We start from the raw sequence: 144,179 nt of genomic DNA on the forward strand, positions 1-144,179 counted from the left end.
TCCCACCTGGACTCACCTCCTCTATACACCCTTGGACTCACCTCCTCTCTACAGCCCTGGACTCACCTTCCCCCTCCTACCTGGACTCACTTCCTCTCTACACCCCTGGACTCACCTCCCCTCTACACCCCTGGACTCACCTCCCCTCTACACCCCTGGACTCACCTCCCCTCTACACCCCTGGACTCACCTCCCCTCTACACCCCTGGACTCACCTCCCCTCTACACCCCTGGACTCACCTCCCCTCTACACCCCTGGACTCACCTCCCCTCTACACCCCTGGACTCACCTCCCCTCTACACCCTTGGACTCACCTCCCCTCTACACCCTTGGACTCACCTCCCCTCTAAACCCTTGGACTCACCTCCCCTCTACACCCCTGGACTCACCTCCCCTCTACACCCCTGGACTCACCTCCCCTCTACACCCCTGGACTCACTTCCCCTCTACAACCCTAGACTCGCCTTCCCTCTCCCACCTGGACTCACCTCCTCTCTACACCCTTGGACTCACCTCCTCTCTACAGCCCTGGACTCACCTTCCCCCTCCTCCCTGGACTCACTTCCTCTCTACACCCCTGGACTCACCTCCCCTCTACACCCCTGGACTCACCTCCCCTCTACACCCCTGGACTCACCTCCCCTCTACACCCCTGGACTCACCTCCCCTCCACACCCCTGGACTCACCTCCCCTCCACACCCCTGGACTCACCTCCCCTCCACACCCCTGGACTCACCTCCCCTCTCTACACCCCTGAACTCACCTCCCCTCTCTACACCCCTGAACTCACCTCCCGTCTCTACACCCCTGAACTCACCTCCCATCTCTACACCTCTGGGCTCACCTCCCGTCTCTACACCTCTGGGCTCACCTCCCATCTCTACACCCCTGGACTCACCTCCCGTCTCTACACCCTTGGACTCACCTCCCGTCTCTATACCCTTGGACTCACCTCCCGTCTCTATACCCTTGGACTCACCTCCCGTCTCTACACCCTTGGACTCACCTCCCCTCTACACCCCTAGACTCACCTCCCCTCTACACCCCTAGACTCACCTCCCCTCTACACCCCTAGACTCACTTCCCCTCTACAACCCTAGACTCGCCTTCCCTCTCCCACCTGGACTCACCTCCTCTATACACCCTTGGACTCAACTCCTCTCTACAGCCCTGGACTCACCTTCCCCCTCCTCCCTGGACTCACTTCCTCTCTACACCCCTGGACTCACCTCCCCTCTACACCCCTGGACTCACCTCCCCTCTACACCCCTGGACTCACCTCCCCTCTACACCCCTGGACTCACCTCCCCTCTACACCCCTGGACTCACCTCCCCTCTACACCCCTGGACTCACCTCCCCTCTACACCCCTGGACTCACCTCCCCTCTACACCCCTGGACTCACCTCCCCTCTACACCCCTGGACTCACCTCCCCTCTACACCCTTGGACTCACCTCCCCTCTACACCCCTGGACTCACCTCCCCTCTACACCCCTGGACTCACCTCCCCTCTACACCCCTGGACTCACCTCCCCTCTACACCCCTGGACTCACTTCCCCTCTACAACCCTAGACTCGCCTTCCCTCTCCCACCTGGACTCACCTCCTCTCTACACCCTTGGACTCATCTCCTCTCTACAGCCCTGGACTCACCTTCCCCCTCCTCCCTGGACTCACTTCCTCTCTACACCCCTGGACTCACCTCCCCTCTACACCCCTGGACTCACCTCCCCTCTACACCCCTGGACTCACCTCCCCTCCACACCCCTGGACTCACCTCCCCTCCACACCCCTGGACTCACCTCCCCTCTCTACACCCCTGAACTCACCTCCCCTCTCTACACCCCTGAACTCACCTCCCGTCTCTACACCTCTGGGCTCACCTCCCGTCTCTACACCTCTGGGCTCACCTCCCATCTCTACAGCCCTGGACTCACCTTCCCCCTCCTCCCTGGACTCACTTCCTCTCTACACCCCTGGACTCACCTCCCCTCTACACCCCTGGACTCACCTCCCCTCTACACCCCTGGACTCACTTCCCCTCTACAACCCTAGACTCGCCTTCCCTCTCCCACCTGGACTCACCTCCTCTCTACACCCTTGGACTCACCTCCTCTCTACAGCCCTGGACTCACCTTCCCCCTCCTCCCTGGACTCACTTCCTCTCTACACCCCTGGACTCACCTCCCCTCTATACCCCTGGACTCACCTCCCCTCTACACCCCTGGACTCACCTCCCCTCCACACCCCTGGACTCACCTCCCCTCTCTACACCCCTGAACTCACCTCCCCTCTCTACACCGCTGAACTCACCTCCCCTCTCAACACCTCTGGGCTCACCTCCCCTCTCTACACCCCTGGACTCACCTCCCCTCAACACCCCTGGACTCACCTCCCCTCAACACCCCTGGACTCACCTCCCCTCTCTACACCCCTGAACTCACCTCCCCTCTCTACACCGCTGAACTCACCTCCCCTCTCAACACCTCTGGGCTCACCTCCCCTCTCTACACCCCTGGACTCACCTCCCCTCAACACCCCTGGACTCACCTCCCCTCAACACCCCTGGACTCACCTCCCCTCAACACCCCTGGACTCACCTCCCCTCTACACCCCTGGACTCACTCCCATCTACACCCCTGGACTCACCTCCCATCTACACCCCTGGACTCACCTCCCATCTACACCCCTGGACTCACCTCCCCTCTACACCACCTCCCCTCTACACCCCTGGACTCACCTCCCCTCTACACCCCTAGACTCACCTCCCCTCTACACCCCTAGACTCACTTCCCCTCTACAACCCTAGACTCGCCTTCCCTCTCCCACCTGGACTCACCTCCTCTCTACACCCTTGGACTCACCTCCTCTCTACAGCCCTGGACTCACCTTCCCCCTCCTCCCTGGACTCACTTCCTCTCTACACCCCTGGACTCACCTCCCCTCTACACCCCTGGACTCACCTCCCCTCTACACCCCTGGACTCACCTCCCCTCTACACCCCTGGACTCACCTCCCCTCTACACCCCTGGACTCACCTCCCATCTACACCCCTGGACTCACCTCCCCTCTACACCCCTGGACTCACCTCCCCTCTACACCCCTGGACTCGCCTTCCCTCTCCCACCTGGACTCACCTCCTCTCTACACCCTTGGACTCACCTCCTCTCTACAGCCCTGGACTTACCTTCCCCCTCCTCCCTGGACTCACTTCCTCTCTACACCCCTGGACTTACCTCCCCTCTACACCCCTGGACTCACCTCCCCTCTACACCCCTGGACTCACCTCCCCTCTACACCCCTGGACTCACCTCCCCTCTACACCCCTGGACTCACCTCCCCTCTACACCCCTGGACTCACTTCCCCTCTACAACCCTAGACTCGCCTTCCCTCTCCCACCTGGACTCACCTCCTCTCTACACCCTTGGACTCACCTCCTCTCTACAGCCCTGGACTTACCTTCCCCCTCCTCCCTGGACTCACTTCCTCTCTACACCCCTGGACTCACCTCCCCTCTACACCCCTGGACTCACCTCCCCTCTACACCCCTGGACTCACCTCCCCTCTACACCCCTGGACTCACCTCCCATCTACACCCCTGGACTCACCTCCCATCTACACCCCTGGACTCACCTCCCCTCCACACCCCTGGACTCACCTCCCCTCCACACCCCTGGACTCACCTCCCCTCCACACCCCTGGACTCACCTCCCCTCCACACCCCTGGACTCACCTCCCCTCTCTACACCCCTGAACTCACCTCCCCTCTCAACACCTCTGGGCTCACCTCCCCTCTCTACACCCCTGGACTCACCTCCCCTCTCAACACCCCTGGAATCACCTACCCTCTACACCCCTGGACTCACCTCCCCTCTACACCCCTGGACTCACCTCCCCTCTACACCCCTGGACTCACCTCCCCACTACACCCCTGGACTCACCTCCCCTCTCTACACCCCTGGAATCACCTCCTCTCTCTACACCCCTGGACTCACCTCCCCTCTCTACACCTCTGGGCTCACCTCGCCTCTCTACACCCCTGGACTCACCTCCCCTCTCTACACCCTTGGACTCACCTCCCCTCTCTACACCCCTGGAATCACCTCCTCTCTTTACACACCTGGACTCACCTCCCCTCTCTACACCTCTGGGCTCCCCTCGCCTCTCTACTTCCCTGGACTAACCTCCCCTCTCTACACCCTTGGACTCACCTCCCCTCTACACCCTTGGACTCACCTCCCCGCTACACCCCTGGACTCACCTCCCCGCTACACCCCTGGACTCACCTCCCCTCTACACCCCTGGACTCACCTCCCCTCTACACCCCTGGACTCACCTCCCCTCTACACCCCTGGACTCACCTCCCCTCTACACCCCTGGACTCACCTCCCCTCTACACCCCTGGACTCACCTCCCCTCTACACCCCTGGACTCACCTCCCCTCTACACCCCTGGACTCACCTCCTACCCCTGGACTCACCTCCCCTCTACACCCCTGGACTCACCTCCCCTCTACACCCCTGGACTCACCTCCCCTCTACACCCCTGGACTCACCTCCCCTCTACACCCCTGGACTCACCTCCCCTCTACACCCCTGGACCCACCTCCTCTCTACACCCCTGGACTCACCTCCTCTCTACACCCCTGGACTCACCTCCTCTCTACACCCCTGGACTCACCTCCTCTCTACACCCCTGGACTCACCTCCCCTCTACACCCCTGGACTGACCTCCCCTCTACACCCCTGGACTCACCTCCCCTCTACACCCCTGGACCCACCTCCTCTCTACACCCCTGGACTCACCTCCTCTCTACACCCCTGGACTCACCTCCTCTCTACACCCCTGGACTCACCTCCTCTCTACACCCCTGGACTCACCTGCTCTCTACACCCCTGGACTCACCTCCTCTCTACACCCCTGGACTCATCTACACCCCTGGACTCACCTCCTCTCTACACCCCTGGACTCACCTCCTCTCTACACCCCTGGACTCACCTCCTCTCTACACCCCTGGACTCACCTCCTCTCTACACCCCTGGACTCACCTCCCCTCTACACCCCTGGACTCACCTCCCCTCTACACCCCTGGACTCACCTCCCCTCTACACCCCTGGACTCACCTCCTCTCTACACCCCTGGACTCACCTCCTCTCTACACCCCTGGACTCACCTCCTCTCTACACCCCTGGACTCACCTCCTCTCTACACCCCTGTACTCACCTCCCCCCTCCCCCCTGGACTCACCTACCCTCTACAGAGTCAGCACGAGCAGCAGAGGCTGGAGGGAGTATCCCCCCCCCCCTCACACACACAAATATCTGCTTCCGGGTCGGTACCAGATGCAGGAGAGCTCTCGTCAGGCCTACGCGTCCGAATCGTGTCCAGGTCAGTGGGGGCAGCGTCCGCAGCAGCAGCGGGACCTGCCTCTGCTCCTGTCACAGCCGATGACCCACAGCGGGAAAGAGGCCTTTTACTGTAACGGCACTAGTCGGTGTAACACAGGGAACGAGGCCTTTTACTATAACCTGCACAAGTGCGTGTAACACAGGGAAAGAGGCCTTTTACTGTAACTTGCACTAGTGGGTGTAAGACGGGGGAAGAGGCCTCTTACTGTAAATTGCACTAGTGGGTGTAACACAGGGAAAGAGGCCTTTTACTGTATCCTGCACTAGTGGGTGTAAGACGGGGGAAAAGAGGCCTTTTACTGTAACCTGCACTAGTGGGTGTAAGACGGGGAAAGAGGCCTTTCACTATAACCCTAGATGGTGTAAGACGGGGGAAGAGGCCTCTTACTGTAACTTGCACTAGTGGGTGTAACACAGGGAAAGAGGCCTTTTACTGTATCCTGCACTAGTGGTTGTAAGACGGGGAAAGAGGCCTTTCACTATAACCTGCACTAGTGGGTGTAAGATGAGGGAAAGAGGCCTTTTACTGTAACCTGCACTAGTGGGTGTAACACGGGGAAAGAGGCCTTTCACTATAACCTGCACTAGTGGGTGTAAGATGAGGGAAAGAGGCCTTTTACTGTAACTTGCACTAGTGGGTGTAACACAGGGAAAGAGGCCTTTTACTGTATCCTGCACTAGTGGTTGTAAGACGGGGAAAGAGGCCTTTTACTGTAACCTGCACTAGTGGGTGTAAGACGGGGAAAGAGGCCTTTCACTATAACCTGCACTAGTGGGTGTAAGATGAGGGAAAGAGGCCTTTTACTGTAACCTGCACTAGTGGGTGTAACACGGGGAAAGAGGCCTTTCACTATAACCTGCACTAGTGGGTGTAAGATGAGGGAAAGAGGCCTTTTACTGTAACTTGCACTAGTGGGTGTAACACAGGGAAAGAGGCCTTTTACTGTATCCTGCACTAGTGGTTGTAAGACGGGGAAAGAGGCCTTTTACTGTATCCTGCACTAGTGGGTGTAAGACAGGGAAAGAGGCCTTTCACTATAACCTGCACTAGTGGGTGTAAGACGAGGGAAAGAGGCCTTTTACTGTATCCTGCACTGGTGGGTGTAAGACGGGGAAAGAGGCCTTTTACAGTAACCTGCACTAGTGGGTGTAAGACGGGGAAAGAGGCCTTTCACTATAACCTGCACTAGTGGGTGTAAGACGAGGGAAAGAGGCCTTTTACTGTATCCTGCACTGGTGGGTGTAAGACGGGGAAAGAGGCCTTTTACAGTAACCTGCACTAGTGGGTGTAAGACGGGGGAAAGAGGCCTTTTACAGTAACCTGCACTAGTGGGTGTAAGACGGGGGAAAGAGGCCTTTTACAGTAACCTGCACTAGTGGGTGTAAGACGGGGGAAAGAGGCCTTTTACTGTAACCTGCACTAGTGGGTGTAAGACGGGGGAAAGAGGCCTTTTACTGTAACCTGCACTAGTGGGTGTAAGACGGGGTAAAGAGACCTTTTACTGTAACCTGCACTAGTGGGTGTAAGACGGGGTAAAGAGACCTTTTACTGTAACCTGCACTAGTGGGTGTAAGATGGGAGAAAGAGGCCTTTTACAGTAACCTGCACTAGTGGGTGTAAGACGGGGGAAAGAGGCCTTTTACTGTAACCTGCACTAGTGGGTGTAAGACAGGGAAAGAGGCCTTTTACTGTAACCTGCACTAGTGGGTGTAGGACAGAGAAAGAGGCCTTTTACTGTATCCTGCACTAGTGGGTGTAAGACAGAGAAAGAGGCCTTTTACTGTATCCTGCACTAGAAGGTGTAATACAGGGAAAGAGGCGTTTTACTGTACCCTGCACTAGTGGGTGTAAGACGGGGAAGGAGGCCTTTTACTGTAACCTGCACTAGTGGGTCTAAGACAGGGAAAGAGGCCTTTCACTGTAACCTGCACTAGTGGGTGTAAGACGGGGAAGGAGGCCTTTTACTGTAACCTGCACTAGAGGGTGTAAGACAGGGAAAGAGGCCTTTTACTGTAACCTGCACTAGTGTGTGTAAGACGGGGGAAAGAGACCTTTCACTGTAATCTGCACTAGTGGGTGTAAGACAGGGAAAGAGGCCTTTCACTGTAACCTGCACTAGTGGGTGTAAGACGGGGAAGGAGGCCTTTTACTGTAACCTGCACTAGAGGGTGTAAGACAGGGAAAGAGGCCTTTTACTGTAACCTGCACTAGTGTGTGTAAGACGGGGGAAAGAGACCTTTCACTGTAATCTGCACTAGTGGGTGTAAGACAGGGAAAGAGGGCTTTCACTGTAACCTGCACTAGTGGGTGTAAAACAGGGAAAGAGGCCGTTTACTGTAAAACTGACTGACCGCCGAGTTACAAGAGTTGCAGAAAAGGTCTCACAACACTGAGACATAACATGTTTCTTTGATAGCGCATATTCCCCTTGAAGGGTATCTTCTATAACATATATTGCTGAGCGAATCATCAGAGTACTAATAACATTCTAACATATGGTACAAGAATACTTGGATATGATATTTAAAAATATCTACGGAGGGGAAAGTCTTGGAACTTTTATTTCACTCCCACCTTAAAGCCCACCGGGTCCCACTAGGACTCCCCATCCCCCTCTGCCCAGGCCCGCCTCCCTCCTCTGCCCCTCTCCTTTGCCCCCTTCTCCCCCTCTCCCCCTCCACTGCCTCCCTCCTCTGCCCCTCTCCTTCACCCCTCCTCTGCCTCGGATCTTCCTAAGACCCCCCCTCCCTCCTCTACCCCTCCCCATCTCCTCTGCCGCTCACCCCTCCTCTGCTCTTCGCACCCCTCCTCTTCCCCTCGCCCCCCGCACTCTCCTCTGCCCCTCGCCCCCCCTCCTCTGCCTCCCTCCTCTGCCCCTCTCCTTCACCTCCTCCTCTGCCTCGGATCCTCCTAAGACCCCCTTCCTTCCTCTACCACTCCCCCCTCCTCTTCTCCTCTGCCCCTCACCCCTCCTCTGCCCCCTCCTCTCCCACTCCCCCCTACTCCCCTCCTGTCCCCAGCACCCTCCTCTGCCCCTCGCCCCTCCTCTGCCCCTCGCCCCCTCTTCTGCCCCTCCCCCCTCTTCTGCCCCTCGTCCCCCTCTGCCCCTCGTCCCCTCCTCTTCCCCTCGTCCTCTCCTCTGCCCCTCGCCTCTGATTCACCAACTCCTGCTCTCAACCTCCACCTTTCCCCACTTTTGAACACTATATCCCAACTCCCCTCCTGTACCCCCACCTCTCCCTGCCTTCCACAACCAATTCCACCCCCTCCTGTTTCCATCCAGCCACCCAACCTTCTGTGCTCTGCCTTACTTTCTCTGGAAAATAAGCTAGACTCTCTGATCACCTCCATCTCCCAGCTTGTAACTGCCATTTCACTTTTAAGCTCCAAGAGTTCCACCCTTCCATACACCTCTACTCCTTTAGAAAACCCTCACCATCCCGCGAGATGCACCTCGCCCCCTCACCCCACTATAGCCAAGCTCAACCTGTCTGCAAACTTTGTTAACTCACACAAGCCTTTGAATGCCTCCCTTCTTCAACCTGCACCTCCCAGTAACCCTACTATCTACTCTATTCCGACCATCTCCTCTGTCAGAACCAAGCATCCACCTAAACCCTACCGAGCACCCCCGTATAAATACAATATCCCGATCACCCTTCAGAGCCCAAGTGCCCCCGTAAGCAAAACTGTCTTGACAGAGATGCACTGTCTGCTCCACAACTGCAGATCTGAGGTAAAACACAAACTTGAAATCTCCGATACCATCACCTTTCACAATATAGACATGCTCTTCCTCAAAGAGACCTGGTTCAACGATACCTCTCACTCTATCCTTGATCTCCTATTACCCACAGGCTATTCTTTACTTAGGAATGACAGAACTGACAGCATTTGGGGAGGTGTTGCAGTCATCTTTAGGAACTCCCTTCAACTGAAGGCTTTTCCTTTCAGCTCCTTCCACACTTTTGAATGCCTTTCTCTTGAGCTACAATCGCACCACCGCTCACCCCTCAGATTCCATGTCATTTACCGCTCGCCGGGTAGTGGCCCTTCGTTTATGGAGGAGCTCACTGACTTCATCAGAGACCAATACTCGCAAAGTGACAATCAGACCTTTGTGGGTGACTTCAATCTCCACTGGGGCTCACCGCAAGACTTTTCTGCGAACTCGCTGGCCACCTTTTCTCTGCTAACGATCTTATCCAACACTGCACAGAGTCAACACACTCTAAGGGCTCAATCCTGGACCTTGTCATTTCTAAAGCTGACATGCTTTCTATCACTACCCCCATTCATGTAGACTGGTCTGACCACCTCCTCATCCCATTCTCTCTTCACCTATCACACTCTGTAACTCTTGGCCAACCTAAGAGGGCTACCTCCTGGTTCCGTGATGCAAAAAATATTGACGTTGCTTCCCTCTGTGAATCAGCTTTGTTATCACTTCCAAGGCTAGGCCCGAACCTAGATGTTGACGAACTCACCTCCCAATGCCTCATAGTCCTTGCAGTCGAAATCAACAACGTCGCTCCTCTCCAAAGTAAAAAGATAAGGCCCTCTCCCTCAGCTCCCTGGTTCAACAAATCCCTCTATGAAGAAAGGAAGCAACTAAGATTCCTGGAGAAACAATGGAGGCAAGCGCCCTCCACCGATAATTTGGCCTTGCTTCGTTCAGCAAGTACCACAAGAGCATCTTCCTTGGGAAAGCGTCGCACTTCAGAACCCTCCTTGACTCTGCCAAAAATAGACCCAAAAAACTATTCGATCTCATCAAGATTCCTAACCGCTCTCTCCCAACCTCCAAGCTGGAGGATTCTACAAAGAAACCAGCGGATTTTGCTATATTCTTTGACGAAAAAGTGAAATCCCTTGTGGCTCAGGTCGCTCATCCTACCCCTCCAGAGGAGCGCAAATCCTTAGCCATTTGGCCTAACTTTGACCCCATCTCTGAAGAAGCCCTCCTCAAGTGCATCCTCGAAACAAAGCCCTCCAACCATTCTCTTGACCCCGTCCCTAGTGCCATTGACTTCTATTCCCATTCTCTTTCCTATTGGACCACTATGGTCAACCTCTCCCTCTGTCAAGGCTCCCTTCCTGTCTCCTTCAAAACTGGCACAACGAAAATACATTGGCATGGTAGGTTAATTATGACAACAAAGTATGGTACCACTTACCCAATTGATCTAAGCGGACACACTTATCATTTAGTATTTTGTACTCTTTTTCTCATTTTCCATAAATTTCATTCATATATGTCAAAAGAAAGATACAGATTCAGAAGCAAAAAATCACATAAAGTTACACTTTTCAAAACATAAATTAGACAATCACTGTGAATGAAACATATTTACATTTACACGATATATACATAAAACACAGACAAAAATGCCTATTATCAATCAATGTTTACGGCACCAGTCCTGATATACAACCTATAGCAAACCAAGAGGCACTGAATATTTTTGCTAGCCTGCTTGTTTGTTTATACTGGAACAATAGCAAATAATAGGGTCATAAGACAGGTGAAATAATATCCACAATCAAAATCCTGCCATGCCCTTCCTGAGTCTTGTTCCAGTAGTGTGTCAACGCGTTTCGAACCCACGTATTAATGAGGGGCTCTCCTCAGGACCTGGACTGGAGACTGTCCTGTACTGAAATGTCGCTTTGGATGGGCAACAATGTTCTTTTCCGGGACACTCTGGTACTGTGTATCTCAAACAGGGGGTCTTTACAAGTGATTCCTTGCTTGCTTGTAATTACGGTGCCCGGCACTGTTTGCTCAAGAACGGGCAGTGGAGAGGAATTCTTCACGCTTTGATTCCGGCATTCCGCCTCTCACATCGCTTCTGTTTTCCGTGGCTGACGTCAGAAGGCGAAAACAGAAGGGATGTGAGAGACGGAATGCCGGAATCAGAGCGGATCCTCGAAGGAAATCTCTCTATAAAGCGTGAAGAATTCCTCTCCACCGCCCGTTCTTGAGCAAACAGTGCCGGGCACCGTAATCACAAGCAAGCAAGGAATCACTTGTAAAGACCCCCTGTTTGAGATACACAGTACCAGAGTGTCCCGGAAAAGAACATTGTTGCTCATCCAAAGCGGCATTTCAGTACAGGACAGTCTCCAGTCCAGGTCCTGAGGAGAGCCCCTCATTAATACGTGGGTTCGAAACGTGTTGACACACTACTGGAACAAGACTCAGGAAGGGCATGGCAGGATTTTGATTGTGGATATTATTTCACCTGTCTTATGACCCTATTATTTGCTATTGTTCCAGTATAAACAAACAAGCAGGCTAGCAAAAATATTCAGTGCCTCTTGGTTTGCTATAGGATGTATATCAGGACTGGTGCCGTAAACATTGATTGATAATAGGCATTTTTGTCTGTGTTTTATGTATATATCGTGTAAATGTAAATATGTTTCATTCACAGTGATTGTCTAATTTATGTTTTGAAAAGTGTAACTTTATGTGAATTTTTGCTTCTGAATCTGTATCTTTCTTTTGACATATATGAATGAAATTTATGGAAAATGAGAAAAAGAGTAAAAAATACTAAATGATAAGTGTGTCCGCTTAGATCAATTGGGTAAGTGGTACCATACTTTGTTGTCATAATTAACCTACCTTGCCAATGTATTTTCGTTGTGCTAATTTGAGTGGTCTAGGCCAGGTAGTGTACAGACCCAAGCCTTCCTCGTTTCCTTCAAAACTGGGCAGGTCACCCCTCTGCTTAAAAAACACACTGCTGATGCGAATGACCTCAACAACTTCCGCCCTTTCTTGCGAAGATCATAGAAAGATGTGTAGCGATACAACTCTCTCGTCATATCAAGGACAATGATCTTCTTGACAATTGTCAGTCCGGCTTCATCCAAAACTGCAGCACTGAAACAGCCCTATTGCAAGTGGTTGATGACGCGCTGAGGGTACTCGACTCGGGGGGGGGGGGGGGTCCTGTCTTCTAATTCTCTTTGACCTTTCTGCAGCCTTTGACACTGTCGATCACTACACTCTCCTCAACACTGCAACAGAGAATGGGCATGGAGGGCACTGTGCTCAAATGGTTTGCTTCCTTCCTCTCTGATAGATCCCAAATGATCAAAATAGCGAACAGTCTTTCGTCACCTTTGGCAGTAGGTCAAGGTGTTCCTCAAGGCTCTATACTTGCACCCACATTGTTCAATCTCTACCTAGAACCACTGGGAAATCTCCTAAGTAAATCCGGGATCCACTATCATCTCTACGCAGATGACACTCAAATCTACCTCAAGGTTGCTTCCACTCACGATCTCGCCATCCTAAGCTCGACTCCATTCAAAACTGGATGTCAACTCATCAACTGATTCTGAATCCCTCCAAAACTGAATTCCTCCTCCTCTCCTCCTCACTCTCTCCTCCGCCGGTTCAATCATGGATGGATCAGATGAATCTACTTAACAATAAACCCATCATTGTCGATAGCGAAAAATGCCTTGGTGTCATACTCGACAACAAACTCAATCTAATCCCCCACATCAACTCCATTGCAAAGTCTGCACGATATCAACTGTGCCTTCTTTGGGGAATTCTTCGCTTTTTCCCTGAGCAAGACCTTAAAACACTGGTGCAATCGCTGGTCCTCTCCAGACTGGACTACTGCAATTCTCTTCTTACTGGCCTCCCCAAATCCCACCTGTCCCCCCCTTAAATCTGTCCTCCACTCAGCAGCCCGTTTAATTTGTGGGGCCAAAAGAAGCGACCACATCACACCTTTGTTATCCACCCTTCGCTGGCTTCCAATCGAGGCTAGAGCTATCTACAAGACTGCCTGTATCACCCACAAAGCCTTGCACTCCTCCTCTCCTCGCTACCTGTCGAATAAACTGAAACTGTTTGGAGGCTCTAGACCATCTCGTAATGCGCAAAATATACTGCTTGAACCCCCCACTTTCAAGAAGGAAAGATCGATGGTCCAATCCTTTTCAGGCAGCGCAGTGAGAATCTGGAACTCACTTCCGCCTCAGCTCCGGACCACCTCCTTCTCCCAGGCCTTCAAAATGGACCTCAAAGTTCTCCTCCTCCAAAGACACCTCCAAATCTAATTCACGCCATCTCTATCATGTGAAGGAAGACCTCCCATTATTGAAGATTCTATTGTCCATGACTATGGAAGTCCCTTCCCAGTGTGTTCTGGCAGTTTGAGTGTTTACCATTTATTGAAGTATTATCCTTATACCTGTGTCTGGTACCCTTTTGTAACTTGCACACGTCACTTTTCTCTTGTAATAAACTGTATGCTACCTCTCACTTTGTGTTTACTTTAGATACTTGCACAAGTGCCACCATTGCCTATGTAACGTTTGTTCTTGTACTGGAGTGTCTGCCATTTATTGCAGTATTAATAATAATAAATAATAAAGGGGTTTGTAAAGCGCATGGTGACGCCATTTCGGCGTGTCCCCGCGCCTACTTGTACTTTGTACGCTTTTGTAACCTGCACACATATCACTTTTTCCTCCTGTAATGCACGGATTGCTACCTCATGTATTTTGGTTGCTCACTATTGTCACTTTTGATTCATGTAACTTAACGTTTGCTTTTGCAATTTGTTCACTTGTAATTTTCTCCTCATGTATCATTACTGCTCCTATTGTGAAGCCTCTGACACCTTCGGTTAAAGTCCGCGCTATATAAAATCGCATAAATAAATAAATAAAAATAAATACCCCTCCTCTGCCCCTCCCCTTCCTCTGCCACTCACCCCCCTCCTCTGCCCCTCCCCTTCCTCTCTTCCCCCCTCGCCCCCCTCTGCCCTCCTCCTCCTCTCTCCCCCCTCTGCCACCCCCCTGCCCCCTCCTCTCTCCTCCTCCCCCCCCCCCCCCCAAGTCTCACCCTCTCTCCGGGTCTCTTCTCTTTCACTGTTGGAAACTCATGAACAGTTTCACTTCCGGGTCACTGGGGGCAGAGTCGGCAGAAGCAACGGAGCCGAGGGAGCTCTCTTCAGGCCTGTGAGGTGAACAGTATCCCAGTCACGGGGGGCAGCGTCAGCACCAGGAGTGGAGACGGAAGGAAGCCTCCTCTCAGGATACTATAAGCCCCGCCCCCCTCTCAGTATTGTCTGCTTCTGGGTCAGCGTCAGCAGAGTCAGTGTCAGTACCGGATGTTGCCGAGCTCTCCTCAGGCGTGCGTGTGATAGTATCCGGGTCAGCGGGTGCAGAGTCCGCAGCAGCAGCGAGCCCCAGCCTCCTGCAGAGGAGAGGAGCCCTGAGGGTCTGTCTGTCTGTCCAGAGAGGAGGAGGGAGCCCTGAGGGTCTGCCTGTCTGTCCAGGGGAAGGAGGAGCCGAGCCCTGAGGGTCTGTCTGTCTGTCCAGGGAGGAGGAGCCCTAAGGGTCTGTCTGTCTGTCTAGGGGAAGGAGGAGCCCTGAGGGTCTGTCTGTCTGTCTGTCTGTCCAGGGAAAGGAGGAGCCCCTGAGGGTTTGTCTGTCTGTCCAGGGAAAGGAGGAGCTCCTGAGGGTCTGTCTGTCTGTCCAGTGGAAGGAGGAGCCCTGAGGGTCTGTCTGTCTGTCCAGGGAAAGGAGGAGCCCCTGAGGGTCTGTCTGTCTGTCTGTCTGTCTGTCCAGTGGAAGGAGGAGCCCTGAGGGTCTGTCTGTCTGTCCAGTGGAAGGAGGAGCCCTGAGGGTCTGCCTGTCTGTCTGTCTGTCTGTCAAGTAGAAGGAGGAGCCCTGAGGGTCTGTCTGTCCAGTTGAAGGAGGAGCCCTGAGGGTCTGTCTGTCTGTCCAGTTGAAGGAGGAGCCCTGAGGGTCTGTCTGTCTGTCCAGTGGAAGGAGGAGCCCTGAGGGTCTGTCCGCCTGTCCAAAGGAAGGAGGAGCCCTGAGGGTCTGTCCGCCTGTCCAAAGGAAGGAGGAGCCCTGAGGGTCTGTCCGTCTGTCCAGTGGAAGGAGGAGCCCTGAGGGTCTGTATGTCTGTCCAGTGGAGAGGAGGAGCCCTGGCTGCAGTTAAAGTTACCTTCAGTTTCAATCGTAGACACAGCAGGGGTAAGTGAGCCTCTCACAACCATTGTGCAACCTAAGAGGTGTGAATACAGCCTGGGGGTGTACTGACCTCACACCATCATCAGGGGGTGGGGGGAATAGGGGGCAGATGTACTGACCTCACACCATCATCTGGGGGGGGGCAGGGGGCAAGTGTACTGACCTCACACCATCATCAGGGGTGCAGGGGGAAGGTGTACTGACCTTACACCATCATCAGAGGATGTAGGGGCAGGTTTACTGACCTCACACCATCATCGAGGGGGATGCAGGGGGCAGGGGTACTGACCTCACACCATCATCAGGGGATGCAGCCTGAGGTGTACTGACCTCACACCATCATTAGGGGATGCAGCCTGAGGTGTACTCACCTCACACCATCATCAGGGGGTGCAGCCTGAGGTGTACTGACCTCACACCATCATCAGGGGGGGTGCAGGGGGCAGGTGTACTGACCTCACACCATCATCAGGGGATGCAGCCCGCGGTGTACTGACCTCACACCATCATCAGGGGGTGCAGCCTGAGGTGTACTGCCTCACACCATCATCAGGGGGGTGCAGGGGGCAGGTGTACTGGCCTCACACCATCATCAGGGGGTGCAGGGGGCAGGTGTACTGGCCTCACACCATCATCAGGGGGTGCAGGGGGCAGGTGTACTGGCCTCACACCATCATCAGGGGGTGCAGGGGGCAGGTGTACTGACCTCACACCATCATCAGGGGGTCCAGGGAGCAGGTGTACTAACCTCACACCATCATCAGGGGGTCCAGGGAGCAGGTGTACTAACCTCAAACCATCATCAGGAGTGCAGGGGGCAGGTCTACTGACCTCACATCATCATCAGAGGGGGCAGGTGTACTGACCTCACAACATCATCAGGGGGTGCAGGGGGCAGGTGTACTGACCTCACACCATCATCAGCGGGTGCAGGGGTCAGGTGTACTGACCTCACACCATCATCAGGGGGAGAGGGGGCAGTTGTACTGGCCTCACACCATCATCAGGGGGTGCAGGGGCAGGTGTACTGAACTCACACCACCATCAGGGGATGCAGTGGGCAGGTGTACTGACCTCACACCATCATCAGAGGTGCAGGGGGCAGTTGTACTGTCCTCACATCATCATCAGGGGGGTGCAGGGGGTAGGTGGACTGACCTCACACCATCATTGGGGGGGTGCAGGGGGCAGGTGTACTGACCTCACACCATCATCAGTGGGTGCAGGGGGCAGGTGTACTGGCCTCACACCATCATCAGGGTGTGTAGGGGCAGGTGTACTGACCTCACACCATCATCAGGGGATGCAGCCTGAGGTGTACTGACCTCACACCATCATCAGGGGGTGCAGTGGGAAGGTGTACTGACCTCACACCATCATCAGGGAAGAGGGGGCAGGTGTACTGACCTCACACCATCATCAAGGTGTGCAGGGGGCAGGTGTACTAGCCTCACACTATCATCAGGGGGTGCAGCCTGAGGTGCACTGACCTCAAACCATCATCAGGGGATGCAGGGGGCAGGTGTACTGACCTCACACCATCATCAGGGGGTGCAGGGAGCAGGTGTACTGACCTCACACCATCATCAGAGGTGCAGGGGGCAGTTGTACTGTCCTCACATCATCATCAGGGGGTGCAGGGGGCAGGTGTACTGACCTCACATCATCATCAGAGGGGGCAGGTGTACTGACCTCACACCATCATCAGGGGGTGCAGGGGGCAGGTGTACTGACCTCACACCATCATCAGCGGGGGCAGGTGTACTGACCTCACACCATCATCAGGGGGTGCAGGGGCAGGTGTACTGACCTCACACCATCATCAGGGGATGCCGCCTGGGGTGTACTGACCTCACACCATCATCAGGGGGTGCAGGGGCAGGTGTACTGACCTCACACCATCATCAGGGGATGCCGCCTGGGGTGTACTGACCTCACACCATCATCAGGGGGAGAGGGGGCAGTTGTACTGACCTCACACCATCATCAGGGGGTGCAGGGGCAGGTGTACTGACCTCACACCATCATCAGGGGGTGCAGGGGGCAGGTGTACTGACCTCAAACCGTCATCAGGTGTGCAGGGGGCAGGTGTACTGACTTCACACCATCATCAGGGGGCGCAGGGGGCAGGTGTCCTGAGTACACACCATCATCAGGGGATGCAGGGGGGCAGGTGTACTGGCCTCACACTATCATCAGGGGGTGCAGGGGGCAGGTGTACTGTCCTCACAACCTCATCAGGGGGTGCAGGGGGCAGGTGTACTGTCCTCACACCATCATCAGGGGGTGCAGGGGGCAGGTGTACTGACCTCACACCATCATCAGGGGGCACAGGGGGCAGGTGTACTGAGCTCACACCATCATCAGGGGATGCAGCCTGCAGGTGTATATGTAATGTTTAATAATTGTGAGACTACATGGCCCACTGTTATATATGAATTCTTTCTTTTAGCCATGGCTCTTTAAAGAACATTGCATTATGATATTTAAACACCCATATTAACAGTGTTTACATCCAAACTACATGTGCCAGAATGCTATGTATCCTTGCTGAAATTCAGGACTTGAGGTGTACTGTACAAGAGGGTCACTTTGTGACCTTGTTAAAGTACATCAAAGATTTAGTGTGGCCTCAGTGTGTGGTATTAACTCCTTTATATCCAGAATGGGAAACAACCTTTACGACACAACCATTACATCGCACTACACTTACAATGCAGGCATTACATCGCAACATCCTTTACAACGCATGATACTGCAACGCAGGCATTACAACGCATGATACTACAACGCAGGCATTACAACGCATGACACTACATCGCATTTCACTACTACGCAGGCATTACAACGCATACCATTACAGCGCATGCCATTGGAGTTGGAATAATAATTTTTACCACTACACTATCCAACACTTACTCTACTGTTGCACCCCCCTGGAGTTAGAATAGTATTTATTACCCCTACACTATCCAAGACTTACCCTACTGTTGCACCCCCTGGAGTTAGAATAGTAATTTGTATCCCCATACTATCCAATACTTACCTTAAATGCAATGTAATGGTATGCGTTGTAATGGTTTGCGTTGTAAAAGTAGTATGCGATGTAATGGAATGCATTGTAAAGGTAGTTTTTTAAAATGCGATGTAGTTTCATGCGATCTAATGGAATGCGTTGTAGTGGATGTTGTGATGTAAAAACTGCGTTGTAAGTGCATGCTTTGTAAATGTATGCGCTGTAACGTCATACATTCGTCCAGAATGGGTCCGTTTGGAGTTGTTACTCATTTTCACAAATACCTGCTCAGACCTTGTTCTTTGATGTTTGTATTCAGTGGGAGATTGTCTCTGCAATGGATTAAGAGGTATGCTAGGAGGAAACAAAAGCATATTTTTACAGAACAATATTAGTTTCTTCTCTCAGAATACATGTCTTTATTAAGCACCTTTGCCCACAGTTCTGTACATTGAACCCTTTGATATCCGGACTTTGTTCCATAAAGTAAGGTGGTTGTTTTATTCATAACTAGCATATGAAGCTGACTTCTAGTTCATTGATATACTAATAATTTGTGGGGCCCGGGCAAAACAAATTTGGGGCTCCCTATTTAGAATACATTTGAATTTATTACAGCTTTTAGGGTCATTGAAGTCCGTGTGATACCCCAAAAATATTTAATCGTGTTAAACCTTAAGAACCCGGGGCCGGCAAAAGCATCTAATAGCCCAAGCTTGAACAGACATTGATAAAGATATTTCTTTTTGCAAAAAGGTTTTATGTGGTCGTCCAGTCAGCTTGTTACTCCTATTGCAGGAAATCCTGTTATGGGTTATGTGTTCTAAGTTTAGTGGACTAGAGCATAATATTACAATAAAAAGACTTATACACATACCACTTGAAAGTGTAGCTTTAGTTGCTGAATATTTGCAATTACAAATAAATCCCCTTACACCATAGGCATTCCTGCTGCAGCAGCGAAATTCCAAGCACTGATCTCATGATTTTCGCCATCGCATTTGTGAAAATCGAATAACTTTCTCTTTATTTCTCTTCCCCCACCTTGTCCATCTCAACTTCTGTATATGTGTAAACCTACAGCTAAATGTTTGTGCAGAAACCCGCGGTGTCGCGAACCCCAAATGTCAACAACAATCGTTTCGCTGGTTTCCCACAAACGATGCCAGGGCCACAAGTATTCCTTTTCAGCGTGTTTTTATTTTAAGCCAAGTCACTAGACGCGTTTCGGAGGCAACCTCCTTGTTCACGAGTACGAGTGCAATGCAAATGACAGTGTTTATACAATATCATGTGACACACCTCTAGGTAATAGACAGTGACAACAGATTCAAGGTGTTTGACCGTCCTCGGAGCTGGAAAAACAGACTTGTTTAGTCAATGTTGGGAGATACATCATGAGACATTGTATTAAAATCATCATGCAGTATGTAAATTAAACATTAGGTCATTGCTGTTAACCTAAACATTTTTCTTGAGTTTTTTACGTGCTTTTGCGAAAAGAATTAATTCCGCATCGTCATGTGCGGCACCTTGCCATTTCCAACCAAATAAGTGCTGACGACAGTTCACTGTGATTATAAGATAAACCACGTCATCTGTAATTCTACGCGCTTGGTGTAAAACACATTCAATCATTAGTGCTGATGACCAAGCACGTAGAATTACAGATGACGTGGTTTATCTTATAATCACACAGAACTCAACTCTGAGGTGAGGCTGGGTAGACCACGCATACACAGGAGAATGTGAGGGTTGAGGCTGGGAGACCAATCATGCACAAGAGAATGTGAGGGTTGAGGCTGGGCAGACCACTCATGCACAAGAGAATGTGAGGGTTGAGGCTGGGCAGACCAAGCATGCACAGGAGAATGTGAGGGTTGAGGCTGAGCACACCAAGCATGCACAAGAGAATGTGAGGGTTGAGGCTGGGCAGACCAAGCATGCAGAGGAGAATGTACGGGTTAAATCCAGGCACACCACGCGTGCACAAGAGAATGTGAGGGTTGAGGCTGGGCAGACCACGCATGCACACTACGGAGTAGATTTATTATTTTTTAGTGCAGCATAGTTCAGCAGTTAGGTGCAGCGCTGTGATGTGCGAGGGGGAGAGAGCCGCGCGGAGCCAGATTTATGAAACAGCACGCTGCTGCTCACTACCCCAGCACTAGAACACAGTCTACCTAGTGCCACACATAACCTTTACACCATAAGCCAGAGGTGTGTGTGTGCTGTCAAGCATAGGATTCGTACTGGAAACACACAATTCCAGTATAAAACCTATACATAGAGTAATCCTTAAACACTCCAGAGTTTGTATTTGTCAATAGCGGTGGCCACAGTCCTATCTAGATCCCATAATGCTAACCGTGTATATGTAAGAATACCCAATATCACCATTCATAGACTGCAAATAATTCACTGCGACGCAGCTTGTTTAGTGCATCATCTTCAGAGGTGGGCTCGCGCCACACCTATATTGAAAAAACAAATCCACAATCAGATCCTGTACCTCAGCCCTAACACATACAAAACCAGAGATTGCCTCACTTGAATTTAATTTCTATTCCAAAATTACAGAGGATCAGATCAGGTGGTGATAAGGGGAGAAAAGAAGCCTCTTTAAGGTGTGGTCCCAAGTCACAAACCACCCCGCTGTGGTCATGAGCCGTGGTCACAGGTCACCGACGCAACACTTCACTGAGGAACAAGGAACACTGATATGAGATGACAAAGATCACATTTGAAGTGGCATTTTATTTGTTAAGTCTTAAGTACATCAGAAAATGCATTTATTAATTGATCAGCCTGAGCAATGAAATGTTTGAAAGTCTGACTTCAATCTGTCAGGATTAAAAAACGCAAGTTCACATTTATTATGTGCAAGAGCCTAGAAAACAGGCTGGAATTAGGGCCTGTAAAACGGTATAATTGAAATCAGTAAGCGATTCAAAAGGCACAGAATACATTCTATGAAAACATAGCGCCTACAAAGGTGCCTTTCTGAAGAGAATTACCCATGCAAGTTTAACATTCCAAAGAGATCCAAGGTGCAAAAAGGACTGGGATCTTTTAAAAGGCACAATAGAAATTAGTTAGGGAAAGCAGAACACTTTATAAAGTCTAGTGCCTAGAAGCACCTTAACTATGAAGACTATCCCAGCAGGGCCTAATAGCTTAAGGGAATCTAAAAATGCAAGGAATTAGGTGTGAATGGAAAATACAGAGCATGGACAGAGATTTAAAAAGACAAAAGTATTATCTGGCTTAGGAAGTCCACCACCTGAGAGAGAGGATTTGACGTCCCAAGTCAGATAATCGGCTGGCCGGAGAACTTGCATGCAAAGGTGGCATCAGCAGAGCTCTGGCTTCAGATTTGACGGGCTGAATCTAATATACCTGAAAAATGCAGAACGAACACTGTTCTGACGCCTTTTCTGGCGCACTTTCTGATGCAGGTGGTTTGGCCGCATTGTCCTAGGACAGTGGGGGGCGGTCGGGTGTCCTAACGGTCGGTTGGCCATGCTTGACCGCAGAACAGGGCGAGAACATCTTGTTCTGTACATATGGGCGAGAACATCTTGTTCTGTACATATTTCTAAAAATGTATGTGTGACCGGAAACGTACGCTAGGTGCTAGTTTTGCAAGAAGTTTGTGGCTCGTTTCGGCAAGCTAAGTTTCAAAACAAGACTTCAGTGCAAAGTCCCCGAAATGTGTCAATCTACCTCTACACCAGCTGGGTCTTGTGTACGTGTGTGTGGGTGTTGGTCTTGACTCTGTGGAAAATCACTACTTCACATTAGGCCAATTTACCCCATTATTTTTCAGTGCATCAGAGAATGCATTTATAACATTATTGTGGCCTAGTGCATTTTGTTAGCCTAAGACATGTCTCTCTGGCCATTGCCTTGGGTCTATTACCCCAGGATTCAGGGAGTTTGTGGGATTTAATATGCTGATCATGCATAGCAAACAATTGAGGGTTTGAAGCATATTTTCAGATTTTCTCTAGCAGGGCCATGTAGGGCCTTCAGGCTACCAGGGTCGATAAAAAAGGCCCCTCTATCATCTCCCTCCTCTTGTTTATTCTATGAACATTCTTTTAACTGACTATCTCTGTGACCCTTCAGCCAGTGGCGGTATCCAGTGCATATCATTAACATAACACTTAAAGCTACCTTTTTGTTTATCTATTTCGTTGGCTTTGTCTTCATTTGGCCTAATGAGTATTTTCGCATACTCTGCATCTTGCTCATTAAGCAGGCGTACATATTGGGCTGCTGTTGGGCTCTTACTCAGACAGTCTCTACCTGGGAGAAGTGGAGGAGCTGTTTGTATTCCATAGTGGGTGCTAGGTGCTGCTAACTTGCTCATCTCCATTTGTATTCCAGTCCCATCCCAATGAACACGATCTTTGTCCTCATACTCAGTTAACTGTAAATCCCTATGCTAGTGTAGTTTGTCCCTACTATCTTGGTGCTAACTTTCTTTTCCTACAATGACATTCACCGGCGGGATGCAACACAAAAAGAAACAGCAAAAAATAAAAACTTTTTAGAACTGCCACAAAGGTATCCAGTCAAAGTTCAACAAATCAGTGGCTATCTACTATGGCACCTCCTCCAGCGATCCATTTCTTTTCTATCTTCTTCAAGTTGTTGATGGCATTGGTCAGTTGAGCCATGTTCTTCGTTGTTAGTAATGTACAGCTCACTCCTTATCCAAAGGCATACTCTCCTCTTGGTATTTCGAAGCCAGAGTCCTTCTGCCTTGGTGTGGAGCATCACAATGATGCTGTAGGAAAAAGTGCTGGACTCTGTTCAACCGGCAAACCTCCTTTGGTGGGTCTTTGAATGCTGTCCACCCTTAGAACTCAGCACACTGCCATTGTCCGTGGAGCCAGATAACAGAGCCAGAGATGGGCATCGATGTGGGAGATATTTGCTGCTGGAGCAATCATGGAGACTTTGTGCAATGTTCTAGTGAGCTCAGGCTGCTCCTTCGTGAGGGCTGTTGGAGATAGAGCCATTCTCTGCAGGCCCAGAAAAAGTCCACTCGCCGGAGGTGCCATATTCATTGTGCTGTTTGCAATGTGGGTGCCGTCCCACAGGTAACATGCCATTCTAGAAAACAGAGAAGAGGTGTCTTTCAGTTTGAAATCAGTTCATACTTCTGGACATTTTTTATTTTAAACCCTAAGTAGACAACCTGTCTATCTTATTTTATAATCCTAGTCTACCCTATGTTTCCCTAATAGCGCTTCTTTATACCTTAACTGACCTCAGGCACTCAATTTTGCCATGGGCGTAACTTTGTGCGAATAACAACAACGCCGTTCTAATCTGTCATGGGCAATGTAGGGTGTGGGGGACGGAGCAATGTTAGTCTGACAGAGAACCAGCTATCATAAACCCATTGATGCCGCAAAAAAAAAACTACACTATGGGCCATATCATGAACAGTCATCTAAAATAGCCTTGTTGCCTTCACTTCTATTCTGCATGTGTCAGTGATGACCTCATGCATCATTGAGGTGGAGGGGTGGTCCCTTCCTGTTCTATGTATAAACACTTTAGAGACAGTGGCCTCAATAATCTGACATTAGTTTGTGTATCCTGCAGGAGGTGTTCTATAGTCTGTGGTCGTATCTGCCTAGGTGAGAAAATCTATCTGTTCTCCCTGCATGGGGTGTGTATGAGTCATGTAACAGTGCGCCTTAGTCTTCTGTCTACCTATTGTTGCCATCTGACTGTATCACATGCTGTATAGAGAATCGTGAGCAGGATGCTGTCTAGCTCCTTGGGCACTATTTCTTATTATTGCATTATTACTTCCATCAGGGGAGGGCGATGAGGACACATGTTGCAAATACAATTATTCTGGGATGCTAACTGTGCTGGTAGAGGGACTGTTGAACCTTTCTGCATGCTTGCAAGGGCCATTTACTCCATGTGCTAACAGATATATTGGAGGTGACTTTGTTGCTATTGGCAACTTCAAAAATATGAGCAATACAAGTCTTCCTATTAACACAATGAGACAAAACCAATTCCATCTACCTAATGCCACTTCTGCCAGTATTGCAAAATACTATAATACAAAATACTTTAGATAAGACACTTCTGTGCGGCAGGTGTTGTGGCTACGTCTGAATCCATAAACGACCAAGCTGTCACCGCCTTCTTCCTCTTGGACAGTCACATGGAAACAAGTTAATCTTCTCTAGTTTGCAGGGTTGACCCTGAAGTCTGTTCTGTTATTTCTTTCCTCTTGGCAATGGGGACAACTGCTGGTTAGTAGTCTATTATTTCCAAAAGTCTTTGGGCCAAGATCTGTGTTCCATTATTGATATGTCAAAGGTAAGGAACTGATGTGGCCCCACTTCCTGGAAACCTGACTTTAAAAGAAAACCTAGCAGTGCATGTTAGTGTATACAAACTTTTTTTGTTTTTAATATTTTTCATTATTTCAGAAGAGTTTTCACTTGTGTTGATGCATAAATAAAAATTTTGTGAAACCTTGGAACATCCATTAACTTAAAAAAATGCACTAAGCACCAAAAACAAGATACTGTCATAATTCCAAGGGTATTTAAACTTTTAAAGCAGGTAAAACATATACTCAACCATCTGAAGTCTGCAACTGTACTTCAACCGGCCTGGCAATAGCAGTACTATTCACTGCTGTATGCTGTATGTTGGCTAGCTGGAGTATGGAGGGAACTCCAAATGAAGGAAAGAATCTGGGAATTATATTGCCTTTTCTATAAGATATTTTAAGGAAAAATCCATTATCTTAAAGAATGAATTTAAAAAATGTTGGGCTATAGTTTGTCTCAACGTCAAACATACTTGAAAATCTCTGTCACAGTGACACCTGTTCACAACCTGCCCCAGTTTAATAAAACGAAATTTCACTAAACTACTTGAATCAGGTACGTACCATTTCTTTGCAACATAAAAATAAACAAGCCTTGCCAAATCCAGTAGGCCTCAAATATTTTGTTAACCTTTTGGCTTTGTCAATGCACAATCAATATTTTAGTCCCTGGCTTATGTACTGCTTAAGAAGCATTTTAGCACATTCACGATACAGTATAAGTACACGCTATTTCCTGCAGCTTTGAAGAACCTAGAAACAAAACAATTCATATACATACATATTACTTCTTTTATGCACATATATTTTCAAGCGCGAAACGCGTCGCAAGGTTTATGACGTAATAAACCCTTTTGCTCTGGTGCACTATACCTGAGTCCTGGTGTTGTTTTCCTAGTGCTCGTTGGAACGCTGTTCTGTTGGAATATATATACTTATATATATATATATATATATATACTTATATATATATATATATGTGTGTGTGTATATTTCTCATTTTGTGTGATCCTGCGATCGGTGTTCCAACTGCCTAAAACTCTCGTTACAAACCACAGGAAGTGTATTTCCTGCCTGGCTCAACGCCCAGAATGTGTGGTCGGCCAAAGAGTGCTACTTCCAACGGCAGAGAAAGCCTGTTAACTCTTTTGTCACCTTGTAATATCTAAAAACATGTGCTTTTTAATTGGAGGCTATGCTGACCAGAATATTTAATATCACATTAAACACAGGCTCATGTTCTCCGTATGTCGTGCACGCTGAGTAAACGCCGTATATTCTAGCCCTTTGCTCCTAAGGGCCTACAATAATGTATTGGACCTCTACATGCTAGTGTGTATTCCATTCCATCATTTTATCCCCCTATTCTCTCACTATTTCTGTGCATAAGAAATTGGGGGAGATTCTTTTAGTTTATTATTATCTGCTCCGATATCTATGTTGCTCTAAGGCCAGTGGCACCATTCAACTTGAACGCGAGCCATAATTTTGAAAACCTCCTTTTGTAATCGCGAACATCAACTTTCAGTGCTCTGTTGTGACACCCTCCCCAATCTGTTCTTGCATTCAGACCGATGCCTTGCCTGCTTTAACTGGTACTGAATTCGGACGCAGGAATTGGGTAAATTATTTTGTGCTTAGTACCTGGGTGCTGCAGTTATTTTTCTTTTTGGGGCATCATTTTGTATATAGGTGTCTATTGTTGCTGTTGCATGGGAACGTGCATTCACAGGAGCTATTGTTGGACTCGGGCCACATTCATAGGGGCTTAGTCCTTGTCGGGCTGGTGGAGTTCTGGACTTTTTGGTTCCGTCCAGAGGTGTCAGGGGACAACACCCAAAGACCCCGGAGTTCTACCTGTCTCGGTGCACGAATAAACAGAAACACGGGCTTCTCGGTGGTGGCGTCAAAGACCAAAGGTTTATTACTGCAGGGACACAGAAGTCACAGAAACTACACACGGGCAGTATCTAGGAGCCTGTTCAATTTGTACAAAGAGGGTTGCTCCTTATATACTAAAATTTGAGCTTGAGGCAAATTCTTTACATGTAATACATTCCCAAACCTTTGTGTCCTAAACAATAAATATTTGGCGTTGCACAGGAATCGTCGACAATATCTGATGTCAAAACATTACGAACGAGGGGTTCCCACTTTTCCATCATAATCTCATGTCAACTTTTCATTCAAGACCCGGGCCGCCTCATCGTAAATTTCGTTACCTCCCCCTAATAAAGGCCCAGAAGGAAAGGAGCAGAGCCAGGTGCAGAAGATAGAAAAGCAGGATAAGGGATGTTTGTAGGTTGTAAATGGGCAAGGTTACCAGCTTCGGCCGCCTAATCGTGATCAGGCCAACGAACACAAGAACCAGTATAGCAGGACTGGCCTCGGGCAGAGGAGGCAGCCTTTGTCGAGTCATGCAGCTACAGCATGTTCTGTTCTAAGGTGCACGTGTCACTAGAGAGGTGAATCTCCGGCTAAGCCTACGTGTCCTTAATCGAAATGGAGAAATCAGAGGTTATTGGGTATGTGAGGGCAAGAAACACAAAATGGCTGCCATGATCTAAGATGGATGCCATGGATAGATCGGAAATGTGTTTGTAGCAGGAGTACTCTTGCTTGTGAGGAAATATAAATTTTATGGTCAAGAAATGTTCCCTAACGTACCCCACCGTCTCCATGTACGAACTTAAAGTGCATGTAACTTCCCTCCTGTGCCAGCTATGAAGACGCAAACACATTTGCGTCCAACGTTAACATGTCCTCTTTCAGACCCACCCTGAACGGGTTGAATAGTCCGTTTCTAAGTATGCCTTGCCAACGTCTTTTTGTGGTGTACTTTACACGTTTTTCCAGCCCAGGCGAAGTAGGCCCTGAATTCTGCCATCGAGCCTTTTCCTGCCTTCAGACTCTGAAATGCCTCAGCCTGAGCCGGCCCCTGTACCCGTGACCTCTGCCTTACTCCCTGCGCGGCTCACGGCGCTTGGCTCAGCCTGTTGCCTGCCAAGACTGTATTCAACCTTCGAATTATCTGTTCCGCTCCTCAAAACTACATTCCTGCCTACTAGTTTAAGTAAACATCCTTCCAGCTGCAGAGCAAAGGGCCCGGCCTCACTGTCTCTGTCCAAGTAATTCATAGTCTCTGTTACCATGGTAGGCCCATGCCCCCTCGCATCTCATGCAGACACTTAGACGCTTATACACGCACTCACAGTCAGTATAGAATAGCTTCTGTCCGAGAGACCTTTTCCGTCCAGATAATATGGTTCCCAAACATCAGATATCAGATATGATATAGGAACGAGTTGATCTGACATGCCAGACTTCTGTCTCTTTCCTCTAGTGTAAATGTCAAGTCCCCTGCACCCTCCAACTTTACGTCAGTCATACGTCATGCAGCTGCGCGCGCATCCTAGCTACCGATTCCTGCTGACTCTGCACCATTCTGTCATAGAGCCACCCACTTCTGACACTTACATGTGACGTCTCTAGAACACACCTCTGTGCACGCCTTAGTTCACGCCTTCTGATTACGTATTGCCAACACGTGTGCATCTTTATCTTGTCTCTCTCAGCTGTTACGCCTTCTGCATTGACTTCTATTGTGTATATTAAGTATAAAAGTAATGTAATGTCAATAAAGTATGCTCTATCCCTTCCTGCACCCCAGTGGTGGCAGGAACCCGATATCCAGTACCTGACCCATTCCTTTTTAAGGAATAAAACCCCTAAGAACTCTAACACCACGGACTCTGCCTCTTTCTTTCCGATTGAGTTATTTTTGTTTAAGTACTTACCTGCATAGAAATTAAGACGGTAAATCAAATATTTACCACATTATTCTGGCGCCCGAACAGGGACCCCTCCCCCACCCCACGCGCCGGTTGGTGCGTTGCAGCTTTGGTCCCCTGCCACAGTCGTGACGGACACTACGCGTACCCGCAGGATTTCCTGTATCTCCCTCAGGCCTACGGAGGTGACGGAGACTGCGATCAGCACCCAGACGAGGCGATGAGGAGTGCGGAGGATCCCGACCAGAGCCTAGCCGAAAGAAGCAAGGTCCGAGGTGTCAAGAGGCCCATCAGTTCCAAAGTTCCGAAGTATTCACGTATCGAGTCGAGTCGAGTCGAGTCCAGTCCGGTCCAGTCCAGTCGAGTTTTCCGAGGCCTTCTGTTCCGTGCTTCCCGGTGAGTACCGTTGCTGGGGACGCATCTAGACGGGTGCATTATTATGTATCCGGTAAAGACGGGTTTGGGTACGCAAACGCGGTCTGCACTGTTTTAGACAGTGTATCTGTTCTGTTTAGCAGTACATCTAGCATCCAAGTTCTTGCATTGTTTGAGACAGTGTATCTGTGCTGTTTAGCAGTACATCTAGGATAAAGGGTAGTAATATGTGTTACATTACTGTTCAAAATGTTTTATGTGATTAATGTCGTGGTATGAGTGACTGTTTTGTGTACATTACTGTGTTTTTGTGTAACTAGCTGTGTTCAGAAGTAAGTAACAAGTATCGAGTATCCAGTACTAAGTAACAAGATACCGCTTTTCAATAAGTTAAGACAGATAGGAACTAGGAAAGTGATGCTAGAGGAAGAAATTCCTATCCCCCCTAGGGACACTCCTGGAAATTTTATGTACCATAAGCATGGCTTAGATGCCATACTGTATCTAGATTTATGGGCCGAATATACTAAGCACCTAGAAGAAAGACACAGATGGCCCGTTACAGGAACTTGGGATGCCGAGTGCATCCTGAAGGTAGAAGAAGCGCTATGGAAGAAGAAAGCCAGACAATCTCAGAAAGACGCCATAGAATTTTGGCGTAAAGAATCACATAAACGTGCCGAAAAAGCACTCCGAAGAGAAGACAGACATAGAGAAGAGTCGGATAAAGCCAGAGAAAACGAATTAGTTAATGAGGGGATTCGAGTAAAGGCAGAACAAGTAGACCGCATGCGAAATAACCTTGTAAATGGCATGTCTTTAGTGACCGAGGGTTCGCCTGAAGCCACTTCAGAAATACCGAAAGATCTGCCACCGCCATTGGTTCCAACTAAAGTAAATCACAGAACTACAAAGGACATATTCCTTGCCTCCTATCTAGATGACGTAGCTCCCGCTTACACCAATCCACCTGCCCAGGTACCACCTGCTGATGGTGACGGAGGTGGCAACCCACCCCAAGACCATATCCCGCCCTTACCACAACAAAGTTCACCCGTCCGGAATCCTGTTCCACCTGTTCCTCCACCACTTCCTACACCTAAGATAAATACCCTGAATCCGTTTGGGCCTGACCCAGGAAAAACGCCAGTTCAGTTACTTACACAATCCCCACAGACAAGTCATGCTCGAGCCTCCGCCTCTGGAGGTGCGACAGGAGGTAACCAGACCCCGCCACCACAACATAGGTTAAACATAAGGGACATATTAAAGAACCGTACACCCCGAGCCACAAATTTTGACATGCTTAAAGAACCCCTTCCAGTTTGCAGATACGATCCAGTACCCGGTAAAGACGATAGGATGTTATTAGCATCTCTACGCTTACGAAAAGTTACAGATTACTTAATGATGTTCCCAGGAATGACTGATCACCTAGATAGAATATACCATTTTATCCAGACTGGGGAAGATCCTGACTGTATTAAAGAGGCCCTGGCTTACCAGAAAACTGACACTCAAGGTTGTATATTACGATTCTTAATAAACTGTTTAATAAGAGAACGAGACAGGCCTGGGGTAGACCAGGACGAATTGGATGCACTAAACAAGTGGGGCCAGAACATAGCCGAAGGAAAACACGATAAACAGACTTGTATAGCAAGTATGTACAAAAAGATCAGGAAAGAAGTAATAGAGATACACGAAAGAAAGAAACAAGAAAGGGAAATAGATGAGGGTAGGCTTGATTCCTCCGGGGAGGAAGACTTAGAGGAACCCGAACAACAACCTAAAGAAACGATAACGTACGTAGGTAAGGGAAATTATCTTAGGAAAGGTATTCGCCCAGAAAGCAAGAGAGTTTTTCTGTCTAGTATAACAAAACCGAATTCTTCTGAATATCTGTTTCAAGATACCGATAAAATGCTTCAAGAACGAATGGGGTACCATGTACTCAATTCTATGGATGAACAAGAACTAGCCCGGTCAGCAGTACTATGGGCTGACAATCCTAGCATATACAATGATGATACCGTAGCACAGACATTTCTGAACCTTTCCCCAGACGAGCAGAAATTAGCGAGTGTATACATGATTCAGCATCTTCTCACGTTATACAGAAACGAACATTCGGACCCAGGTCCTTTACCTGATACATTAGAAGCACTACTTATGAATAGATGGAGAGGCCTAAGTACCAAGTTGATTCAAATAATTCTAGAGCAACGACACAGATATAACGCTTTCTTAGGCCCACAACATGTTTCAGCTCCGCCCCCAGAAAGAAAAATGTTTCATATGGAACATTTGGACAGACAGAATCCTTTACGGGAAGTACACCCAGTTATGGGTACAGATAATACTCTGAAACGCGTGTATGTGTACACACCTTTGACAAAGTTAGAATTGTTAGAAATGAAGAAACTAGTACCCTGTCACGATAAAGACCCTGCAGGTTTTCACCGAGAACTTAAGGATATGTTACTAATGGGAGACTACACATATACGGATATTATGAAATTGTTAAAGGTACTGTTGCCTACTGGCATCTATGAGAAACTCAAAGAAAAAGAATGGGAGGTGGGAGAGAAAAAGATTATATGGGCTGAAATAGAAGACGAGGAAAAACTCCGTACTCCAGGGCTAGGCCTTGGGGAGAAAGCTAAAGCATTACCAGGTCTGATAGTACAGGTTTTGCCAAGATTATTGACAACCAAGAAGGAAGACTGGGACGCGATCTCAGCCTGTAAACAGAAACACGATGAAGATACTAGTGACTTCTATTCAAGATTCGAGAAATGTTTCATTATTAATAGTGGCCTGAAACCCAGTAGCGAATCATACCCACACCTTTTTGTAAGTAAATTAGTAGAAAATTCCCTAACGCAGGTTAAGAATCGAGTATATAAAGTCGAAAGTACATGGCAAGCAAATACGCCATCCCAGATGTTACAAATGTTACAATATCATCAGAATAGAATTAGAGAAGAACAAGAACATGAACAAAGACGTATGAAAGACACGAAAATGAAAATACTAGTTGCCCAGACAGTACCAGCTGACGGTCAGAAAAAGGGTGGGACGCAGACAAGTAACTCAGCAGCTCCCGTTAAAGGGACATGCAACTATTGCAAGCAGCCAGGCCACTACGTAAATGAATGCCCAGTCCTGAAACACAATATAGCGACAGGTAAAACTAAAGAAAGACCGCGTCAGCCTAGACAAGACCAGGTCCAGCCACAGACTTCACAGAATACGCAGCCTATGCATGCTTCATCACACACCGCCCAGACCGTAGCGGTATCACAGCCACAGCCCATTGCCGCGACTCAGCAAGTTTCACAGCAAATGTACCAGTATGCCCAATCTGATTATCCCGATTATCAGCGATACACATGAAACAGCCTAGAGAGGGAGGTTGGCTTGCCCCTTATCGAGATTCCTGTAGATCAAGAGGGTCCTTACGTACATAGTCAGGTATTGGGAAAAGACAGAACGTTTTTAATTGACACAGGGGCAAGCCGCACAACAATCAGCCATGATGAAGTCCCAGGGGCACCCCTCTCAGGCTCACAGAATGTTTCCCTTGGTTTTTCAGGAAAGCCTATTGTAAATGAAGTATCAGAACCCGTCCCCTTAGCAGTAGGTCCATTATCACGTGTCACAGACCTATTACTGACGAAATCATGTCCAGAAAACTTGTTAGGAATAAAGACGCTGAAGGCTCTAGGAGCCGTGATATGTTGTTCTCCGGAAGGAGTTAGACTTTTCCTGCGTGACTTCAAGGGTCACTATGTATTACGAGATTTTGATGTCAGATTGAAAAATGTACCTGAACACCTGTGGGCACAAGGCCCAACCGATGTAGGTTGCATGCACATTACACCATACCGTGTGACACTCAAACCAGGAGTTGTTTTACCTCGAATCAGACAATACAAGTTACCACCCGATGCTGTAGTGGCTTTACTGGAAATCATTGAAAGCTTATTGCCCAAGGAGTGGTCGTAGAGACCGACTCCAATATCTGTAATTCCCCTATCATTCCGATTCTTAAACGTACTGATACCAATGCACCGCCAGTATATCGGCTGGTGATTGATTTACGAGAACTGAATAAATGTATTGTTCCACAGTACCCTGTGGTTCCCGACATCTCATCTTTATTGACTGCTATTGATTCAGAAGCGATGTTCTTTACTTTAATTGACCTCAAGAACGCCTTCTTCAGTGTGCCCATCGATCCAGAGAGCCAATATCTCTTCGGATTCAGTTTAAATGGACGAAGTTTCAAATTTTCACGCGCACCTCAAGGAGTCACAGAAAGCCCCAGCATCTATAGCCAAGCACTGAAAAGACAACTTGATTGTATCCAAATGCCAGTTAACACTGCCTTACTACAGTACGTCGATGATCTGCTGATCACCGCACGAAGTGAACCCGAATGTGAACACGCATCATTGACAGTTTTACATTTTCTGGCCGACAAGGGACACAAGGTGTCTCCTTCGAAGCTACAATTCTGTGTTCAGCAAGTTGTGTACTTGGGTCACTTGCTGTCCAAAGTGGGGAGACAGCTCACCCCTGACCGCATCCAGTTAATTGTAAATATGCCACAACCCCAGACACAAAAGGAAGTGCGGGCCTTTATAGGCCTCACCTCGTACTGCAGACAATGGATTCCCCAGTATGCATTTCTAGCTAAACCACTCATTCAGTTGACAACACAGGAGGCAGCGACTTCGACTGCCCTTCCTTGGACTCAGGAACATACACAGGCTTTTGAGGAATTAAAGAAAGCTTTATGTCAAGCACCAGTTCTAGCGACACCATGTTACAGCAAACCTTTTACACTTTTTGTTACAGAACGTGATGGTACAGCATTGTCTGTCCTCACTCAAGACCAAGCAGGTTCACATAAGCCTTGCGCTTATTTTTCGAGTACATTGGATTCAGTAGCCCAGGCACTCCCTGCGTGCTTAAAGTCAGTCGCAGCGACAGCCTTAGCAATTAGACAAAGCGACTCAATTGTATTAGGACATCCATTGACAGTACAAGTTCCACATTCTGTAGAGGTCCTTCTAAACCGAACCCAGACTCAACACTTGACTATAGCACGACTAACAGGTTATGAATTGACACTATTCCAGCCTCACATAGAAATCAGACGCTGTAACATTCTAAATCCTGCCACATTGTTACCTTCAATTGTAACAGATTCAGCCCCGCATGATTGTATAGAGATCATTAATGCAGTAACAAAGCCCCGACGAGACTTAACAGATGTTCCACTGACCAACCCAGACCTGACACTTTATGTGGACGGTTCATGCATGAGAACAAGTACAGGAGAGTTAGTGGCCGCATACGTAGTAACCACTGAAACTGAAGTCAAAGAAACACATCGTATTGACACACTGTCCGCTCAAGCAGCAGAGCTCATCGCTCTGACCCGAGCCTGTATACTAGCCAAGAACAGAAATGTTAACATATACACTGATTCTCGTTATGCTTTCGGAGTCGTACACGACTTCGGAATGTTATGGCAAGAACGAGGTTTCTTGACTTCCGACGGAGCCAAGATTCAACACGGTCTCCTCATTCAAGCACTGTTAGAAGCAATACATCTGCCTTCGGGCATATCCATCATGAAGTGTAAAGCACATACTAAAGTTACAGACTCTGTTTCCCAGGGTAATGACCTGGCAGATCAAACAGCAAAGCATACAGCATTGACTCACACCCAGACAACTGATGTGACAAAGATTATAATACCGACACATTGTATGGCTGTTAAGGATCCCACACTAGATGTAATCGATATTCAGACACATGCCACTCCAGATGAAATCAAGAAATGGACTGAACTAGGAGGGATCCAGACAGATCAGGGATGGATGACGAAGGGAAAATCTACATGGTTTCTCCCCGACTCTATGGTTCAAGTCATAATAAATACTGCACATAGTCCCGCCCACCTAGGAGAAAAAGCCATGTTAGACAGTTTACAGAATCTCTGGTACAACAAACATTTACGAGCAGCAGCAAAACAGAAAGTGCGTACTTGCATGATCTGTTGTCAGTTCAATCCAGGTAAAAGCGTCCCTGTAGAGCAAGGTGGATTTCATCCTCCCGATCACCCTTTTGAAGTCCTCCAGATGGATTATATCCAGATGGACCGATGTCGAGGAATTAAGTATGTCCTCGTAGTTGTTTGTGCACTTTCCCGTTGGACCGAAGCATATCCAGTCCCAGACTACACTGCTCCGACCACTGCCAGACAGCTGGTTCGAGAATTCTTCCCACGGTACGGCTTGCCTCGTATCGTGTACTCAGATAACTGACAGCCCTTCTCGTCCGAGCTCATGAAGCAGGTTTCACTCCTACTAGGATACCAGTGGAAATTCCATTGCGTCCGACATCCCGAGGCAGCTGGCCTTGTAGAAAGGCATAATCAGACACTAAAGACCCGTCTTGCTAAAGTTTGTAAAGAGAAAGGGGTCGACTGGATAGTCGCCCTGCCAGTTGCATTATTCTACATGAGGATGGTTCCTCATTCGAGATCAGGGCTATCCCCGTATGAGGTGGTTTTTGGCAGGCCACCAAATATGTGGGGGACGCCCATGCCTAAGAAAATAACTGATGTTGATTGCAATATGCTGACAGATTACCTTGCCTCCTTGATGTCTGCACTCCAATCATGTCGTTCACAGGTTGCTGCAGCTTTTCCCGACAACACTGATGTAAAGCCACACGATGTCCGTCCAGGAGACACGGTGTTGATCCGCAACTTCGATAGGAGGAGTCCGCTGGAGCCCCGCTGGCAGGAGCCGAAGCTCGTCCTTCTGACCACGAGGACCGCTATCAAGGTTGAAGGCCGCAAGGGGTGGATCCACACGAGTCATATAAAAAAATGCAATGAACTTTTACCCGAAATTGACTCTTCCACCCCCTCAAAGGACTGCCTAGAATCTAGTGATTTTAAAGTTGCCAAAAGAGAGAAAACTCCGCAAGAAGAGTACAGAACTAAATTACGATCTAGCAAGTCAGACAGTTTAATTGTTTAAGTCCTCCCCTAGGTGAATCGGTTAAATTAGTTTCTGACATGTATCCCCTAGATCGAGATAGAGAGAGAGAGAGACAATTCAAGAAACGTGCATACTGTAAATCACTCCGTAGTCACTGTATAGTGACATTATTGATTTTGTTTTTTCTGAGCCTTCTGATTATTGCTGCTAGTATATTGTTGCCTGTATATTACCCTATCTTCAAGCATACACAATCTGCTTACAATGTCTCTGCCGAACATTCTTTTAGCGAATTACCATTACATGAGTTATCTTACAGACTTGCGCTGCGCAACAATACATTCATTAGTATGTTACATCACTCCCATCAGACTAACAATGCTACCAACTGTTGGATATGTGGCCGACTCCCTCCCTACCAGAAATACAAGGGAGTTCTGCCTCTTTTTCCGTACCCGTTCACTCACAATGGCTCCTGTGGTGCATGGTTCAGATTAATTAATTCTTTAGATTCTGATATTGCTATTTTCGAAGGAAATTGGGTTTGGGGAAACCTGAACTTAGTTTTGCTTAACGCCTGCTACCCTGACAAAAAGGGACTTCCCACTAGGACAGGAACTGATCTAGAAAATGAAGTATATGGTCTAGGTAATTACACACTTAACCTCATGATTCTTACTGTTGAATCCGAAGCTGCCCCAGTTCTCCCTGCTATGTCAGTATTACCAGTCACTGGTGATTTATGTCTCAGAAAGAAGGGTTCAGTACACTTAGTTCATAGTAAATGTACCACCGTGATTGAATTCAGTGATCAGGGCAGGTCTACATTTAGAGCTACTCGTCATTCCTACTTTGTTTGTGGCCATACCGCATACATACGCTTACCTCTAGATTGGGATGGTACCTGTTACATTGCCTTCCTTCTGCCCCCTGTTTTCCTAGCTCCTCCTGATTATCACAGAAATACAAATCTAGTAAACAGTAGACTCAGACGAGATCTCCCGATTGTCGACTATACTGAAACGGCATGGGAGCAATATACAGACTTTAATAAAGGTTTCTTCCCCTACTTAGGTGCTGTTTTTAATAGTAAACTGATACGCAAATTAACTAGAACCCTCGAAGCAGTAGTGAATGAGACTACCTCCGCTCTAGGCAACTTAACAGAGGAGCAGTCCGCCATGCGGGTTGTTGTTCTTCAGAATCGTCTCGTTATTGACGTCATCTTGGCAGATAGAGGCGGAGCTTGTAAGGTCATCGGGTCAAGTTGCTGTGTTTTCATTCCAGAAAACGCACCAACTGTATATAAAGCTATCACACGTCTTCATAAAATTGCAAGTCTGATACATCAGAATCCAGGCACCTGGACTTGGTCCGGTTGGTTCTGGACAACGTTGACTGCTTGGGGATGGAAGATCCTATCCTTCCTAGGCATTGCCCTCGTCATAGTATTCAGTTGTTGCCTATGTCTACAGTGTGGGCCAGCGATTTGCGGTCTGTGCGCCACATCATGTATTCCGCATTCCAGCTTTCATGCAAAACGCGAAAAGAAGAAAGAAGAACAAATGATGTTACGCGAACAGACTGATCGGTTCATGAGGATCGATATATCATGAAGGGTCCGTAGGGAACAAGGAGGGAATGAGGAAATATAAATTTTATGGTCAAGAAATGTTCCCTAACGTACCCCACCGTCTCCATGTACGAACTTAAAGTGCATGTAACTTCCCTCCTGTGCCAGCTATGAAGACGCAAACACATTTGCGTCCAACGTTAACATGTCCTCTTTCAGACCCACCCTGAACGGGTTGAATAGTCCGTTTCTAAGTATGCCTTGCCAACGTCTTTTTGTGGTGTACTTTACACGTTTTTCCAGCCCAGGCGAAGTAGGCCCTGAATTCTGCCATCGAGCCTTTTCCTGCCTTCAGACTCTGAAATGCCTCAGCCTGAGCCGGCCCCTGTACCTGTGACCTCTGCCTTACTCGCTGCGCGGCTCACGGCGCTTGGCTCAGCCTGTTGCCTGCCAAGACTGTATTCAACCTTCGAATTATCTGTTCCGCTCCTCAAAACTACATTCCTGCCTACTAGTTTAAGTAAACATCCTTCCAGCTGCAGAGCAAAGGGCCCGGCCTCACTGTCTCTGTCCAAGTAATTCATAGTCTCTGTTACCATGGTAGGCCCATGCCCCCTCGCATCTCATGCAGACACTTAGACGCTTATACACGCACTCACAGTCAGTATAGAATAGCTTCTGTCCGAGAGACCTTTTCCATCCAGATAATATGGTTCCCAAACATCAGATATCAGATATGATATAGGAACGAGTTGATCTGACATGCCAGACTTCTGTCTCTTTCCTCTAGTGTAAATGTCAAGTCCCCTGCACCCTCCAACTTTACGTCAGTCATACGTCATGCAGCTGCGTGCGCATCCTAGCTACCGATTCCTGCTGACTCTGCACCATTCTGTCATAGAGCCACCCACTTCTGACACTTACATGTGACGTCTCTAGAACACACCTCTGTGCACGCCTTAGTTCACGCCTTCTGATTACGTATTGCCAACACGTGTGCATCTTTATCTTGTCTCTCTCAGCTGTTACGCCTTCTGCATTGACTTCTATTGTGTATATTAAGTATAAAAGTAATGTAATGTCAATAAAGTATGCTCTATCCCTTCCTGCACCCCAGTGGTGGCAGGAACCCGATATCCAGTACCTGACCCATTCCTTTTTAAGGTATAAAACCCCTAAGAACTCTAACACCACGGACTCTGCCTCTTTCTTTCCGATTGAGTTATTTTTGTTTAAGTACTTACCTGCATAGAAATATGCAGGTAAGTATTCTGGTGTTTTCGCATAGCGAAAACACCAGAATATGCTAAATGGATCATTTGCGGTTCGCTGATACCAATATGATGTATTTCCGACAATATTGAAAACACGGGTTCAAATCGTCACGGAACCTCAGACCCTCCTTTTGCCCTTACATAGGCAATTTCTCAGTCTATGTCAGAATCTAGTTCTATGCTCATCAGGTCAGTGACATGCTGTTGTATCATCATTCTCTCTCGTGCCTTTTCTCCAAACGCAGGTGGTTTTCTAAAACAGGTTGCAGCACAAAGACTACACAGAGCTGGACCACACTGGATAATCAGGCAACACGAGAACAGGAATACTAAGATGACACCAATGACCATCAGAACTTTCCATCCCCACGCTGATATCAGAGTCCATAACCACTCCATGAAGGACCAGTTTCCCTTGTCTACATGAATAGAGTCGGAAATCTTGTGTAGCTTAGAGATCGCCTCATAGACTGTTGGAGCATTATTGGGAATAAAGACACAGCAGCTTGATTGGATCATTCTGCATACCCCACCTCGATCTGCAAGTATTACGTCTAGAACCATACGGTTCTGCAACGTCATGAGTCTATCCGCCTGAAGCTCAGCTGTCAAGTTGCTAAGGGCACCAGCAGTTTCGGTAATAGTAGATTCAACTACCCGTGTTAGCTGACGTATGTTTCTACTATTGGCCATAGGCCCCCAGAACGGAAGGAAACCTTTGAAAAAGTCTCCAGCTTCCTGACCAGCGGTGTCTTCCTTACTGAAAACACCCCTTGCTACTCTGGTCTTGTGATAATCAGATGAAGCAGTGTATGTCGGAGGCAATAATCGAGCAATATAACATGACCCTGAAAAGTCAGCAGGCAACCATGTATACGCTCTGTCTTGACAGATGAAGTAGGTACCCCTAGCAGTAAGAAAAGCAGGGGAAGAGTTAGACGGAAACACGTAAGTCTCTACGCACTCACTCCTCCCTAGCTGAGCTCTTGGATTTCTCCCATTACCTTGCAAACAGACCTGACCTCTGTGAGGTACGACCCAGATTGGAGTTGAGCTTTTACGCTTGCTTTCTCCCAAACTAAGGCGATACTCTGAAGAATTCCAACTCAAATATACTCGTAATTCATCTCTAGGGTAAGATGGAGTATTATTGACGTCCTTGATCATGTCAACAATTCCCTGGACTAAAGCTTTGTTGACGGAGTTATATTTAGTGGAACGTGGTGGACGCGGAGGATAGGTTTCAAGGGCATAAGCAAAGATGGTTTGAAAGGCCTGAAATGATCCATTATAGCTAAAAGGCAAAACCAGATAGGGAATGCCTTTATCCATAGTGTGGGGTATCAAGCCACACACCCAGCAGTCTGTAGTGTTAACTACCAGTTGGTGTTGGTGCAAGAGCTGTACGAAAGTGTTATTGATAAATTCTGAGCGTCGAGCTTGCTCGTGTTCAGGAAACGAGTGAAAAGAGTGTGTAGAAGAAACAGTAGAGGTAGCAGGATCAAGGGGAGGTACTGTAGTTACTGGCACAAAGATTAAATTTGTACCAAAAACTATTCCACCCACCAACGTTATTAAAACAATTAAAAATGTAATAGCACATTGCATCAAAAAACATTTGCTATGAAGAATTCTGTAAAGTCTGTTTCTGCGGACATAAATCACATTTTCTCGTTGCAGCGCAGGAAGCTCCATCTTCTACAATCCGCTCGCGACCACTGATGATGTGTACGTAGATGAAAATGCCTCTATCAGCCCTGGGAGTTCCCAGAACCAACAGAAAGATCGACCTTGTGTCTGATCCCTGCAGATTCAACTAGGCACACAGCCTCGACCCTACGGCTACCCAGGCGGCAAGGCAATTTTAAAAACAATAAAACAATAGCAAACTTCCTGGCTGATGGCAAAAGTTTCAAAATTCAAATATCACAATAGGCAGTTTCCTGCTTTATTTGTCCATATTACGAGATCGTAAGTTGTATCTTAGTTTTGCAGGAACTGTTTGATCAGGAAACAGTGTGTTGTCAGTAGAGGTTGCAATGTTCAAGTTCGCAGATGGCAAAGTTTCTTCTGATGCAGAAGGCAAGTGTTCAGGAATCAAAGAAGTAGTTTCAGGAGGAGAGTCAGAGTTCGAAGTGTCAGTTATCAATTCGGCATCGCTGAAAGGAACGAACTTGGGTGTTTGATCGAATTCAGAGGCACCAATTCCCTTCTTCACCCAGTTGTCATAAGGAAGTGGCAAGGGCACACGTTTGACGTGTGTTGCATGGATCCAATGCTTGCGACCAGCCACACGAACAGCAGTTCTCGTCGCCAATAACACCTGGAAGGGGCCAACAAATCTGGGCTGAAGGTTCTTCGTCCTCGCAAAATTTCGTACCACAACGTGGTCACCTGGTTTCAGCTGATGCCCTGGACTCTCCGGAGGCTTTGGCAATGCGTCGAAAACCTGTTGGTGAATAAGACTCAATTTAGCAGTCAAGTCGTAAAGGTAGTCAATCAACATTGGATATTCCAGAGAACAAAATTCCTTTGGCCTTGGCACTCCCCAAATATTATCGGGACGACCAAAGACAATTTCATATGGACTAAGCCCTACTCTAGAATGCACAGTCGCTCTCGTGGATAACAAAGCCAAGGGTAGTGCGTCTGGCCAGGATAAACCCGTGGATGCCTGTATTTTAGCTAGTTTTAGTTTGAGGGTGCCGTTGTAGCCCTCAACTAAACCAGCAGACTGGGGATGGTTTGCACTGTGGAACTTTTGTTTTATGCCTAAACCGGCACACACACTCTGCATAACTTTCCCTATAAACTCACTTCCGTTATCTGACCATACAATCCGTGGCATTCCGTATCTAGGGAAATATTCTTTGAGAAGGATTTTGGCAGTTGATAGGGCAGTATTGTCCTTCAGTGGATATGCTTCGATCCATCTGGAAAATGCACAGACTACCACCAGGACGTATTTTAGATTGTTACAACGATCCATGTGTATGAAATCTAGCTGAATTACTTCAAAGGGGCAGGAAGGAGGAGCGAAATGACCAGCAGGAGTTGGGATTCCCTTGCCAGGATTATGTATCAGGCATACCATACAATTTTTCACCACTCTCTCTGCACATTTGCTAATCCCATCATTCTTCCAAACTGGAGCTAACATTTTACAGATTCCTTTAGAACTTATATGCGCTACTCCATGTGCCATTGTCACCACTGCAAGCACATACGCATCAGGCAACATCCAACGCTGTTGTTCCGACAAATCAATCCAACACCCACTCGAATCCAACTTGCCCGTACTTTCTTTCCATGCACGCTTTTCCTCCTCAGTTGCCTCTTTCTGAATCTCTTTCACACTTTCTACTGTATCCTCACACATTCCAGACTCGGAAATCCATCTAGCAGACGTAGCAACATACATTCTACTCATCATATCTCTAGCTGTCTGTTTAGCGGTTTCATCAGCAAAAGCATTCCCACGACCAACATCATCCGTGATTGCTTTATGAGCACTGCATTTCACAATCGCAACTTCAGTTGGCAAGGTTAGAGATTCCAACAAGTCGTTAACTAGCTGACCATGTTGAATCTTAGTCCCATGGGACGTAATGAAGCCTCTTTCTTTCCACAAACGGCCAAAACTATGGGCCACGCCAAACGCGTACTGACTATCTGTGAACACATTCACTCTCTTTCCCTTAGCTAAAACACATGCTCTTGTTAAAGCGATTAATTCTGCAGCTTGGGCAGAATTCTGACTCACTCTTGCAGTCTCCACAATCGTCCTCAAAGTCGTTACTGCATAGGCAGCAGTCACATCACCATTCTCCAATTTGAAGCATGACCCATCAACATACAACGTGCCATCTGGTTCTGACAACGGAGTGTCTTTTAGATCAATTCGTCCTTTTGTCTCTTCCTCAGTTCTGAAACAACAATCATGGGGCTCGGAATCACTCGACTCTTGATTAGTCGGCAACAATGTTGCTGGATTCAATATATTGCATCTTTTGATTTGAATATGACTTGCTAGCAGTGTCAACTCGTAGCCAGATAATCTAGCACTGGTAAGGTGTTGTGTCTTGGTTCTGTTCATGAGTGTATCCACAGCATGAGGAACCATGACCACTAGCATGTTATTCATCACCAAACCAGCAGATTGTCGAATGGAAGCCGCAGCTGCCGCTGTAGCTCTCAAACAACTAGGTAATGCTCTGGCTACCGGATCTAATGTTGATGAAAAATACGCACAAGGGCGTTGTTTATCACCGAATTTCTGTGTCAGAACACTCAACGCGCAACCTTCTCTTTCGTGAACATAGAGCGTGAATGGCTTACTGTAATCGGGTGTACCCAATACAGGAGCTGAACACAATGCTTTTCGTAACTCAGAAAAACTCTCCTGACATTCAGCGGACCATGGCACCGGACTCGGAACACCTTTCCCAGTCAAAGCTACCAATGGTTTTGCTAAAAGAGAAAAATTTGGGATCCACTGCCTACAGTACGAAGTAATACCTAAAAAGGCACGTACTTCTCTCTGTGTACGAGGAACACTCATCTGCGTAATTGCTTTTATTCTCTCTGGGGTCAACTTCCTTCCCTCCTTTGACCAGAGATGACCTAGGTAGGTCACTTCTTGGCAGCAGTATTGCATTTTCGAAGGTGACACCTTGTGATTCAAATTGGACAAATGATGCAATAACGAAATCGTAGCTGCTTTGCAAGTTTCCTTGTTATCGGCAGCCACTAGAAGGTCATCTACATACTGCACTAGAGCAGAACCTGGAGGAAGTATAAAAGAATCTAAATGACTTTTTAATGCCTGGCTGTAAATGGATGGACTCTCACAATAGCCTTGTGGAGCGCGTTTAAATCTGAAGCTTCGACCTCCTAGACAGAAGCCGAAAATATCTCTGCTTTCTTCGGCTATCGGAATGCTGAAAAAGGCATTCTTTAAGTCGATGACTGAAAACCATGTGGCTGTAGCAGGAATCAACGTTAACAAGGCAGTAATGTCTGGAACCACAGGAAACTGCGGAACCACAATCTTATTAACCTTTCTGAGATCGATAACAAACCTATATACTGGAGGCTTTGTAGGATCAGTTCGTTTCAAAATCGGTAATACAGGACTGTTACAGACATTTCCTCTAGTTTCTTCAATCACACCTTTCTTAATCAAATCTTGTACAATTAATAAAAGTGCACGTTCACCTTCACTAGAGATTTTGTATTGAGGAATTCGTGGAAATTTTACATTTGCTTTCAACGTGACTACATATGGTGGTATTTCCAAAAGGCCTACATCATTAGGACCAGTCGCCCAAAGAGCATCAGGGAGTGAACGCAGCTCCGGCGGGAGTGCATCCATTGACAAGTACATCGGAGAGGTGATTCTTTTACCCAACGTAAGCTGTACTCCTTCCGGAGAACAGTATAATGTCGCATATAGGCGTTTTAACAAGTCTAAACCAAGCAGATTTTCATTACAACCTGTCTTCAAAATCAAAGGTGCTTTCAATTGACACGGTCCAACAGAAATAGACAAAGGACCAGATATGGGATTGTAAACAGGGGCGCCTGAAAAACCTACAGAAACATTTGTTAAGCCGGACAAAGGTGCGTCAGGGAGTTTTGCATGAATGATAGAACTTTTTGCTGCACCAGTATCCAACAGAAATGGTTCGACTACACCTGATGTTGCTACTGCGACATAAGGCCCACTCTGATCCACTGGAACTGATACTACTCCCTCTCTCTGTCCATGGCTGTCCTAGTACTCATTTTGCTGAAATCCTCCATCTACTTCACAATAGTCCTCAACATGATACTGTTGAGATCTATTTTGTTGGGCAGACTGTCCATTCCGTTGATCAAAGTGATTGGAAGGGCGATCGTTCGTTTGTGGAGGCATAGCACCTCGTCCTCGACCTCTAGAATTCTGCACAAAACTACCACGACCTCTCTGAGCTGCGGCTGCGTTATTTTGCGCTAAGACTGGACACTCATTTTTATAGTGACCCTCTTTCTTACAGTACGCACACTGATTCCATTGATATTGTGGTCTCTGGGAACCATAATCTGTCCTTTGATACGACCCTTGCTGTGTATTAGTCTGAGTCATACGAGGCGGATATGCCTGTTGCAAAAGAACTTTAGTCTTTAAGTCTTTCGTTTTCTTATCTGATTTCTCTTTCTCCTCTTTATCCCTGTTTTCATAATACTGTGCAGTTGCAAGTATTTGCGCAGTTGTAGAGACAGCCCACGCACTCTCGGAATCTTTCAATTTGTTGCAGAGCTCTGGTAGCAAATTGTGTACAAATTTATCGACAAACAATCTCTGTCCTCCTTCTGTGCTCATATCCTGACCACTATGATCTACAAAAGTCTCTTCGAATCTTGTGAAGAAGTCGGAGACACTTTCGTCTTTCTTTTGCCTGCATGCGGACAACTTATCCCAGTTAACGCGCAGTGCTGGCATCAGAGTCTTCATTAAGTCGATTATCCTACCTGGAAGATTAGCAATTAGAGGTTCGGGTTTGGAACCACCTATTTGCTGACCATCCGCTGCTATGATAGCTGCCCAATCACCACCTAGGGCAACTGGATGATTTTCTTTACGAATTTTAGCCCAAATTGGTTGCGGAACTACATTCCCAAATAACATGTCGATGTCCGCTAGATTCATTACACAAGCCTCAACTGTCTGTGCTAATTCCTTATAGTATCCGGCAGGATTTTTACGCGGATCTGGCAAGGCCTGCTTCACTGCTAACACTTCGGCTCGCTTCCATGGAATGTGTATCCATACTCTCTGGAATTGCGCCGGAGCGGCTGCAATACCATTAATAGCATCAGCTTGCACAGCTTCGCGCCAAATTGGAGGAACCTCCCTCATTGGATATTGGCGATTCAGCTTTGTACTTTGTTTCTCCAAATCTCTCGGTGAACGAAGAGATGGATCATTCCTATAGCTTAAGATCAGTTCCATCGCTTCTTTTATATCTTGACCCACTATCATACCTGCAGCAAACTCTTTCTGAACCTTAATTAAGTCTTCTAAATTCGATTCAGAGTCATCTTCTTCTAGTTCCTCACGTAAAAGAGAGCACATCTCGTCAAAGACATATCGTTGCGTTGGTTCATTCCATTGCATAAATGTATCTAGTACATCTCTCGTACTATATCTTCTACTCTTCGAAATCCATCGGAGAGCCGTGGAATCTAATATTCCCCGTTCCTCAGTACTTGGGAGCTGACTACGTCTCTGTACAGAGTCAGAGGTAGGAGTCTTAATTAAAGTTTTATAGAAAGGAGACAGAATATTAGAGACAGAATCAGTGATTCTTCGACGAACAGAAAGCGGAGTCATAATACTGGCAGATGCGGAGAACACAGTAGCAGTTGGAACAGATAGCGGGACAGTAGGAGTATCGAGTAGGATAGCTTGTGAAACAGTAGGTTTAAGTGATACAGGTATAGGCAAAGAAGCCGGCAACCCAGGAAGAGGGGGTGCCGAAGGAATATTCACATTAATTACAGGAGGTACAGGAGCTTGATTCTGAGGGGCAGGAGCAGGAATACCAGGTTGTACAGCAACCGGCAATTGAACATTCGGTACAGGCGGAGCCGTAGCACCCTGTGCATACGGTGGAGGTGACTGTAACAAATAAGACAACAGAGGATCGTTTTCGGGATCCTCTACTATCTTAGTTGTTTTCGATGGCAAGGCAGGATAGCACTTGTTAATCGCTAAATTATGCTCTCTAATGGCCACCTCTACGGCCTTCTCAGACTCGTTGACTTGCAGCTGCTTAACAGCCTGTTCTAAAGTCAACTCTTGCTCTTTCTGTTCTTTCTTCAACCTTTTAATTTCTCTCTGTTTAGATTCTTTTCGCCAGAAACGGAAAGAATCAAACATTGCCGGCCGGGCTTTCTTTTTAAACAATTTCGCTTCCAAATTATCAAGGATTTCGGGTTCAAAACTACCATGCAGTGGCCAACTAAGGACACCATCCTTTTCCGTATAGCGGACCCACACCTCATTATAAGATATAGGACCTACACCATGTTTACAATACAAATCATATAGAGGAGTCCCAATCGGAGGAACCAGACATGAGTCCTCCAATCGTGAATCACTGTTGCAACCAAAACACGACAACATACAATTTTTCCGACTTACCATTTTGCAATCCGGAACACAGAACGAACAAAACAAGAAACAGATATGTGCACTTGAACCAAGAACTTAGGCCTACCAAAAGCGAACTGATGTATCGATACCCAAACTAAACCAATAGATTATCGTAACCAGGACAACAACCAGTGATAATCTTACGAAACCAAACCAAACCAAGAACCAAAAAGGATTTTAACAACCCTCACGAAGTAACCAACGAGCAACCACTAAATACTTAACTGAGGCACTGAAGACGTCACCAAGGAGAAACCCGCCACGTTTCGCCGTACTAAGGACTGCACCTCGGGTCCAAGACAGGGCGACGGTCAAGGCAACGGCCCACTGCAGCCGTCTTGAACGGGAACCCTCGTGGAAGAGAACTTCGGGCCACTTTTGCGATATGCCGGGATCGATGAAGTGGGGCGCCTCCCTCAGGAATCTTCACACGAAGCTTCTCGAACTCTTCAGGCTTTTGGACCGGTACCGAATGGCGTCGCCCCACAGTGGGCGCCAATTGGAGTTCTGGACTTTTTGGTTCCGTCCAGAGGTGTCAGGGGACAACACCCAAAGACCCCGGAGTTCTACCTGTCTCGGTGCACGAATAAACAGAAACACGGGCTTCTCGGTGGTGGCGTCAAAGACCAAAGGTTTATTACTGCAGGGACACAGAAGTCACAGAAACTACACACGGGCAGTATCTAGGAGCCTGTTCAATTTGTACAAAGAGGGTTGCTCCTTATATACAAAAATTTGAGCTTGAGGCAAATTCTTTACATGTAATACATTCCCAAACCTTTGTGTCCTAAACAATAAATATTTGGCGTTGCACAGGAATCGTCGACAATATCTGATGTCAAAACATTACGAACGAGGGGTTCCCACTTTTCCATCATAATCTCATGTCAACTTTTCATTCAAGACCCGGACCGCCTTATCGTAAATTTCGTTACCTCCCCCTAATAAAGGCCCAGAAGGAAAGGAGCAGAGCCAGGTGCAGAAGATAGAAAAGCAGGATAAGGGATGTTTGTAGGTTGTAAATGGGCAAGGTTACCAGCTTCGGCCGCCTAATCGTGATCAGGCCAACGAACACAAGAACCAGTATAGCAGGACTGGCCTCGGGCAGAGGAGGCAGCCTTTGTCGAGTCATGCAGCTACAGCATGTTCTGTTCTAAGGTGCACGTGTCACTAGAGAGGTGAATCTCCGGCTAAGCCTACGTGTCTTTAATCGAAATGGAGAAATCAGAGGTTATTGCGTATGTGAGGGCAAGAAACACAAAATGGCTGCCATGATCTAAGATGGATGCCATGGATAGATCGGAAATGTGTTTGTAGCAGGAGTACTCTTGCTTGTAGCATAGCGAAAACACCAGAATATGCTAAATGGATCATTTGCGGTTCGCTGATACCAATATGATGTATTTCCGACAATATTGAAAACACAGGTTCAAATCGTCACGGAACCTCACTGGACTCATAAGTTGCTGGCCTTTGTCTCGAAGTCCAGTGCGGCACTCTCTCTGCATGTGGCCTATTCTGTAGCAATAATAACAAGTGCGCTGTGTTGGCTGTGATTGGAACCTCAGTTGTACCATTCCATTCACTCTTCCCTGTATACCCCATTTTCTGGTGGCATTCCTTCTGTTATTTATATAATCATTTTGTTGGTCATTTCTGTAGGCATGTTGTGCTGCTATGTATTGTTCTGGGGGCTGTGGCTGTATGTACTGATCAGCTGGCTGTCGCTGGGCCTGGACGTATTGTACATCTTGTTGTGGCTGGGTCTCTACGTATAATATGGCAGGCTGTACTGGGGCCTGGATGTAGTGCATGGTGAGCTTTTGTCGCAGCGCAGGCGGTATGTTGGCTGCGGCTGCAATCAGGGCATTCTGGGGGAAGGTGGTGACTGTCGTCATTTGACTGACAGGTGCAGCTATCATGACAACTTATTAGTTTAGAATGACTATTTGTCACAGCTTTGGTACAATCTCCTTTCATCCAGAAATCTGACAGCCCACAAGCCTATTCAGACTAGATTCTTCCCTGGTCTGATTTTTTATCTCCTCTTTAATGTATTTCTGATTCAGTTCCAAGAAACCACAGGTTGAACATGCTCTCTATATATGCAATGGCATAACAAGAGTTTTGAAAATCCTGTAGAGGTTTGGTATGTTGGAACGTGCTTTAGTCACTGAACTGAATATTGCAAAAGAGAGCTGTACAGTGCAAGTGAGAATGATAGTGCACTCTGGTCTGCTAGGGTGCTATAAACCTTTCATTGCTGCACGGCTGTTACTATATTCTTTTTTTTTCTGTGGTTGCACAGTGTACAATTTGAGCATACCAAGGAACAGACATAGTGTTGGAAACACATTTCAAATCCTTGCCTTTCATAATATATGAACTATGTTGCAGGTATTGTGAAATTTTAATGATTCCATTTTTTTCAGGTTTTAGAAATTCCCAATTTTCTCTGATCAGGAGTATTTTGACCTAACTGTAATGTAATAACGTGTTGTCTTTTCTCTTTTCCTCTCCTCTGCAGACACTTGAGACTTGCACATCAATTTACCAGAATGGGCAGAAGACGGGCTCCAGAAAAGAAAGTGACAGCGCTGTCTTCACGTGAATCCGTAAGAGCCACAGTCCCATCTTTACCTCTTCATGACATCTCAACTTCAAGAATCCGAAATGATGCTCAGAGGGACCAGGACCTGGAACCGCTTTCGGAGAACCTGTCCCACATTATTCTTCTATCCATGCTGGAGGAGTTGGAAGCCAAACTGGATAACTTGATGAATACTGTGGAGGGCGTACCTTCTAGAGTCGCTGGGCTGATTAAGAAAATCTGGATAGAAAAGGATCAAGGTTATCTAGATAATTGTGCAGTGTCTTTGGAGATGGTCTGTCCGGCGAGCATTAGAGATTGTGCTGTTAGCCAGTCTCCTGCGACACCTCAACTGGACAGGTCAGAGGAACGAAGCTTGTGTCTTCAGCCGGTGTTCTCTGATGGGCATGCACCAAAGCAGGAGTGTACGCTCTCTTCTAAGACCAGTGTTCAAGGGCGTCCAGAGGAGCCAAACCTTTGTCTACAGCCAATGTTTCCTGATCGACATCACCCACAGCAGGACCAGTGCTTGCAACCTGGGTTTCCAGATAGAAATGGAGTACAGCAGGATTGTCCTCTATCCCGGTGCCCTCAGACAGTTCCTCCAGGCAGATCACAGGAGGTAAAGCTGTGTCTTCACTCAGAATTTGTTGATGGGCAGAGACCAGAGCAAGACCAGAGCGTACAATTAGCGTTCCCAGAAGAGTGGGAGCCAGATGAGCCCCTGAAGCAAGAACCATCTCCATTGTCTGATAATAGCTGGGACCAACAACAGAACCTCTGCCCACACCCACTATTTCCTGATGGGCACGAACCACAGCAAAACCACCGTATACAACCCGCCCTGCCAGATAAGAATGGACCTGATGATCCCTTGGAGGAAGAATTGATGTATTCTGATTTTCAAGATCGCCAGGAGAACCAGTGCCTACAACCCGTTTCACCTGATGGGAAGTCATCAGACGAACACTTAGAGTCTGGGCTATTGTCCTTTGATGAGTTGGGGTCACAACAAACCCAGTGCCTACAGCAACACCTATGCTTGAAGCAGGAACTTCCTTATGCGCAGGATCCAAACGTGAACTATGAGCTAGAATCTATGCGCCCTGAAGCACAGGAACCAGATACAAATGACAATCTAGAACCGGCCTGTACAGATGCACATGGTTCAGATCAAAAGTACAAGCTAGAACCACTGCACACTGTGGCACAGGACCGAGAGCTAGAGTCAGTGCTTCCTGAAGCACAGAAACCAGATCAGAACGACGAGCTTGAACAGACCTGTGCAGATGCACATGGTTCAGATCAAAAGTACAAGCTAGAACCTCCCTGTACTAATGCAGAGGGTTCAGATCAGAACTACATACTCGAACCACTGCACCCTGAATCGCAGCATCAACATCAGAACTGCAAGGCAGAACTGCTCTGTCCTGATGAGTGGGGTCAGTGGGTGCCTCCATCATTCTTAGGACTGGATACTGCAGATGAAGATTCAATTTCGAGAGGAAATACAAAATCACATTTAGTGCTGTTCGAAGCTACCCAAGGTATGTGTTTTACTATAAATGGACTTGTGGAGTGCATACTAACACATGTAACCTCTTCAAAATGCGTATGGGCAGATTTGAGAAAGTCTCTGAGGGGAGGATTAGGGTTTGGATGGAACCTACAGAGCGATACTGACCCCCAGAGTACGAGAACACACGGTGCAGATGTTTCCCTGCATTCTCCTCCTCTGGTTATTTATTTATTTTATTTATTTATTTTGTATAGCGCAAACAGCTACCCAACAAAGGGTTTCCCGGCGCTTGTGATTCAATGGAGAGTAATTGGACAGCTGACTTAGACGTTGAACAGCCAGGTTTTTATGGCTTTTCTAAATCTGATGTAATTAACCTCTGAGCGCAGAGCTTGTGGCATGGAGTTCCACAGGGAGGGACCAAGGTATGCGAAGGATCTGCCTCCCATGCGTGATAGTCTTATTCTGGGCACAACAAATGTATTCGCTGTTGCAGATCTCAGCGTCCTAGATGGAAGGTAACAATGTACCAAACTTCGTAGGTATTTGGGAGCTTTATTTGTTGAGATTTTATGCATGAAGCATAATGATTTGAATTTGATTCTGTTCTCAATTTTTAACCAGTGCAATTCACGTATGAGCTTGGTAGTGGGCGCATGGATAGGAATTTTACCCAACAATCTTGCAGCTGCATTCTGCACAGTCTGCAGCTTGCGGATTGTGGCCTTGTTGGACCCTAAGTGCAGCACATTGGCATAGTCCAATCTTGATGTTATTAGGGCGTTAATGACAATTCTTTTGGTATGATCCGGTAACATCCAGCAGATTTTCTTTAGCCACTTTAAGATGACGAAGCAAGTGGCTGATGTTTTGATGGCCTGCTGGTGCATACTGAGTGTGTCATCAACAACAAAGCCTAGGTTCCAGGCCTGGTTAGTTGGAATTGGAGGAGAGCCCATTTCCGGGGGCCAGTGTTGGGGTCCCCAGAGTTCCTTATTTCTTCCCAGGATTATAAGTTCGGTTTTTTCACCGTTCAACTTCAAGAAGTTTTTTTTCATCCATCCAGCGATTTTTGTAAGTCCTACTCTTAAAGTAGACGGATCGTTATTGCCTGTTGGTGGAAGGGAAAAGAGAAGCTGAGAATCATCAGCATAGGAGAACATTATCAGTCCAGTTTCCTTAGCTATTTTTGCAAGGGGGCTCATATATAAATTAAAAAGTAGTGGACTTAAAATTGAGCCTTGTGGGACTCCATGGTTGAAGGTATGGATATCAGAACATGCAGAATTAGAGAAGATTTGGTTCCACACAGGACTGCATCCTCCCTGTGTAGAAACAGGCCTGGTAATGGGACTCTGCATGAGACAAACAGGCCAGTAGCTCTCCTTGTTCGTCCCCATTCCAGGCTGAGGAACTGGAAATAGGGCAATTCATGGGAGGAATTACTGGCCAGAATCACACGTAATAGTTGGATACAAGTGATGTGGTGTTCATTGAGAATAGCAGGCATGCGCAGTCTGGAGAGGGAACTGTGTTTCCAGTTGCACAGTTACATTGGGTAAGACGCAGTCGTCTCCAGTTCCTGATATGAAAATACTAGTCTGTATTCGGCCTCAACAGCAGGGCCGACCAGGGATGTTGTTGTCACTGCAGGGTTCTCCTGGAGTGCACACCACCTCATGATAGACAGATACACAAAGGTTATGGAACTCTGAGGGGACTTGCAATAATCTTATTATATGCACCAGGTGGTACTTTATCCCGTATAATACATGGTCACACCATCACCTTTCCCACAAAGCTTGGTGCGTAGCTCCTACATATGCAGCAGCTAACATGTTTGCAAACATAAAGAATGAACCTTAAACCTCTTGTGCAAAAGTAAAAATAAAAACTGTTAGATATTTGTTGCAAAAAGATGTTAGAAACAGTTCAATAAAAGTCCACTTAAAACAAAAAGCTGCAGTAGCTCAAAACGTGTAGAAACATGCAGAAAGATTCCCCCCTTCCTTTATCTAAGGAAACTAATAAACATACTCCCTCTGCTGCTCATAGTAAACTAGTAACATACAGCAGTAGTAATAAAAGCAAAGTTATGTTTGTTGCTGTAAACAGCTGCTTCAATTATGCTTCGTGACTTGACCTTCTTTTCACATCAGCTGCTGGCGCTGGCAGCAGGCATTGTGCCCTCAGGAGTCGACTGTAATAACATATAAAAGCTGAGTTCTGACGTCTTTTATTCATAATCACTGACTTGGTGCGTCACAAATTCCTGATCATAAAGAAATTAGAGACTGCCATTTATACAGGGATTACAGAATCCCATGTAATATAATTATATATATACACATATAATAACTTTGGCACAGTTCACTGAATCTTCACAAAACTATTTGGGATTGGCATGGCTAGTTTCATGCAGTGTTTTTTTGTGGTCCTCAAATTAAGCCACTAGTCATTTAAGATAGAGCTAGCGGGACCTTTAGCCCATGAATGGTCCGTGCATCTGGAATCGCGGACACAAATGTAAAAATATATTGGATCCGATTGGATGAGGAAGCTTTTTCTCCCGTCATCCATTTCGGATACGTAAACCCAAAGTTGGGTCTGCAGACCTGAAGCTCCCTGATTGGCTGGCTACATCTTGAACCATTACTTGATGAAGAGACTTGTTCCCTGCATCCTGTAAAAATACTAAAGAAGCCATAAAGAGCTGTGGTGCCATCCTGTCTCTCCCTGGCACAGGGGCTGACTAATGTTAAAATGTAGAAAGAAATTGCTGATTTTGAACAGAGGTTAGATTCCACATCATGACCCTTGAGGTCCGCAAACCTTAGGCAGGTGTCTGCGCAGGCACAGTAATTGTCCTTGTACCCTAGTGGACATTTGTGATGTTCAGAGACCTGCTGCTCGGTCTGAAACCCTATCGATGTCCAATAAGGATACACAAGTTTGCAAGGGTCCGAGAACCCCAAGAAAGTGTCCGGGAACCCTTAAAAATAAAAAATAAAAAAACATAAGCCAGGCCCTTTAGGGAATCCCCTGCTGTGCCCAGGCACTGTTGAACAGCTGTGCTTGCTTGGTGTTGGCTGCAGGGAACTGCTGCATGTGTATATGATGGGGGGAAAAACATTGAAAACAAGCATTGGCAAAACAAATAGGTGTCTCCTATCCGAAAGCTATTGGCTTTGGCAACAAGTTTTAGCCATTATGTACACCAGTGTGACTGCTGGTCGGCATGGCTAAAAGTTAGTGGCACAAGGTCGGGTGGGGTAGATAGAAGGGGGATAGATTGGAGTAGATTAGAGTGCAGTATATTGGGGTAGTTTGGATTGCGGTACATTGGACTCGAGTAGAGTTATATTGAGTGGTGTAGGGTAGATTGGGTTGGGGTGGGGTAGAGTGTGGTGGAATTCATTGGAGTAGATTTGAGTGGGGTGGATTGGATGGGGTGGATTGGGATAGGTAAGTTTGGTGTGGAGTGGGGTAAGGTAGATTGGAGTAGGGTGGAGTGGATTAGATTAGGGTGTAGTGGAATGGGGTAGATTGGGTGGATTGTAGTAGGGTGGTTTGGATGGAGTGGGGTAGATTGGATTGAGTGGGGTAGATTGGATGAAGTGGAGAGGGATAGATTGGGCGGAGTGGGGTAGATTACAGTGGAGTACAGTAGATATGGTAGATTAGAGTTGGGTAGGTTGTGGTAGGAGTGTAGATGAGTTGAATAGATTACAGTTGGATAAATTGAAATGGAGTTGGGTAAATTGGACTGAAGTAGAGTGAGGTAGATTGGGGTGAAGTCAGTTAGATTGGAGTAGATTAGAGTTGGGGTAGATTGAAGTGGAGTGGGGTAGACTGGGGTATATTGGAGCAGAGTGGGGTAAATCTGAGTGGAGTGCGGTAGATTGGGGTGGAGTCGGGTACATTGGGTTAGATTGAGTGTATTACGGTAGATTGGAGTGGAATGGGGTAGACTGAGTTAGAGTGGGGTAGATTGCGGTGGGTAAATTGGGAATGGATTGATTAGAATGGGGTGAATTGGAGTCGGATGGTTTGGGGTACTTTTGAGTGGAGTGGGGTGGATTGGAGTGGAGTCGCATCGATTGGAGTGGAGTGGTGTGGAGTTGAGTGGCGTAGTGTGGAGTATACTTGGTGTGGTAGCGCACCGCCATTACAGACAACACATTTTCAATTGCAATGATCATTATATTTACACCGAAATATGGTTTTACTGCACATAAATGATAATGTTTGCAAATGTCATCCCCTAGTGTATTAATGTGTTTCAATCATATTCAAATATTTTTCTCCACACTTCAGTAATTCAAAAAAATGTGCTTCATTTGTACTAATTCTGATATATTCTGAAACATCAGCACAGTTCTTTTTTTTAGGTCTTGCCGCAACAGCGCTTAACTTTGTGGGCTTACTGCCCATCCATTGCTTTTTATTTGTTTCTTCGAATCTCCTTTAAACAGCCTTGCTTCCAAATGGCTAGTCTTTCCTACTTGTCCCTCCTTTTCGTAGATTGTTCCCTCCCACGGAGCACCATCCCGTTACTTGTATCCTTGCAATGGTCTCATATTATCAACTGCTTTAGGCACTTTTTCTTTTTTCTTTGTCTAAGAGCACTTCATATGCCCACATTTTTCACTAGCTCCAAGCTTTTTTGTAAATGGCTGTAATTCTTGTTCTTATCTCGTCACATTTGCTGTTCATTCACAGACCGAGATCAAATGTCAGATGATGTTTCCCCTAAACAGCCTGTTCTTTCTCTGACTTCAAAGTAAGAGAGCCAGTTCCTCACCGTCTCACTCATCGCTGCTTGCCTCTCCTTGCTTGTTATTTACAAAAGCAAATTACTTCATTTTCTTGCCTTCACCACCTCCCCTTCGCATAATGGTAGCAGCCGTTTCAACTAAAGTTCTCATGTCTACTGCTGCCGACCAGAAACTTCACCGTCGACTGTAAAGTTGGCACCTAAGGTAATGGAAGGATGGCTTGGGGTGGAGGGGACATTGGCATGTACCGAGGGCCGTGCCATTGAAGCATCTTCTGGCAGCTCTCACCAGCAGCATTATGACGCGACCCTGCCACATCTGTACAACGTTTACCGGCCGAAAGTTGTATAGGATAATAGCTATAAATTCTGTAACCAGTCTGTTTGCTACGTACAATCCACTGTACTAAATGATATGAGGTATTCTTAGTACATTTATTTCTAAAATGTCAATTGTTGTAATATTTAGGACACATACTATTGTAATGCAAGTTGATCTCCAGTAATGTTTAGGACATGTATTATTTGTAAAGTAACTTCAAGTTGCACACTTATTGCCTCATAAGTGTGTCGCCCTAGGCACCAGTAATTTAATGCTGGAATCTCCAGCTATGGTTTCAGTTCAAAGTTCAACTTCAATATTGCTCAGAAATGTATACTCCATACGATGTTTTTGTTCAAAAACTAAAGGTGTTTTATTCACTTTTCATTCCTTTCAAAATTCAAGACAATCCATTGTTCCAATGCATTTCGGTGTGTAACTACACCTTCGTCAGGGAACGTCTAAAATTAAACAAACAAAACATTTTCTAAATCCATGTAACTTTACTTAGAACTGTTCTTGCGCGCTGTGTGTGTAAGTTAAATCTCAGCTGTAGTGTGAAATGTGGCTAATGTCGCTATGTTTAGTCTATCCGTTACAGGCAACTGTATCGAGTATCTATTATGTTTGTTAACACTCGCTGTTAGTTTGTTGTTAGTTACGCGCTTGTTACATTATGCTACATTATGTGTCTGTTGGTTATACCCCTACTGGTGTTCAGCTCTAACCGTAACTAACGGCTAGCTTTGCCTATCAGGTGCACAACCCGATATCCAGAAGTTATTTTTAAAGTAGACATGCTTTCCACTTAAAATTGAATATATATACTTGGTAGTTTGTTTAAAGGACTAATCAAACCAAATGTTAGAAGTACAGTACTATAGAATTGTGAAGCCCTCTGATACCCAGTTAGGTCATGTTTGCGCTATATAAAACACTGAATTAATAAATAAATAACACACCTGAGTGCGGGGAGATCCCCTCTACACACACCTGGTGCCTGCTGTGAAGAAGGTGTGTGAGGTGTGTGAGGGCTGAAAAATTACCTTCATGCCCTGCAATGCCAGCACCCTTGACGCTGCCTGCGTGGTGGCCATATTGAAGCAGAAAATCATCAGGACATCTCAGGCTTCTTATCAGACTAATAGTCCCCTTTCCCGGCATTCAGAAAAAAATGTAATATCAGCATTTTTAGGTGCAGCACCTAAGGAGCTTATTGATGGCACAATAATAACTCTCCATTCCCGGCATTCTATTTTCATTAATCATATCCACCACATTTGATTGAAATTCAAAGGGTAGGCCTCAGTAACTACGTGTTAATCTTTGCAACCCGGCAAAATACAGTAGGATATTTCTTTTTCGACTGATGGTGTGGGACACTGCTAAAAGTCATTTGCAAAGTAAGTAGGTTCGCAAGGCAAGACCAATTGGCTTTGCCAGTGCTTGTTTTTTGTTGTGTGCTAGGAAAAAAATCTTACACCTTCTCCTCTTGTATGGATACTCAGCAGAATTGTCACATACATTCTCTCATTTTGAAGTCATGGGAAGAAAAGTAAACACCAAGCTCCCTCAAAGAGAGAGCTTGACATTTGACCTCTGTCTTTGAATGCAATGCAAATGTGACCAGATAAAAACAAGATTTAAAGGCCTTTTTACAGAAAGTGTGTTTGTGGAAGAAGATAGTAAACAAGGTTTGGGCAGCAGGAGGGACGGATGTGAGTTACAAACCTCAAATCCAATGGTAAGGAATGGGTGGAATGTATTCCCAGGGATGCTTTCTGAATATCCCCAAGATGTCTTTAGCGCTGTCTGGAAGTCTTGGATCTAAAACACAAAGGTCACAATGAAGTTAATATTGGGATTGCTTTTAACATCTTAATTTATTTTTTCAAAATTATTCGAAACTCACTTAAACCATAGTGTCTCTCTCTTTGTCTCTCTCTGTTTCTCTTTTTCTATCCTTCTCTCTTTCTCTCTATCTTTGTCTCTCTCTTTCTCTCTCCTTCTCTCTCTCTGTCACTCTTTCTCTGTTTCTCTTTCTTTCAATCTTTCTTCCGTTCTATTTCTCTTTCTCTCTCACTCTCTCTCTCTCTCTCTTCTGCTCTTCCTTCTTTCCCTCCCACGTAGTTTGTGGTTATAAGAGTTTCTTTTGAAAAGCAATTATTTAGTTGCTAATCATTTTAGAATCTTTTGACAAATTTGCACAAACTTTTCAAAAAGATTTTTTTTCTGGTTCCTCTTTATTATACCAAATGTGTTCAAGTCAAGTCAAGTCAAATAACCTTTATTCGATATTTGGTTTACAAAATCATAAAAGCACATATTAAAAGCAATTTTTAAAAAGTCTATGGGCTAGATGTAGGTAAATCTAATTTACCGACTCATAAATACTGAATTTTACAGATTCAGTATTTATGAATGGGTAAATTAGAAGGAGGCAGATGTAGGTAAATCAAAAATCAAATTTACAGAATCTGTAACATTCGGTATTTACCGATTCCGTAAATACCGAATCGGTATTGCCCATTGATTCCTATGGGCCTTGAAGCCCATAGGAATCATTGGGCAATACCGAATCGGTATTTACCGAATCGGTAAATACCGAATCCTGCAAGGGTGCAGGGGGTGTCACTTTGACACCCTCTAGCACCCCAAGTACAGGCTTGTGTGACATGTGGCACACATACATGCCCTAAGGGCATGTCTGTGTGTCACATTGCACAGGTGTGCATGCACAGATGTGCATGCACACCTGAATTCGGTATTTTACCACACAATAGGATTGTGTGGTAAAATACCGACTCTTAAGAGCCTGTGGCACTCTTAGGAGTGTCAGCTACATATGGATTTACTGAATCAGTAAATATACCGATTCGGTATTTTACCGATTCTGTAAATTTACCGATTCTGTAAATTTACAGAATCAGTAAAATATAGCCCCCTACATCAGAAAACCCTAATACCGGTCGGTAACGGCCGAATTCGGCCGTTACCGACCGGTATTAGGGCTCCTACATCTGGCCCTATATGATTTAAAAAGACATACAAATATTTTAAAAACTGATGTACAATTTATGCAAGCCCGTCAATCACCATAATCATCGCTCCAAATGGATTATTTCTTTTTTCTACCAATCTCCAAATTGATTTTTTTTTTTTTACCAGTCTCAAGGTTAGGGGGGAGCACTCATATACATACATGAACAATTCAGAATATTATAATCTAGATATACATTGTGTACATATGTTCAGATGATATTCCTGTTAAAAACAGAATGAACGAATACATACATCATATGGTGTTCCGGAATCTGATAAGTATCTTTAGAAAAGAAGATACTGCCTTTATAACATATTCAGATTCTAATTGTTTTAATTTTACAGAACGCCACTCTGCAACCCCTTATGTCCCACTTTGTAAGTATAGGTTTTAAAAACCTTTTCCTGGGGATCTGATAGAATTTACAAAACAAAATGCAATGAATGTTAAATTGATGGGAGGTGTCGTCACATGGGCACATTACCAGGTCGTTAGACCAGTCATTACATTGTGGAAAAGTTACCAGTCTGTAAAATGAGTCAGTGCGAAATCTAGTCAACAACATACGGGAATAACAACGTGTTTCTAGTAATAAATAAGGCTGGATCCCTGCATGGGTACTAAATGTGTTTCTTTTTGTGGTTTTATATAGTACAATCTTGGCTGAAGGGCATTGAAGCACTTTTCTAAAGAAGAAAGACCAAAATGCAGATTAGATGTGCCATAAAATAACAGATAAGCAATAGACTAATCCCACAGATCACGTCAGGGGAGAAAGTTCAAACAGTTAATATCTGGATACATTGGAAAAGTAGATGCAGAAAAGTGACCACAGATTTATTATTCAGAGCGTCTCTCAAATAGGGGGATTTTGAGTTTATAATTGTGGCAAGACTTGTGGTTGTTCAAGGTGGTTGTGGGAGGGAGTTACAGATCCTTGTAGCGCTGGCAGAGAAGGCGAGCTTTATAAAGCGTTCTTGCCTGAATGTCGCTTGTTCCAGCAGGAGGACTTTACGAATTCTCGATCCTTGCTTAGATCGAGAGATTTTGAGCTTTTCTACCAAGTAGGGAGGTGTGGAGTTGTGGAGGGCTTTGTGGGTGATGCATTCAGTGTTACATTGGTCTGTTGCTTCAATTGGAAGCTATTGTAGGATGCGAAGTATAGAAAAAATGTGATATAAAAACTTTGTGACCTGTCACAAAGTGGATAACTGTATGAAGCATTTCTCTCAGTGATGCTAATTTTCTCTGGGAAGGCCAGACAGGAAAGAGTTCCAATAATCCAGTCTGAAAAGTACCAGCGTATGGACTTCTAAGTTCGTCAGGCACTCTTCTGCTTTGATGAGACTTGCTTCTGAAGGTAAATGAGAATAAATATAGGTCTGTAATTGTTAAGGTTGTTCTAGTAGGCGTCTGTGTTGTTTGATGAGGGGGGTGACTTGTCGGCGTCTGCGTTGTTTGATGAGGGGGTTGACTTGGCCGAGTTTGAGGGAGGTGGGAATGGAGCTTCTCGAAAAGGAGGAGTTGATGATTTTGGTCCATGCAGGCGAGATATGATGCGACTGTGATTATTGACACACTCAGGAGGGAGGGGATCAGAAATGTGCGATGTTGGTTTCATGCAAGCGAGTAATTGGAGCACTTCTTCTTAAGGGACATTGTCGAATTCAGTCCAGCTGGCATACGGTGAGTTTGCCGAGATGACCATTAGTTGGAGGTAGGGCCTTGGGTAGACACTCTTTGTTAGGGGGGGCATCTTTGGTGTAGGACGGAGAGATGGGTGGGTCAACAGAGATTTCAATGTTAGATATTTTTTCAGAGAAGAATGTTGCAACTCTTTGCAGCGCATGGTAGAGTCATTTATTGAGTGTTGAGGGAAAGAGGAGGTTTGTTGTTTATGATGTTGAGAAGGTCTTTAGGTCTGTTCCTAGAATGGTCAAGTTGGGCTCAGAAGAAGAGGGATTTTTCTCTGAAGATGTGTGTTTTGTATTTTATGCGTTTAGCTCCCGATATTGCTAGATGTGTTAACAAGGATTGTTGTCTCCAGTTTCTTTCAGCCAACCAGAGTTGTTGCCTCTTTGTTAAGGTCTTTGTTAAACCAAGATCTGGAAGGGATACTTCTTGATTTCTTGAGTTTCAAAGGGGCGTCTATGTCAAGTAGTTCTCCCATTTTTCTGTTGTAGTGGGCAGTGAGATCATCACCTTGGAATTTGGGAACTGACTGATGCTTCTAACTCTGCCTGGGAGATTCAATGTATGTTCCTCGCTCAGTGCTTGTGCCGGGTATTTTGGGGGTGGGCCTTTGGTTCGATGACATTCAGATTGAAAAGAATTAGGTGGTGGTGAGTCCAGTCAGTGGGTAGGATAGAGCGGAGGGATAAGGTGTTCTGCTTAGAGATGATTGCATCAAGTGTAGTGTAGTTCCTATATTCCCAATAGGACCTGTACATTGGAATCACATATACTATAGTTTAGACGTAGGACTGAGGTCGACTAGGTCTCTATCGAATATATTAGACTTAATTGTGAGTGCCAGCGAGCTCAGAGGTCACTAGAAAATTTCTTGAATAGACAAGAAGGGATTCGTTTCTGACAACCGCATAAACATGACAACTTTGTTTCGCAAGAATAAGAAATCAATCTCTAGAGTCGCAGAAACAATAGATAGTTATTTCACTCAGTCAATCGTGCATGCTTCGTTTCACCAGAGGTGCAGAGAAAATAGAGAGACGGGCATTTTCAATAAAAGTATTTATTGAACAGTCTTCTTTCTCAAGCACAAGAAATGAACTGCTACAATCGTAATACTGGTTATAAAGTACACTGCATATAATACGAAGAGTATTATAAAGTAGTACTGTAAAAGCATGGGTATGGTTTCTAAGCCATATAAAAAAACATAAAATACATACATTAATAAATAATGACTAAAAGTACTCAACTGGTGCTTCTAAAATACGCCTACCCCGGTGTACCTAACCTAGGTCTAGTACAAGGGAAGAAGTAAGTGAAGTGTAGCTTAGTTTCAGTATTCTTTTTGCCAAGAATCTATTCCAAGAATTCTCTATGGGTCTAATCAGCTCTGTACCTTGGTTTAGAATGAAGGAGGTCTTGTATCTCTCTCTCAGAACTCGATTTCCCAGCAACCCGCAAGGGTGGCCTGGAAACACTGGAACTGGATTTCTCGGCCAGAGAAAAGACAGCGTCTCTCAGTGCGTCTGCTGGAGGGTCGGCTTCCTTCGGCACTTGCTGCGGCGTGATGCGTCGGGCAAGTAGATAGTCGAACTGCTCCAAACCACTGTGTGTTTGTCTGGGCAAATGTGTGCATATTTTTACCTTGAAGGTGCCGAGTTTGACGTTCGGTTGGACATAATAACGTCATCAAAGACTCAGTTCTTTGAAAACTCCATGATTTCTTAGATAAATTAGTATTCAAGCAAGGGGAAGTCCCTAGCTGCTTAAGGCGGGTTTTTCCAGGAAATCGTTGTGGATTCTCAGAACTAGTGGAAGTAGCCATGCCATATTTGGGCTGCATAGGCTAAGTCTAAATATGGTTATGATTTCTATGCCTATATAAGGATAGGGTAATTTATACCTATATATGGGCATGAATCGGGAAAATTACACTAGGGTCCTAGAGTCATATACAACACAAGGATAGAGCCCTTGGTATGAGTTTGTTTATTGCAGTGTTGGGTGAGATCGTTCGCTTCCAGGAGGGTGGTTAGGGCTTGTACTGTTGGATCATCGGCATTGTTCAAGTGCAGGTTCAGGTCTCCTAGTAGAACGTCTGCGCTGCCTTTAAGGTAGTTTTGCGTTAATAGGTTTGTTTAGTCCTCAAAGATTTGTCATTTTTTACCAGGAGGGTGATAGATGACATGAATTGTGATAGAGTTGGGGCCTTTGGACGAGAGTTGAACTCCTACATATTCAAAGGTAGGGTATTTCGTGTTGAGGAATGGAGTTAAGCACAAGTAGTTTTTGTGTATAATGGTTAACCCACCGCCAATACGATCTTAGCGGTCGTACGGATGATTGAGAAGCCCTGTGGGTTGAGGAAATTGATAAAAGAGGATGAGTGGTCGTTCAGCCGGGTTTCAGTTGGAAAGCAGAATTACATTTTGTGACCTAGGATGGTTTCGGCTATTTGAGTGGCATGCTTAACTTCTGACTTAGTAACATGCAGCAACGTGTAGGTAGTGATCTTGGACCAGACTGACAGGGTTGAATGGTTGTTATCCACCAAGAACAGAAAGCAGCAGCGGGCCCTCAGACGCCGCACCTTAGTCCCAGTTCAACAACAATTATATAGTTTCGTGCAAACAACCACTGCGTCAGCTGCTGAATGGCGCCACAGAGCTTCAGATCACTAAAATGTTTGTGGGGGGCGTGGCCAAGATGGCGACCACAGCGGGCGTGTGCTGAAGAGGCTCCCGACCCCGGCCCCGGTAAACGCCTGATCAGCAGCACTAGACCCCCCTCCAGTGCCCGCAGTTGGGGGGCCCCCGGCGCAGAAACCACAGTGCACCTCTCGACAAAGCGGCTGGAGCCGCGGTGGCACTTGAAACCAGAGATCCAGCCGCAGCGGCGCGGCCGCGGGCCACAATCCGTGTGCCCGTGGGCTGTGGTGTGCCGGAGCTAGAGGGTGCAAATTGAGCCGCAGGACGTGAGCGGTGGGCGGCGGCCCGGTCATCGAGGGCCCCTCGGCGGGGACGTACACAGCAGTCGCCGAGGAGAGAGGCTCCCTGGGGCGGTGAACGCATGCACCCGGGGAGCGCCAAAATCGAGGTCCGGGCCCAGAGGCCTACTCTCAGTGAAGCCGGGTGCGAGCAGAGTGGCCTTTACCCCGGGGCCGCCAGGAGGGTCGCCGGGAGACCCCCCTGGGTGCGGGGCACAGAGGGAGACGGCGAGGCACACCGAAAGAGCAGCGAGGGCGGGCGTAGCCGATCTAAGGCCCGGCAGGTGCAGTGAAAATCGAGGCCGGGGGTTGGAGGCCTACTGCTGAAGAGGCGCCTAACCGAGCCGGGTGAGTGCGGAGATCTGGCGGCAGACGGGGTCGGAGCGCTGGGGCCCGAGAACAGCACATAGAGTGGGACGCCTGCGGCGGTAGGGCCTGCCCTCGCACAGTGTGGGGTCTCTGCTGTAGCTTCAAACTTACCTGGCAGCTTTGGAGAGACTTGAGACACCCCTGAAGTGGCAGTGGGAACCCAGCGCCGACGGCCGACCTTCCCTTAGAGTGTACCTCGGCCCTCGAGACCAAGTTGGGGGGACCCCTCTTTGCAGCCCTGGTTGATGGACGGGCGACAGCCTTCGTGAGGGGGCACCAGAGACACGTGACGCCTGGAGTGTTGCGCAGGCGAGCTCCTCAAGCACCCAGTGGTAAGCGGACTGAGACTGAACTGTGAGGGCCCCTTGAGCCCGAGAGCTGGGCGACCACCTGAAGATACCACTGCACGGGCGGCCTGGGCGAGTCTGGTGGGCCTGAGAGTTGGTGGTGGAGACGGAGGGAGGCAACCTTAAGCCACAGAAGGGAGCCCCGGGCGGCACTTATCCGGCGGGCCCCGCCATGTCCCGGGGGATCACACAAGGGAGGACGCACTATCACAGACATGTTGACAATGGGAGCACCTAAGGGGACCAAAAGCCCCTTGGGCCCGGCGGCGGCCGCGGACTCTGGGAAGAGAGAAGACGAGGGGGCCCCGATCACCAGGGTGTTCCTGGAATCCCTGTTCAACTCTCTACGGGAGGACTTCCAGACCCTAAAACAGGAAATGGCGGGCGAGTATCGGGAGCTTCGACGCGACGTCGATGGACTGGGAGAAAGGGTAGCCGCTGTCGAAGAGGCCGACCAAACGCGGAGTGAGGAAGTGGAGCATTTACAGCAGGAGGTGCTGCGTCTGCAGGAACAGCAGTTGGACCTACAGGTCCACGCGGAGGACTTAGAAAATCGCTCCCGGAGGAATAACATACGCGTCCGAGGTGTACCGTCCAAAGCGGAGGGGAGTGACATCACCCAGTTCTTGCAGGGCCTGTTTCGGGACGTTTTAGGGGAAGGGGAAGACTTTGTGATACGCATTGACAGGGCACACAGAGTGGGATTAGCAAGAAGGGCGCCCGCCCCTCCGCCGGACATTTTGGCGTTCCTGCCGGATTTCCCACTGAAGGAGAGAATAATGCAAGAAGCGCGCGAAAGCAACCTCTACGCTATCGAAACCTTCTGATTGCGCTGTATCAAGACCTTTCCGCTATTACTTTACAAAAATGGAGAACATTCAAAGGGGTCACCTCGCTCCTCCACGAGAAGGGGGTCCCTTACTCTTGGGGTCACCCCTTCCGCCTGGTTTTCAAATGGAACGGCACACTTCATCAGTTTCGATCTCTGACGGACGCGTGCGCCCTGCTAGGAATAGAGTCGGAGGAGTCCTCGAGGCCAGGGAGGATGGAGACAACCCCTCGCAGGAGAGAACCCCCCGCCCCTCAGGGGAGAGTTGGCAGAAAGTGCAGCGTCGACGAGCGTCCAGACTGGCCCGTAGGCCAGACCCTGAGACAGTGGCACAGGAGAAGGCGGCAGCCATCGAGGAGGTGTCCAAGGATACTGCAACACAAGACTGAGTCTCTTCCTCATGCGCAGTGGAAGGGGAGGGGGGTCTTCTTCTATTAGCATTGATATCATATGGGCTTGAGTGGGACCAGACGGGAGGCCGCTGGGATCGCCAGTGCCACATTTCCCATCACCACTTCATTCCGAGGGCCTGTACAAGGACATAACCGGCTCAGGACTATTGTGATTGTTGGGGGGTTTAGGGAGTTCTGGGGGGGGATTGTGGTCGGGTTAGGGAGGGCTCCAGGAGGGGGGGTGTTGTGTTTCAAGAGGGGGGAGAGGGAAGGGGGGGTCCACCTTGATTTTTCAGATTTTCTTTGTACACCACACATCGAGTGCAGCACGGTGCCGCCCCGGCTAACTACTTAGGATGTCACGCCCATTGACTATCCCTCTCTCAATGTGAGGGCCCTTAATAACCCAATCAAACGCCGGGCGATACTTTCCCTCCTGGAGCACTCGGCTGCAGATATCTGCCTCCTACAGGAGACATATTTACTGCCCAAAGATCATCATCGACTTAGGTCGCGGTCCTTCCCTTTGCAGTTTTTCTCGTCGGCAACTAGGAGGGTAGCGGGGGTGGCGATCCTAGTGTCCAAATCCTTCGAGGGGCAAGTTATGCAGAAGGAAGCGGAGATCAAAGGCAGGTTACTGATCCACCGCTTTCTCATTGCTGGGCACACACTCTTAGTGGACGCTATATATGCACCCAATGAAGGGCAGGAGAAATTCCTACACACAGCACTAGAATCGGCCACAGCTAATACGCAACCACACTTGCTGCTAGGAGGCGATCTCAACCTGGTCTTCCATAACACAGCAGATCGTTCAGTCCAACGTAGTGGTCAAGTCGGGCCACTTTCTGGGACAGGCCACACTCACCTCTCCGACCTGGGCCTTGTTGACCTATGGAGGCACCTCCACCCACGAACCACAGCATATACTTACTACTCAGCCGCCCACAAGTCTTACGCGAGACTTGACTACTTTCTCTGCTCCTCACAACTGATGCTCCGCGTAAAGGATGTCGACATCCTCCCGGCCTCTCTGTCGGATCACTCTTCGGTGCTGGCCTCCTTTCTTTTCCCACCCACACCTGGCCCGCAGCGGCACTGGCGCCTAAGAGACACCCTGCTCCAGAGCTCTGCTGTAGTGGAGCAGATCAAGACCGCCATCGCCCAGTTTCTTACTCATAATGCCAACACAGACACAACCAAGGCCACCCAGTGGGCCGCATTCAAGACGGTCCTCCGCGGGGAATTCATCTCCATCGCCTTAGCTAACAATAGAGATCGTGCCCAGAAACGGGCGGAACTCACCCAGCGTGTGGCGGAGCTGGAGCAGATGCATCAGCGCACCGGGGCGGCCCGAGCGTGGCGCCAGCTTTGTACGGAGAGAAAGATGTTGGCGGCCTTGGACCAAGATGTGGCCGAATACGCAGCCTTACACCTACGGCACGCGTATTATTCTGGGGGAGATCGCTGCGGGAGACTCCTGGCGAGTAAATTGCGAGAGCAACGCCAAAGACAGGGCATTCGAACAATCAGGTCTAGTCGTGGGTGACCTTGTCACTTACGACGCCGACATCGCCGCGACCTTCGGGGAATTCTACAGCGACTTATATGCCGCAGACTCGCTTGACACGCAAACGGGCCAAGCTTACATAGGAGGAGCGCCGCTGCCGACCTTGAACGAGGCACAAGCGGAGTTCCTTGATCGACCCATTGGGCTAGAGGAGGTGATCTGGGCGATATCTCTCCTCAAACTGGGGAAATCGCCGGGCCTTGATGGCTACTCGGCGGCCTTTTATAAAACTCTATGCCACCATTTGGCCCCTTTATTACGGGACCTCTTCAATACATTCGACCAGCCCGGTGGATCTGCTGGAAGCGGCGATATCGGTTATACCCAATCTCGGCCGTGACCCCACCCGGTGTAGGCCGATCTCCCTGTTAAACATCGATCTCAAACTCTACACGGGCATCCTCGCGAATCGACTGGCGCCCTATATGCAGCAGCTATTGGAACCTGACCAAGCAGGCTTCATCCCCCAGAGACAGACCAGTGACAATACAAAACGAGTCTTCCACCTCATTGAGGCTGGGTCGCGGACACGGCCGGACTGCATGTTGCTGACTATCGATGCCGAAAAAGCATTCGATAGAGTGCACTGGCCATATCTGGAGCTGGTGTTACAGCGGGTCGGGATGGGAGAGATGCTCCGTAACCGCATAATAAACTGCTACCACCAGCCTAACGCCACGGTCCGGGTCAATGGGCATACCTCCCCGCGCTTTCCAATTAGTAGAGGCACCAGGCAAGGGTGCCCGCTCTCCCCAATCCTGTTTGCCCTCTATATGGAGCCATTGGCGCAGCGGATCAGGCACCATAACCTCATCAAAGGCATTCCCTTCGGTGGTGATGTGCACAAGATCAGCCTACATGCGGATGACATCCTGCTGTCCCTGACAGACCCGATGCAATCCCTCCGGGCGCTTTTTATCGAGCTTCATACCTTCGCATCAGACACGCTAGTGGAGGCCAAGAGCGAGTTTGATCTGCAATGGTCTGACACTACTATCCCCTATCTGGGAGTTCTGCTGGCCCCTACCATTCAGGCCACTACCGAAGCTAATTATACCAAACTCCGCTCGCGCCTCAGCGACGAACTCAGAAGGTGGAAACGACACTCGCTCTCCTGGCTTGGACGGATAGCGGCCGTCAAAATGACTCTGCTACCACAGATCCTATATGTGTTTCAGACCCTCCCTTTTACCCGACCCATGGGCTGGCTTCAGCGGACGCAGTCGGATCTTGCACCGAGGACCGGTTTCTAGCATTCCAGCCGTCTTCAGCCCGGCTTGCTTGAATCCAATGGCAAAGTGAGCAAGGGACTCACGTCTGAGCATACCCTGCCACACCTATGGCAGCCAAAAGCGGTACAAAAGGGGGAGGTGATGGACCGAGCATCTGAATCAATCAAACACTCACACCCAGTCAAAGGATCTGAGTTTAATCCATCACCGTTCTTTAGCCCACTCTGCCAACCCAGTTCAGACATGGCTATATGTAAATAAGTCTGACCCTGTGCCTCATGGGAACAGTCCAGCCCGAACTGCCAAGCCATGCCTTCCCTGGACCGGAAACAAGCTTCAGAGGACCGGTTTCTGGCATTCCAGCCGTCTTCAGCCCAGCTTGCTTGAATCCAGTGGCAAAGTTTGTTTGGAAGCTTGTTTCCGGTCCAGCTTGCTTCGCATTGCAGAAACACCACTCGAGGAACCTAAGGTTCAGCAGCACCGGCGCAGGACTAAGGGCTGATGTTTGACCTATGGCCTACTGTTAGGGATGTGGGGATGTTCCTTTACTTATTCTTTTGCTTTGTGGACAAGGAGGGGAGGGGGGAAGGGGTTACGGACTGGGTTTCCCCACTGCAAGACTCCTACATTTATGACTTTGTCAACATATTTGTTACCGTATGCCCTGGGGGTTTTAAAGCAAAAGCCAATGCTATCACGTTTGACGGGGAACTGTGGTCTGTTTGTTTTTCTTGTTTTGAAAACCCAATAAAAGATTTAAACCATAAAATGTTTGTGGATTTGGTTGGGGGTGCACGTGGTAAAGAGAGTCCAAGGAGAATGATATTTGTGTACAAAAAGTTTCTTCTTTATTTACATTTTCTTATCATAAAACAGCTTCTCATTTATCAAATAAATCAGTCAACGCGTTTCTCTCCCTCAAGGGGAGCTTCCTCAGGGCATATAAATTTATAGATTTCTTTAGAGATGAAGATAAGTAGAGTATATTGAAGTATAGTGTTCAGTATGTCCTAGGCCTGGGATGAGAATAACGTCAGTCAGCCGTGGTCTTAGCTTTGTTGTACAGTTGGGCATCAAACTATGCACTGGTGTACAGCAGAAAATCGTGTTCCCTTATTGTAGTTCCTTCGTCAATAAAGCATCGACGGCGTGGAGTAATCAAAAAGGCCAGTCTTTATTTAGAAAGATCCTCGATGAAATGACGGCTAGTGTTTTCTCTTTAGAGTCGGTATGTTTTCCTGGCCCGGTCCCGTATATAAGGACCGAGTTTCCAATTCCAAAGCAGCCGGAGCGGCAAGTAGCATGTAGGTCCCGTACGAGAGATGGTCGTTATTTGGGTAGGCTGCCTGGGAGGGTGAGTGGTGTTCAGGGTTCTACTCGTGCCAAGGATGACCGGGATCTTGCGGCGGCAAGGCTTGCTCGGGGCATTGTCATACGTGTTGCTCAGCATTTCAGCTTCCCGTTGCGTGATTTCAGTCGTGGTGCATCTATGTTTGAGTTGGTGATGGATATAGGGAATAGTTTGTCTAGAGGTAAAGGATAGGGGATCAGAGTGTATGTTTGTGGCAGGAACAGTGTTTGCTATAGATGCATGAAGCTGGGGCAGGAAGTGGGTAATCTTTGCGTTCTTACGTAGTGATGAGATTTCATCCAGAATAGTGTTGATTGTGAGTTCAAGCTGAGCTGTTGTAGGGATCAGTTGAGTGGCATTTGGGTCAGTGGTAGGAAGTGGAGTGCAATGGAGCTCGGCTGAATTCGGTGCGGAGGCTAATGCAGGAGCGGCCCGTGCAGGTAAGAGCGGTGGGGCCGGGTGGGGGGATTCAATAGACAACAAGGAGGGGGAAATGATTTATTTAATTTTCCCTTGTCGTCATCTGTCACATTCCCCCGGCCCCCACTGCTCTTACCTGCACAAGCTGTTCCTGGGCTAATGTATCGAGCCTGCTGTGGTTGGAGGACTGAGAGGATTCCGGTGGAATAGATAAGTCAAGCTGGGCAGTGGAGGTGTGCCATGCAGAGGGGGCAAGTAGTTTTGGTATCGAAACAGAAGCTTCAGTGCGTCTGGGGATCAGAGAGGCTGTAGGGGAGGTAGAGGTGGGGGCAGTGCAAGGGGGTTTGAGAGTAAAAGGTTCAGCTAGTAGATGAGGGCGTGCATGGGAGAGGGTGGAGGGGTGGTGGTGGTGGGAGCAAATGGCTTGGCGGCGCAGAGAGCCGGAAAGTGGAAAATAGATAATTTTGTTCAGTGGCTTGGATTAGGATGTTCCCATTTCTGTATATAGTTATGGACCGATCTCCACTAAAGTTCTGGGATAGGGATATAGTTTATTTAGATCCATAAGGGACATTGGTAGCATTAGTTACATGAAGGTGTTGAATGACGTTTTCTCTCCTTTTGGCGGGTTTCGTAGTGTAGAAGATGAAGTCCATTTTAAGACTTCCGTGTGTTGGATTGTAGAAATGTCTGGTATTAGTGTCTCTGGGTGTTCTTTAAGGATTTTGTGTTTGTACTTTTTAGCAGCGTGTTTGGAGAGGTTTTGCAGGAATGAGTTGGGGGCGTATCTTTCCACCCTCCCGGAGTTGAAGTGATACTCAGAAGTTGTTTCTGGGGATAACCAAAGGTAGACTTCAGGAGAAGCATTCAGAGGTGTGCATAGTGGTCAAGAGGCAGCCTCCAACAGCTGAGATGGCTGCCTGATTGTAACATGGGCCCTTTCAATGGACGGTTGGTGGGCACTTCTTTGGAAGAGTGGGATGCGGGTGTCAGAGGCGTGTGAAAAAGGTCACCAAGGCGATCTGGTAGGATCCCTTTGAGGAAAAGGGGGCATTGAATGCCGAAAAGCGCCTAGGGCTTGTTGATGTCACTGGGTTCTTAGTGGCCACGGTATCTAGGAGCTGGTGGTTGTGATGGAGTTTATTGGTCAGTCTGCAGAAACGTCCTTTATATTCGACAGCATATATACAAGTTATACACCCACATCATAGGTAGTATATGATATCAGCATAGACTCGTAGACAACACAAAGGATGGGTCACTGTTATAGGCACAAGGTAGGATAGGAAGCAGCATCAACTTGAGATGACAGTATATGCAGGAGATAATATTGGAATAAGATGGGCAAAACAATCACCATGTACGCTTAGAATAACAGTGTCAATATAAAGACACAGTATACTCGCAAAATACCATCTTGCACTTTAGCATTGTGGAACATTGTTGAGAGTTCATTTTAATGGTGAGATATGTTAGGAGGGGTCACTAGGTGTCATTGATGTAAATTGTCTGACACTATAATTGTGTGGGACTTTGTTTAGAGTTGTTTTTACTGGCATGAAGTATTAGAAGGGACAGCGGGTGGCACTGGGACCTCATTTATTCTTTTGCGGTCTGGAGTCCAATATTTATACCTGGTGCCCACTAGTAGGAGTTTCTAGAGGCTTCCACCGCCATGACATGTCAGGCATCCCCTTCCTCCTTGCCCTGGGTCCAGTTTGTCTGGAGTCACAAAAGACCAGTGATAATACCTTTGTGAGAGTGCTCGTGCAGAGCCTTTGTGATGTGCAACTGTGATAAGTGACAGCTGCTCCCTCTCGTTAAGTCAAAGAGGCCTATCTTGCCTACAACTCGCTTCCTAATGAGCAGAGGAATATTGAAGAACTCAGCGTAGTCCAATGGCCATGCCTTGTGGCCTGTAAAGAAGTACTGCAAGATCAGAGATGTTTGTTGAGATTTATTGTTTCCACAATTATTCACCTTTCTTGCGTTGGAGGCGTAAAATCCATTACAGACAGGCAGCCGTCACGTGTTTCGTCATAGAGACTTTTTCAAGGCTGCAAGAGGATATAGAAAGTATCTTACACAATTGTAACAATGACATAGGGATTAGAAATGCAGCTCTTAAGTCACCACCAGCAGATAGAAACAGAAGAACACCGTTGTGATCCTCAAGGATACCCTGTGAAGAGCCAAGTGCATCGGGTGAAATCCTAAAACAGATTGTGCCTGATAATCTGGCCCTTCTAAGTTATTGCAACTTGCTGTAAAATCATACTACTCCCGTGTGCAGAGGAGCCTGCGGAGAACGAGAACTCACAGCGTTCGACTGTACTTCCTCCGCAGGAAAACAAGGGACTTGAAGAATTAACAATAGGTCCTCCCTCCTCTCTACAGGAAGCTGAGGAGAAGGAGGGCAACAGGATCCAATCCAAGGGCAACAACTCATCGGAAGAGGCGGGACTAACCCCTCTATGGAAGCGGACACCAAGGAAGACGGGGAGCACCAACCCGGAAGACGCCGCGGAGTTGGAGGAGAAGGATCTACGGGCCGAGAAGAAGCTCCAAAGGACGACGACGGCGGAAGACGCTGACGGGGAGGAAGTGGAGTGTTGGTCGGAGGACTGGTGGACGCCACCGGAGGTTGCTGGAAGGCCGCCGTAGCTCCGGAGATTTACGGCAGACACGGTGAGTGTCTGTGGGAGAAAGGGACCTGAAGGGGAGAGGCACGGGTAGCCTTAGCCTGGGGTACCGTATCATGTGGTACTTAGCTAATCCCTTTCATTGCACGTCCGTACTCCTGAGCAACCCCGCCCAAAGCCCTTGCCCACAGCACACTCCTACCCTCTAAACTGGATTTTGTTAAAAGCATTTGAGACCGCAAACCCTCGATGTTTTGACACTCCGGGTTGTGGAGAAGGTGATACACTTTTCAAACCCTAAAACAGTCCACTGACCGCTCTTTCTTTTTCCTTTGAGCCTGAGCCTTCCGGGACGGCGGACTCTATACCAGAACCCAGACCCCAGAAGAAGGAAGCAACAACAGGACCAGACATCTACCGGAACATCCATACAGCCATCTGACCAACCGCTATACTCATCACCCATCTTATTCTCTGTACTGTATACCCAATAAATCTCACAATTCAACCCCCAATCCGGCCTCCTAGTTTCCATTACCGCCCATCCCTCCGACATCCCGATAAAGTCATTGTTAGCCAAAACAACAGTAATCAAATCTATTAGCATTCCAGAATGCTCAAGTAGAATTGCGTCTCCGATTTAAAAAAATGTTGTATGGCAGCAATCCCCCCAGATTTGGGGATACTAGTATATAATGCACAGAAGTCCAAGGTAACCAGTATGTTGCTGTCAGTCTACTCACATTTTTTTCTTATTTCTTCATCAACCCTACCCCCCTTCTGCTGCATACACCAGAAGCAACACTACAAACAACCCCCTCTCCTTTCGCCGCTTCAGCCGTGCCGTTTAAGGTTTATTTTGTAACTTTAAAGCTGAGTGCAGCGCTGGCTCTTCCCTAGACTCAACCCACTTTTCATCTGTGTTGAACTCGGCCCTTTTGGCAGGTTCACCCCTGAACTTTTTGCCTTAAGCTCTGACATGGTGGTATTGATTTTAGACCTCTGTGCCCTTTAGCTCTGTGGCCCAGTGTAGAGTGCCTGTGCTCTCTGAGTGCTGTGGTGAGATTGGCCTGCCCTCCCACAGGAATGCATGGGGGATATGTGTGTCCATGGTAATTCCTGGTATGAAAGGAGTGCAGGGTCGAGTTTAGTATGTATGTAAATGTAAATGTAGTAGTACTTGTATAGCGCACCGAATCGACCCCCGGAGGGGTATCTCAGGCGCTTGTACGCATACCGCTGTGGAACCCTTCCTGGCTTTTCCCTGTGAGGTGCCCACTCCTGGACACCCCCAAGGTGAAGCCAGGCATCCTAGCGTTGTTGGTGCCATTGTGGAGATAAAGCAAGCTATTGCCCAGAGTTGCAGAGTGGGACCCATGATTAGAATCGGCACCGAGGCGAGAATTATCAGGTCCGCGGAAATTGAACCCAAGACCCGCCGAGGCGGGAATTGAACCCTGGTCCCGGGCTAGACCTCTGCATCAGGGTCTGCCGCTCTAACCATTGAGCCACACTTCTCCACATGAATGAACTCATGAGAATAAATGCTGCGCGATGGTGTGCACAGATTTATGGTGAGTGGTGGAGAAATGCCACTTTTAGAAGTTGGCATTGCTGTGTGTCTGCCTGCCTGAGTTGAATTGCATGTCTAGCTTGTGAGTGACATGGGCTGGATGGTGTGAGTGGCTCCAGGAGACAGGGTGAGTCAGCCAAGTAATGAATAGAGAGATCTGCATGCAGATGGGATGGAGGAGTTGCACCTGGGACCTGAATAGGGCTGTGCTATCCCTCCGCAATGCTGGCTCCGCCTCCTGTGAGCCCCCACCTAACAATAGGGAAGAGGAGCCTGGTAAACAGAGTGCTCCAAAACCAATTGCATCTGGTTTCCCAAGCCCAATCCTGTAACACAAAGGAAATTGTCCTATAAATGTAGGGGCTGTGACCCCATGAAGTGCTACGCTTGTTCTGGGAGGACACTCTGCCAGGAGAAACCGCTGCTGCGTGCTGGCCTGCCTCGCTGCACTTTGCTGGGGTCTCCCCAGCACCAAGGACTCTCTTATTTCTGCCTTTTTGAGGACTTTTGTGGCCCTGCGCCTCGTGAGCGCTGTATTTGGGGCGCCTAAGGGGAGAGGAGCAGGCCCTGAAGCAGCGCGAGGCTGCAAGGGAATCCTGGCGTGTGGGATTCCCCCCTGAGCTCCTTATTGAAGCAGGAGCCCACCTTGCATTTGTGTGTGCTGCCGGCAGGTGTGTGTGTGGGTGCCCACCTCGCACTGCCGCTGTTTCCACGGAATAGTACTATTTAAAAAAACGAAGCGGGAGCCCACGCCGCCGGTTCTGGCCCCCCGCATGAGGCTGCCGCCGAGAACACAGAGGAACTACAAGAGTGGCCGTGCCAGTGCCCATCTTTTTGGATTTCACAACTGTCCAGCAGGTAGAGGGCAGCTGCCACGTTTAGGCCAGCATTCCTTTGGGGGCATCTCTGAATGAGGTAGGAGTGATATGCACTCCTCTGCCCAGCGCAATTGCACACTGCGTATTCCGCTGCATTGGCAGCAGCCCTGACATTTGGAACATAGGGCATTAGAGCCCCTGAGAAGGCCAGTTGGCCAGGGGGACTAATAGGTTTGTAGGGCGCCAGGCCCTAAGGTGATTTATGAGTATGAGGTCTATCCTAATGTGTTTATGCCCAATGAGATAGTGTAATGTGTGAATGCCCAAAGTGATGCAGACATAATGTGTTTATTACAGATGATAATGCTGAGGTCATTATGGTACCAGTAGTTACTGGTTGTTTCATTACTTGTGTTTTACTTACCTGTTCTGATGGTTATGACCAGGGCCCGATTGGCCTGGTCCTGTATATAATCCCCTGTGAATATTGCCTAGTGCCAGTTGGCACAGTGTATATTATGTGACTATGTTTTGAATGTGTTTATGACAACACAAAGGCTTTTTTTTATATAACCTTGTTTGGAGTTCCTTTTGTGGTGTGCCTAGGGTGTTGCTGCTGTGTATGTGTGTGTTGCGCAAACGCTTTACAGATTGCCTCCGGGATAAGTCTGACTGCTCGTGCCAAGCTACCGAGGGGGTGAGCAGGGGTTACCTTTGGCATGTATCTCCCTAGCCCTGACTAGAGTGGTGGTCTCTGCCTGGCTTTGATGCAAGCCTTAGTCAACCAGAGATCCAATTTCTAACATTGGTGGTCAGCGGTGAGGATAGGACCTGCGTTTGGCAAGTACCACAGCGACAACTGGTTACTCTACAACCCGACATTTAGATAATCACGTGTTTGGGGATTATTGTTTTCGAGTTTTATTTTATTTTTTTCTCCTAAAAGTGTCATTTTTCAATTACGTACCCCTGTTGCAGCTCTTGCACCTAGGTTTCCTGTGTTGCTCGTGTCTCTGAGCGTCCTGCCAAAATAGAGTCTGTCTTTAATTTCTATGGTCTGTTTAGATACAAGTCAAAGTCAAGTCAAAGATAGCTTTATTCGATTCCATTAAAAAATCATAAAAGCACATAAAATTACGTATATACAATAAAATTCAGTAATTAATTGATCAATCAAAAAGCAATCCTCTATGCAGTTCAATAAAGTTCTATAAAGTTTTTAACACATTGAGGATCGGCATCTAATAATACTTTTTAAAAACATAGAGACCGTAGTTATGGACATTTCATCTTGTAATAACTGAATCCTAAGAAAGGCAGGTCTACATTGTCTCAATCCCCATACTTTTAACAAGGGTAACAAGTAACCCTTCCTACTATGTGAGTAGCATTTACAAAATAGGATACAGTGTATGGGTGATTGTAAAGAGGAATCATTACAAGGGCATGGTATTAAGTTTTTTGACCAGTCATTTATGTCTGGAAAAGTGGCCAGTCTAAAGAAAGTACCAGTTCTCAATCGTGTTACATTCTACTATAGCTGGACCAGTTAGATGATAAGTACAACTGAATGCCCGGGCCCTGCAATAGATATTGGTGTTGGATAACAGGCACCTTCTTCCCCTCTGACTGCCAGCGTTTATCTTCCAGATACTCAAAGCAGGCCTCCTTCAGTGCTTTTCTAGAGATACCGGATAAAGAAGACGGGTCATTGTAGAGCTCAGGGTGGCCTATGTCTGTTAGAAAAGCTTTCACATATCTTAACCACTGGATATGTTTTGCGCCGTGGTGTTTAACACAGTCCTGAATAATGGCCCTATTAAACTCAGTTTCAGTGGATGACCATACTTGTTAGAAATGGGATCCCCGGCTGGCCAGGGCTTGCGCCAAAGTCAGTCAGAGACCACCACTCTAAGTCAGGGCAAGGGAGTTACACGCCAAGATAACCCCTGCTCACCCTCTAGGTAACGTGGCGCGAGCAGCAAGGCTAAACTTGGAGGCGATGTGAGTTAAGTATTTGTGCATTCACTCCAGCAACAACACCCAAGGCCCACCACAAAGGAAACTCCACACAAGGTTATATATAAAAATAGCCTTTGTATTATACCAAAACACATTAGATAAAAACACACAGTTTACAATGTGCCAACAGGCACGGGCAGAATTTACAGGGGATATGTACAAGACAGGGCCACATGGACCACTGTCAGGAATCAGCACTTTCAGAACTTAGCACTAAGTAGAATTAGCACTTAGAACATAGAATATAAATCACTGTAGCACAAAATAGCACACAACCAGTAACCACTGGTAACCAGGACCTCACTAGTACCACCTGTACTAGGAGAAAAACCACCTAAGTATCACAATACCTGTAGGGGTATAAGCACATAAAACATGATGCATAACATACATTCAGAGGTGTAAGGGAGGAAAACACATGATGCAGAACCTACATTCAGTGGTGTAAGGACAAGGCACATGACGCATCAAAACACATTCAGAGGTGCAGCACAGGAGAACACATGATGCCTAAAAACATTCAGAGGTGTAAGAGAAACACATGATGCATAAACACACATTCCGAGGTGTAAGGAACAAGGCACATGATGCATCTACAACACATTCAGAGGTGCAGCAAAGAACACTTCGCATGAATCACATTAACACAGAACTTACATCAAAAGTCCAGGGTCCAGGTTGCGCCATTGCGCCATGACCTAAACGTGGCAGCTGCCCACGAAGTGCTGGGCAGCTGTAGATGATGGGGCCAACGTAGGAGCCTCTCTAGGCTCAAGAACAAATATGCAAAGGGGGGAGCCCCCGGGGCTCGAGAGCAATGATGCTGGGGCTGAGTCTCTCAGGGCTCGAGAAACAAATATGGCCCCTTGAGCCTCGTGGGCTCTTCAAACAAGTAATGCCCTCTAGAACCCTCGTGGCTCTGAACTAGAGCTGTGGCGCTTTAGAGCCTCTTGGGGCTCTTCAACACAATGGGGGGCCAACGTGGGAGCCTCGCAGGCCCAAGAAATGAGTGGGCCCTTTGGAGCCTCGCTGGGCTCTAGAACTCCGTGGGCTCGAATTGACGATGCCCGCTGGAGCGGCCCGCTGCCTCTTGGGGCCGCTCTGTCATCACCGGAATGCCGCCTGAGCCTCTCGAGGCTCTTCACTAATTCGGGCCGGGTCGGGGGAGTCCCTCTCGGGGACTCGGCATCAGGTAAGGCCCCACGGGCCTTTTTGCGCAAAGAGAATCGCTCGGGAGGGGCGGGCACCGGCAATGTGCCCCGACGCCCCTCCTCTCCCTCAACGCACTCACCGGGTCGGCTGGCGGGGGCTCTCCTTCTCTGGAGCCGCGGCTGCTCCCTCTGTGCTGCGCCCTCCTGGTCACCCGATCCCGCTCCTGGGGACCGAGTACTGCAAAAGGCGGCGGATTCTTCCCTCTCTCCCCGGGGCTCTCCCTTCACATGGGAGCCCCGGCAGGCAGCTCCCGACTTCCTCTTTCCTGTCACGGGCCGGCAGCCAATCAGAGCGCGGCCCAGGGGATGATGTCCCGGGATGTCCCGCAGTCCCGCCCCCGTCCTACCTGACTTCCTGGTCGCGGCCGGGCGGCAACAGGGACAATTTCACCGGGCAATGCCGGGTGGGCACCGGCGGTAAAGATAAATTAAGCGCTCCCAAAGCGCTCGTGAAAAATAAACCGCTCCCTGCGCTAGTGCACAAATCAAGCGCTCACAGGCGCTTGTGGGCACAAAATACAGCGCTCCCAGCGCTAGGACAAAATAAAGCGCTCTCGGGCGCTAGGGGCAGCCACAGCCCTGGGGCAAGGACAAAGGCACAGCAGAAGGTCCTGGGCATCAGGAGGGGCATGCAGGGCCCAGGGGCCAGCGCACAGGGCAGGAGAAAGCCCCCATGGCGGTCCCTCCTGGGCCCCACCAGCAGCAGCAGCCCCCCCTCAGGATCCCGGAAGAGAACATTTTGTTAGGGGACACAGCCCCTTCTTATACTGTAAATTCCTTTGTCTGTAGGTGCAGGGTGGGGGCAGAACCAGTCGCAGCTGGTCTTTGAGCACTGTTGATGTGCTCAACCACCCTCTCTATTCACTGGCAGGCTAGAGTCATCAGTCGCACCACAGGGGGCGGAGCCAGCATTGTGTGGGAAAAGCCCAGCCCCATTCAGGACACAGGTGCACTCCTCCCCAGCCATCAGCATGCTAATCTCCACACTCACCACCGGGCAGACCCATCATGACTCATGGAGCCTGGCATCCCAGCCAGCTCCAGCACCTTCACAGCAAACACACAGCCATGTCTTGAAGTGGCACTTCCACACTAGACACATACACACCGCACATACCATTGCGCAGCATTCACTCTCACGAGTTCGCACATACCAAACTCGAGCATGCACACCTCACGCATCAGGAACTACCAGGGACACAGACATTCACCATGCATTCCTATGGGAGGGCAGGCCTATCTCACCACATGCACTCAGAGTGCGCACGCACTTTCCACTGGGACACAGTGAAAGTGCGCAGAAACCAAACGTCACTATCACCAGGTCACCATTACAAGCAAAAAGTTTAGGGGTGAACCTGCCAGAAGGGCCAAGTCCAACAATACTTTATGCCACAACAAAACTGGAGAAGTCTTTACCAGATCTGATATATGGAGCAAGGCAAGCTCCTTATGACATACATAAGTGGAGGTAAATTTTGGGACGGTTAACAAATATCTCAGAAAACTAATTTCACATATTTGAATTTCCGAGCAGTCAGCAGCCCCCCAGATGCCCGCCCCATATATGGCAGTTGACACGCATTTAGCCTTATATATATCCAGCAAGATGCGTACCGGCCTTCCCCCCAGTTTGTTTGCAAACTGTTTTACCGCTCCAATGGCCCGGCAAAAAGCCAATTTCCTTGAAGCTACTGCTGTAGACCATGTACCTTTTTTATTAAAAACGATCCCTAAATATTAAAAGGTATTCGTAACATATATATTCGACTGTTTTAAGAAAATGTTGCAAGGTACATTCACTGGCAGGCTAGAGTCATCAGTCGCACCACATTGGGCGGAGCCAGCATTGTGTGGGAAAAGCCCAGCCCCATTCAGGACACAGGTGCACTCCTCCCCAGCCATCAGCATGCTAATCTCCACACTCACCACCGGGCAGACCCATCATGACTCATGGAGCCTGGCATCCCAGCCAGCTCCAGCACCTTCACATTACACACACAGCCATGTCTAGAAGTGGCACTTCCACACTAGACACATACACGCCGCACATACCATTGCGCAGCATTCACTCTCACGAGTTCGCACATACCAAACTCGAGCATGCACACCTCACGCATCAGGAAGTACCAGGGACACAGACATTCCCCATGCATTCCTACTGCTGTAGACCATGTACCTTTTTTATTAAAAACGATCCCTAAATATTAAAAGGTATTCGTAACATCTATCTTTGACTGTTTTAAGAAAATGTTGCAAGGTACATTCTTTTTAGATGAGCAGCACATGGTAAAGGTTTTCCAGATGTTAATCTGTAAACCTCTCGCGCCCATGTATTCTGAAAAACTAGTTAGCGCCTTCTGGAGGCTTACTTGGGTCCTTGCCATTATAACCGCATCATCTGCGTACAAAAGTATGGGTACCGCAACACCTTCAATGCAGGGGTAGTCCAGATCTTGGTCAATTAAAAAAGTTGCCACACTATTTATAAACAAATTGAATAAAAAGAGTGCCAAAATGCAGCCCTGCCGTACACCTTTCATAATTTGAAATTTGGCTGTGCATTCACCGTTTTTACCAAAACGCACCTTCGCCCCTGCCCCTCTATATAATTCTTTTATAAAGTTAAGGATATTAGGGTCAATGCCGATATCTTTTAAGGTGTCCCACATCACTTCATGACTCAGACAGTCAAACGCTGAACTCAAATCAACGAAGGTCATAAATAAATTTCCCTTTTTGGCCACTACATACTTTCCCGTGATCATGGCCAAGTTAAGACCTTGTTCGACAGTACCTAAGCCAGACATAAAACCATACTGGAATTTAGAAAGGGCATTTACCCTGCCCTGTCTGAAACACTCCGAAAGGAGGAGAATCTACTCCGCTTCAGGAAAGCCCTGAAGACCAGCTTGTTCCGAACATCGTTTAGCCCAGCCTAGGCATTCCACCCTCTCTCTCCCCTGGATGTTATGTTCTGTGGTCAAAGTGCCCTGAGACCTGTAGGTGACCCGGCGCTATATAAACCCATAATAACAATAACAATAACAATAACTTCCTTGGCCCATGTATGTAATCTATCAGTACGATTCTGCCGGCCACTTTCATTAATGAGTCTAGTAGTGATATTGGCCTGTAAGACTTAGGATCACTTCGATCTCCCTTTTTAAAGATTGGCACTACAATCGCCTCCTGCCAGGTCGATGGAAATCCATTTTTAATACAGCTGTTGAGTACATTTGTCAGGAGGGGTGCCCAAAGGGAGATATTGGCCTTATAAATGTCTATCGGTACTCCGTCTGGTCCCGGAGCTTTATTTGAGGAGCTTTCTGTAATAGCTAATTCTACTTCAGCTAAGGAGAATGCTATTTCCAGAGGGAATAATCCCTGGGTATCGGGCTCCTCAATTGTCTGGTGGCCAAGATATTCTGATATTCTTTATAACCTAATCTAGCTGACCTTATGTCTGGAATATTTTTGGGAGTTTTTTTAAGAATTGACATTAAAAAAGCGTGCGCTTTGCTACACTCTGAGTTAAACTAGCCTTCAATCTTAAGTCTCTCGCATTCCCTTGACCTGCGTGTTAATTGATTACAGATTTGACCTGTTATTTTTTGAAAGGCGGATACAACCAGTGCTGGACTGACCTCTTGCTCCAGGCAGGTCATAAAATTGTTTAAATTGCCTGATATTAAGGTACGCAGAAAGGTAACTGGGTCCAGCTTATTCTATTTTATGGAATAACCGTTAACTCTAGACAGTGCAATCCCATGGTGCAATCCCAGGAGCCAATTGCACATAAATTGGAAAGCTTACACTTGCTTCCAGTTGCAAAAAGAGTGCGATTTAAATCACTATGTTTGGCATACAAGGCTGTTCAGGGATCAGGCTCAAAGTTCTTGAGAACTAATCTGAAATTGTATGAACCTTCCAGATTGCTCAGATCGAGCCAATTGAAATTAATTAGAGTCCCGAAAATCAGACGGGCCAATTGGGGTGGAAGGAGCTTTTTTGTACATACAGCACAGGCTTGGAACCTGCTGCCACTCAATATAAAAAATAGCCCATCTCTAGTCTCTTTTAGGCCTGTTAGGTGCCCGTTTTCTCAGAGAGGACTGCTGTCTGTCATAAGCGCCAAGACGCCTTCGGGCATTCGCGCGCTATACAAGTTGATAAATCAAATCAAATCAAATCAAATGGTGGTAAATATTTTCAGCCACATCTATGTTCTGGGGATTGTCCGCCCCAAAGCTAAAAAATGAAGAAAGTGGAAAATGATCGCTCATTGCGTTGTCCTCCGTTTTAAAACTCAGGACACAGTGATGGTAGCTTGTTGTTACTAGTGTGAAGTCGATCACAGACCTAAGACCTCGCCCATTAAAGGTTGGTTGAAAGGCCACCTGATGGCTACAAAACTCATTTGCGAATCCTAAATCCCATTCATAAATCAAGTTATTAAAAATATTCCCAATCTTTGAGTGCTCAAAATGGGTACAGGGATCTCCCTTAAGATTAATCAGCCCGCATGTGCCAAGCTCACTGTGAGGGCATAGGTGGCAGTTAAAATCACCAGTCAAAATGACACACATCTCTTGTTGCCCCAGATCCTGTTGAGTATGCAGGATGCTATTTAGGTCCCTAAGGACCTTATCTGCGACATCCTTTGGGATGTTGTTATATAGATTGATCAGGAGCACCTGTTGTTTTCCTCCCACCTTAAGTAGGAGTAGCTGGTAGTAGTCTCCCCCTGTACTTAGAGTTTTTACCACCGCGTTCAACATATTTGATATAAAAATACAAAGACCACCTGAACTCCTGCCCCTAATAGTCTGTTTCGCTGCTGTGAAGAATGTACGATAGCCATTTATATGTATCTCCTTTTTTCCGCAGCATTCCTGTAAACAAATGACGTTAAAATGATCTACAAATGACAGGAATGTGGGGTTATTAACTTTGCTTGATAGTCCCGCTAAGTTCCAAGACAGGAGGGTTACATTTCTCCCTGCCTCCACCTGCATGTGGCTACCGTTATCCTGAGATTTAGGTTCTAGAAGTTCACCATGATCCCCCAACCCATGAATTAAGACCGTTGGGCAGTGAGCCCTACTGCTCGGGTCTTCATGGGCAAGGATTGTTCCAGTACAATCATTGAGTGCCTTCCCCTTTACTGAAGGACAATCGATAGTGAAGTTATCTGCCCCGTTATCCGGCTTTTGCTCAAGTGATGGATTGATTATGGGATGGGCGGCCCTACTTAAAGGTGTATTTGTATTAGTTTACCCCCTCCTGCATTCATCTATGCTCCCTGATCTCATTTCCAGTCAGTCCACCATCTCAAGACAGCTGAACCTATTGGTGGTGGGAATCCCCCTCCAATTTTCCATATGTAAAAGGTTCCTGTTTGGATATCCTCCCCACTCTTGGTGTCCTGCATTCCCCGCATTACCCCAATGCCCTCCATAATCAAAGCCTTGATAATTCCTAAGTGGGTAGAAGTATGAGAGCAGTCTAGTTTCTATCCCTACGTCACTAGTTTGTGTGCTCCATGTGCAAATATAATCAACCGTGCACCGGTCCTCAAAATTAACCAGCACGCAGTCCCCTTTTATTGATTTCCTCTCGTGTCCTACCCATGGCACCCTACGCACCATTAAAATCTTGCTTGACATATTTAGTGGTAGGGGGCGATTTATGTTCAGCCAATGGGAAACTTTATTTTTCAAAGTCCAAGTTGGTTCCTCGACAAACTCTTCCAGTTCCGGTATCCCTGTCAGGACTACTACGTAAGGACTCGACTCTGGGGGCAAGTTCACAACAAATCTGCCCTCAGTAGCCTCCCATCCCCCATGTTTTTTAGGGTGAACAACGGGAGTAATAGATGGATTCTCCTCCCTCCCAGGTTGCTGAATCGGGCCAAGAGGTCTATCTGCTACTTTCTTCTCAGTTGCAGTTACAGGGTTACTTTTTTCTCTGGTGTTAAGGTTTTTTTTGTTGGTAGTCCTGCTTGACCAACCTTAGGGGGTTTAATATTAGGTATTTTTTTTGCCCCAGGGTTCACCGGGTTCTTGATCAAACTATGCAATTCATTAAGCTGTTTTTCAATGTTTACTAATCTAATTTCTAGTGGTGCGAGGAGGGTTTTAAATAGTTTCCCCATATTGGCTAAAAGTTGACCCTTGGAGTCCTCCTTAATTTCCACATCTATGCTTGTTAAAACCTCAGCTCCACTAGGGTCCGAAACCATGTTTACTGCTTCTATTGTTAATCGTTCATGCCCTTTCTTACTAGGCTGTTCTTGGCCCATCCCCTGTTTATTGGGTGTATTACGAATGCCATTGGATTTAGCTACTTTAGATTTTTTTGCCCCTGGGATAGTCATGTTAAAATTAATGCTTTTCTTTTTAGGGATTGCACCCTCCCTCCTCTCCCTGGATAAGTTGGTGCTTATTTCTTCTTGTGAGTACTCCATAATGAGTGATGGGGTTTTTTCCAGGTCTGTATCTGAATTCAACGATGAGTCTGATAGGGACAACGAGGTTGATTGATCTCCCCAGAGCGGCATACTATGCACCTCCGCATTAACCTCTAAGAGGGCTACTCCCTTTATCGGTTCGGGGGTGCGAGCCGCCGCAAGGTGCCCCATAGATGACCTTTTAGTAAATGCTAAGTCTTGGGATACCCTGCGTTCCATTAGACTGATACCCTGATTGATTACAGTATTTGCTCGTATTATAAAGTTGTCTAAGGTGCCTGTTAAGTTTGCTCCCTCTGCAGCAGTTTTACTCCTGCTACCTCGGGTAGACATAATTATTAGTTAACGTGATATATACCCACAGTTCAAATGTACTTAATTAATGTCACACAGGCATACATACAATTTACTCTGTTGTAAACAAAGGAGGCGAAGGAGGGAGGGCCCGGTCCGGTCTCACCCGGTCTCTAACGGGCTCAAACGGGCCCGCCCTTGGCCCGGGCTTCGCCCGGCACGCGCGCATCCCGCGTAACGCGGGCAATAGGTGTTACTATATAGGGACCGGATGAGGGAAACAAAGAAAGGGGCGGGAAGAGTCCCAGCAGCACCCAATGGTCCGGCGCTAGGGCTGCTGGATCTCGCAGTCCCGCCGCGCCTCTCTCGATGTCAGCTCCACTTCCAAACGTCCTAGTCGAAATAATAGGTTGGTGGCAAGTTTAAAAAGGCAAAAGATTATGCTCCCAGTCACAGCAAAACCGCAATCCGCTGCGAGCGGCACCCGCGAAGCAGGGGCCGCGAGCAGTTATGTACTGCAGGCAAGAAAGGGCGGGAAGAGTCCCAGCTGCACCCAATGGTCCGGCGCTAGGGCTGCTGGATCTCGCAGTCCCGCCGCGCCTCTCCCGATGTCAGCTCCACTTCCAAATGTCCTAGTCGAAGTAACAGGTTGGTGGCAAGTTTAAAAAGGCAAAAGATTATGCTCCCAGTCACAGCAAAACCGCAAACCGCTGCTTAGATACAGTATGTGGGAGTTGCTGGGGTTCTGTGAGGAGAGAGACATAGCAGTGAGTGGGTCAGACACCACGTCAAATCTTCGGGAAAACCTGATCCAATGGCAGAAGGATGAATGAGAAAGTGTGCGCAATGAGGAGATGAGGACCCTGGCCGCCCGCCAAGAGGGTGGTAGGTCTGGGGGGGGCCCTGTGGAGTTTGAAGGGGAGGAAGAAATGACAGGACAGGGACGCTAGTCGATAGTGACGACCCCATAGATAGGGAGTCCCTAGCTGGGTCCAGTGTCGGGGGCAGTGCCCCATCCCTTTCCCTATCCACAGAGGAGTGGGTAGATAGGAGGGAAGAAAGGGAGCATCAGCTGGCTTTGGAGAAGCTCAGGTTAGAGCATGCCAAGGAGAAAGCGCAGCTGAGGGTGGAGGAGAAAAAGCTAGAGACCGAAAGGGTCTTAGCGCAGGAGAAGATGGCGGAGGCTGAGAGGGCCTTCGCTAGGGAGAAATTAGCTCCGGAGGGTAGATTATCCCCTGAGTGCAGTTGTTGTTTTCTGGATTCACCAGTGAGGGTGGGGTCCAGTGGTGGCAGCAATATGGAGTCCAGTGCAGGAAGTCCCATTCCCAGTTCCCAAAATATGGTACCTTGTTCCCAAGAAGAGGAGTGCAGGTTGAAGTTCAGGGTCAGTAAGAAACAGTCTCACCAGTCTTGGGGGGAGTTTGCGGATGAATGTTATGATGCACTGGTTGATTGGGTGACGTTTAACCCGCAGCATGATTTTGAGGGACTGATCAATATGGTTATCAAAGAGCACATGCTCAGTCGTTGTTTGCCGGGGTTGTGCCAACACCTGTTGGAGTGTGAGTCCTTTAATCCTTGGGAACTTGCACAGGAGACAGACTTCTGGGTAAGTGCCCGAGGTTCTGCCAAAGCAATGGAGAGTGATTCCAAAAGTAGCGGCTTGGGTATCTTCCCGTCCTGTGTGGGGGAAGAGGTTCAGTGTAGCCCAGCTAAGTCCCAGTGTAGTGGGAGTGGTGTAGGGGCTCACGTCCTGTCTCAGTGGGGTAGGAGTGAGTGTGGGACTGTGTGTCCCCAGGTGTCCGAAACCCAGGCTATGGGCCTGGAGGGTTCTCTAAGGGAACACTAGGTTGAGGGCCTAGGCTGTACTAGGAATCCATTTGAGGGGGATCTCCTAGTGTTAGGAGACCCTGGAGCATCTGTAAACGGAGCTCCAGTGGTTCTGGTGTCTGGCAGTACTGCTCCAGTGGGTAGGGTGCAGAAGTCCGGATTGAGGGGTGAGAGAGGGATGTGTTCCCCAGTGGAAAAACCAGTGGGTCAGGGCCAGCCAGAAGGACTGAGTCACCATTGAATGGCAATGGTGCCACCACTTCTGTCCTGGGGGATCTTCGCGTGCTGTCAGATGAACAGGGGTCAGGAGATCTGCGCCAGGCAGACTTTAACACGACACATAAGTCATGTGTTACCCTCATGGGGTTGAGGCTATGTGCGTCCCCAGAAGTCCAGGCAAGTGTTCAACCGCAGGGGTTGGTCCCTTGGTTGGAAGGACAGGTTCAGGATCTGCCTGACCTGGAGGGACATCTGTAACCAGTGTCTTGACCAGTTTGGCTTTCAGGGGTACCGCTCCAGTTGGGAGGGTGCAGAACTCTGGAAGGGGGTGCAGAAGGAGGGAGCCCTTGCCTCTGACCCCGGTGCAACCTGAGGGTTTAGACCCTAGGTTTGGAGACCAGTTGCTGGAGAGAGGTCCTGAACTGGTGGGAGAGTTGTGTTCTGGGGGGGCCTCTCAAAGGAGGAGAGTGCTGAACCCTAGTAGGAGAGGTAGGGGAGGAGAGCCTCGCCCGTGACTTCTGGTCAGCCTGAGGGTGCGGACCCTAAGCTGGAGGATCAGTGTCAGTCTAGAACTGCCCTTATGAGGGGAAGAGTGGAGAATGGGTACTATGTGCCAGGGGCAACTACCCCCACTCTGTGGATAGGCAAGGACCAGTGGCTTCTGGGTGGCCTAGGGCCGGGTCCTGGCCGCGGGCAGCTAGGAAGTACCAGTGGGGTAGCCTAGTTGGTCATGAGAGTTTTTACAAAGGGTACCACATGGGTTCACAGTGGCGTAGAACAGGAGGGTGTCCTAAAGTCAACAGAAACAAATTCAGCAATAATAGGAAGGGTGAAGGCACCAGTTTGGGAGTGACCCTGTAGAGAGGGGCCATGCCTACCAAATTCAATTGCTGTTTTCTTCAGTGCAACTAACAAGCTTATTCTTGCAGTAGTAGCATCGATCCTTCATGAGTGACTTCCAAGGTATATCATTGATAAGGACGTAAGCACTGGAGAGATGAGTGAAAGGCCGGCGTAGAACGTTGAGTTCTAACGTACACGCAGTGTAATCAAGATGTGTTCAACTACTCTCCATGTGTGGCTTGGTTATTGGTGAGTACCTGGGCTGGAAGGAAGCTATAACTGGTGACAACATAGGGGATATGAAGCCTGTACACTGAGAGCACTCTTCCAGAGAGTTTGCCGTGGTCCAGCACACTGCTCGTGCGTGCCACATGTGCCTCAGTTGAAGTGCAGAATCGATGCTGGCACTGGTGGAGTCTCAGTGCAATGCCAGCCTGAATAAAATGCTTAAAGATAAAGACAGCGACACTGAAAGTCTACATGTCGCTGGACAGGAACTGAACAAAACAGCTTCTAATGGAATATATGGCGCCATTACGCAAATTAATACGATTACGCTATGTGGAGTAAGAAAACTAAAGGTGGACAAGGAAAGCACACAGCAATAGTTCAGTACACTGAGGAAATATAGAATTTTATGGTCAAGTTGTGTTCCCTAGCGCGTACCCCACCGTCTCCATGTACGAGTTAAAGTGCATGTAACTTCCCTCCTGTACCAGCTATGAAGATGCAAATACATTTGCGTCCAACGTTAACATGTCCTCTTTCAGACCCACCCTGAATGGGTTGGATGGACCGTTCCTAAGTATGCTATGCCAACGTCTTTTTGTAGTGTACTCCAACGTTTTTCAGCTCTAGCTGAGTAGGCCCTGAATTTCTGCCACCGAGCCTCTTTTCTGGCTTCTGACTCCAAGGGCCTCTGCCCAGGCTGCCTCTGCACCCGTGAACTCTGACTTACTTTCAGCGCGGCCTCTCGCGCTCAGTCCAGCCTGCTGCCTGCCAAGATTGACTATAACCTTCGAGTTATCTGTTCCGCTCCTCGAAAATACATTCCTGCCTGCTAGCTTCAGTAAACATTCCCCTCGGCTGCAGAGCCAAGGGGCCGACCTGTCTCTGTGCAAGTAATTCATAGCTTCTGTTGCCATGCTTCCATGGAAGGCCCATGCCCCCACGCTTCTTATACAGACACTCAGGCGCTTATGTACGCACTCACAGTCAGTATAGAATAGCTTCTGCCCTAGAGACCTTTCCGTCCAGATAGCTTAGTTCCTAAACACCAGATATCAGATATGATAGAAGCACAAGTTGATCTGACATGCCAGACTTCTGTCTCTTTCCGTCAGTGTAAATGTCAAGCCCCCTGCACCCTCCAGCTTCTCGTCAATCACACGTCATGCAGCTGCGCGCGCATCCAAGCTTCCAATTTCTGCTGACATTGCAACATTTCTGTTAGTGCCACCCTTTTGTGACACCTACCTGTGACGTTTCTAGCACACACCTCTAGTTCACGCCTTCTGATTACGTACTTGTAACACGTGTATACTGTTATCTTGTCTTCTCTCAGCTGTTACGCCCATTATGACTGTTTCGTATGACATGAATTAAGTATATAAGCTATGTATTGTCAATAAATTGTAGCGCGCTCACTCTATCCCTTCTGACACCCTTGTGGTGGTCAGAACATGATATCCTGGTCTAAGACCATTCCTTTTTGAGGAATAAAACCCCTAAGAACTCTAACACCACGGACTCTGTTTTCTTTCTTTCCGATTGAGTTATTATTGATTAAGTACTTACCTGCATAGAAATTAAGAGAGTAAATTAATTATTTACGTCATTTGGCGCCCGAACAGGGACCCTCCCCCACCTCACGCGCCGGTTGGTGCATTTGCAAACTATGTCCCCTGCCATCAGTTAGATGGAAACTACGCATACCGGCAGGATTTCCTGCATCTCCCTCTGACCCACGGAGGTGACGAAGACTGCGATCAGTACCCAGACGAGGCGGTGAGGAGTGCGGAGGATCCCGACCAGAGCCTAGCCGAAAGAAGCAAGGTCCGAGGTGTCAAGAGGCCCACCCAGGTTTCCGAAGTTTTTCCGAAGTTTTCCGAAGTGTCGAGTCCAGTCCAGTCGAGTTTTCCGAGGCCTTCTGTTTCCGTGCTTCCCGGTGAGTACCATTGCTGGGACGTATCTAGACGGGTTTGGGTACACAAGTCCGGTCTGCACTGTTTTTAGGCAGTGTATCTGTACTGTTTAGCAGTATATCTAGTCTGAATTTCTGCACTGTTACACCAGTGTATCTGTACTATTTAGCAGTACATCCAGTATAGGGGGTAGTCATCTATGTCTCAAATGTCTTTTCATGTGATTAATGTTGTGGTATGAATGTGACTGTTTTTAATGTGCATTATTGTGTTTCTTGTATAACTAGTTATATTCAGTATTAAGTAGCAAGGATCGAGCAGTCAGTATCAAGGAGACAAGATGCCGTTTTTTAACAAGTTAAAGCAGATAGGAACTAGGAAAGGGATATTGGAGGAGGAAATTCCTATTCCCCCTAGGGACACTCCAGGTAACTTCATGTACCATAAACATGGCATAGATGCCATATTGTATCTCGATTTATGGGCCGACTATACGAAACATCTAGACGAAAGACACAGATGGCCCGTTAACGGAACATGGGATGCCGAGTGCATCATGAAGGTAGAAGAAGCATTATGGAAAAAGAAAGCTAGACAATCTCAGAAAGACGCCATAGAATTTTGGCGTAAGGAAGCACATAAGCGTGCTGAAAGAGAACTACGTAGAGAAGATAGACTTAAAGAATCAGAGAAAGCCCAAGAAAACGAACTAGTTACCGAGGGGATCCGAGTAAAAACAGAACAGATAGACCGCGCACGACACAATCTCGTAAACGGTATGTATCTCGCGGCCGAGGGTACACCTGAGGCCCTATCAGAAATACCGAAAAACTTACCGCCACCATTGATCCCAACTAGAGTAATGCATAAGACTACTAAAGATATATTCCTAAATTCTTATCTAGAGGATGTAGCACCGGCTTACACCAATCTGCCTGTTCGCACCCCGCCCCCAGATCATGTTCCGCCAATACCGCAACAGACTTCCCCCGTTCCGCCAGCCCCGCCACTTCCCGCACCCAAAATAGACCTACCGAAACCACGTTTACCTGATCTAACTAAACGACAAATTCAAGTTCAGATACCGACTCCACAGGGAGATACTGCACAAGCCTCCGCTTCAGGAGGTGCGACCGCGGGTCCTCGGACCCCGCCATTGACACACAGATTAAATCTCAGGGATATGCAGAGTCCTCTCACGTTCAGGTCATCCCGTTTTGACGCATTTAAAGAAAACATTTCAGTTTGCAGATACGATCCAGTACCCGGAAAAGACGATCTAATGATACTGGCATCACTACGGTTAAGATCTGCTACTGATATCTTGCTATGTTATGTAGGAATGAAGGATCGTCTAGATAGAATATATGAGTTTGTTCAGACAGGGAAAGACCCTGACAGTATTAAGCAGGCCATGGAGAAACAGAAAGTTGACATTCAAGCACAGATACTACGATTTTTTATAAACTGTCTAATAAGAGAACGAGATAGGCCTGGAACAGATCAGAGCGAATTGGATTCACTGAACAAGTGGGGTCAGAATATAGCTGAAGGAAAACATGATAAGGGGACTTGCATAGCCACTATGTACAGGAAAATTAGGAAAGCAGTGCTAGCAGTACACCAAAAAGAGAAAGAAAAAGCTTCCTCCGAGGAGGAAGAAGAACTGGAAGAACCAGAAAGAGCTGCAGATACTATAGCATATGTAGGTAAGGGGAATTACCTTAGGAAAGGCATCCGTCCAGAAAGCAAGAGAGTCTTTTTCTCTGCCTTGACAAACCCGAATTCTGCTGAACATCAGTTCCAGGAAACTGATAAAAGGCTTCGAGATCGAGTAGGGTACCATGTACTCAATTCTATGAATGAACAAGAACTAGCCCGATCAGCCGTATCATGGGCCGAAAATACAGACATATATAATGATGACACAGTAGCGCAGACATTTCTGAACCTTTCCCCAGACGAGCAGAAATTAGCAGGTATATACATGATTCAGCACCTCCTCATCAAATACAGAAACCATCATTCTGACCCAGGTCCCTTACACGAAACATTAGAAGCGCTACTCATGGATAGATGGAGAGGCTTAAGTACCAAATTAATTCAAATAATTCTAGAACAACGCCGTAGATATGACACTTTTATAAGCTCCGAATATGTTCCCGCCCCGCCTCCAGAAAGAAAAACGTATCACATGCAATGCGGAGGTGGCATTGAAAGTCAGAACCCCTTACGAGAAGTGCACCCTGTTATGGGTACGGATCACCTTTTGAAACGTGTATATGTACACACGCCTCTGACCAAGTTAGAACTGTTAGAAATGAAGAAACTAGTACCGTGTCATGATAAAGATCCCGCAGGTTTTCACAGAGAGCTTAAAGACATGTTACTGATGGGGGATTACACATATGATGATATCATGAAAATGTTAAAAGTACTGTTGCCCACGGGCATCTACGAGAAACTAAAGGAAAAGGAATGGGAGGTGGGAGACACAAAGATTGCATGGGCAGAGATAGAAGACGAAGAAAGCAAACGTGTCCCAGGGGTAGGCCTTGGGGACAAAACTAAAGCATTACCAGGTTTAATAGTACAGGTCCTGCCAAGATTATTGACAACTAGAAAGGAAGATTGGGACGCGATCTCGTCCTGTAAACAGAAACATGATGAAGATACTAGTGACTTCTATTCAAGATTCGAGAAATGTTTCATTATCAATAGTGGCCTCAAACCAAGTAGCGAGTCATATCCGCACCTTTTTGTATCAAAACTAGTCGAAAATTCCCTACCATTAGTTAAAAATCGTGTATACAAGGTGGAAAGTACTTGGCAGGCAAATACACCATCTCAGATGTTACAGATGCTCCAGTATCATCAGAACAGAATTAGAGAAGAGCAAGATCAGGAACAAAAACGCATGAAAGACACGAAGATGAAAATGTTAGTAGCTCAGACGGTCCCAGCCGATGGTCAGAGGAAGGGTGGGACCCAGACAAGTCACACTACAGCTCCCGTTAAAGGGACATGCAATTACTGTAAGCAGCCAGGTCATTACGTACATGAATGCCCAGTCCTGAAACATAATATAGCCACAGGTAAAACTAAAGAACGACCGCATCCGCCTAGACAAGATCATAACCAGCATCAGTCTTCACAGAATACACAGAATACACAGCCTATGCATGCTTCTTCACCTTCAGCACAGACAGTAGCGGTAGCACAGCCACAGCCCATTGCCGCGTCTCAGCAAGTTTCACAGCAGATGTACCAGTATGCCCAGTCCGCATACCCAGATTACCCCCGATATACATGAAACAGCCTAGAGAGGGAAGGTGGCTTGCCTCTTATTGAAATTCCTGTAGATCAAGAAGGTCCTTATGTACACAGTCACGTATTGGGAAAAGACAGAAAGTTTTTAATTGACACAGGGGCAAGTCGCACTACGATCAGCCATGATGAAGTCCCAGGGGCACCCCTCTCAGGCTCACAGAATGTTTCCCTTGGTTTTTCAGGACAGCCCATCGTAAATGAAGTATCAGAACCAGTCCCCCTGGCTGTAGGTCCATTATCCCGTGTTACAGACTTGTTACTTACAAAATCATGTCCAGAAAATCTGTTAGGAATTAAAACATTGAAGGCTCTAGGAGCTATAATATGCTGTTCTCCGGAGGGAGTTAGACTCTTTCTACGGGATTTCAAGGGTCATTATGTTTTGCGAGAATTCGATGTCAGATTGAAAAATGTACCAGATTACTTGTGGGCAAAAGGCCCAACTGATGTAGGTTGCATGCACATTACACCATACCGTGTTACACTCAAGACAGGAGTTGTATTACCCCGAATCAGACAATACAAGTTACCACCCGATGCTGTAGTGGCTTTACTGAAAATAATTGAAGAGCTCATTGCCCAAGGAGTGGTCGTAGAGACCGACTCCAATGTCTGTAATTCACCGATCATTCCGATTCTTAAACGTACTGATCCCAATGCACCGCCAGTATATCGGCTGGTGATTGATCTTCGAGAACTGAATAAATGCATTATACCACAGTACCCTGTGGTCCCCGATATCTCATCCCTATTGGCTGCTATTGATTCAGAAGCAACGTTCTTTACTGTAATTGACCTCAAGAACGCCTTCTTCAGCGTGCCTATTGATCCAGAGAGCCAATATCTCTTCGGATTCAGTTTAAATGGACGCAGCTTCAAATTTTCACGCGCACCTCAAGGATTCACAGAAAGCCCCAGCATCTACAGTCAAGCACTGAAAAGACAACTAGATTGTATTCAAATGCCAGTTAACACCGCTTTACTGCAATACGTCGATGATCTACTGATCACCGCACGAAGTGAGCCCGAATGTGAACAAGCATCACTGACAGTTTTACATTTTCTGGCCGACAAGGGACACAAGGTGTCTCCTTCGAAGCTACAATTCTGTGTTCAGCAAGTTGTGTACTTGGGTCACTTGCTGTCCAAAGTGGGGAGACAGCTCACTCCCGATAGCATTCAGTTAATTGTAAATATGCCACAACCCCAGACACAAAAGGAAGTGCGGGCCTTTATAGGCCTCACCTCGTACTGCAGACAATGGATTCCCCAGTATGCATTTCTAGCCAAACCACTCATTCAGTTAACGACACAGGAGGCAGCGACTTCGACTGCCCTCCCTTGGACTCAGGAACACACACAAGCTTTTGAAGAATTAAAGAAAGCATTATGCCAAGCACCAGTTTTAGCGACACCATGTTACAGCAAACCGTTTACACTTTTTGTTACAGAACGTGATGGTACAGCGTTGTCTGTCCTCACCCAAGATCAAGCAGGTTCACATAAGCCTTGCGCTTATTTCTCAAGCACATTGGATTCAGTAGCCCAGGCACTCCCTGCGTGCTTGAAGTCAGTAGCAGCAACAGCGTTAGCCATCAGACAGAGCGATTCAATTGTTTTAGGCCATCAATTAACAGTACAAGTTCCACACTCTGTAGAGGTTCTGTTAAACAGAACCCAGACTCAGCACCTGACTATAGCACGACTGACAGGTTATGAATTAACGTTATTCCAGCCACACATAGAAATCAGGCGCTGCAGTATTCTGAACCCCGCAACACTGTTACCTACAATTATGACAGATCCAGCCCCGCATGATTGTATAGAAATAATTAATGCAGTAACAAAGCCACGACGAGACTTAACAGATGTCCCACTGACAAATCCAGACCTGACACTTTATGTGGACGGTTCATGCCTGAGAACAAATACAGGAGAGTTAGTGGCCGCGTATGCAGTGACCACTGAAACTGAGGTTAAAGAAACACATCGTATTGACACACTGTCTGCTCAAGCAGCAGAGCTCATCGCTCTGACCCGAGCTTGTATACTAGCCAAGAACAGAAATGTTAACATATACACTGATTCTCGTTATGCGTTCGGAGTCGTACACGACTTCGGCATGTTATGGCAAGAACGAGGTTTCCTGACCTCTCATGGTGCCAAGATACAACACGGTCCCCTCATTCAAGCACTGCTAGAAGCAATACATTTGCCCTCGGGCATATCAGTCATGAAGTTTAAAGCACATACTAAGGTCACAGATTCTGTTTCCCAGGGTAACGACCTGGCAGATCAGACAGCGAAACATACAGCATTGACTCACACTCAGACAGCTGACATGACAAAGACAATAGTACCGACAAAGTGTATGGCAGTCAAAGATCCCGCCCTAGACGTAATTGATATTCAGGCACATGCTACCCCAGAAGAAATAAAGAGATGGATTGAACTAGGAGGGATCCAGACAGATCAAGGTTGGATGACGAAGGGAAAATCTACATGGTTTCTCCCTGACTCTATGGTTCAAGTCATGATTAATACAGCACATAGCCCAGCACATCTAGGAGAGAAAGCGATGTTAGACAGTTTACAAAATCTTTGGAATAATAAACACTTACGAGCAGCCGCAAAACAGAAAGTGCGTACTTGCATGATCTGTTGTCAGTTCAATCCAGGTAAAAGCGTCCCTGTAGAGCAAGGTGGATTTCATTTTCCCGATCACCCTTTTGAAGTCCTCCAGATGGATTATATCCAGATGAACAGTTGTCGAGGATTCAAGTATGTCCTTGTAGTTGTTTGTGCTCTGTCCCGCTGGACCGAAGCATACCCAGTTCCAGACTACACCGCTCCGACCACTGCCAGGCAGTTGGTTCGTGAATTTTTCCCACGATACGGTTTGCCTCGTGTCGTGTACTCAGATAACGGACAACCCTTCTCGTCCGAGTTAATGAAACAGGTTTCTTTGCTGTTAGGATACCAGTGGAAATTTCATTGTGTCCGACATCCTGAAGCCGCAGGCCTTGTAGAAAGGCATAACCAGACACTAAAGATCCGCCTTGCAAAGATATGTCAGGAGAAAGGGGTCGACTGGATAGTCGCCCTGCCAGTGGCACTATTCTACATGAGGATGGTTGCCCACTCGAGATCAGGGCTATCCCCGTACGAAGTGGTTTTTGGCAGACCACCGAATATGTGGGGGACGCCCATTCCGAAAAAGATCACTGATGTTGATTGTAACATGTTGACAGATTACCTTGCCTCCTTGATGTCTGCACTCCAATCATGTCGTTCACAGGTCGCCGCAGCCTTCCCTGACAACACTGATGTAAAGCCACACGAGGTCCGTCCTGGGGACCTGGTACTGGTCCGAAATTTTGATAGGAAGAGTCCGCTGGAGCCCCGCTGGAAAACACCGAAGACCGTCCTTCTCACCACGAGGACCGCCGTCAAGATCGAAGGGAGAAAGGGGTGGGTCCATACGAGTCATGTGAAAAAATTCCACGAACTGAAACCAGACCGAGACTCGTCCACCCCCACCAAAGACTGTGTTGAGCCAAAAGACTTTACCGTTACCGAACGAGAAAAAACTCCCCAAGAGGAGTATAGGTCGAAACTCCGATCTAGCAAGTCAGACAGTTTAATTGTTTAAGTGACACTATTCATCATGTTTATTCTGAGTATTTTAGTTATTATTGCTAGCATTCTGCTACCTATCTACTGGCCTATTTTCAGGCGTGAACAATCTGTTTACAATGTCTCTGCTGAACACACTTTTAGCAAGTTACCTCTACACGAACTCTCTTACAGACTTGCGCTGCGCAACAACACATTCATTAGTATGTTACACCACTCCCATCAGACTAACAATGCTACAGACTGCTGGATATGTGGCCGACTCCCTCCCTACCAGAATTACAAGGGAGCCCTTCCCCTCTTTCCGTACCCGTTCACTCACAATGGCTCCTGTGGGGCATGGTTTAAAATAATTAATTCCTTAGATCCCGATATTGCTGTCTTCGATGGGGGCTGGGTTTGGGGGAACTTGAACTCAGTCCTGCTCGACGTCTGTTACCCTGATAAGGAGGGACTCCCCACTCGAATAGGAACTGATCTAGAAAATGAAGTATATGGATTAGGTAACTACACAATTAACCTTATGATCCTTACTGTTGAATCCGAGGCTGCACCAGGTCTGCCCCATATGCTAGTATTACCAGTCACTGGTGAATTATGTGTCCGAAAGAAAGGTTCAGTACACTTAGGTCATAGTAAATGCACTACTGTGGTCGAATTCAGTGATCATGGTAAATCGCCCTTCAAAGCTATCAGTCACTCCTATTTTGTTTGTGGTCATACCGCATACATACGTCTGCCTCCAGATTGGGATGGTACCTGTTACATTGCATTCCTTCTGCCACCTGTTTTCCTAGCTCCCCCTGATTACCATAGAAATACAAATCTAGTAAAGAATAGATCCAGACGAGATATACCACTTGTCGACTACACAGAAACGGCATGGGAACAGTACGCTGATTTTAATAAGGGATTCTTTTTCTTTTTAGGCCCCGTCCAAAACAGTAAATTAATACGTAGATTAACTAGAACACTTGAAGCTGTAGTACATGAAACTGCCTCCGCCTTAGGTAACTTAACAGAGGAACAATCTGCTATACGGGTTGTAGTCCTTCAAAATTGTCTTGTTATTGACGTCATCTTGGCAGATAGAGGTGGAGCCTGTAAGGTCATCGGGTCAAGTTGCTGCGTTTTCATCCCGCAAAACGCGCCATCTGTCTATCAAGCTATTACCCGTCTGCATAAAATTGCAAATCAGATACATCAGAATCCAGGCACCTGGACTTGGTCCGGTTGGTTCTGGACAACGTTAACTGCTTGGGGATGGAAGATCCTATCCTTCCTAGGTTTTGGCCTTGTCATAGTATTCAGCTGCTGCCTGTGCCTACAGTGTGGGCCGGCGATATGTGGACTGTGTGCCACATCGTGCATTGAACATTCCAGTTTCCTCTCAGATAGACAACGGAAGAGAGATGAGCAAATGATGCTGCAAGAACAAACTGATCAATTTATGATGATCGATATATCATGAAGGGTCCGTAGGGAACAAGGAGGGAATGAGGAAATATAGAATTTTATGGTCAAGTTGTGTTCCCTAGCGCGTACCCCACCGTCTCCATGTACGAGTTAAAGTGCATGTAACTTCCCTCCTGTACCAGCTATGAAGATGCAAATACATTTGCGTCCAACGTTAACATGTCCTCTTTCAGACCCACCCTGAATGGGTTGGATGGACCGTTCCTAAGTATGCTATGCCAACGTCTTTTTGTAGTGTACTCCAACGTTTTTCAGCTCTAGCTGAGTAGGCCCTGAATTTCTGCCACCGAGCCTCTTTTCTGGCTTCTGACTCCAAGGGCCTCTGCCCAGGCTGCCTCTGCACCCGTGAACTCTGACTTACTTTCAGCGCGGCCTCTCGCGCTCAGTCCAGCCTGCTGCCTGCCAAGATTGACTATAACCTTCGAGTTATCTGTTCCGCTCCTCGAAAATACATTCCTGCCTGCTAGCTTCAGTAAACATTCCCCTCGGCTGCAGAGCCAAGGGGCCGACCTGTCTCTGTGCAAGTAATTCATAGCTTCTGTTGCCATGCTTCCATGGAAGGCCCATGCCCCCACGCTTCTCATACAGACACTCAGGCGCTTATGTACGCACTCACAGTCAGTATAGAATAGCTTCTGCCCTAGAGACCTTTCCGTCCAGATAGCTTAGTTCCTAAACACCAGATATCAGATATGATAGAAGCACAAGTTGATCTGACATGCCAGACTTCTGTCTCTTTCCGTCAGTGTAAATGTCAAGCCCCCTGCACCCTCCAGCTTCACGTCAATCACACGTCATGCAGCTGCGCGCGCATCCAAGCTTCCGATTTCTGCTGACATTGCAACATTTCTGTTAGTGCCACCCTTTTGTGACACCTACCTGTGACGTTTCTAGCACACACCTCTAGTTCACGCCTTCTGATTACGTACTTGTAACACGTGTATACTGTTATCTTGTCTTCTCTCAGCTGTTACGCCCATTATGACTGTTTCGTATGACATGAATTAAGTATATAAGCTATGTATTGTCAATAAATTGTAGCGCGCTCACTCTATCCCTTCTGACACCCTTGTGGTGGTCAGAACATGATATCCTGGTCTAAGACCATTCCTTTTTGAGGAATAAAACCCCTAAGAACTCTAACACCACGGACTCTGTTTTCTTTCTTTCCGATTGAGTTATTATTGATTAAGTACTTACCTGCATAGAAATTAAGAGAGTAAATTAATTATTTACGTCAACACATTACACTGAAATTCACATGCTGTGAAGCAGAGATTAACCAGGTGTTCGTGAAGAAACATTTGAGCACAAAATCGACCAGTGTTATCTGCTTTCATGTACTTGTAGTGTACAAAGATGTATCTCCTTCTCTAAACCATCAACAAATCATAGTCTCAAAACATGCTGGAGAGCAGTCCCAGAAAGAGGGTTGGGTTGAGTTTGCCGAGTTTCTCCAGACGAAGCGGCCCACCACCAAAGCTGCTGCATAAGGGGCCCAGAACAACTCCATAGACAGCCATAACATACAGAGCTCCGATGGAGAGCCAGGACGAGATCCAAGCTCCAAAAGTAATTAAGGCTGACCTCAAAGCCAGCACATCACGAGGCGCTAGAAAAGCTCTGTCTGATCAAGTTCCACAGGGAGTGCCTGAGAGACCACTACTGTCCTCCAATGTATATACGGCTGCTGCATTCTTAATTCCGCCAACTGTGTTTGATATTGCAAAAAAACAGAATATTGGTGATAGATGGATGGATAGAGACTATTGAAGAGTTCATAGATGCAATAGATGAAAAAGAGTATAAAGTATCTTGAGAAACATATCCGGTGAAGGAGGAAAGAAGCCATGAAAAAGAATTTACAAGAAGGTGAAAAGACATATGATCAAATCGAAAAGGCCTTTAATGTCAAGTTTAAGCCAGTGCCAAATGTGAATTATAAAAGATATATATTCATCCAGAGACCAGGTAAGACCATTGATGAGTTTGTTGAAAGACTGGATATTTGGTAAAACACTGTAAATTCAATTAATTTATGATTAGGAGGCTACCCTCCTCAGAGTGATCAATGGATGTCTGTCGTAAGCATTTCAACGACGAATGCTGATGGAAACTGAGCTTGTTGCGCTGACTAGCTTACATATCGCCAAGTGACTGACATGGAGCCGTAGGTGCCCAAAGTGCATCGTCATGAGCACGAAAAGTAAGCCAAGGTACAAGGCAGAGGGACACAAGATCCTGTCTCCACAGAAAAACAAAACGTGTTACAGATACGGGCTGTCATTTCCACACAAAGGTAAATGTCCCCCCATTGGACAGATATACATAGACTGTGGTAAAGCGAATCATTTCGTGACGACTTGCAAAGCGAAGATAAAAGTAAGTGTGTTGCAGCGTGAAGACAAAATGGCCGACCAAACGCTACATCAGTGACATTCGATGTACTCCCACAAGGCTAAGCGGTCACACCAATTGAGGCAAATAGACGGAAAATGATTGTGTCTAAATCATCGAGAAAGAATTCCTCTGGGTGTGTTTACAATTAAATGGACTATGACAATTGTGCAATATTACTGTTTACTGCAAAAAGGCATGCACATTTGGGGCTAGTCGAATGTGAGAAAAAATCCAAAGTGAAGACAATTCAACATGAAGACAGCTGTGCGTCGATAAATATTATGCCTCTGGAGATGTATCACGAATTATCTCCGGTACCACAACTTTACGAATTCAAAGACTAAAATATACTCATTGACTGCCTCAACGCTCTTCAAAAGTCAAATAAAAAATTTGTAGCCACGATGAAACTTAAGAAAACTGTGGTGAATGCACCTATTCATGTACTTCAAGGAACAGCTTTGTGTTTGCTGTTTCCATAGTGCTACTGATATGGGACTGATATCAGTGAACTACACTATGAATGCTCATCGTGAAATTGTAGGTCAATTTCCTTCATTATTTCATGGGTCGGGAAAATCCAAACATTCTATTTTGCGCACACCGAGGAAGGAGTGGGGCGTGGGGCTTCCCGACATTCAATTGTATTACAAAGCAGCGCAACTCCGAGTATTGGTAGAATGGACACAACAGGAGTCAGAAAAACACTGGTTACATATGGATCGGAGCATTGCAGGGAGGATGATCTGGAATTTGGTATGGAGGCCAAAGAGCGACAGGCCTAAAAAATTTATATCAGCACCCCCACCCGCACTACTTTGAAGGTTTGGGACTCGGTTTCCAAGGATGACAGGTGGACTACCTTTCCCTCCCCTTTTACGCCAATACACTTCAATCCTGCTTTCCCCCCAGCGCTAGAAGAGGGTCCCTTTGAGGCTTGGAAGAAGGGAGGCTGCCTTGCATTAACACATCTCTTCCATAACTTCGATCCGCTCACCTTTGACAATTGTAGGGGGAACTATGGGGTTGGGGACAATGAACGGTATCATCACGCACAACTACTTCACTGGGCACTATCTCCTCAGGTGAGAGACGCAGCTACACGGCCCCTCACGAAATTTGAGGCCTTTCTCACCAAGACCTCCTCCATGAAGGGTGTCATCTCCTTCATATACGGGTTCTTACTTTCCACTGTGATTTCTCCTAGACCCCGATACATGTCCATGTGGGAGGGAGTCCTTCGACAAGAAATCACCGACGAGGAGTGGACGTATTTATGGTCAGATATTGCACAGTTTAATCACTCCTTGGAACTTAGGGAGGTGCACATGAAAACCATGATTGATTGCTACCTATACCCAGCCAAGCTGAGACAGATATTCCCTGGTACCTCTGACAGATGCTGGAGGGGATGTGGGCTACTAGGGGACTTTCACCATATCTGGTGGGGCTGCCCCAGCATCCGTCCATTCTGGGAGGAAATTCTTGCCCATATTAAAGAGATGCTGGGTTACTCCATCCCAACATCGATGGCTACTATCCTACTAGGTCTCCGTGATCCAAGTCTCGAACATCAGACTAAGGCAGATAAAAAGATTGTGTGGCTCTGCATTGGGGCGGCCAAGCTCACCCTGGCTGCGGCGTGGAAAAGGAAGGAGGATCCGGCCACCTCCCTCTGGCATTCGCGCCTATGGAAGCTACTGAGTCTAGAGCGGATGGCTGACATCTTTAGGGATGATTTTAAGAACTTTGAATTCCACTGGGGCCCATTGGTCGCTTTTCTTTCCAAGGGTCTTCCGTCTGCAGTGTGTCCTGCTAGTGTTAGAGCCCTCCACCTCTTCCAGCTATGAATCCCTGGCAATATGTGTACTTGACCTCCGTCTTTTTTAAGTTGCTACCACCACTGGGGAGGGGGGAGGGTTTTGGGTGGAGAGGGGGTTCCATATTTTGTTGTTGTTTGTGTGTTTGTTCCTTCTTATCATTTCTTTTACGACAATGCCCACAAGGGAAACTACTTGGTGACGCACTCCGATTGACATTCCGCAATGCGGTGGCTATTCATTTTAGCCTTGGGACTGTAGGCCACTATACGAGCCGCCGGGAGTGCGATTGCCTTGAGCCTTCGCAACTTCTCCTCTTCATTTGGCAGGTCGCATGGTATACCCCGTTTCTGTCAGAAGCTGTATCCTTCAGAGAGCTAGCTTGTGTGATAGGGGTCCTGCTTATTTAGGGTTTTGTTTTGCTCCACCATGTTGCATTTGGGCGTTTTGGTTTAATTGCTACCCCCGAGCGTGTGAAGATGAGCGGGATTGTCACATGTTTTTGTTTTAAATAATAATAAACATAACTTTGACAAAAAAAACATAGACGAGTTGCGTTTCACTTACAAGAAGCTGTTGGAAAGAAACTTCATTTTTTACTTATACATGACATCATTGAAAGCTCCATTGGTCCGACACCATGGCTTTCTCCCAATGTAACAGTGCCTAAAAGAGGCAGGGAAGGAGCTGTACGCATAAGTGTTGACATGCGTCAGGCTAACAAGACAACTGAGCGAGAGAAACCTCACAGTCCGCACATTGCTGATATAACAACTGAATTGAATGGCGCAGAGTTTTTCTCTCGACTCAACCTAAATAAAGGATCTTACCAATTGGCACTTGAAGAAAAATCCAGGTATGTTGCAACCTTTTCTACGCATATTGGTTTGTTTTGCTACAAGCGATTGAGTTTTGGTATATCCTCTGCTGCAGAACTTTTCCAAGTCGTCATTTGACTTATCATATAGCCTGTAGTAAATGCATTTAACTATAGTGATATATTGGTATTGTGGGGCTGCACAGAAAGAGCATTGCAAAACTCTCATGCAAGTATATCGTTTGCTGATTGATGCAGCCTTAACTCTGAATGCTGACAAATGTGAATTGCACAAGAAAAGCTTGAAATTCTTCAGCCATGTCTTTTGTGATGGGGGTATGAAACCTGATCCAGCTAGCGTGCAAGCATTGTCTACTGCAAATCCCCCACAATGCATTTCTATGATACAGTCATTTCTTGGAAAGGTCAATTACTGTTCTAGATACATACAAGACTTTGCTATGGTCATTGCACCAGAACTAACCAAAAAGTGTGTGTCTTTTCATTGGTCACGTGAGTGTGAGAAGAGCATCCAAAAAATCAAACAAGCCATTGAGAGCGCCATTGAAATGCCCGACTTTGATCTCAAACTCCATACAGAGGTTGTAGTTGATGCTAGCCTTGTAGGGTTTGGCGCAATCCTTGCACAGCACAAGGGACCGCAAACTGCCTGGAGACATATCGTGGTACATGCCAATAAGAGCCAGTCACAAACTGAACGTGCATACTCGCACCCTGAGAAAGAAAGTGTGGCACTGGTTTGGGCTTGTGAATAATTTCCATGTGTTTGTGTATGGAAAGCCCTTCACATTAGTGGCTGATCCCCAAGCATTGTAAATGGTATTTGGGAATCCCACAGCAAAAATGCCTCCTCGAATTGAGCATTGGGGTTTGAGGTCACAAGAATTACAACTAAAAGATTCTTCATCGTCCAGGGAAAGATCAGAAACTGGCTGATTATGCCCTGGTACCCCATGTAAGACAGTGGAGGATTACATCCAATTTATTGTGAAATCGAGTACACCAACTGCCATGTCTTTAGAGCAAATTGCCACTGCCACGAGCTAAGGTTGTGGCATGTCAAGATTAAAAGTTGTGGAACCAGTATTCTAGACCTCTCACTAATGACAGCGAGTATATGAAGTTCAGAAATGTAAGAGATGAACTTTCAGTAACGCAGGAAGGCCTCATTCTGCAAGGTACACAGATTGTTATTCACCAAAGTCTCTGACAACAAGTAGTCGAATCTGCCCAAAAAGGAGATCGAGGAATAGTTGCCACTAAGAGAGCTCTCCGTGATCGAGTCTGGTTTCCGTATCTTGACAAAAGGGTCGAAAAAGAATTGAAGACTTGTCACATATGCAACTGTCTTTCATCTCAAGTTAGTCAGCAACCTTCGATTATGTCAGAATTGCCCCATCATGCTTGGGAGAGAATTGCTATTGATTTTATATGGCCCTCCAGAGACTGGACATCATCTTCTAGTTATTGTTGATCAATACTCACATTTTTCATTGGTAAAAGACCTTTCATCCACTACACATGAGCAGGGTTATTCAAAACCTAGATGGCATCTTTGTGTCATGACTTGTACCTGCAATCTTAAAATCTGACAACGACCCACCTTTTAATAGTCGAGAATTCAAAAACGTTCTAAATCACCGCAATATGAAGCATCAAAAAAAGCACTACCCTTTGACCCCAGGCCAATGATCTGTTAGACGGCCTCATGAGTACTCTAAAGAAAGCTGTTCAGTATTCTACATTGGGGAAGCTCGACCTCAAAGGTGTTTTGAACACTATTCTTTGAGGTTACTGTTTGACCCCCTCACTCAACCACAGAGGAAACCCCTGGAACTATCATGTTTGGAAGAGTCATGACAACCAAGCTTTCCCAATGGGGGGGGGGGGCTGGGTGTGACAGGGGATACATCTGCATTCATCTACACCCTGAATTTGAATAGGTTGTGTCCTGCCCTCCCTCAAAGGGCTGATTTACCCCCTACTGATCGTCTGGAGCCAGGAATGGGCTGCAAGGGATTGTTGCACACTTCTGAGGGTTCCTTTGAAGTCACCCGTTCATCAAAGACATTTTTGAGTATATGTACTCGAGCTCTGATCACATGGTTTTAGACGCTGCTTTGGACTTGTAGCCAGACATTGTTGGCTCTACAAACTGCGCATTGTCATGAGGACTGCTGTGCTGCCAGGAGCAACCACCATTTCAACTAACTGCCTTGTTGTGTTGACCTGCTGCTACCGGGCTGCAGGACGGACTACCAATTTGCAACCTAACTGTATGTGCTGTCTGCTGCCTGCCACCTCCTTTTGTGCCCCGAAGTGCTCTCCAAAGGCTTGTTTACTTGCCCTCTGTTCTCTCGAGATCTCAGGGCCATCAAAGACCTTGTTGCCTCTTTTCTCCAAGACTTCTGCTGGGTGAGCCCATTTTACAAGGGCTAGCATGTCACCAGTGCTCCATTCTGCACCAAGGTAAAACTTTGTGCATTACAGGACAGTGCACCATGGGACTACAGTGCAGCGCTCTGACCAGGGGAGTGCCTTTGTGCATTCTAGGGAAGTGTTCCATGTTTTACAAACCAGCATGTGGTGAGCGTTTTTTCTCTAGCTTGAACAGCGTTGTTTCGCCTGGAGGCATTACCAGAGAAACAAACACGTCCTTGAGCATCGTGCTCACTGCAGCTGAATTGTATTGTGACCCTCACTGGCAAGATATCGCCACCATCAGATGCCACCAAGAACAAACTGGTGCGGCCCCTCTGGCCGTGAGACTTGAGGAACAGAACCCTGAAGACGTGTACTGCTCTGAGGCGGTACAGTGCAGCGTCTAAGGCTGTAGACCTAAAGGAGCTGCACAAAGCCTACAAGGCAGGCCTTTCGACGACACGCTGTTCTGTAAAATGTGGCGGGCCAGCACTCTGAGGCTCATTCCAGCCAGCCTCGCCCTCTGGTTTTAACGCGTATACTGCACGAAGCTCTCCACGTTGGGTCCCACTCCCGAGACATGACAACATTGTTAGCAAGTTACAGATGCCCTGAGGACAGTGACCCTGCATCCACAAAGGTACTGTGAGGCGGGTTGAGTCGAGCAGAGTGGTAAAGCCGCCCTGCTCTCCTTCACGGGTGGCTTGGTTTCCCTTGGGCAAAGAGACGCGATTCAAGCCTCGCCGGCTGGCTCCAAATTCGCAAGAGCGCGAGGGGCATTTCTTGTTCAGCATTGTCTCTGCTCTGGAGATGACCGCAAGAATGGCGCAGGGCCGTCCATAGAGGAGAACTGCTGGAAGACTCAAGCTAAATTACTTTTTAGCATTTAGTAGGTGCTCCTGCTCCGTACGTTTGGTTTCTAAATGCAATCACGTCAACCACGTTCACTACAGTTACCGTATGAAATGTAATAGGAGCTCAGGTGCGCTGTGACCTATGTTTTCATAGTAATTTGTGTTTTTCTCTGTCAAACCTGCATTATTTACGTGAACGGTGTGATTTAAGTCATTTTGGTCTTGTTTGATGTACAATATAGAATTTATTTTTACATAATCCTGCATGGATTCCCTTATGTGGTTTACTCACTGTGTTGCTGCACGAGTGTGTTGCACAAATGCTCTGCACAATGCCTCTTTAAACTAGCCTGACTGCTCTGCGCCAAGCTACTAGAGGGTGAGCGCAGGTTATCTCAGGTGTGTATTTGGCTTACACTGACTAGAGTGGTGGATTCTGCCCGCCTTAGGTGCCTACCCTAGCCAACCAGAAACTCCATGTCGAACAGTGGTTCTTGTGAATCACTTGATTTCCCAGCATGCTCCTGCTGCAGGACCAGGTCAATGCACTTTATGTAGGAGGACTAGCCTCCATTTGTGTCTCAAAGGGAAGTGTGACTCTTTTTCCTAGAACTTAAATTTTTTTCCCCTGAATTGTAACTGTTCACTTCTCCATTTATATTAAGGCAGCTTTTTCAAGAAATATTTTCTTCATGTAATTTTCAATGTTTTTTCTATTTTGCAGAACAACAATCACATCTAGAAAATATGAATGGGAAAGAAAGCCATAAAGGTTCCGGAGGCAAGATGAATTTTACTAAAAATATCTACTTAAGGAAACGGCGCAGAATGCACATGAAGGAGAGACACTTTGCTTGTAATGTGTGTGACAAAGAATTTATCAATGAGACACTTCTTGTGAGGCACAAAAAAAGACACACCAGCCTCAGGCCATATCCCTGCGAAACGTGTAAAAAGTGTTTCACTCAAAAGCCAACATTTTTACAGCATCAAAGAACACACACAGGAGAGAGGCCTTATCACTGCACAGTGTGTTCCAAGCGCTTTGCTAATAAGAAAGGCCTTTTACGGCATCATAGTGTACACACAGGAGAGAGGCCTCATCAAAGCGTACACACAGGAGAGAGGCCTCATCAAAGCGTACACACAGGAGAGAGGCCTCATCAAAGCGTACACACAGGAGAGAGGCCTCATCAAAGCGTACACACAAGAGAGAGGCCTCATCAAAGCGTACACACAGGAGAGAGGCCTCATCAAAGCGTACACACAGGAGAGAGGCCTTATCACTGTACTGTATGTGCCAAGAGCTTCACTCAAAAGAAAATTCTTCTTCGGCATCAACGCATACACACAGGAGAAAAGCCTTATTGCTGCACCATGTGTGAGAAGAGCTTCAGTCAAAAGGGAAATCTACTAAATCACCAAAGAAAACACACAGGGGAGAAACCTTATCACTGCACTGTGTGTTCCAAGCGCTTTTCCCAGAACAGAGGCCTTATACGGCATCAAAGAGTACACACAGGAGAGAAGCGTTATCACTGCACTGAGTGTTCAAAGCGCTTTTCTAATAAGTCGACCCTTGTACAGCATCAAAGAGTACACACAGGAGAGTGGCCTCATCACTGCACAGTGTGTTCCAAAACCTTTTCTCAGAAGGGGAACCTTGTACTGCATCAAAGAACACACACAGGAGAGAAGCCTTATCACTGCACAGTGTGTTCCAAAACCTTTTCTCAGAAGGGGAACTTTGTACTGCATCAAAGAACACACACAGGAGAGAAGCCTTATCACTGCACAGTGTGTTCCAAAACCTTTTCTCGTAAGGCACACCTTGTACTGCATCAAAGAACTCACACATGAGAGCGGCCTTATCACTGCACAGTGTGTTCCAAGCGCTTTGCTCAGAAGTGGAACCTTGTACTGCATCAAAGAACACACACAGGAGAGCACCAAATAATACACATTAAACTGAACCCTATCACTGCACAGTTTATGCCAGGAACTTCACTCAAAATGAACGTTTCTACAACACCAATTAATACAAACAAGATAGATCCATTTTCACTGTAACAATCTTATGTCCTGCTTACCCCAAAGTAAGTTTTACTGGAATGTTGTAACTTAGCGAGGGCTTATAGTCATAAATTCCTAATGGCCAGTGTTCCCTGTAGGGAGCGTGCATTTAGTGTAATAACCCTGAGCGCACAAACTCCGTTGCGAAGCGCATACACTTCACACATCACTGAGGCACCATTTGCAGCTCTTGCTTTTAAAAAGCGAGCAGCATGGAAAAAAAGATCTCTTGCGTGAAGGAGCACAGAGAGCAGATCTTGGGTCTAGCAGCATACCACCGTGGAAGAGGGGAGAATGTTGCAGCGTATCTCTTAAACAGCAGTGTATCGGGTTGCCAAGGGACACAAGTTGTGCACCATCTTTCTTCTTCCCAAACCGTTTGCTGCCTTACTGTCTGAGAGAGGCTGCAGGGCTTTACAGGCTGAAGTGGCTGTCCGGGTATGATCCGGGCCTTGCAGATTAATTTATTTTAAAAGTCCATGCACTAATTAGCATTGTTCGGTATTTAAGGGCACGATGTACGGCATACTGATGTTTAAGTCCCAGCTAAAAGTGTTCAAAAGGCAAGCATAATGGTATGCCTGTGCTACATTTATTTAGAGAAGTCATTTCTGACCCTGCCGCAAGCATGCCAAGTCATATGTGCCCCCAGTGAGGCAGCATCATTAAGATGAGTAATTTTCCCGGCCTAGACCTGGGCTCTGTAATTGCAGCTCTGGTCACCTGTGAAGCGTGATTGTGAGCAGCCGTACAAGAATGTAAGGAGATATGATCGGTAACCAATCACATCCTTGTGGTATTTCTTTATAAATGTTCTGAGTCTTTCTCACTGCTAGTTGATTCTATTGTACCAACCGAATATAGGATTCATTTACCACCTCGCTCACGCCATTACATGAGGGCACAGCCGCATTGCTATCACACTGCCTAGAAAACACACACTAAACTACTACTTACACGTCACAACAACTTTTAGCTCACAGCTAGGGCTCTCAGCACAGACCCCTATTCACAGATGCCAAAGTCCCTACTCGCCTCTCAGAACAGACTTGCGTCCATCTTCAGCCCAGGTGTTGCTCGCTCTTTGTGGTGTGTGATTACCGTTGGAGCTGCAGAAAGAAACATGGGGTCTTTTGCCTTCCCATCATACCTTTTACCACATATGTTTAAGAGTTAGTAGTTGAACTTTGTTTATTGCAGATGTATGTAGACCTCTTTTCCTAAATAAATCCTGCTGTATCTTGCATTGCAATGGGTTCGAGTCAGCATTCGGTGCATTTAAGATCCCCTCCTATAGGGCTCACATTTATTTTTTGGTCACTCTACAGCGCTCAGGCTTCGGTAGTGAAGAGTGCTGCCGCAACCAACTGCAAAGCAGCTAACCCACTGAGCAGCCCCTTATCTATGAGTGCCGCCAAGTATAACTTGATTTACCTCTTGTAAGGAGTAAGTACTGTGTCCAGACTGATTTTTTAATTTCTTTTTTTCATCCCAGCCCTTTTTTGCTTACCTCATTCGAAGAATGCAAAATACAAAAAGACTTAGGGCAGGATGTACTAGCATCAGGAATACCGATTTCCTATTTGCCATTCTCAATGAGTCGCAATTTTGAAATCGGAATTCCTAATGTATGAAACTCTTTTGAGTTTCATTAGCGATTTGCTAGCAAGTGACAAATAGACCTACCTCATGCATATTAGTGAGGTAGTTCGCAATTTGAGACCCATTAGGAATCACAGCCATCACAGAGATGGCATCCTGCTGAGGTCAGCAGACTACAATGTCTATGATTGGTTTTTAGGTCGATCCTGGAATAAGCATCCGAAGGATGCGTCCAGGCGGAGACTTATAGCTGCCTGACTCGGGGGAATGAGGGACAAGAAAGTGTTACGAGCTTTTGCTGCCAGATTTGGGTGCGCGAACGCGTACGTTCCGTCCCGCGCCGTGCACATGCGCGCGCATATACACAGACAGACAGACACTCGATCACACACCCCCCCTCCCCCCCCCACAGTCACACACACACACACATACACACAGACTCCAAGACACATACACACACGCACGCTCACAAACATACACAGCCCCCCGCCGCCGCACGCGCACACACACACACATGCCCCCCGCCCTCGCAGCTCAGCAACAAGGCGAAGCCCCACTCACCGGCTTCCTTGGTGCGGCGGCGGCTCTCCTCTCATCGGCAGCTGCAGGGCCCGGCAGCAGGACTCTTCCTCCCTCCTTCGGCACCGGGGCGCAGGGTAGGCTCCTGCCTGCTCCGATGCTCAAAACAGCCGCGGCTCTTCCGTGGGAGGCGGGGTAGGCTCCCGCCCTCCTACTTCCTGTTTCCGGTTGTCCCGCCCGGCCTGCCTGACTTCCTGGTCGCAGGCCGGCGGCGATCTTCGGTTTGTACCGGGCTGCGGCGGTGATGCGGGGGGACACACGAGGGGTAGCATTTTCGGGTACACTTTATCTTGACGGTGCTTTGAGGTTACTTGCAACATGGTGTTAAAAATCGGCACCTTGCACCATCCCTCCCTCTGCATGGAAACTTTAAATAATCCTGTATCGCCGATCGGCGGTCTGCGCCTCGCGAGCACGACAGTCGTGACACGCACTGACTGCAGCCTGGGCTCGTGTACTGAATAAGACCCTGAGAAGCCGTACTCATATTTCGTAAACCCGCCACCAGCATCATCCTCGGATTACCATGAGCTGTCGGCCGTAGGTGTTGAATCTTGATGCGAGGCGATGGCAGATTCGCACACCTCTCAGGCAGGTGCTGTCTAAAGCGCGTCACGCCTGAGAGCCAATGAGAATGGCTGCTTTGTGCTCCCGAGAGCCAGTGCCCCCAGTCGTTTCTGCAGACTTCCGTACTCGCTGGTGTATGCGCCGATCTCTCGGTGGATACATGCGGAAACCTTCCTGTAGCGCATTGTGAAGTACAGCTGGTCTTCTCAGCGCCTTGCACCCAGTCTTGCTTACCCGCGGCACCACATTTTGGCATTATACTTCCTATCCTGAATCTGAATGACGCCATCTCTGTACCATTGAATCTCAAACCCACCCTCGATTTACTAACCAAACCGGGGTACGGGGCCTATTTCCCTCCCTTGCATTAGAACCAATACACCTTTGCTGCGCCGTTTGCACACGCGTGCCACGTGACATTTGGGCGCCCTGATGTTCTGATGTTTCTTTAGGGAAACGCGCTCTACGTCATTGACTGTTGGTTTCTCTGCAATTTACTTTGAATTGGTCTTCTCACGCACAGAATGTGTACCGTATGGCCACTGCACCGAATGTACGTATTGTATTGTAATTGCATTTATATAGCGCTTACTAGCTCTGACGAAGCTTCAAAGCGCTTTACGTAGACTGACTATTGTGCTGAACGTACTGTAATGTTCGGTCCTTAGCCAATGCATCAAATGTGCATCCAGAGAATCCCTGAGTCCGAGTGGATATAAGAAGTAACTGGTCGACTTGAACCATTCACGTCAGCACAAATTTCACATCCTACTCTCCATGGGGAGTTCTTTATTTAATCGGCATAGCTTGCGGCCCTTGCCGCTGCACTGGTTGTGCAGCCTCTCCATGTGCAGTGGAGATGTGCAGCGCGGGAAAATTGTGCGTTTCCTACTGCACCGAATGCTCCCCTGGGGCGTAGCTATCATAGGAGCTGCAGTTGCAATGAGTACCTTTTTAAATTATTAAATTAGGAGGTGGGCGGTCATTATTGTTGCTTGTTTTAGGGTCTAGTGCACCCTTGCTGCACCACTGATGCATCCTTCCCACCCCTCCGCCCCCACTCCCCGTTACTGCATTGGGATTTTTTCAGTGCTTAATTTGGAAAAAAAATATATATATAATTGCCGGGGCTCTTGTCAGGAGAATACTGCAGCTTGCACTACACATTGCCCCTGTCATCCTGCCAACTACTAGCCATCACATTTCTGCAAGTATGACAATTCAGACTATTCCAGGCCCCAAAAGCTGTAAGAATGGCTTGAGCGACAGGTAATAGTCATTTTTTATGTATATTAAATTAAAAATTACCTGAGGTTGTGGTCATCTCTAAATTATCCGGACAGCGCCACATTGAGGCAGACTTTCTCCAGCGCCGGTGTTGACAATTTAGCGATGGTGCTGAGTACCGTAATCCACCGGCTCAAATTAAGCACTGGATTTATTCTTCGTTTAACCGTGGATGCTCATCCATGCTACTCTTATTGTTTGACCTCAAATACTGCTGCACAGAATGGGTAAAACCCTTCAGTACTACTTTGACTGTGGGGATCACTCCTCTAATTTGGGCTCAACATATAACCCAGTTCCCTACTCCTTTAGACGTGGGTACATATGACTGCTTTGGTGAATGGGGAGGTGGCCTTATTCAATAAATGAGGGTCCCTTCCTACCCGTGCTGAATGGAGGTACCCGCTGCACTGAATCAGGGGTTGCTCTCCCTTTGTAACTAACAGACCGCTCTCCCATGACACCTACAGAGTGAGGGCCAATTTCCAGGTCTGGAATGCTCGTTTGGCTTCCTCAGGGCACTTCCCCGGCGAGATGGAGCCTCTGGTGGCTGCTTTTAGGACAGGGGCCTGCTGTTGAGACCCCTGTCACTTCCTCCAGAGGTAAATACAGCAGAGGGCGAGATGGGGGTGGGGGGTTGGGGGGGGTTAAGCTTTGGGAAGGAAGAATGGCTGATTTGAACATTTATTTGTGCATGGTTGCTTTTTGTTGCCAGTCCTTTCTCCATCCTATTGTTCCCAACGTTTGTCGGTATGCAGGAGTTCACCTATTCTCGCCTGCGCTCTTACTATGGCGATGCCTCCCTGAAAGTCCCCATGGCAAGTCCCCGTTGTAAGTCCCAGTTGTGGTATTGTGTACTGTGAAAAATCTTTGCTGAGTCTGGCCACACCCTTGAGCGGAGTCCAAAGCTGAAACTCGTTGCATCCGTCAGCTGTCAGGTCCTTGGGTTCCCAGATTGCTTTAGCTCCCTTTGTGTCCCAAGAGCCCCTGGCATGTTCAATAACGCATTTTATGGTAAACACTAGGGTCAAAAGTTTGATGAAAACCATTGCTCTCTTCTGTGACCGTCTGCCTGCCTGACCGCCCATCTGTCTGTCTGATTCAGGAGTGCATACGTTTCTCAAATGTTGCGGTTGTGATAGCGAGTGGGGTTGGAAGAAGAAAATAAAGGGATTGGCTGGTGGGACTAGATCACTCCAATGTAAGTAATAACACATATAGTATGTTGTAAATAGTCTTATGGGGGTCACACATGAACTATTTGGAGGAAAATGGTTCACTTTAATAAAAGAAATCCTGAGATATAACTCACTTCCTTGCTTCATGAATATATATGAGTTAGTCGTAGGGTCGGCCTTATATGGGGCGGAGCTGTGGGGTTTTGACAAATTTAATTCCCTGCAGATAGCAGAGAACAGGTTTCTTAGGGGAATCACGGGACTGCCCCAGAGTACCCCATTAATCCCTCTTAGCCTCGACCTGGGAAGAAGATCGGTTACTGACCGAGCCAGATTGCGTCCCATCCTATACTGGAGACGACTTTGGTCCACCCCTGAAATTAGGCATTATGCGGAACGTTTCCTGGCAATAATCAAAATTGATACCTTCCATAAAATATCATGGCTGAAAAACTTAAGGGTATTGCTAGGTGAACTAGGTCTTTCCAACCTTTGGGACAATCCATCAAGGGAAGTATTCCCAAGTAAAAACAAACTTAAAGCGTTATATTGGGAATGGATAGACGTGAGGCTTTGGAGGGGGGTTAAATCGGACTCAATGGGAGGTCGTTTTCTGGAAAGTAAAATGTGTCCTGTATTAGAAAAGTACTGGGACAGTATAACTGTCCCTATGGACAGAAAGTTGTTCTTCCAATTAAGATCTGGTTCCCTCCCGTTGAGATACTTAACAGGCAGATGGAAGAGTTTGAATACTCAGTGCTGCCCAGCGTGCGGCGCAATTAACGAAAGTGTGGGACACTTCCTATTTGCTTGTAAGGCTTATGCCTCCCCAAGAAGGGTTTGGTTAACTCCTGTCTGTAAGAACCTTGGGACATCTAGTGCAGCTGAGGCGCAGAGAATTATTTGTACTACTTCTGAGGAGCCTATTGTTATGGGAATAGCTAAGTACTTGGGGTGGGCTTGGTCCATCAGGCGGAGAGCTCTCTCTCTTAATGTTTCTTGATTAATGTTTTAACTTGTATATCTTTTATTTTTATAATGACTAAGCTTGCGCAACCGTTTTAATGTACTAGATGAAATGTTTTGACTAAGTGTGATGTTTTTATATATATGTATGTTGCGCTTTTATGAGTGTATAACTCGAATAAAGCTTTACAAGATTATATATGAGTTGGGATTTTTCCTTAGACCAAAATACCTTTAAGCTGTCCTCTATTATGAAGAAGTAAAGCGGCGGAAGGAGGGCTCTCCTTACTTGCCCTTTGGCTATGTTTCGGCCTCTCGCCCCTCGAAAAGGGCACCATCCTGCCAGGGCTCCCCCAGCTTATACTGAATGTCCCCTACCAGGTTGGCTGCATTCCTGCAGCATTTGGATTCGCTTGAATTAGACATGTTATTTCGAGCATTATAGGATTACTTGGTTCAGGCAGCTGCGAGTTTACTGTGTGAGGTGGCGGAGGGATGGTTGTGCAGGGGTGAAGTGGGACAGAGGGACACCGTCTGTCGTCATTGTCTGATGTAGAGTTGATGCTATCAAATTTCAAAAACCTTCATATAGAACCACTTTCATCGCTTAAAACATAAAATAATTATCAGGGGTAGTAAGCATTATATAAATGCAATTACAATTACGTTGTGATATCTGTCCTGTCTCTAAAAACGTACTGTGCACAGTCCTGCATGCTGAATTTCAAGAAGAGCTTAAAAATCTCCCATTGATAAAGCAGCCCCCGCCTCTGAAATGGCCCGTACACCCACATGCCTCCCAAGAGCACTCCTGACTGGTGGCTGAGTGAGAGCCCCTGACCTGAGACAGGAGGAGCACTCCTGACTGGTGGCTGAGTGAGAGCCCCTGACCTGAGACAGGAGGAGCACTCCTGACTGGTGGCTGAGTGAGAGCCCCTGACCTGAGACAGGAGGAGCACTCCTGACTGGTGGCTGAGTGAGAGCCCCCCTGACCTGAGACAGGAGGAGCACTCCTGACTGGTGGCTGAGTGAGAGCCCTTGACCTGAGACAGGAGGAGCACTCGTGACTGGTGGCTGAGTGAGAGAGCCCCTGACCTGAGACAGGAGGAGCACTCCTGACTGGTGGCTGAGTGAGAGAGCCCCTGACCTGAGACAGGAGGAGCACTCCTGACTGGTGGCTGAGTGAGAGAGCCCCTGACCTGAGACAGGAGGAGCACTCCTGACTGGTGGCTGAGTGAGAGAGCCCCTGACCTGAGACGGGAGGAGCACTCCTGACTGGTGGCTGAGTGAGAGAGCCCCTGACCTGAGACAGGAGGAGCACTCCTGACTGGTGGCTGAGTGAGAGAGCCCCTGACCTGAGACAGGAGGAGCACTCCTGACTGGTGGCTGAGTGAGAGAGCCCCTGACCTGAGACAGGAGGAGCACTCCTGACTGGTGGCTGAGTGAGAGAGCCCCTGACCTGAGACAGGAGGAGCACTCCTGACTGGTGGCTGAGTGAGAGCCCCTGACCTGAGACAGGAGGAGCACTCCTGACTGGTGGCTGAGTGAGAGAGCCCCTGACCTGAGAGAGGAGGAGCACTCCTGACTGGTGGCTGAGTGAGAGAACCTGACCTGAGACAGGAGGAGCACTCCTGACTGGTGGCTGAGTGAGAGCCCCTGACCTGAGACAGGAGGAGCACTCCTGACTGGTGGCTGAGTGAGAGAGCCCCTGACCTGAGACAGGAGGAGCACTCCTGACTGGTGGCTGAGTGAGAGAGCCCCTGACCTGAGACAGGAGGAGCACTCCTGACTGGTGGCTGAGTGAGAGCCCCTGACCTGAGACAGGAGGAGCACTCCTGACTGGTGGCTGAGTGAGAGAGCCCCTGACCTGAGACAGGAGGAGCACTCCTGACTGGTGGCTGAGTGAGAGCCCCTGACCTGAGACAGGAGGAGCACTCCTGACTGGTGGCTGAGTGAGAGAGCCCCTGACCTGAAACAGGAGGAGCACTCCTGACTGGTGGCTGAGTGAGAGCCCCTGACCTGAGACAGGAGGAGCACTCCTGACTGGTGGCTGAGTGAGAGAGCCCCTGACCTGAGACAGGAGGAGCACTCCTGACTGGTGGCTGAGTGAGAGCCCCTGACCTGAGACAGGAGGAGCACTCCTGACTGGTGGCTGAGTGAGAGAGCCCCTGACCTGAGACAGGAGGAGCACTCCTGACTGGTGGCTGAGTGAGAGCCCCTGACCTGAGACAGGAGGAGCACTCCTGACTGGTGGCTGAGTGAGAGCCCCTGACCTGAGACAGGAGGAGCACTCCTGACTGGTGGCTGAGTGAGAGCCCCTGACCTGAGACAGGAGGAGCACTCCTGACTGGTGGCTGAGTGAGAGCCCCTGACCTGAGACAGGAGGAGCACTCCTGACTGGTGGCCAAGTGAGAGCCCCTGACCTGAGACAGGAGGAGCACTCCTGACTGGTGGCTGAGTGAGAGAGCCCCTGACCTGAGACAGGAGGAGCACTCCTGACTGGTGGCTGAGTGAGAGCCCCTGACCTGAGACTGACTGGTGGCTGAGTGAGAGCCCCTGACCTGAGACAGGAGGAGCACTCCTGACTGGTGGCTGAGTGAGAGAGCCCCTGACCTGAGACAGGAGGAGCACTCCTGACTGGTGGCTGAGTGAGAGCCCCTGACCTGAGACAGGAGGAGCACTCCTGACTGGTGGCTGAGTGAGAGAGCCTCTGACCTGAGACAGGAGGAGCACTCCTGACTGGTGGCTGAGTGAGAGCCCCTGACCTGAGACAGGAGGAGCACTCCTGACTGGTGGCTGAGTGAGAGCCCCTGACCTGAGACAGGAGGAGCACTCCTGACTGGTGGCTGAGTGAGAGAGCCCCTGACCTGAGACAGGAGGAGCACTCCTGACTGGTGGCTGAGTGAGAGCCCCTGACCTGAGACAGGAGGAGCACTCCTGACTGGTGGCTGAGTGGGAGCCCCTGACCTGAGACAGGAGGAGCACTCCTGACTGGTGGCTGAGTGAGAGCCCCTGACCTGAGACAGGAGCAGCACTCCTGACTGGTGGCTGAGTGAGAGCCCCTGACCTGAGACAGGAGGAGCACTCCTGACTGGTGGCCGAGTGAGAGCCCCTGACCTGAGACAGGAGGAGCACTCCTGACTGGTGGCTGAGTGAGAGAGCCCCTGACCTGAGACAGGAGGAGCACTCCTGACTGGTGGCTGAGTGAGAGCCCCTGACCTGAGACAGGAGGAGCACTCCTGACTGGTGGCTGAGTGAGAGAGCCTCTGACCTGAGACAGGAGGAGCACTCCTGACTGGTGGCTGAGTGAGAGCCCCTGACCTGAGACAGGAGGAGCACTCCTGACTGGTGGCTGAGTGAGAGCCCCTGACCTGAGACAGGAGGAGCACTCCTGACTGGTGGCTGAGTGAGAGCCCCTGACCTGAGACAGGAGGAGCACTCCTGACTGGTGGCCAAGTGAGAGCCCCTGACCTGAGACAGGAGGAGCACTCCTGACTGGTGGCTAAGTGAGAGAGCCCCTGACCTGAGACAGGAGGAGCACTCCTGACTGGTGGCTGAGTGAGAGCCCCTGACCTGAGACTGACTGGTGGCTGAGTGAGAGCCCCTGACCTGAGACAGGAGGAGCACTCCTGACTGGTGGCTGAGTGAGAGAGCCCCTGACCTGAGACAGGAGGAGCACTCCTGACTGGTGGCTGAGTGAGAGCCCCTGACCTGAGACAGGAGGAGCACTCCTGACTGGTGGCTGAGTGAGAGAGCCTCTGACCTGAGACAGGAGGAGCACTCCTGACTGGTGGCTGAGTGAGAGCCCCTGACCTGAGACAGGAGGAGCACTCCTGACTGGTGGCTGAGTGAGAGCCCCTGACCTGAGACAGGAGGAGCACTCCTGACTGGTGGCTGAGTGAGAGCCCCTGACCTGAGACAGGAGGAGCACTCCTGACTGGTGGCTGAGTGAGAGAGCCCCTGACCTGAGACAGGAGGAGCACTCCTGACTGGTGGCTGAGTGAGAGCCCCTGACCTGAGACAGGAGGAGCACTCCTGACTGGTGGCTGAGTGAGAGCCCCTGACCTGAGACAGGAGGAGCACTCCTGACTGGTGGCTGAGTGAGAGCCCCTGACCTGAGACAGGAGGAGCACTCCTGACTGGTGGCTGAGTGAGAGCCCCTGACCTGAGACAGGAGGAGCTCTCCTGACTGGTGGCCGAGTGAGAGCCCCTGACCTGAGACAGGAGGAGCACTCCTGACTGGTGGCCGAGTGAGAGCCCCTGACCTGAGACAGGAGGAGCACCCCTGACTGGTGCTGAGTGAGAGAGCCCCTGACCTGAGACAGGAGGAACCCTATGTGGGCCACGTGGAAAGAATGATCTACTCCTTTTGGCGCTCCAGAACCGTAATGTGGCATGATGGTGTTAAATCTATTACTTAAATAATTGGATACATTGGGGAATTGACAGCTGTCATTTTTCACTCCAAGCCACCGAATATACCCATGAAAATTCATACCTTTTTCGTTAGGAAGGCTCCTGTTGCAGTAACTGTTGTTACTAATAATTCAAAACATATAACAAGACTGACCTTGCTTATTCAAAAAAAATATGTAGTGGTCCTTGTCCCAGTTCTAGAACCAATGGCCTTAAAACAATCGATACTAAGGAAGAATTTCCTGGACTGCCACTGGAGATACTGGGCTCACCCATCCAGAGCGCAGTATTCCGTATGCAGTATGACTTACTGACGCCTTACACGCACAAGTAAGTAAAATGTTCAGAAAGTATAACTGTTGTTATTAGGCCAGCATTACCAATTCACAGTACCAGAGCTCGGCCCCGCTAACATCCTCATAGGTGCCCAACATAGTGGACGCCTGTCTGCCCTGGAAAGCCATCCCCTGCATGCTTGTGGTGTTCAATGGATAGAACACCTGGAGAAGTATCATGATTGATCAAATTGTCTACAACAGCGTTCCTTGGTATCTTCTTCTATAGTTTTGTATTCATTTTAACAAGTTATACAAGCTTCCTAAGATTGATCACTCCTCTTTCAACACTCAAACAGTCTGAGGTGATTGGTTGGTCAAGCACTCTCACCACAGTGAGACTGGTGTGAAACCAATGACGTGTCAGAGGGAGAATGACACCAAAGGATGAAAGGTAGAGGCTGCCCAGCAGAGATGTGAACCTATAATCTGCAGAGAAACACACACACACACACATACATACATACATACACACATACATACACACACATACGTACATACAAACACACACAAACAAACCCAAACACATAAACACACGCACACACATATATGCACACGCACGCATGCACACAAAGTCACTGAAAAAAAGGACAAATTAACACTAGGTATCAATTACATTAAACAATGTTCCATGTGTAGCGCTTAACACAAAAACGAATGAATAGCCCCTGACAACTATCCAACACTGCCAGCTCTTTCCTGTATACCCGAGCATATTGTATAATGCTATTAAAACGGAGACTTTTTTGGTCGATCCTGAGCAGCGCATGTGCTGCTCTTCCAAGCACGCTGTATTCAGGTATGGACTTGCTAAATGTGTAGCGCTTAACACAAAAACGAATAAATAGCCCCTGACAACTATCCACCACTGCCAGCTCTTTCCTGTATACCCGAGCATATTGTATAATGCTATTAAAACAGAGACTTTTTTGGTCGATCCTGAGCAGCGCATGTGCTGCTCTTCGAAGCACGCTGTATTCAGGTATGGACTTGCTAAGATAAGCTTGCAGTTTTGTCCTATCGCTGAAGGTTGGTAGGTTGGGGAAGAAGTGTCTTGGGCGTCCTTTAAACAAGCATTTGCAATGCAATAGGTCTCACTTTTGCGAAAGTTTAAGCTATTAGCATTGTAAATGACAATGCCTTTTATTTATGTTTTAAAAGCAAAAACATAAATAAAAGACATTGCCATTTACAATGCCAATAGCTCTAACTTTAATAATGGAATGGAATGGAATTGGATTTATAGAGCGCATGGCTGCCCTTGAGCGTCCCAGCGCTAATAATGCGAGACCTATTGCATTGCAAATGCTTGTTAATAAAGCAGTCTGTTTATTTTTTTTTAATGCAGCCCGTTTTCCTTAAAGGATAATGGGATGCATTTAAACAGAAAAAAAGAAGCTTTTTCGTTGAATTTTTTAAGAGTAGACAGTGGGGTCCGAGGGACAGCTGCCTGCTCTTAAAAATATTTGTTTTCCATTCTTCAAAGGTCCCGTACCTATTTGCAAATGGGTTACCACCTCCTGCAGGGAGTCAGTAAAACTTGACCTTAATTCGGTCGCAAAACTTTCATACAGCCCATTCAGATTCAGTAATTGGAAGAAATGCCGTAAACACGCCCCTTTTAAATACCAAATCTCAAACACTAAATGCAATTAAGTAGCGTTTTACTGAATCACAATTTGTATTTGGTAGATTTGTGAAAGCATTTTTGCGGTTGGACGTTTCCGACTGCAAAAATGCTTTGTACAAGGGGCCCCTAATGATTTACTCCCCCAGCAGGAGAACTAGCCAATAGGGCACTACACTAATGGTGCAGCGCGAGCTTAACACGTGTGCAGCAACAGCGGTGGCATGAGCACCGGCACTTAGGTTTTTAAAAAAAACAAATTAATCACTGCAAGCATTCATTTATTTGTGCTCCTCATGATTGAAGATGTCTCTTTCAGTCTTAGGCTTGGAGATAATATTTTGTTTGAAGTCCATGTTCGTGTTTTCCCAGCAGACGGCAGATGCTCCTGCTGTTCTTGGTCCAATCATTACACACTCCTGCTGGTGCGTGCTGACTCTTCATGCTTCTGTGCACTTTATCAATGGTGCAGCAGGTGCAGTGGCACGGGGCCCAGGGCTATGAGGGGCCCGTTGACCCTGTAAATTACTGTATATTAGCAGCCCAACAACAGTCAAATAGGTGATTCCCTTTGCTTGCACCTGAGCTCATGGCATCCTGGTCTTTCCACAAATATGCATAAACCCGAGCTTGGCGTTCCTGCTAGCACTGATGGAGGGCTGTACGCTTTGGAAGGAGAGTCGATCTCTCAGGCCCATGCTCAGATAAAATAATCATTATTACGAGTCACTGCACTGCCGACACCTGAGCTGCAGGAACCCTTCATCTACCTCTTCTTGGTTCATGCAGGACTTCATTCTGCCTAAAATAAGTTTCCCGTATGTTTCATTTAAAAACGCAGTTTGCTTCCTAAATGCAGCGGCAAAGTTGGATTTTAGTGGGAGGAACAGCACATAGGATTATACCTGCAAGCGTTTTGGAAATAAAAAACAGACACACACACTCATGAACCCTTTTAAGAATATCCACACCTTATGTCCATTATACTCCACTCCACGTGTTGTATAGCATTCCCCATTATAGGGAGGGGACGCCTTCACAAAAGGAGGGTCGAGGACGTGTTGCATCTTAAAAGGCTTCAAGCCTGTGCTCTGCGTGCTGAGGAAGTCCGCAGTGGATGCCTTAACCATCTGCGCTACCTTACATGCTTACTAAGACACAGGAACAATGCTGTATGTGTGTCTATTGTAACTGAGGATCAACAAACGTTTTGGTTTAGAGGATCGCCTAAACCTTTTTGTTTCGTAGCTACAAGCACTTTCTTTCTGTGGCACTTTGCACTTTGCATTTCATGTTCACTGTGCTGTGGCTCACCATTACCAGTCCACCGAAAACAAAATGCAATTGAGAATTGGTTGCAGGTTGCAGGCTCCCCTCATCCTCCACCGTTCCACAAGCAGGTAGTTTGGATCTTCCATTTATTTAAGGCAATTCCTGAAATATCAGAAATAGCTGTGTAGTCCAGAAAAATGTTTCACACTCTCAGGGGATTCCTTTCTTTTCTTGTCCAACTCCTCTCTGCTGTTTTTTTTAATTCTTTTTTTATTAACATTTTAAAGATCACACGTGCACATTTGACCACCTCATAGTCCCACTGCACAACATAGTTCTTGTATGATACAGAAAGTAGTACAAAGCATTCAGTGGAAAGTGGCGCTCTTCATTATACCTTTCTCCTGCTGATATTAATTCGATAGACCTCTCCCCACACATCTGCCCCAGAGGACCTGTCGTCGGTACATTCTTCAACTGCATACATTCGTTCGTCCTTTGCAGGGGTCTGGGGTTACCGCAGCCCCATTCCATAGCCCATCACGCTGCAGCCTGCAATCCTCTTTTAGTATCCTGTGTCCAGCATCGCCCCTCTGTGTGCCCTTCCTCCTCGGCATTTTCGCCTTTGTCCACTAAGTATGCCATATAAAGGGCCCAGTAGTCCCTAGGGTGGTTCTGCACAGACTGAAGCTCATTAGAAGTGTCCAACTACTCATTACAGTGTACCATATCCGAGTGCCGATCCCCCAATTTTGGGGCAGGGTCCCGTGCCCAGCGCATCGCTACTCTGCGCTTAGCTAATAGTAGTCCAATAGTTACTAGCTTCCTGACCGATTTTCCTAGGTCTTTATCATATCACAATAAAGCTAGCATTGGTTCCATCTGTATAGTGAGGCTGTTCTAGCCTTCAATGCCTGGAAAACTCCCTCCCAGAATTGAAGTATCGCCGGACAGTACCAAGCAGCATGTATAAACCCTTCTTCCTGCTCACTGCATCGCAGGCAGTTTGCAGATTCCCGTAGGCCATATTGGTACAATCTTTCCAGCGTATAATACACACGGTTTATGTACTTAAAGTGTATCAACTGGTGTCCCCATTTACAGATCCCTCCTTCGTTCTAGCGCAGCAGGACTGCCGTACCTTATCTTCTACGGGCCGACCCAAGTCTCTCGGCTAGTCCGATCTTGCTTCAATCGCACTGGGTCTGCGCCTGCCTGTGTGTAAGCATAGAGCACTCTTACTAACTTGTCTGGGGCTTCTTCTGTTTCAGGTCAGAACGTGCCGGCATGTCTGGTGGCTCTTGCAAGTCTTGTCCTAATAGCTCTCTCAATTCATGGCAGTGATATCGAGTCAGAGCTGATGGCGGGTGATTTGCTCAGAGATATTCCTCCAATTCCCAACCTTTACTTTGTTAATAAGATCTCCCATCTTTGTTACCCCTTGTGTTTGCAGGGCAGTTCTCATATTTGTTACCAGTACTAACGAGAGCCAGGTGCACCGCTCTAGTTTAACGTGGGAATACAAGAGTGTGCCCCTTGTTTATCTCACAAGCTCCACCGTGCATGTGATGTAGCGTTCAGTAGATCAAAGACTCCAATTTGGCGGGTTGGAGCCTCGAAGGTTACTGTGGGAGTGTGTGGGGGTGTGCGTCGTCTCTCTCCAAGCATTGATTAGGCAGATCGTGTGGGCCATGAATCCAGTAGTAGGGGAAGGAGCTTTGACCACTTTATAGTACAATTCTAGGTCTGGCGCATTAGGACCCCCCATGTCATAAGGTAGAGTGAGGACCTCCCACCGAACTTTTGGCTGCTTTCCCGTCCATGCTAATTTTGTCAGAAAACTGCATAATGTCGCAAAAATTGCTTTAGACAGGAGAATAGGTGTGTTCAGAAACCTAGGGAGGACTACCATTTTCATAAGAGCTATGAGCCCAGCAGCTCTACTATGAGAGCATTAGCTGGGGCAATAGTGGGCAGCCCTAATGGGTGCCTCTTGTAATCGGACTTTGGGACTTGGTTATTGCACCAATACAAATATGTGCCACCAGTTTGTTGTGCAGTGTCCTAACCAATTGTTGAAATACTTCTTCCGCTCCAATCCGTCTCAAGGTTGCTCTCATGAATGCCCACTCCACTGAGTCAAACGCCTTTTCGGCGTCCAAAAATACTGCGGCCGCTTCTGTTTCTTGGTGCAGGTGCTGTAGTGCATCCAGCAGCGTCCTTAGGATTAGTATTCAGACTCCGACCCGGGACAAATCCCGCCTGCTCTGGCCCCACCACTCTTGGTAATATCAACTCCAGCCTATTGGCAAGTACTTTAGCGTATATTTTCACGTCAACATTTAATAACGATAAAGGCCCACAGGAGGAGCAGGCATTGGGAGGTTTGCCAGGTTTAGGTATTGCAACTAAAGGGCCTCGCGCATCAAAGGTGGCATTATTCCGGTCTGTACCATTTCTTCATAGAGCGTGACTAAGTGTGGTATCAGGACATCTTGATATGCTTTATAAAAAGCCACCGTTAGGCCATCCGTGTAATGTAATGTAATGTAAAAATTACTTATAAAGCGCGGCATACACCGGACGGTTTCTTGGCGCTGTTCACTATATTCGGTGGGAGGCAGAGGGGGGGGTGAGAAAAGCCTATGAATAGACACTACGGAAGAGGTGGGTTTTAAGGAGAGACCTAAATTGAGGGTGGGAGCAGGAGAGTCTAAGTTCTAATGGGAGAGAGTTGCAAAATGAGGGGGCCAGAAAAGAAAATCTGAGACCTCCATGTTTTTTGCGCCTGTGTCTGGGTACCTGGAGGAGTGCTTGGTCAGAGGATCGGAGGTGCCTGGAGGGGACATAGCGATGTAGGAGGGAAGAGATGAAGGAAAGGCCGATGCCGGCCAAAGATTTATGAGTAAGACAGCCAAGTTTGAACTTGCAGCGCTCTGATACAGGGAGCCAGTGAAGGGCAAGGAACAGAGGGTGGACGTGATGGTGTTTGGGTTGATGATAGATTAGGCGAGCTGCCTGGTTCTGTATCAACTGCAGTCGTTTGATCTGATATTGAGGGATGCCTACATACAAAGCGTTAGCGTAGTCGATCCGAGAGATGACTAGGGCCAGCAGTGCCAGAGTGAGGGCTTGGTGGTCAGGAAGTGGGCTATTTTTCGGATCTTCCTAAGCTGGAAAAAGCAAGAGGACACGGTGGCATTGACCTGATGTTTCATAGAGAGATCGTGGGAGATGTAAACCCCCAGGCTTTTCACTTTGTCAGCAGGGTGGGGAGGGGGGCCAAGTGAGAGGGGCCAGAAGGAGGAGTTCCAAGGGTTGGATGGGCCTCCGACAAGAACAAGCTCCGTCTTGTCGGGATTAAGTTTAAGATGATGTGCGCCCATCCAATGGCTGATATGGCAGAGGGTGGATTGGAAATTTTGGGCCGCTTCGTCAGAGGAGTCAAGGTTGAAAACGAGCTGAATGTCGTCTGCATAGTTAAATGCGGAGACATTCCTTTCCCGGAGGGAGCGGATCAGGGGGGTGAGGTACAGATTAAAAAGAAGTGGTGACAAGGACGAACCCTGTGGAACACCGCAGGTAAGCATCCTCCTGTCAGCCGAAAACTGGGAGAGTCGGACGGATTGGTGGCGGTTCGTCAGAAAGGAACGAACCCAGTTAAGGGCCGTCCCACTGATGCCCGCTTCCTTGACACGGTCGACCAAGATGGTGTGGTCGACCGTGTCAAAGGCAGCCGACAGATCCAGAAGGACCAAGGCTTGGCTGATGTTGGAGTCAGCGCCTCTACGGAGTTCCTCCATGACACAGAGGATGACCGCCTCAGTCGAGTGGGCAGGTCTAAACCCGGATTGCTGGGAATCAAGGAAGTTGGAATCTTCGATGAAGGAGCTGAGGACGCTGGTTACGTGAGACTCAAGTACCTTACTCAAGTAGGGGAGCAGGGAGATGGGGCGGAAATTGACCAGAACCTCGGGATCAGCGTTGGTTTTTTTTAATATAGGAACCACCTCAGCGTTCTTAAAGTCCATCCCCGGCGCTTTCCCAGGTTGCATACCCGCCGGTGCTGCATGGATCTCCTCCGGGTCCAACGGAGCCATCAGATGCTCCAACGTCATTTTAATATGCTCCAAATGGTCATTCATGGCTGTCTCATCTGGGGTTATTCAAGACCTATATAACTCAGCATAGTATTTGCGAAATCTCTCCGCTATATGGTGCGGCTCATGTAGGGGTTTGTCATCTTCATCTAACTCTTCCAACAGAGTCTCTACCTCTCTCCTAGGGCGCACCAATGCCCCTAGCGTTGCCCCTGGGTGTTCCCCTTCACCGTATGCTCTGGCTACCACATACTGTCCCATATGCTGAAACTCCTAGGCTGCTATTTCAATGTACTCTTCTAGTCTAACCTGGATGTACCTTAACGTTTGTTTATCTCCCAACCATTGATGTTCCGTTTCTAGCTCTGATATTTCTTTTTCTAGGAGAGTTCACCTACTTCGGAGGGATTTCAGTATCCCTGAGTGCTTTGATATAACCATCCCCCGATATAAACTTTGAATGTTTCCCACACCGTAGCAAATGAATCCACGAGCCTACATTGTCTGAGAAAAACTCACTTATTAGCTGGCTCAATTCCACTTTAAAGGTGGAGTCTAGGAGAGAGCGTAGTGGGAATCGGCAAGTAAAGGCAGAGGTCCGGCATTGTCAGAGCTCCATGGTCAATATCACTGGCGAGTGATCCGAATATGTACGGGGAGAGGTTCACGTTGGGTAACCCTAGGCACTAGGCTCTTAAAGATTGACCAATAATCTATCCTAGTGGGTATGTCATGTACAGTGGAATAGTGCATATACCTGACCCGTATTTAACCAATGTCTCCATATATCCACCATTCCCAAACAGTCCATTATATCTGTGATGGTTTTTGCAGCCACTGCCGGTCTGGGGGTCGGGTCCATTGATCTATCCTTAGCAGGGTCCAGGAAGCAATTAAAGTAGCCCCCCCTCCCCCCCAAATCTGGCAGGCCAACGTCCTGGTGCAGGTAGGTGCCGAGTGTGTGGTAAAACTGCGGGTCATCATAGTTAGGACTGTAGAGTCCAACCAACAGGACTGCTACGTCTTCCTTATAACAACTGGTCACCACAAATCTACTGCTTGGGTCAATGCGTACATTTTTTATCGTCACACCTGCCTTATTGTCAGCCCAGATAAGGACCCCTCTAGCACGTGAGGTAAATCCAAATGCAATAAATGGACATGTTGTCGGTTCGCCCCCTTTCTCATTGGCTCAAAGTCTGGTTGAACAAGGGTACCGCCCTAAATAGAGAGATCCTAAGGGATTGTATGGCTCTGGACCATGCCTACTACATTCCTTGGTTAAAATACATCCGGGATGGACATAGGACTCTTGGTAGGGCGGATCTCTATAGTAATCCGAATTCAAAGAAAGAAAAGATCTTCTTTGGGCCAAGGAGACTTTTTTTAGACAGCGGCTGGTGAACCTGGAAGAGCGTGAGTTAATGAAGTCCAGTGTACGTAAATATATTATTCTTAAGACGGACCTACAATTGAACCGCATCTCCTAGGGCTTCCCAAAATGCATGACCGTTTTCTATTAACTGATTAACCGTGTTGGCAATTCTGCCGCGGTGCGGTGGTTTAGCGCAGGAGCCGGGGCTGCGTCGGCCAACGGATGTGCATAGCACTACGAAGGTAGTGCACTCGACGGCCGTTGGTCGACCCCAGCAGCGAAGGGGTTAACAAGATTACGTTTTGATTTATTTCACCTTCTCCTCACCCACCTGCGGGGGAGTAGAAAAGGCGAGACTCTGTTGCCATGTGGTTGCGATGGCAAATCCCCTCAGGATATGACTCATGTTTTAATGTTTTGTAGTTGTTATGAGGTGCTGATGAAAATGTTATTAATCCCCATTTTAAAACAAGCAAATTTTACGCAAGTGCGCCCTGCTTTTACCTTTTTAGCCATGCTTTCAGGTTCCACTTTATGTCATGTTTTTAGTCTTTTAAAGGTTACAGTTAGGCTTAGATCTAGCTGCGACTAAATTTCATATATGAAGTAGTCCTGAAAGTGTGATCATTCTTGATTTTTATATATTATGTAGATCATTTTTTATGCCCTTTTTTAATGTACTTTATAATGAATTAAAACCATTGATCAGTGATATTCATGGACGGGATCCGTCCGCTACAATGTTACCTTGACTTTTATGTTTTTTATGCAAAAGCTGAATAAAGTACTTTGATTGATTGATTGACCTTGCAATCCACGTTGCGTCAATTCATCTCTATTGGGGGCCAGGTGCGCCTCCTGGTGCGTCTTCATCTACACTGTAGCGTTTGAGATATTCTATCACCTTCCGTATTCTCCTGTGGTCATTCAACCCTCTAACATTCCATGCAAGGAGTCTAATCTGCGGCTTTGTGTGTGGATCAATCATTCCTTGTCTTGTATCTTCCATGATCTCAGTGCTTTGTGTGCTGTGTAGTTACGAGTAGCCACATTGTCAACATACACACTTCTACCTAACAAAACTAAATAGACAATACCATCCCCGTTATGGATCTCACCCACGCTATGCATTCCCAAACTTTGCATAGCATCTCTGCGACCCCCCTCCCTCCCCCAATGTCCCTCCCGGTAACTTAAAAATGCTGTAAACTATATAAGGTGGTGCACACATGAGGCCGAATGTTGCTCATCTCCACTCTTCCCTAATCCCAGCCTTCATTTAGACGCTATCTCTCTGGGATCTTAATTATTTGGAATCCAATCATCTCTTGCATGATTCCCAGTCTGGATTCAGACCGGGCTTCAGCACTGAGACTGCGCTGCTTGAGGTGGCTGAGTCCATTAGAGAGTGCGTGGATGGGGGCAAGGAGGCTACGTTAGTTCTCCTCGACCTATCCGCGGCTTTCAATACTGTGTCTCATGATATATTACTGGATCGCTTGCTCAATATTGGGATTGGGGGTACCCCCCTGGCCTGGCTAAGGTCGTTCCTTGGGGGTAGATCTCAACAAGTCTTCCTTCGGCCTTTTGTCTCGGAAGCAAAGCCCCTGCTTTGCGGTGTTCCACAGGGCTCTGCACTTAGCCCTGTATTCTTTAATATCTACCTTACCCCGCTGGCAAAGTTGGCTGAAGACTGGGGGGGTCAGAGTGATCTCTTACGCTGATGACAGTCAGCTTGTGTTTTCCTTTAGAGATCATTCTAATGGCAGCTTGGCCAATTTTCGTCGCTGACTTATTAGCATCTCCTCCTGAATGACGTCTAACAATGTTAATCTTAATACGGATAAGACGGAAGTCTTGTTTTTTAATCAGAAGTCCCCTCTCCCCCCTCCGCGGTGGCAGGCGGAGCTTAATCCCCCTCCTGCTCCAGCTCAAACAGCTCGTAATCTGGGCTTTCAATTTGACAACGTCCTATCATGTAAAACCAATATCAATTAAGTGACTTCAGCCTGTTTTGGTAAACTTCGCATGATCAGAAAGATTTTTCCATATCTTCTTCTTGACTCACGTAGGACGGTTGTCCATGCCCTGATTACCTCTTATTTGGATTATTCATATAGCTTGTATGTTGGGGCTCCAGCATACCAGATCCATCAGCTGCAAATCGTGCAGAATGCGGCTGCTAGGCTAATTGGTAACATCTCCTACCGCCACTCTATTTCCCCATATTTAAGGAAGCTGCATTGGCCTGACGTATTCAATTTAAAGCAATGGTCTTTGCTTTTCATATTTGCTTAAGGAACTGGAGCGCTGTCTTGGGATCTGTAAAGAAGAGAGTCTTCCCCTCATTTAAAATTCTGAGCTTAGTGGGATTGCCGTCTCTCAGCAAAGGATAAAACCATGGTGTGCTTACAATGTTTGCAGTGCGCTTAGCGCAGCTCCACACCCTGATCTCATATCCCCAACTTAGCAGGAGAGTTGGGGGCAGCTCTGATGTTAACAACACCTTATTGCTCCTCTAGGTCCGGAGCGTCCTCATCTTTGTTCAAATTACCTTTGGGGAGGTCCCTTTTGTCTTTAACTTTTCATATTTGCTTAAGGAACTGGAGTGCTGTCTTGGGATCTGTAAAGAAGAGAGTCTTCCCCTCATTTACAATTCTGAGCTTAGTGGGATACATCACGCTATATTCAAGCTTTTTCTCTCGCAGCTTTCTCTTCACTGGCATAAACTGGCGGCAAGGTCCTGCACTTGCTGCGTGATGTCGGGATAAATGGATTACTTCATTTCCTCGTGGCGCAGAGTCCGAATCTCTCTGGCCTTATGCAGTGCAGCATCTCGGTCCCTATAGTTTCAAAATTTGGCTATTATTGGGTGAGGGGCGGCCTCCAGGACCGGGTGAGGGGCAGACCCCAGGATCGGCTTCGGGGTGGCCCCCAGGACCGGCTTCGGGGCCAAGGCATGGTGAACCCGCTCCACCACAAAGATCTCTGAAAAAGTGTCTCTGCCCATTATGCTCACCAGTGTGCTTTCCACAAATTGCTGTATATTCGTTATATTGGCTGTTTCCGCAACTCCCACTATACGCACACACCACATAGGGCCCCACTCATGGCCGTGCCTAAGTGTGCTCCATTTGGCCGGGTTCGGTGTCCTCTCCGGCTCCGAATACACCCCGTAGTCCACACCTGACCCGGGTATACGGCCCAGGCGCCACCATGATGAGTCCACGCCTTCCGTTGGTTCTGTTATTATCAGTCCGGCATGAGTATATGTTTTACATTGGTTTGCTGTGATTTAACAGGGTACACGTTCTTTGCTGATAACTTTGAGCGAAATTCAAAATTGATAATTCTACATATTGCTATCCGTTTTGCCGGCATATTAATTCTGGTGAATATCTAACTTACGAAGTTCTAGACACGATAACACATACTTTTTAATGGTCTGTTACCCCTTCACGTGCCACCAAAAGCATTCTGTTGCTTTGCTGAGCTTGTTTCCATCCTCCTCGGCTCACATCCCCTCCTCTTCTGAGGTGACTGGTGACCCGACTTGCCGCAGATCGCAGAAGGTGAGCCGGGTTCTCTCTCTGCTGGAGGAGGAGGCAGCACGCCGCCACAGACCTCTGCCCATAGTGCACCGGCTCACCTCACTGCTGCTGCCTGGAGAGCCAGAGCTCGGACTGACATAATGTCGTGTCAGAGCCAGCTCTGTTCTTAGCCATTCCAGGGGCACCTTCCTGACGCCTGTTGACAGCCACCAAGGACACATTCCTCTGACCACCCTGCTGCAGCACCAGTCTGGGGCCTGGAAAGATATTTCAAAATAGATTTATGTATATGCGTGTTTATTTTCTGGCAGAGATCTCTGACTGATCACGACCCGCAAGGCTTTCCCTCTGCCTTCCCTTCAGGATTCATGCTGGTGCAGGCGGTCTGCTACAGGGTGCGAGAACGGCGCATGCCTTTCTGGAGGATAGGATGCGTACACCCTTACGTATCTGGTGCATCCTTACTATACACGCATTAAAAATGCAATAGGTCTTGCCTTTGATTAAGTTAAAGCCATTTGCTTTGCTAATGAAACTGTATTTGAAAGCAAATGGCTTTAACTTAATGAAAGGCGAGACCTATAATTTACTGTGGCGCCAAGGTACCGCCCTGTTGCAACTCTAGTGTCTTTACACAGCGTGCATTGGACGTAATCCACACAAACTGAGGGGCAGATTTACAAGAAAGTGACGCATCTATAGAGATGCGTCACTTTCCTTGCGCCACAGTAGAAAATGCTTGAGCCACCATGGATGTGCCGTATTTACAATATGGCACACCATGGCACAAGGATTGACAGATGCGTCAGAAATTCTGACGCATCTGTTGGCGGAAAAGTAAGGCATTGCTGGAGTCCTGTCGCAAGCACGACACAACTTCAGCAATGTGTGTTGAGGCCGATTCCCACACACTGCGTCACTAGGGTTTTGACCTAAAAGTGGCATCCTAAAAGTGACGCAGTGAAATCTTGTAGATTTTACTGCGTCGCTTCTATGAGGCTTTCCTGCATGGGAACTCCCACCCTGCATACATTATACCTAACGCAGGTATAATGTGATGCCGGGAATTAAAACGTTACTCATCTCCTTAGATGCGTCACATTGTAAATAGGCCGCATTGTTTACACCGTTGTTTTCTCGTGTCTTTCATTTCCTCTGTCTGTTTCTGAACGGCCTGCTCACCCTCTCTCCACGGCCTGCTCACCCTCTCTCCACGGCCTGCTTACCCTCTCTCCATGGCGGCCTGCTCACCCTCTCTCCATGGCCTGCTCACCCTCTCTCCTTGGCCTGCCCACCCTCTCTCCATGGCCTGCTCACCCTCTCTCCTCGGCCTGCTCACCCTCTCTCTATGGTGGCCTGCTCACCCTCTCTCCACGGCCTGCTCACCCTCTCTCCATGGCATGCCCACCCTCCTCGGCGGCCTGCTCACCCTCTCTCCATGGCCTGCTCACACTCTCTCCGCAGCCTGCTCACCCTCTCTCAACGGCCTGCTCACCCTCTCTCAACGGCCTGCTCACCCTCTCTCCACAGCCTGCTCCCCTCTCTCCTCGGCCTGCTCACCTTCTCTCAATGATGGCCTGCTCACCCTCTCTCCATGGCCTGCTCACCCTCTCTCCTCGGCCTGCCCACCCTCTCTCCATGGCCTGCTCACCCTCTCTCCATGGCGGCCTGCTCACCCTCTCTCTACGGCCTGCTCACCCTCTCTCCATGGCGGCCTGCTCACCCTCTCTCTACGGCCTGCTCACCCTCTCTCCATGGTGGCCTGCTCATCCTCTCTCCACTGCCTGCTCACCCTCTCTCCATGGTGGCCCGCCCACCCTCTCTCCTCAGCGGCCTGCTCACCCTCTCTCCACGGCCTGCTCACCCTCTCTCCACAACCTGCTCACCCTCTCTCCACGGCCTGCTCACCCTCTCTCCATGGCCTGCTCACCCTCTCTCCGCAGCCTGCTCACCCTCTCTCCACGGCCTGCTCACCCTTTCTCCACGGCCTGCTCACCCTCTCTCCTTGGCGGCCTGCTCACCCTCTCTCCATGGCCTGCTCACCCTCTCTCCTCGGCCTGCTCAACCTCGTTCCTCGGCCTGCTCACCTTCTCTCCACGGCCTGCCCTCCGTCTCTCCTCAGCCTGCTCACCCTCTCTCCTCGTCCTGCTCGCCCTCGCTCCTCGGCCTGCTCACCCTCTCTCCTCTTCCTGCTCACCCTCTCTCCTCGTCCTGCTCACCCTCTCTCCGCGTCCTGCTCACCCTCGCTCCTCGGCCTGCTCACCCTCTCTCCTTGTCCTGCTCACCCTCTCTCCATGGCGGCCTGCTCACCCTCTCTCCACGGCCTGCTCACCCTCTCTCCATGGCCGCCTGCCCACCCTGTATGTATGTATGTATGTATTGGCATTTATATAGCGCACTACTTCACAAGGTCACAAGGCGCTTCGACCGCTGCGAAACCCTTCCTGGCTTCCCTGAGAGATGGTCCCTTAATGGGTATCTCCAGGGTATCTCCCTCTCTCCTCGGTGGCCTGCTCACCCTCTCTCCACGGCCTGCTCACCCTCTCTCCATGGCGGCCTGCCCACCCTCTCTCCTCGGCGGCCTGCACACCCTCTCTCCTCGTCCTGCTCACCCTCTCTCCTCGTCCTGCTCACCCTCTCTCCTCGTCCTGCTCACCCTCGCTCCTCTGCCTGCTCACCCTCTCTCCACGGCCTGCCCTCCGTCTCTCCTCAGCCTGCTCACCCTCTCTTCACAGCCTGCTCACCCTCTCTCCACGTCCTGCTCACCCTCTCTCCACATCCTGCTCACCCTCTCTCCCCGTCCTGCTCACCCTCTCTCCTCGTCCTGCTCACCCTCTCTCCTCGTCCTGCTCACCCTCGCTCCTCGGCCTGCTCACCCTCTCTCCTGGTCCTGCTCACCCTCTCTCCACCCTCTCTCCACGGCCTGCTCACCCTCTCTCCACAACCTGCTCACCCTCTCTCCACGGCCTGCTCACCCTCTCTCCATGGCCTGCTCACCCTCTCTCCACGGCCTGCTCACCCTCTCTCCATGGCGGTCTGCCCACCCTCTCTCCTCGGCGGCCTGCTCACCCTCTCTCCATGACGGCCTGCCCACCCTCTCTCCTCAGCGGCCTGCTCACCCTCTCTCCTCATCCTGCTCACCCTCTCTCCTCGGCCTACCCTCTCCTCAGCCTGCTCACCCTCTCTCCACGGCCTGCCCTCGTCTCTCCTCGTCCTGCTCACCCTCTTTCTTCGGCCTGCCCACCCTCTCTCCTCGGCCTGCTCACCCTCTCTCCTCGGCCTGCTCACCCTCTCTCCACGGCCTACCTTCTCTCCTCGTCCTTCTCACCCTCTCTCCTCGGCCTGCTCACCCTCTCTCCACATTCTACCTTCTCTCCTCGTCCTGCTCACCCTCGCTCCTCGGCCTGCACACCCTCTCTCCTCGTCCTGCTCACCCTCTCTCCTCGGCCTGCTCACCCTCTCTCCTCGGCCTGCTCACCCTCTCTCCTTGTCCTGCTCACCCTCTCTCCTCGTCCTGCTACCCTCTCTCCTCGGCCTGCTCACCCTCTCTCCTCGGCCTGCCCACCCTCTCTCCTAGGCGGCCTGCTCACCCTCTCTCCACGGCGGCCTGCTCACCCTCTCTCCACTGCCTGCTCACCCCCTCTCCATGGCCTGTCCACCCTCTCTCCACGGCCTGCTCACCCTCTCTCCACGGCATGCCCACCCTCTCTCCTCAGTGGCCTGCTCACCCTCTCTCCACGGCCTGTTCACCCTCTCTCCACGGCCTGTTCACCCTCTCTCCACAGCCTGTTCACCCTCTCTCCACAGCCTGCTCACCCTCTATCCTCGGCCTGCTCACACTCTCTCTTCGACCTGCCCACCCTCTCGCCACCGCCTGCTCACCCTCTCTCCTTGTCCTGCTCACCCTCTCTCCTCGGCCTGCTCACACTCTCTCCTCGGCCTGCTCACCCTCTCTCCACGGCCTGCTCACCCTCCACCTCTCCTCAGCCAGCTCACCCTCTCTCCACGGCCTGCTCACCCTCTCTCCTCGGCGGCCTGCTCACCCTGTCTCCTCGGCCTGCCCACCCTCTCCTCGGCCTGCCCACCCTCTCCACACGGCCTGCCCACTCTCTCTCCTTGACGGCCTGCTTACCCTCTCTCCACGGCCTGCCCACCCTCTCTCCACGGCCTACTCACGCTCTCTCCACAGCCTGTTCACCCTCTCTCCACGGCATGCCCACCCTCTCTCCTCGGCGGCCTGCTCACCCTCTCTCCTCGGCCTGCCCACCCTCTCCTCGGCCTACCCACCCTCTCCACACGGCCTGCCCACTCTCTTTCCTTGACGGCCTGCTCACCCTCTCTCCACGGCCTGCTCACCCTCTCTCCACTGCCTGCCCACCCTCTCTCCACGGCCTACTCACCCTCTCTCCACAGCCTGTTCACCCTCTCTCCACGGCCTGTTCACCCTCTCTCCACAGCCTGCTCACCCTCTCTCCACGGCCTGCTCACCCTCTCTCCTCAGCCTGCACACCCTCTCTCCTTGTCCTGCTCACCCTCTCTCCTCGGCCTTCTCACCCTCTCTCCTCGGCCTGCTCACCCTCTCTCCATCGCCTACCTTCTCTCCTCGTCCTGCTCACCCTCGCTCCTCGGCCTGCACACCCTCTCCCCTTGTCCTGCTCACGCTCTCTCCTCGGCCTGCCCACCCTCTCTCCTCGGCCTGCTCACCCTCTCTCCTCGGCCTGCTCACCCTCTCTCCTCGGCCTGCTCAACCTCTCTCCACAGCTTACCTTCTCTCCTCGTACTTCTCACCCTCTCTCCTCGTCCTGCTCACCCTCGCTCCTCGGCCTGCACACCCTCTCTCCTTGTCCTGCTCACCCTCTCTCCTCGGCCTGCTCACCCTCTCTCCTCGTCCTGCTCACCCTCTCTCCTCGTCCTGCTCACCCTCGCTCCTCGGCCTGCACACCCTCTCTCCTCGTCCTGCTCACCCTCTCTCCTCGGCCTGCTCACCCTCTCTCCTCGGCCTGCTTACCCTCTCTCCTCGTCCTGCTCACCCTCTCTCCTCGTCCTGCTCACCCTCTCTCCTCGTCCTGCTCATCCTCGCTCCTCGGCCTGCACACCCTCTCTCCTCGTCCTGCTCACCCTCTCTCCTCGTCCTGCTCACCCTCGCTCCTCAGCCTGCTCACCCTCTCTCCTCGTCCTACTCTCCCTCTCTCCTCGTCCTGCTCACCCTCTCTCCACGGCCTGCTCACCCTCTCTCCTCGGCCTGCTCACCCTCTCTCCTCGTCCTGCTCACCCTCTCTCCTCGTCCTTCTCACCCTCGCTCCTCGTCCTGCTCACCCTCGCTCCTCGGCCTGCCTTCCTCTGGGAGCTCCCACACAAGACCCCTTTGAGTCGAGGCCCCCATGCCAGGCCTGTGCACTCTGTCTTCAGGTGGAGTCTGTGTACCTGGGCACAAGCGGCCCTGTGTGCAAGGCAGGGCCGCTGGCACACAAGGGGACTTTATGGAGCCTGGCAGGACCGTGGGCAACAGGGGCTGGCTGGCTGTCGGTCCCCTCCCTGAGTGCCAGATCCCCACACCAGGTCCAGAGGACAGACACATGGACGCACGGAGCATGCACACGGACAAGCGCACCCGATTTCAAGAAGTCTATCAGACAAACACCCAAGCACGCAGGCATGAGTGCACACAGGCACGCAAGCACGCAGGCATATGTGCACACAGGCACGTAGGCATAAGTGCACACAGGCACGCAGGCATAAGTGCACACAGGTCTGCAAGCACGCAGGCATGAATGCACACAGGCCCTCAAGCACGCAGGCATGAATGCACACAGGCCCTCAAGCACGCAGGCATGAATGCACACAGGCCAGCAAGCATGCAGGCATGAGTGCACACAGGCCCGCAAGCACGCAGGCATGAGTGCACACAGGCCCGCAAGCACGCAGGCATGAGTGCACACAGGCCCGCAAGCACGCAGGCATGAGTGCACACAGGCCAGCAAGCACGTAGGCATGAATGCACACAGGCCCGCAAGCACATAGGCATGAATGCACACAGGCCCACACACACGTAGGCATGAATGCATACAGGCACACAAGCACGTAGGCATGAGTGCACACAGGCCTGCAAGCACACAGGCATGAGCGTACACAGGCCCGCAAGCACGCAGGCATGAGCGAACACAGGCCCGCAAGCACGCAGGCATGAGCGCACACAGGCCCGCAAGCACGCAGGCATGAGCGTACACAGGCCCGCAAGCACGCAGGCATGAGCGCACACAGGCCCGCAAGCACGCAGGCATGAGTGCACACAGGCCAGCAACCACGCAGGCATGAGTGCACACAGGCCAGCAAGCACGCAGGCACCCAGTGCACACAGGCCCGCAAGACGCAGGCATGAGCGCACACAGGCCCGCAAGCACGCAGGCATGAGCGCACACAGGCCCGCAAGCACGCAGGCATGAACGCACACAGTCCTGCAAGCAGGCAGGCATGAGCGCACACAGGCCCGCAAGCATACAGGCATGAGTGCACACAGGCTCGCAAGCATGCATGAGCGCACAGAGGCCCGCTAGCACGCAGGCATGAGCGCACACAGGCCAGCAAGCACGCAGGCATCCAGTGCACACAGGCCCTCAAGCACGCAGGCATGAGTGCACGCAGGTCCGCAAGTACGCAGGCATTAGTGCACACAGGCCCGCAAGCACGCAGGAATGAATGCACACAGGCCTGCAAGCACGCAGGTATAGTCTTTGCCACATTTGAAACTGGACACATTAGTATTGTAGTGTGTAGCCTTTATATGGTTTTTCGTATATCGTTTTGGGGCCTATTTTCGCAGCTGCGGACCTACACCATTGAGGTGTGCACGGTTGGTGCAGAGTGTTGTGTTCGTTGTCATCCTTGGTGTCTTAACTGAATGACCGCAGAGATGCTTTTATCTTGTCTTGTAGTGCGGTGGATACAATTGTGATGGAGGTGGTAGCACGAGAGCCTCACCTAATTTAGTTGTAATTAGTTGAGGTTTATAATTTTCTTAGCAGGTTCCATGCTATGCTTCAAGCTTTCTATTCTGAAATACCAAAAGACACACAAATGATGGAAGGAATGCAGAACAAATCAAAACATTATCACCCACAAAACAATTTGTCATTTTCCCTCTACAAACTCACATTCCTTTAGCCTTCCATAATTTTACTATCAACAAGTTGCCGCTCTTACCTCTTTTGCGCCCCCACTCTTCCTTATCCCTACTCTGCCATTCACCCATACAATCTTCCTTCACCCACACAATACTTTTTAAATAACTTTCTCACATATTACTTTTTAGCACTCCAAACTAACACGTATTTTTGCTGCATACACACAGCCCGCCGCAGCTCAAACTCACACGTTGCACAAAACTCCATAGTGTATTAAAAGTAGCCTGCCACTCACCAGCCGCAATTACTCAGGTCCACCACAGCATCACTCACCTTCACCACAGCATCATTCAGCATCACCACAACATCACTCACCTTCACCAAAGCATCACTCAGCACCACCACAGCATCACTCAGCACCACCACAGCATCACTCAGCACCACCAGAGCATCACTCAGCCTTCCACATCATCACTTAACACCACCACAATATCACTCAGGGCCACCACAGCATCACTCCGCACCACCACAGCATCACTCAGCCCCCCCACAGCATCACTCAGCATCACCACAGCATCACTCACCTTCACGAAAGCATCACTCAGCACCACCACAGCATCACTCAGCACCACCACAGCATCACTTAGCACCACCACAACATCACTCGGGAGCACCACGGCATCACTATGCGCTCCCACAGCAACACTCAGGAACACCACAGTATCACTCAGCAGCACCACAGTATCACTATGCTCTACCACAGCAACACTCAGCAACACCACAGTATCACTCAGCAGCACCACAGCATCACTCAGCACCACCACAACATCACTCAGCGCCACCACAGCATCACTCAGTATCACCACAGCATCACTCAGTTCCACCACAGCATCACTCAGTACCACCACAGCATCACTCAGCGTCACCACAGCATCACTCAGGAACACCATAGCATCACTCAGCAGCACCACAGCATCACTCTGCACCACCACATCATCACTTAACACCACCACAATATCACTTTGCACCACCACAGCATCACTCAGCGCCAGCACAGCATCACTCAGGAACACCACAGCATCACTCAGGAACACCACAGCATCACTCAGCGCCACCACAACATCACTCAGGAACACCACAGCATCACTCAGCACCACCACAGCATCACCCAGGGACAACACAGCATCACTCACCTTCACCACAACATCACTCAGCACTACCACAGCATCACTCAGGAACCTCACAGCATCACTCAGCACCACCACAGCATCACTCAGCACCACCCCATCATCACTCAACACCACCACAATATCACTCAGGGTCACCACAGCATCACTCCGCACCACCACAGCATCACTCAGCGCCACCACAGCATCATTCAGCATCACCACAGCATCACTCACCTTCACCAAAGCATCACTCAGCATCACCACAGCATCACTCACTTCACCAAAGCATCACTCAGTACCACCACAGCATCACTCTGCACCACCACATCATCTCGTGATATTGTGGTACAATATCACTTTGCACCACCACAGCATCACTCAGCGCCAGCACAGCATCACTCAGGAACACCACAGCATCACTCAGCACCACCACAGCATCACCCAGGGACAACACAGCATCACTCACCTTCATCACAACATCACTCAGCACTACCACAGCATCACTCAGGAACCTCACAGCATCACTCAGTACCACCACATCATCACACTAAACCGCCACAGCATCAATCAGCATCAACACAGCATCCCTCAGCGCCACCAAAGCATCACTCAGCACCACCACATCACCCAACATCACCACAATATCACTCAGGGCCACCACAGCATCACTCCACACCAATACAGCATCAATCATCGCCACCACAGCATCACTCAGTACAACCACAGCATCACTCAGGAACACCACAGCATCTCTCAATCCCACCACAGCATCACTATGCGCTACCACAGCATCACTCAGTACCACCACAGCATCACTATGCGCCACCACAGCATCCCACAGCGCAACCACAGCATCACTCAGCACCAACACAGCATCACTCACCTTCACCACAGCATCCTACAGCACCACCACAATATCACTCAGGGCCACCACAGCATCAATCATCGCCACCACAGCATCACTCAGTACCACCACAGCATCACTCAGGAACACCACAGCATCTCTCAATCCCACCACAGCATCACTATGCGCTACCACAGCATCACTCAGTACCACCACAGCATCACTATGCGCTACCACAGCATCCCACAGCGCCACCACAGCATCACTCAGCACCACCACAGCATCACTCAGCACCACCACATCATCCTACAACACCACCAAAATATCACTCAGGGCCACCACAGCATCACTCCGCACCACCACAGCATCACTCCGCACCACCACAGCATCACTCCGCACCACCACAGCATCACTCAGCAATACCACAGCATCACTCAGCAATACCACAGCATCACTCAGCACCACCACAACATCACTCAGGAACACCCCAACATCACTCAGTACCACCTCAGCATCACTATGCGCTACCACAGCATCACACAGCGCTACCGCAGCATCACTCAGCACAAACACAGCATCACTCACCTTCACCACAGCATCACTCTGCACCACCACAGCGTCACTCAGTATGACCACAACATCACTATATGCTACCACAGCATAACTCTGCAGCACCACAGCATCAATCAGCATCGCCACAGCATCAGTCATCACCACCGCAGCACAACTCAGCACTACCACAGCATCACTCAGCACCACCACGGCGTCACTCAGCACCACCACAGCATCACTCAGGAACACCACAGCGTCACTCAGTACCACCACAGCATCACTCAGCATCACCACAGCATCACTCAGCATCACCACAGCATCACTCAGCACCACCACAGCATCACCTTCACCACAGCATCAATCAGCACCACCACAGCATTACTCAGGGCCACCACAGCATCACTCAGGGCCACAAAATCACTCATCACCAATACAGCATCACTCAGGGCCACCACAGGTCGAACCGCTCTGCTTGTGTTGCTAGTCCTAACAGCAGCGTTCGACACCCTGTCCCCTTCAATCCTGGTTGACAGGTTGAGGTCGATAAGGGTTGAGGACAACGCTCTGAACCTCCTTTCCTCTTTTCTTCACCAGAGACGGCAAAGAGTAAAACTGGGAACATTTCTATCTCCCTCCCAGGCGGTGCAATGTGGGGTCCCACAGGGTTCGGCTCTTAGCCTTGTATTATTTAACATCTATCTGACACCTCTTGCTAAAATTATAAGATCTTTTGGGTATCAAGTACTCTCATATGCCGATGATACTCAGATAATTGTTTCCACTTCCCGACCGACACAAGACTCTGCTCCTAAATTCAGAGCATGTATGGAAGAGGTATCAGTATGGATGATACCTAATCATCTTAAACTAAACGGAGAGAAGACTGAGATCTTGGTTTTTGGTGGTAGCCACGAAGTGTGGAATGAGGATTGGTGGCCTGTCTCTCTAGGGGAATGTCCCCAACCTGCACAGGCAGCCAGGAACTTAGGTGTCATAATTAACCCGGCCCTTTCATTTGACCGTCCGGTCAATAAAACAGTGGCCACATGCTGTACCATTATTCGAACTCTAAAAAAGATCGCACCCTATCTGCCCCCGGATGCACGTAAACAGTCAATGGTCGCCCTGGTATCTTCCAGGCTCGACTACTGTAACGCGCTGTATGGTGGTATTAATAAGAAATTGAGTCAGCGACTTCAGGTGGTTCAAAACGCCGCCGCTAGGCTGGTTCTTAATCTACCTAGGCGCTCATCTGCCATCAAGGCGAGAAAAGAACTTCATTGGCTGCCTATACAGGCCAGAATTTCGTTTAAACTCCTCTGTCTTGCCCACAGGGCGGTTTTTGGACCAGGGTCTGAAGGGATCAAATCCCTAGTTAGGCCCTATATCCCCAACAGACCACTTCGCTCATCTACTAAAAACCTGCTTACCATCCCGAGATTCAACAAGGTGAGATGGGGTGGAAGAGCGTTCTCCTTACTGGTGCCTAAACTATGGAATACCCTACCGTCTGAACTCTCTAGCCAACCCTCACTGGTGGTTTTCCGTAAACTTTTAAAGACATGGCGTTTTTTTCCCTGGCGTATTAATTAATTAATTATGACTACATCACCATCTCTCTTTGTTATGATTTTCCGTCTGTTACCTGCGCCTTGATGCCCTTCGGGGTTAAGTTTTTGCGCATTATAAGACTCACATTCATTCATTCATTCATTCACAGCATCACTCAGGGCCAGCACACGATCACTCAATGACACCACAGCATCACGATGCGCACCACAGCATCAGTCAGAACCACCACAGCATCCCTCAGGGCCAGCACAGCAACACTCAAAGCCACCACTGCATAACTCAAGGCCAGCAAAGCCTCACTCATTGCTTCTTACACTTTTTAATTACAACTTCTCAGCATGCTGCACAGCAGCCACACTTCTCTACAGCACAGCTTAGGAACATTGGCAAAGTCAATAGCTCTAAGGTCTCGCCTTTGAGACATTATAAGTGTTTATTATCCAGCACAATATCCTAGATTAGACAACATCAAGTGTTGCATGGCTAAACACTTATAAGGTCCCAAAAGCGAGACCTACTGGCTATGCCAATGCTTGATTAACTAGACAGCAATTAAGAAGAAGAATCCCCGTAAGTACCTTCGCAGCGTAGGAGATGGCGAGATGGTGGAATTCGATGTTGTCGCAGGAGAGAAGGTGAGCAGTGG

At 48.3% G+C, this 144,179-nt stretch overlaps 1 protein-coding gene across 1 annotated transcript; it reads left to right on the top strand.

The window, feature by feature from the left end:
* The first annotated feature begins 15,190 nt into the window (after nucleotides 1–15,190).
* Nucleotides 15,191–109,207, top strand: LOC147659025 (uncharacterized). Its single transcript, XM_086952031.1, has 4 exons — nucleotides 15,191–15,432; nucleotides 49,593–51,202; nucleotides 108,072–108,444; nucleotides 108,565–109,207. Exons 2-4 carry the CDS (start codon nucleotides 49,624–49,626, stop codon nucleotides 109,205–109,207), a joined length of 2,595 nt encoding a protein of 864 aa, XP_086808157.1. The 5' UTR covers nucleotides 15,191–15,432; nucleotides 49,593–49,623.
* The last annotated feature ends 34,972 nt before the right edge of the window (nucleotides 109,208–144,179 follow it).

This window comes from Lissotriton vulgaris, unplaced genomic scaffold, assembly GCF_964263255.1.
Source record: "Lissotriton vulgaris unplaced genomic scaffold, aLisVul1.2 SCAFFOLD_2042, whole genome shotgun sequence".
Taxonomy (NCBI): Eukaryota; Metazoa; Chordata; class Amphibia; order Caudata; family Salamandridae; genus Lissotriton; species Lissotriton vulgaris.

Excerpts from the sequence above, each read along its gene's own strand:
- LOC147659025 (XM_086952031.1), top strand. The coding sequence starts at position 49,624 with ATGGGCAGAAGACGGGCTCCAGAAAAGAAAGTGACAGCGCTGTCTTCA. Across the intron at positions 51,203-108,071 it reads GCTGTTCGAAGCTACCCAAG|AACAACAATCACATCTAGAA; the intron begins GTATGTGTTTTA and ends TCTATTTTGCAG. Across the intron at positions 108,445-108,564 it reads AGTGTACACACAGGAGAGAG|GCCTCATCAAAGCGTACACA; the intron begins GCCTCATCAAAG and ends CACAAGAGAGAG.